The sequence below is a fragment of the Cinclus cinclus genome, chromosome Z, assembly GCF_963662255.1.
Source record: "Cinclus cinclus chromosome Z, bCinCin1.1, whole genome shotgun sequence".
Classification (NCBI taxonomy): domain Eukaryota; kingdom Metazoa; phylum Chordata; class Aves; order Passeriformes; family Cinclidae; genus Cinclus; species Cinclus cinclus.
Window position 1 is genome coordinate 38,054,052 of NC_085084.1, and position 109,966 is coordinate 38,164,017.

The window sequence follows — 109,966 nt, forward strand, 5'->3', positions numbered from 1 at the left end:
CCCTCTGAGGCACACGTTTGCCCAGGGAAGCTCCCTGAGGTGCACCTCAGATGGGCGAGCCTCCTTGGAAATGCCACAGCAGTGCAGCAGGAGGATGATGTGATTTTAGTGGATGTGTTGCTTAGCTTTCCATGTTTTCATCAATGTACATTTTTAGGCCTGTGTCCCACCTTGTTCTGCAGCAAACAAGTGAGGAAGAAGGGCTCTGAAAGGCCTTCCTGAGGTTTTGTCCCACAGCTGGCACTGAAGGGGGGATTTCCATTGATGCTGCCTTTTAGAGCCCCACCTGCATCAAGCCTCATGATTTAACACAGGACAATGAGTGGCCAAAGGTGCTGTTCTCTTTTTTGGTTTCTCCTCACATCATCATGGTCCCTCCTCCGTGTTCAGCTTCTCAGCGTGGGCTACAAGGGCTTCCTGTGTTCTTGGTGTTACTCCCAGACGCCTTGAGCAACAGCTTAGGAACTAGGCCGCCTTTTTGTGTTGCTTTGTAGCAGAGGAGAACTTTGCAGGTGCCTTTTGGCCTTAGCTGAAGTGAGAAGGTGTGCTTCTCGGTGTGACTTCACAAGGCAGCCTAGAGCAGCTGCTATTGTGATGTCAGCGGCCGCATCCCAGCGCTGTCAAGGCAAAGTTGCTGTGCCCAGGCACGGGAGGCCTCAGTGGGCAGAGCAGCTCTTTGGCATGCTCCCTGCAGGTGCAACCTGCTGATCGACGAGGTCTCTGACAGCCAGCTGCACCCTGAGAGCTCTCGCAGGATTTTTGTTTGTCCCCACAAGTGCTGTCTGGTGCCGACTTGAGCAGCATAGCTCCCGCCATGGAGAGAGTGTGTGCTGCAGTTTGCACGGCTTTTACCGTGGCTTATTCTGGCTACTTTTTCACCCACCTGGCACGTAAGTAGGCGCTTCTATTCGGTGCAGCAGATGGAAGGCCAAAGGCCATGAAGAGGCCTTTTGTTGGGTAAAGCTGCTGTCAGCAGCTGCAGCTGACAAGGGGGTGTCTCTAGCCAGCGGGGCGTGGGCTGCATTTGTAATGTAGCCTGCTGGGCTTCTTCTCCCCACACGGCATGGCCTGTGGCAGTGGAGTCTGGAATCTCCTGCGTTTGCTGGCTCAAGAATGACAACTTCTAAGAGGGGAAGACAGGGAGAGCTTAGAAGGAGCGCTTGGAAAAACTGCGCTGCTCTCCAGGACTGAGGGGAAGCCTCTTCTTGTCTGCATTCCCCCATCCCAGCACATGTGTGTGGGACTTGACAGTTCCTGTGTGCTGAAAGAGCCCTTCCCTCTGTGAGGAAATCACAGAATCAGCTTGGGAAAGGCCCTTGAAATAGACATTTCAGATAAGTTCCGGTATGCTGCTGGGCACAGGAGGTGTTGCTGTGCTGCGTCACATTAGAACTGCCACCATGGCTAAAGGGCTTGGGCTGAAGCATTTCTGGGCAAAAGTTTTCAGCAAGCTCGTGGCAACTGACGCTTGCATCTCTTCAGAAAACTGAAATACAGGAAGGAGACGAGCTGTAGCTCCTGCTGGGTGGGGCAGGGCAGAAACAATGACTGTTTCAGAACTTGGACTTCATGGGCCTCAGGTTTCTGGGGCTTGAGTGGCCAAAGAGGACAAAAGACAGACACGAGGCAATCCTTTGTGCTGTTGTCTTGCTTGCTGTGTGACATGAGGCTTGCTGCTGGAGGCATGGAGTGAAAGCAATATGCTCTGGCTTTGGGTTGACTTTTTGGTGGGTTTTCCCAGAGCGGGCAGTTTTCTCACAGCATGGGGTTCTTTTTCCTTTGTGTGTTGCAGGTCACATCGCCCGTGCCTGGAGAGAATCCAGCCCTTGGGTGAGTGGGAAAGGAGCCTTTGGCGTTGGTAGCATTGGACAGCTGTGGAGCAAGCTGTGAGCTGGGCCTGCTGCAGTCCAGTGCCAGCCTGCTTGGATGAATGAAAGTACAGTGCGGGCTCTCTGCAGCAGCAGCAGCAGGAGCAGCAGCAGCAGCAGCAATGTGTGGAGGATGTGTGTCTGTTTTGCCCAGTTCCATTTCAGAGCTTTTAAGCAGTGGAAAGTGGGGTTGCTCGTTGCTTGAATGCATGATGGAATTTCTCCTGTGCAAGAGAGCGCAGTCTGCTCTGATTGGTGCAATTAGCTGGGGGCTGAGCAACTTAGAATCCAGATGATTCCTCCTTAGTGCATCTGGGTTCTAGAGCTGAATATCAAGAAGGTTGCCTGTCCCTCCCGTTGCTGTCTGTCTGCAGAGCCCAAAAGCAACCTCAGAGCCTCCTGCGGCTGCGCATCTTCCTGAAGAAGAGGCCAAAGGGGAGGAAGATGCCCACCAAGCTGCAGCTGCTGCTACTGTGGGGCCTGAGCATCCAGCATCAGTAAGTGGCAGCTGGGAGTGGCCCTGTGGCTGGAGCAAAGGAGAGCTGGAAGTTTTTGATCAGACAGCACCTCCCCTGCGTAGTTGAAGATGCTGAGTCAGGCTGGAATCTTTCTGGCACTTGCAGAGTGTTTCACCCCTGGGAAAGGGGTGTGGAACTTGGACATTTAGGCATCCGTTCCCCACCACTCTGATAGGGGCTGTGAATTCCTCTTAGCAAGAGACAAGAGGTAGCATTAGGGTGTCTTGGGATGCTGCTGGGGTACAAGTGAGGCCCTTGGTGGCCAGTGGCTGTGCAGGCTCCCTATCTCTGGTGAGGAGAGCCGTGCAAAGATGCACTTGACAGCCTTGCAGGATATGGAGGAGCCACTGTCCCCTGGAGGGACCTGGCCCTGCTCATCAGCAGCTGTGGGGAGCTCAAGGAGCAGCTAAGCTGCAGCAGGGGCCTGTAGCTGAATATCTGTCAGGTTCTGAATGACAGGTTCTTTCCTGTCCCTCCCGCTGCTGTCTGTGCCCAGAGCCCAAGGGCAGCACCAGCCCCTGCTCTTGCTGAACTTGGAGTCAAGGAAGAGGCTGAAGAGGAGGAAGGTGCTAATGAACCTGTCCCTGCTGTCAGCCCACGGCCTGAGCAGCCAACATCAGTAAGCACCTGCTTTGGTCAGCGGTGTCTTTGGGGTCATGTTGTGCATCGGGTAAAAGCAGCCTTTGGAATTTGCGCCTTGTGTGAGAGAAGGGGGCAGCAAAAGCCGAGAGGTGAAGAGCCCAGGATGTGGCCAGCAGCATCTTCCAAGGGGCTTGCATTTGAAATGGGATTGGAGGGGCATCTGTGGCAGGCGTGTTTCTGACCCAAATTTGTTTCTTGTCCCAGAGCTCCACTTCCTCTGGCCTGGCGCCGGCACGAGCTGCAGCTGCCGGCTCTGAAGAAGCCTCCTGTCCCCAAGCTGGAAAGTCAAGCGCGAGCAGCTCGTGCACCTGGAGCACAAGTAGTTCCTCGGGCAGCATGGAGCAGCTGCTTAGAGAGAGGACAGAGGACGAGTGCCTGGCCCTGCTGAGTATGTCCTTTGTGATGCCTGTGTGCTGGAGCAGTGCCCTGTGTGATCGTGTGTCAGCGTGAGCTGTCCCACCTGCAGTTCCTGCTGGGCTGAGTGTCGGCTGCTGCGGCCTCCACACAGGAGCTGTTGTTGTGCTTGGAGGTGCTGAAGGAACAGCGGGCTCTTGCTGCTGCCTCTGAGGGCAGCCTGGCGTGCTTTGGCTTTGCCTGAGCTTGCCTCAGTACAAAAGGCAAAAGAGAGATGGTTTGTGGCTGAGCAGGAGGCCGGGACCTTGTGAATGAGGCGGCTTCAGGGAGCTCCTGTGGGGCCCAGCTCCTGTGGGGCACAGCCAAGGTCATCTTCAGATCATAGCCTCTCCTGAAGGCTGAGGAACCTCATTGTTAAGGCCCATGGCAATAGGTTGCAACGTCAGCTGCTGCTGCTGCTCTTGCAAGCCAGAAAGGCATTGTTTAGGTAAAGTGCTGCTTCAAGGCGGAGATCATGCCTCTGCTGGAAGCACTGGGCACTATTCTTCCGCTTCTGGAGCAGGCAGCTGTTGATACAAATTGATTGCAGAAGCCAAGGTGCCTTTGCTGCTTGCAAGGATGCCAGCTTTTGTTGAATGGCACAGAGTGTTCATGGCCAAGAACAGAAAGGTTTGGGTTTTATAGACCACACTCACTTGTCTTGGTCGTGGCCTTCTGATCTCTGTGTCCTTGGACTGTTTCTCCACGTGCTTAGATTTTAGTTTAGGCTTCTAGTTTAGTGCAGACCGTATGTACTGCAGAGCTGCTTGTCCTGCTGCTGTTGTTTTGGTGGTGCTGCTGATGGTGCTGGTGCGGCAATGGTGTTGTTGTTTGTCCAGTGAGGGAGTTGAAAGGGCCCAGTGTGCCAGAGAGTGGGGCTGCCTTGGTGATCTGCTGCAGGCTGGCATCTCAGTTTTGAAGTGAGCATCTTTCCTTTGGGTTTTTACAGGGATGCTGGTGAGCGAAGGAGATCCGGAGGCTAAATATACAGAACTGGAAATTATTGGCAAAGGGTGAGTGCAGCCACAGGTGCTTCTTCAAAGGGAGGGGCTGTGTACTTTGCTGCTGTCACCTGTCGCCGGAGTGATGTCAGGCAAGCTGCAAAGCTGTGCAGACGCTGCGCTGAGACGCTGCTATGTCTCAGTTTTGGTCAGCATTGATAGCTGTGGTCTGAAGGCATGGCAAAGACACCTGGATGCTGGAATGGTCCTTTCTGCAGCAAGGAGCAGCACCTGGCACATCTCCTGTCCCTCAAGTGTCTTTCCCCCTCTTGCCGCTTTTCTTGGGACAAATCATTTCTCTGTGTCCCAAAAGGATACAGGATCCGTGGCAATGAAAGGAGGAAAAACTTCATTGCCTCCAAGGTCAAGGTAGCAGCTGCGGGCTGTCAGGGAACAGCTCTCAGGAAGCTTTGTTCCAGCGTTTTGCTGAAAACAAGGTTCAGTGGTCAGGATGACCACCTAGCTAGTCCAGAGCCCAAAAGCAGACACAAAAGAAGCAGCTCTCTTTTGTAGCTGAGGTGGCAAAAGCCAAAGCTTCAGGCCAGTGTCCAATGCCAATGCACTCTAGAGGAAAAGGCATCGAGTGCCTGAGGGGAGAGCCCTCGTGGATCCCGTGGGGTTGCGGCCTTTCCTGCAAAGAAAGCACCAAGCTATTCCCTACTGAAAGCCAGCTCTGCTGACTGTCAGTGGGATTGATTTGCAACATTTCCTCTGGGAGGAGCCAAATGTAGAAGAAGTCCCCTGAAAAGTAGAGTGCTTCCTGTGTCTGCTGCACCCAAGAGAAGCAGCTGCCCATGGCTCTGGAGCCAGAAGGCAGCTGTCTGAGGATCTTCTGCTTTGAGCACTTCTCCATTTGTGTGTGCAGCAGTGGAGACCTGTGCCTGCTCTGCCTGTGGCTGCAGCTGTGGCTGGAGACTACTTTCCTTGTCAGCTGCAGAAAGGATGTGTGTTGAGAGGTTTTCTTCTGATGTCTGTGACATGGCTTCAGGCTTCTCAGAAGGCCTGTGTGGAGGTGCCTGAGTGTGGCACATCCACTGCAAGGAGAAGTGTGAGCTGGCCCAACGGCCGTGTGTGTGTGTGTGTGTGTGTGTTTGTGTGTGTGTGTCTGGAAAAATCACAGACACGCACGGACACAGAAAGAGAAAGGGGGAAAGGAGCCAGAGCAGAATGTGTCGCGGTGCATTTGCTGTTTGTCCCTGGCCTCTTTTTCCTCCTTGGGCCACAGTGTCTGGCTTCTGCAGGGACTAAAGGACTTCTCCTTTCTCTGCTGCTGTTTTGTTTCTAGGGGTTTCGGCACTGTGTGCACGGCAGTGGAGACTGCCACAGGAGAAGAGGTAAGTGTCAAGCGGTGCTGCAGCTTGTGCAGCTCTCGAGTGCCCTCCCCTGTGCTGTGAGCTGTGCCTGAGCTTTGGGTCGCCAGTAGAGCTTTGCTGCAAAGGCAACTGAAGTGCAGAGCAGGGTCTGCCTGCCAAGCCCAGTGGGGACAGACTGTGTCCTTCTGAGCTGCCGCAAGCAATGCAAGGAGGCCAAGGGCTGTCTTTCTGAGGAGGACACGCTAGCTGGTTCTTAGTGGCAAGGCGGTGTCTTAGAGAATGGCGGTGCCCTTTGGGGCTTTGGCTCGCGGTTCCCGAGTTCTCCTTTCGCGCTGTCAGCAAATCCATGGGAATTTTGATGGTAGTTCCTTAGGCACGTGCAGTACTGCCCTTGGGAACTGTGCTTAGAGAGAGAGGTCTGCAAGGAGTCTCTCGAGGGCCTAAGCCCTGCTCAGAGCCTGGTGTGTATCGCTAGAGGATCAAGGCATGAGCTATTTCTTTTTAGAATCAGTCAGGAATTGCAAATGTCACTGGTGTGCTAAAAAGCATTTTAGCAGAACAAATGGAAAATTGCTGAAGTGAGGATGTGCTAGCCTTGTTTTTATTTGATGTGTCCCTAATGATGTTCTCATCATGACAACAATTTTTCCATAAAATCTGTCGGTTTTTATTTCTCTGGGGGGTGTGGGGTGGGCTGGGGGGGACGGTCAGGATGTTTGTAGGGCGGCATTTTATCTGTCATATCTGTAAGGGTTTGCCCTGTTGTTGTGCAGTGAAGAATGCCGGTGGCCACCGGAGTAATGATCAAGCCCCCTAGAAATGGCCAAGGTTTCCCAGGAGTTTTGCTCCATTTTTCCTAGGCCTAAGTTGTTTCCTGCTTGCAAGTGGTGCGTGAATTCAAAATGGGGATGATAAAGTGAGGCCCTGGGGGAAGAATGTGGGTGCAGCGAGGGTGGTTAGAGCTTTGAGCTGGAGAGTTGAGACTGTGTTTCTGCCAGGTTTGCAAGGCAAAGGGTTTCTGGCTGTGTGTCCTGGGAGTGGCGACCAAGGAAGCAGTGTAAAGGGCTCTTGCAAGCTCAGCTTCCGGTTCCTCTGATGTCCAGTCCCAAGGCATTTTGGCACAGCGCAGCTGTATCATCCCAAAATCACAGTGTCCCTGTTGGCCTTGTGTTCCTGTGCCATCGACTTCTTTGATCCATGGTTTGCATGTCGTTTTAGGTGGCCATAAAGAAAATCAGTCTGTTGCAAGTGAAGAGCAACGAACTGTGCGTGAATGAAATCCAGGTCATGCGGGACAATAAGAACGCCAATGTGGTGAACTATGTAGACAGGTGAGTGGTTCTGCTCTTCTGCCGTGAAGGGTCACTGACGTGCTGCAAGCCAGAGGTTCAAGCACTCCTTTGGTTGCTGGCAGAGGGTGGAGCTGTTAATTCCTTCCCCTTTCTGGGCTGATCCACAGCATCTTGGAGGAGTTTGCATGGGGGCTGCATTTATCTTTTGCGGCATATCTAGTTTGAAGTGCGCTTTCAAAGAGCAGGTCTCGGCCCAATTTTACTGCGTCAGCAGCCTCCAAGTTCCTGCCCTCCGTGCCCATTGTCCTGTTGGGTTTGGTGTTTGATTTTTCCCCCAAGGTTCTTGAGTTCTGACAAAGCACTGGAGATGGTATTTCCCATGGCCTGTTGCACAGCTGTGCATACCAAGCAGTCTTTTCTACTGCACAGAGTTCAAGCCCTGTAGAGCCTTGTGAATGCCTATTCCCTTCGTCCTGTCTTCCTCGGAGAGAGACACGGACAAAAGGGTCCATCAAGTCACGCAAGCGCACGCGTTCACCTGCAGGTGGTTGTTTCCTCCTTTCAGCTACCTGGTGCACGAGGAACTCTGGCTCGTGATGGAATACATGGACGGAGGGTCTTTGCACGATGTCATTAGGGAGATCCAAATGGCAGAAGGAGAGATAGCAGCTGTCTCCCGCGAGGTAAGGGATTGCGTTGGTGCTTGCCATGGCTTGGGTGGAATGGGTGGGAAGGGGAGGATTGATTTCATCTTCCGAGCTTCCTTTCTGCCTATCTCTTGTGACTGGCAGAGCGGGGGCAAGTGCATCTGGAGGGCCTGCCAAGGTGCGGGCCCTTCTTCTAGTGCGTTTGTTTGCGTTGGCCTCTGCAAACACTTGCCTGCTGGCTGTGTGTGCTGCATTCCTTCCCTGTAAGAGCAGCCGTGCTGCTGGCACAGTGTCAACCGAGTGGCAAAGACAAAGAGACACTCACAGGACTCTGCCAGAGCTCAGCCTCCAAGGAGAGCTTTGCACCCAAAGGGGCATTTGCAAAGGCATTTGCTGTCATCTGGCTGGAGAGAGCACAGGCACTGCAGCGGTGCTCCTTCAGTCTGTGTTTGCAGGGCACTGGCCAGAAAAAGCATTGCCCTTTCTCTTTCAAAGCGAATACACCCTCTCTTAGAAAGGCCCTGCTGTCGTCATGTTGCAGCAGCAAGCTCTTGCCCTCCCCTCAGCCTTGCCTGCCATGGCTCGGCGTCCCCCAGCAAGTCAGTCTTGCAGATGTGCCACTGCACTGCATGAGGGACGAAGTCAGATCTCCTGTTTGTTTTTCCTCCCTCAGTGCCTGCAAGGCCTGGATTTCCTTCACTGCAAGCAAGTGATCCACCGAGACATCAAAAGCCACAACATTCTCCTGGGCTTGGATGGATCTGTCAAGCTGGGTGGGTGTTGTTAAGGGCAGGCCCAGCCGTGGTGGGCTGTGGGCTGGGGGTGCATTTGAGTGACTTCCAGTTGCCCAAGAGTGGTGCCCGTGGCAGTGCAGGCTGCCCTGCTGCAAGCGCAGAGCACAGCCACAAGGTGCAGGGCGGTGTGGCTGGGAAGAAGGTGTCAGGAGGGGCTTTGAGCTGTGTGTGCCCTCACGCAAGCAAGGCAGTTTCAGTCTGGAGCTTCAGGGTACTAAAAGCCACTGTGTGAAACGGGGGGCTTTTGCTAAGTGGCCCATCTGCTATTTCCTCAGCTGCAGCTGTTAGGAATGCCAGCATGCCATTCCCGTTTGCATTCCCTTTGGATTCCACACTGCCTTCTTGGGCACTGGGAGAGTGGGGACTTCTTCTCTTTGCTTTCCTACTTCACGCTGGCTTGATCCGAGTGTGTTTTTTCTCCTCAGCTGATTTTGGCCTCGCTGCTCAGCTCACGGCTGAGCAGAGCAAACGCAGATCGGCTGTCGGGACTACTTACTGGATGGCGCCTGAAATTTTCACCAGGAAGCCCTACGGCCCCAAAGTGGACATCTGGTCCTTTGGCATCGTGGGGATGGAGATGGTGGAAGGAGCTCCTCCTTACCTGATGGAAACCTCCCGCACGGTGCGCTGCAACTTCTCTCAGATGCTCCCGTCCCTCTAAGAAAATCTGCCCCCGTTCTTCTGCCTGCCAAGCTTGGTAACACCTGAAGACCATAGCTCCCGGCCTGCATAGTCTCTTGTGCTCCTTGCCCTGTATTATTCCCCTTGCCCTTGAACTAGGAACGGCCCAAAGTACGCTGATGCCATTTGCTTGGTGGCAGCTTTGCCTAAGGGAGCAGTGAGCAGCGCCAAGCTGCATGTTACGGAAGAATCCTTGGGAAGAGTAGAGTTAGACCAAAGTCCCTCTTCCAAAGCGGCGGTAGAGCTGGTGTCAGTCCTCGGAGAAGCCGAGTGTGCTTTTGCTGATGGATTTGCTCCTGATTCCCAATCAGCCCACGAAATCAGGGCTGAAGGCAGGAGCCTTTGCACATTGGACTGGCTGTGGTTGCCTCTGGCTTTGGGTTCAGTTGGTTGGGGTGGGAAAGGCATGTCGCAGCCTCTGGCGGGGAAGAAAGGGCCACTTGTGAGAGTGCAGCTTGGCCAGCGGGGTGTGGGTGAGCAGTTTTGGGTGCGAAGGAGACAGGTGGAGTGTGGCGTTGCCTTCTTCTCTAGGCTCGACAGCTGATCAGCACCGGGGGCACCCCGAAGCTGCAGAAGCCCAGGCAGCAGTCGGCTTGGTTGCGAGACTTTCTGCACTGCTGCCTGGAGACAGACGAGGACAGGCGCTGGTCTGCCCAGGAACTTCTGCAGGTAAAAGGCAGCGCAGCTACAGGCTGTGCCAGCTACCCACTGCCAGGGGCTCCTCCTCTGCTCAAGTCCAAGGCGTCAGGTGGGCCCCGCTCCTAAGAATCTCCATTCTGGGGGCTTTCCAAAGGAAAAACAAGGAGAATCCCGGCCTGCCATGGCTTGGAAGGAGCCTTGCAATGACAATTAGACTAAATCTCCTTAAGATGCAGACCTCTGGCTTCATGCATTTGTGGAATTGGAAGCCATGTTTGCCTGTGGCAGGAAAGTCCTGGACAGGGAGACAGAGGTGCACAGACTGCCCTCGTTTCTCTGTGTCTCTGGTAGCCAGAGAAAGGCTGCTTCAGCCTGTGAGGAAAGCTGAAGTTCATTTGTTCTTTTTCTCTTTGGGCAGCATCCGTTTGTAACTTCAGCCAAGCCGACCTCCAGCCTGACGCCTCTGATCATGGCAGCGCAGCAGTTTATGGCTGACAGAAGATTCTAGCCGTGCAAGAGGCCGTTGTTGTTTGTTGTTCTTTTGAGTTTGTAGGTTGGAAGGAGTAGTTTGTAGTTTGTAGTTTGTAGATAGTTTAGGCTGATAGTCAAAATAAATACTGTAAAACCATCACTGTGTTGGAAGCTTCCCTTCCTTCTGTGAATAAGCTGTAAATTTGAGTCTGAATGGTCAGGTGTTTCTAAAGCATGGGAAGATAGAGGGATGGGGTTTGGGAGTCAGTTTGGAAGTGGGCGGAGGTCTTCCTCCAGAACAAACCTCCTTGTGGAGATACAGGCTTTTAGCTGTGAATAGAGGAGCAGAAGAGGGCAAAACAGAGCAGAGCAGGGGTGTCACTGCTGGGCACGCCGCTGTGGCCGTGGTTGTGTGGCAGCTGCTGGGAAAGTTTGGGAGTGTCTGTGCTGCCCTGGGCAGAGAGGAAGGCAGCCAGGCTTCTCCACAGGCTCAGGCGCAGGTGAGTGTCCAGCAGGAACATGCGTTCTCCTACGGGAACTGAGGCCAAGATGAGGGATGGAAAGTTCTGCAGTTTGGATCTGTGTGAGCCAAGGGCTGTGTCAGCTGGGCACCCCGCACTAGGGAAGGAGCTGCCCAGACAGAGCTCCCTGGGGTCATGCTGCACACGAGGCTGGCAGGAGACACAGCCAGGGCAGGGGACCCAAAGTGGCCAAAGAGATATTCCTGACCATCCCACATGCTGCTCAGTATTTCAAGCTGGGTACCAGCAGGAGGAAGGATGTTTGGAGTGATGGCATTTGTCTTCTCAATTCACTGTGAGGCTTGAGGGGTCCCTGATGTCCTGGAGATGTGAAACACCTGCCTCCCCTTGGGAAATGGGGAATGAGTTCAAAGGGGTTTCTTGGCCTATGCATGAGGCTTCTGCATTCCCTATGCAGCTCAATTGTTTTCTGCACCTGGCAATTTTCCAGCTTCTACCCTTCCAATTCTCTGCACAGGCCAGCCTGCTGGTGACCGGGCATTGAGTGAGAATGGCTGTGTGTGGCACTTGCTTGCTGCCTGGGCTTAAACCACAACATGGCAAATAGAGCAAAAGAGGTTGGAATGCAAGAGGAGGAGGGAGAAGGAAGCATCCACGTTTTGGAATGGCGGTGGTTTTTCTGTTTTCCTCAGCCTGCCTTCCCGTAGCTGCTCCAGCACGTGATCTATTTGGTCTCTGCCTCAAAACTTCAGTTTTTCTGGGACCAGCCCACTTGGGCGCACTGCTTTACTCCTTCCAGCACTTTGGGACTCGGCCCACAGCGATGATGCTGGTACCTTCTATTCTCTTTCTTTCTTTCTTTCTTTTTCTTTCTTTCTTTCTTTCTTTCTTTCTCTCTTTCTTTCTTTCTTTCTTTCTTTCTTTCTTTCTTTCTTTCTTTCTTTCTTTCTTTCTTTCTTTCTTTTTCTTTCTTTCTTTCTTTCTTCCTTTCTTTCTTTCTTTCTTTCTTTCTTTCTTTCTTTCTTTCTTTCTTTCTTTCTTCCTTTCTTCCTTTCTTCCTTTCTTCCTTTCTTCCTTTCTTTTCCTTCCTTCCTTTCTTTCTTCCTTTCTTTCTTTTCATTCCTTTCTTCCTTCCTTCCCATCTGCAGCAGGCAGCTCCCTCTGAGGCACACGTTTGCCCAGGGAAGCTCCCTGAGGTGCACCTCAGATGGGCGAGCCTCCTTGGAAATGCCACAGCAGTGCAGCAGGAGGATGATGTGATTTTAGTGGATGTGTTGCTTAGCTTTCCATGTTTTCATCAATGTACCTTTTTAGGCCTGTGTCCCACCTTGTTCTGCAGCAAACAAGTGAGGAAGAAGGGCTCTGAAAGGCCTTCCTGAGGTTTTGTCCCACAGCTGGCATTGAAGGGGGGATTTCCATTGATGCTGCCTTTTAGAGCCCCACCTGCATCAAGCCTCATGATTTAACACAGGACAATGAGTGGCCAAAGGTGCTGTTCTCTTTTTTGGTTTCTCCTCACATCATCATGGTCCCTCCTCCGTGTTCAGCTTCTCAGCGTGGGCTACAAGGGCTTCCTGTGTTCTTGGTGTTACTCCCAGATGCCTTGAGCAACAGCTTAGGAACTAGGCCGCCTTTTTGTGTTGCTTTGTAGCAGAGGAGAACTTTGCAGGTGCCTTTTGGCCTTAGCTGAAGTGAGAAGGTGTGCTTCTCGGTGTGACTTCACAAGGCAGCCTAGAGCAGCTGCTATTGTGATGTCAGCGGCCGCATCCCAGCGCTGTCAAGGCAAAGTTGCTGTGCCCAGGCACGGGAGGCCTCAGTGGGCAGAGCAGCTCTTTGGCATGCTCCCTGCAGGTGCAACCTGCTGATCGACGAGGTCTCTGACAGCCAGCTGCACCCTGAGAGCTCTCGCAGGATTTTTGTTTGTCCCCACAAGTGCTGTCTGGAGCTGACTTGAGCAGCATAGCTCCCGCCATGGAGAGAGTGTGTGCTGCAGTTTGCACGGCTTTTACCGTGGCTTATTCTGGCTACTTTTTCACCCACCTGGCACGTAAGTAGGCGCTTCTATTCGGTGCAGCAGATGGAAGGCCAAAGGCCATGAAGAGGCCTTTTGTTGGGTAAAGCTGCTGTCAGCAGCTGCAGCTGACAAGGGGGTGTCTCTAGCCAGCGGGGCGTGGGCTGCATTTGTAATGTAGCCTGCTGGGCTTCTTCTCCCCACACGGCATGGCCTGTGGCAGTGGAGTCTGGAATCTCCTGCGTTTGCTGGCTCAAGAATGACAACTTCTAAGAGGGGAAGACAGGGAGAGCTTAGAAGGAGCGCTTGGAAAAACTGCGCTGCTCTCCAGGACTGAGGGGAAGCCTCTTCTTGTCTGCATTCCCCCATCCCAGCACATGTGTGTGGGACTTGACAGTTCCTGTGTGCTGAAAGAGCCCTTCCCTCTGTGAGGAAATCACAGAATCAGCTTGGGAAAGGCCCTTGAAATAGACATTTCAGACAAGTTCCGGTATGCTGCTGGGCACAGGAGGTGTTGCTGTGCAGAGTCACATTAGAACTGCCACCATGGCTAAAGGGCTTGGGCTGAAGCATTTCTGGGCAAAAGTTTTCAGCAAGCTCGTGGCAACTGACGCTTGCATCTCTTCAGAAAACTGAAATACAGGAAGGAGACGAGCTGTAGCTCCTGCTGGGTGGGGCAGGGCAGAAACAATGACTGTTTCAGAACTTGGACTTCATGGGCCTCAGGTTTCTGGGGCTTGAGTGGCCAAAGAGGACAAAAGACAGACACGAGGCAATCCTTTGTGCTGTTGTCTTGCTTGCTGTGTGACACGAGGCTTGCTGCTGGAGGCATGGAGTGAATGAAAGCAGTGTGCTCTGGCTTTGGGTTGACTTTTTGGTGGGTTTTCCCAGAGCAGGCAGGTTTCTCACAGCATGGGGTTCTTTTTCCTTTGTGTGTTGCAGGTCACATCGCCCGTGCCTGGAGAGAATCCAGCCCTTGGGTGAGTGGGAAAGGAGCCTTTGGCGTTGGTAGCATTGGACAGCTGTGGAGCAAGCTGTGAGCTGGGCCTGCTGCAGTCCAGTGCCAGCCTGCTTGGATGAATGAAAGTACAGTGCGGGCTCTCTGCAGCAGCAGCAGCAGCAGCAATGTGTGGAGGATGTGTGTCTGTTTTGCCCAGTTCCATTTCAGAGCTTTTAAGCAGTGGAAAGTGGGGTTGCTCGTTGCTTGAATGCATGATGGAATTTCTCCTGTGCAAGAGAGCGCAGTCTGCTCTGATTGGTGCAATTAGCTGGGGGCTGAGCAACTTAGAATCCAGATGATTCCTCCTTAGTGCATCTGGGTTCTAGAGCTGAATATCAAGAAGGTTGCCTGTCCCTCCCGTTGCTGTCTGTCTGCAGAGCCCAAAAGCAACCTCAGAGCCTCCTGCGGCTGCGCATCTTCCTGAAGAAGAGGCCAAAGGGGAGGAAGATGCCCACCAAGCTGCAGCTGCTGCTACTGTGGGGCCTGAGCATCCAGCATCAGTAAGTGGCAGCTGGGAGTGGCCCTGTGGCTGGAGCAAAGGAGAGCTGGAAGTTTTTGATCAGACAGCACCTCCCCTGCGTAGTTGAAGATGCTGAGTCAGGCTGGAATCTTTCTGGCACTTGCAGAGTGTTTCACCCCTGGGAAAGGGGTGTGGAACTTGGACATTTAGGCATCCGTTCCCCACCACTCTGATAGGGGCTGTGAATTCCTCTTAGCAAGAGACAAGAGGTAGCATTAGGGTGTCTTGGGATGCTGCTGGGGTACAAGTGAGGCCCTTGGTGGCCAGTGGCTGTGCAGGCTCCCTATCTCTGGTGAGGAGAGCCGTGCAAAGATGCACTTGACAGCCTTGCAGGATATGGAGGAGCCACTGTCCCCTGGAGGGACCTGGCCCTGCTCATCAGCAGCTGTGGGGAGCTCAAGGAGCAGCTAAGCTGCAGCAGGGGCCTGTAGCTGAATATCTGTCAGGTTCTGAATGACAGGTTCTTTCCTGTCCCTCCCGCTGCTGTCTGTGCCCAGAGCCCAAGGGCAGCACCAGCCCCTGCTCTTGCTGAACTTGGAGTCAAGGAAGAGGCTGAAGAGGAGGAAGGTGCTAATGAACCTGTCCCTGCTGTCAGCCCACGGCCTGAGCAGCCAACATCAGTAAGCACCTGCTTTGGTCAGCGGTGTCTTTGGGGTCATGTTGTGCATCGGGTAAAAGCAGCCTTTGGAATTTGCGCCTTGTGTGAGAGAAGGGGGCAGCAAAAGCCGAGAGGTGAAGAGCCCAGGATGTGGCCAGCAGTATCTTCCAAGGGGCTTGCATTTGAAATGGGATTGGAGGGGCATCTGTGGCAGGCGTGTTTCTGACCCAAATTTGTTTCTTGTCCCAGAGCTCCACTTCCTCTGGCCTGGCGCCGGCACGAGCTGCAGCTGCCGGCTCTGAAGAAGCCTCCTGTCCCCAAGCTGGAAAGTCAAGCGCGAGCAGCTCGTGCACCTGGAGCACAAGTAGTTCCTCGGGCAGCATGGAGCAGCTGCTTAGAGAGAGGACAGAGGACGAGTGCCTGGCCCTGCTGAGTATGTCCTTTGTGATGCCTGTGTGCTGGAGCAGTGCCCTGTGTGATCGTGTGTCAGCGTGAGCTGTCCCACCTGCAGTTCCTGCTGGGCTGAGTGTCGGCTGCTGCGGCCTCCACACAGGAGCTGTTGTTGTGCTTGGAGGTGCTGAAGGAACAGCGGGCTCTTGCTGCTGCCTCTGAGGGCAGCCTGGCGTGCTTTGGCTTTGCCTGAGCTTGCCTCAGTACAAAAGGCAAAAGAGAGATGGTTTGTGGCTGAGCAGGAGGCCGGGACCTTGTGAATGAGGCGGCTTCAGGGAGCTCCTGTGGGGCCCAGCTCCTGTGGGGCACAGCCAAGGTCATCTTCAGATCATAGCCTCTCCTGAAGGCTGAGGAACCTCATTGTTAAGGCCCATGGCAATAGGTTGCAACGTCAGCTGCTGCTGCTGCTCTTGCAAGCCAGAAAGGCATTGTTTAGGTAAAGTGCTGCTTCAAGGCGGAGATCATGCCTCTGCTGGAAGCACTGGGCACTATTCTTCCGCTTCTGGAGCAGGCAGCTGTTGATACAAATTGATTGCAGAAGCCAAGGTGCCTTTGCTGCTTGCAAGGATGCCAGCTTTTGTTGAATGGCACAGAGTGTTCATGGCCAAGAACAGAAAGGTTTGGGTTTTATAGACCACACTCACTTGTCTTGGTCGTGGCCTTCTGATCTCTGTGTCCTTGGACTGTTTCTCCACGTGCTTAGATTTTAGTTTAGGCTTCTAGTTTAGTGCAGACCGTATGTACTGCAGAGCTGCTTGTCCTGCTGCTGTTGTTTTGGTGGTGCTGCTGATGGTGCTGGTGCGGCAATGGTGTTGTTGTTTGTCCAGTGAGGGAGTTGAAAGGGCCCAGTGTGCCAGAGAGTGGGGCTGCCTTGGTGATCTGCTGCAGGCTGGCATCTCAGTTTTGAAGTGAGCATCTTTCCTTTGGGTTTTTACAGGGATGCTGGTGAGCGAAGGAGATCCGGAGGCTAAATATACAGAACTGGAAATTATTGGCAAAGGGTGAGTGCAGCCACAGGTGCTTCTTCAAAGGGAGGGGCTGTGTACTTTGCTGCTGTCACCTGTCGCCGGAGTGATGTCAGGCAAGCTGCAAAGCTGTGCAGACGCTGCGCTGAGACGCTGCTATGTCTCAGTTTTGGTCAGCATTGATAGCTGTGGTCTGAAGGCATGGCAAAGACACCTGGATGCTGGAATGGTCCTTTCTGCAGCAAGGAGCAGCACCTGGCACATCTCCTGTCCCTCAAGTGTCTTTCCCCCTCTTGCCGCTTTTCTTGGGACAAATCATTTCTCTGTGTCCCAAAAGGATACAGGATCCGTGGCAATGAAAGGAGGAAAAACTTCATTGCCTCCAAGGTCAAGGTAGCAGCTGCGGGCTGTCAGGGAACAGCTCTCAGGAAGCTTTGTTCCAGCGTTTTGCTGAAAACAAGGTTCAGTGGTCAGGATGACCACCTAGCTAGTCCAGAGCCCAAAAGCAGACACAAAAGAAGCAGCTCTCTTTTGTAGCTGAGGTGGCAAAAGCCAAAGCTTCAGGCCAGTGTCCAATGCCAATGCACTCTAGAGGAAAAGGCATCGAGTGCCTGAGGGGAGAGCCCTCGTGGATCCCGTGGGGTTGCGGCCTTTCCTGCAAAGAAAGCACCAAGCTATTCCCTACTGAAAGCCAGCTCTGCGGACTGTCAGTGGGATTGATTTGCAACATTTCCTCTGGGAGGAGCCAAATGTAGAAGAAGTCCCCTGAAAAGTAGAGTGCTTCCTGTGTCTGCTGCACCCAAGAGAAGCAGCTGCCCATGGCTCTGGAGCCAGAAGGCAGCTGTCTGAGGATCTTCTGCTTTGAGCACTTCTCCATTTGTGTGTGCAGCAGTGGAGACCTGTGCCTGCTCTGCCTGTGGCTGCAGCTGTGGCTGGAGACTACTTTCCTTGTCAGCTGCAGAAAGGATGTGTGTTGAGAGGTTTTCTTCTGATGTCTGTGACATGGCTTCAGGCTTCTCAGAAGGCCTGTGTGGAGGTGCCTGAGTGTGGCACATCCACTGCAAGGAGAAGTGTGAGCTGGCCCAACGGCCGTGTGTGTGTGTGTGTGTGTGTGTGTGTGTGTGTGTCTGGAAAAATCACAGACACGCACGGACACAGAAAGAGAAAGGGGGAAAGGAGCCAGAGCAGAATGTGTTGCGGTGCATTTGCTGTTTGTCCCTGGCCTCTTTTTCCTCCTTGGGCCACAGTGTCTGGCTTCTGCAGGGACTAAAGGACTTCTCCTTTCTCTGCTGCTGTTTTGTTTCTAGGGGTTTCGGCACTGTGTGCACGGCAGTGGAGACTGCCACAGGAGAAGAGGTAAGTGTCAAGCGGTGCTGCAGCTTGTGCAGCTCTCGAGTGCCCTCCCCTGTGCTGTGAGCTGTGCCTGAGCTTTGGGTCGCCACTAGAGCTTTGCTGCAAAGGCAACTGAAGTGCAGAGCAGGGTCTGCCTGCCAAGCCCAGTGGGGACAGACTGTGTCCTTCTGAGCTGCCGCAAGCAATGCAAGGAGGCCAAGGGCTGTCTTTCTGAGGAGGACACACTAGCTGGTTCTTAGTGGCAAGGCGGTGTCTTAGAGAATGGCGGTGCCCTTTGGGGCTTTGGCTCGCGGTTCCCGAGTTCTCCTTTCGCGCTGTCAGCAAATCCATGGGAATTTTGATGGTAGTTCCTTAGGCACGTGCAGTGCTGCCCTTGGGAACTGTGCTTAGAGAGAGAGGTCTGCAAGGAGTCTCTCGAGGGCCTAAGCCCTGCTCAGAGCCTGGTGTGTATCGCTAGAGGATCAAGGCATGAGCTATTTCTTTTTAGAATCAGTCAGGAATTGCAAATGTCACTGGTGTGCTAAAAAGCATTTTAGCAGAACAAATGGAAAATTGCTGAAGTGAGGATGTGCTAGCCTTGTTTTTTTTTGATGTGTCCCTAATGATGTTCTCATCATGACAACAATTTTTCCATAAAATCTGTCGGTTTTTATTTCTCTGGTGGGGGTGTGGGGTGGGCTGGGGGGGACGGTCAGGATGTTTGTAGGGCGGCATTTTATCTGTCATATCTGTAAGGGTTTGCCCTGTTGTTGTGCAGTGAAGAATGCCGGTGGCCACCGGAGTAATGATCAAGCCCCCTAGAAATGGCCAAGGTTTCCCAGGAGTTTTGCTCCATTTTTCCTAGGCCTAAGTTGTTTCCTGCTTGCAAGTGGTGCGTGAATTCAAAATGGGGATGATAAAGTGAGGCCCTGGGGGAAGAATGTGGGTGCAACGAGGGTGGTTAGAGCTTTGAGCTGGTGAGTTGAGACTGTGTTTCTGCCAGGTTTGCAAGGCAAAGGGTTTCTGGCTGTGTGTCCTGGGAGTGGCGACCAAGGAAGCAGTGTAAAGGGCTCTTGCAAGCTCAGCTTCCGGTTCCTCTGATGTCCAGTCCCAAGGCATTTTGGCACAGCGCAGCTGTATCATCCCAAAATCATAGTGTCCCTGTTGGCCTTGTGTTCCTGTGCCATCGACTTCTTTGATCCATGGTTTGCATGTCGTTTTAGGTGGCCATAAAGAAAATCAGTCTGTTGCAAGTGAAGAGCAACGAACTGTGCGTGAATGAAATCCAGGTCATGCGGGACAATAAGAACGCCAATGTGGTGAACTATGTAGACAGGTGAGTGGTTCTGCTCTTCTGCCGTGAAGGGTCACTGACGTGCTGCAAGCCAGAGGTTCAAGCACTCCTTTGGTTGCTGGCAGAGGGTGGAGCTGTTAATTCCTTCCCCTTTCTGGGCTGATCCACAGCATCTTGGAGGAGTTTGCATGGGGGCTGCATTTATCTTTTGCGGCATATCTAGTTTGAAGTGCGCTTTCAAAGACCAGGTCTCGGCCCAATTTTACTGCGTCAGCAGCCTCCAAGTTCCTGCCCTCCGTGCCCATTGTCCTGTTGGGTTTGCTGTTTGATTTTTCCCCCAAGGTTCTTGAGTTCTGACAAAGCACTGGAGATGGTATTTCCCATGGCCTGTTGCACAGCTGTGCATACCAAGCAGTCTTTTCTACTGCACAGAGTTCAAGCCCTGTAGAGCCTTGTGAATGCCTATTCCCTTCGTCCTGTCTTCCTCGGAGAGAGACACGGACAAAAGGGTCCATCAGGTCACGCAAGCGCACGCATTCACCTGCAGGTGGTTGTTTCCTCCTTTCAGCTACCTGCTGCACGAGGAACTCTGGCTCGTGATGGAATACATGGACGGAGGGTCTTTGCACGATGTCATTAGGGAGATCCAAATGGCAGAAGGAGAGATAGCAGCTGTCTCCCGCGAGGTAAGGGATTGCGTTGGTGCTTGCCATGGCTTGGGTGGAATGGGTGGGAAGGGGAGGATTGATTTCATCTTCCGAGCTTCCTTTCTGCCTATCTCTTGTGACTGGCAGAGCGGGGGCAAGTGCATCTGGAGGGCCTGCCAAGGTGCGGGCCCTTCTTCTAGTGCGTTTGTTTGCGTTGGCCTCTGCAAACACTTGCCTGCTGCCTGTGTGTGCTGCATTCCTTCCCTGTAAGAGCAGCCGTGCTGGTGGCACAGTATCAACCGAGTGGCAAAGACAAAGAGACACTCACAGGACTCTGCCAGAGCTCAGCCTCCAAGGAGAGCTTTGCACCCAAAGGGGCATTTGCAAAGGCATTTGCTGTCATCTGGCTGGAGAGAGCACAGGCACTGCAGCGGTGCTCCTTCAGTCTGTGTTTGCAGGGCACTGGTCAGAAAAAGCATCGTCCTTTCTCTTTCAAAGCGAATACACCCTCTCTTAGAAAGGCCCTGCTGTCGTCATGTTGCAGCAGCAAGCTCTTGCCCTCCCCTCAGCCTTGCCTGCCATGGCTCGGCGTCCCCCAGCAAGTCAGTCTTGCAGATGTGCCACTGCACTGCATGAGGGACGAAGTCAGATCTCCTGTTTGTTTTTCCTCCCTCAGTGCCTGCAAGGCCTGGATTTCCTTCACTGCAAGCAAGTGATCCACCGAGACATCAAAAGCCACAACATTCTCCTGGGCTTGGATGGATCTGTCAAGCTGGGTGGGTGTTGTTAAGGGCAGGCCCAGCCGTGGTGGGCTGTGGGCTGGGGGTGCATTTGAGTGACTTCCAGTTGCCCAAGAGTGGTGCCTGTGGCAGTGCAGGCTGCCCTGCTGCAAGCGCAGAGCACAGCCACAAGGTGCAGGGCGGTGTGGCTGGGAAGAAGGTGTCAGGAGGGGCTTTGGGCTGTGTGTGCCCTCACGCAAGCAAGGCAGTTTCAGTCTGGAGCTTCAGGGTACTAAAAGCCACTGTGTGAAACGGGGGGCTTTTGCTAAGTGGCCCATCTGCTATTTCCTCAGCTGCAGCTGTTAGGAATGCCAGCATGCCATTCCTGTTTGCATTCCCTTTGGATTCCACACTGCCTTCTTGGGCACTGGGAGAGTGGGGACTTCTTCTCTTTGCTTTCCTACTTCACGCTGGCTTGATCCGAGTGTGTTTTTTCTCCTCAGCTGATTTTGGCCTCGCTGCTCAGCTCACGGCTGAGCAGAGCAAACGCAGATCGGCTGTCGGGACTACTTACTGGATGGCGCCTGAAATTTTCACCAGGAAGCCCTACGGCCCCAAAGTGGACATCTGGTCCTTTGGCATCGTGGGGATGGAGATGGTGGAAGGAGCTCCTCCTTACCTGATGGAAACCTCCCGCACGGTGCGCTGCAACTTCTCTCAGATGCTCCTGTCCCTCTAAGAAAATCTGCCCCCGTTCTTCTGCCTGCCAAGCTTGGTAACACCTGAAGACCATAGCTCCCGGGCTGCATAGTCTCTTGTGCTTCTTGCCCTGTATTATTCCCCTTGCCCTTGAATTAGGAACGGCCCAAAGTACGCTGATGCCATTTGCTTGCTGGCAGCTTTGCCTAAGGGAGCAGTGAGCAGCGCCAAGCTGCATGTTACGGTAGAATCCTTGTGAAGAATAGAGTTAGACCAAAGTCCCTCTTCCAAATTGGCGGTAGAGCTGGTGTCAGTCCTCGGAGAAGCCGAGTGTGCTTTTGCTGATGGATTTGCTCCTGATTCCCAATCAGCCCATGAAATCAGGGCTGAAGGCAGGAGCCTTTGCACATTGGACTGGCTGTGGTTGCCTCTGGCTTTGGGTTCAGTTGGTTGGGGTGGGAAAGGCATGTCACAGCCTCTGGCGGGGAAGAAAGGGCCACTTGTGAGAGTGCAGCTTGGCCAGCGGGGTGTGGGTGAGCAGTTTTGGGTGCGAAGGAGACAGGTGGAGTGTGGCGTTGCCTTCTTCTCTAGGCTCGACAGCTGATCAGCACCGGGGGCACCCCGAAGCTGCAGAAGCCCAGGCAGCAGTCGGCTTGGTTGCGAGACTTTCTGCACTGCTGCCTGGAGACAGACGAGGACAGGCGCTGGTCTGCCCAGGAACTTCTGCAGGTAAAAGGCAGAGCAGCTACAGGCTGTGCCAGCTACCCACTGCCAGGGGCTCCTCCTCTGCTCAAGTCCAAGGCGTCAGGTGGGCCCCGCTCCTAAGAATCTCCATTCTGGGGGCTTTCCAAAGGAAAAACAAGGAGAATCCCGGCCTGCCATGGCTTGGAAGGAGCCTTGCAATGACAATTAGACTAAATCTCCTTAAGCTGCAGACCTCTGGCTTCATGCATTTGTGGAATTGGAAGCCATGTTTGCCTGTGGCAGGAAAGTCCTGGACAGGGAGACAGAGGTGCACAGACTGCCCTCATTTCTCTGTGTCTCTGGAAGCCAGAGAAAGGCTGCTTCAGCCTGTGAGGAAAGCAGAAGTTCATTTGTTCTTTTTCTCTTTGGGCAGCATCCGTTTGTAACTTCAGCCAAGCCGACCTCCAGCCTGACACCTCTGATCATGGCAGCGCAGCAGTTTATGGCTGACAGAAGATTCTAGCCGTGCAAGAGGCCGTTGTTGTTTGTTGTTCTTTTGAGTTTGTAGGTTGGAAGGAGTAGTTTGTAGTTTGTAGTTTGTAGATAGTTTAGGCTGATAGTCAAAATAAATACTGTAAAACCATCACTGTGTTGGAAGCTTCCCTTTCTTCTGTGAATAAGCTGTAAATTTGAGTCTGAATGGTCAGGTGTTTCTAAAGCATGGGAAGATAGAGGGATGGGGTTTGGGAGTCAGTTTGGAAGTGGGTGGAGGTCTTCCTCCAGAACAAACCTCCTTGTGGAGATACAGGCTTTTAGCTGTGAATAGAGGAGCAGAAGAGGGCAAAACAGAGCAGAGCAGGGGTGTCACTGCTGGGGACGCCGCTGTGGCCGTGGTTGTGTGGCAGCTGCTGGGAAAGTTTGGGAGTGTCTGTGCTGCCCTGGGCAGAGAGGAAGGCAGCCAGGCTTCTCCACAGGCTCAGGCGCAGGTGAGTGTCCAGCAGGAACACTCAGTTCTCCTACGGGAACTGAGGCCAAGATGAGGGATGAAAAGTTCTGCAGTTTGGATCTGTGTGAGCCAAGGGCTGTGTCAGCTGGGCACCCCGCACTAGGGAAGGAGCTGCCCAGACAGAGCTCCCTGGGGTCATGCTGCACACGAGGCTGGCAGGAGACACAGCCAGGGCAGGGGACCCAAAGTGGCCAAAGAGATATTCCTGACCATCCCACATGCTGCTCAGTATTTCAAGCTGGGTGCCTGCAGGAGGAAGGATGTTTGGAGTGATGGCATTTGTCTTCTCAAGTCACTGTGAGGCTTGAGGGGTCCCTGATGTCCTGGAGATGTGAAACACCTGCCTCCCCTTGTGTGCTGGTTTTACCCTGGCGGGCGGGCCCACTAGCAAGTTTTTCCCCATGAGAACTTCCTCTGTGGATTGATGGGACCAATTGGAGGCTGGTTTAGTTGTTGACAGCCTGAGAAAAGAATTGGAAAAGTCGGTTTGCTCCGTGCATCACATTTGAAGCAGGTAAGCCCCGGGAACGCTCTCTTGCATTTTTGGCCTCTTAAGGTGTGGCATTGGCCTAGCACCGGTCCCTTCTAGTATGGGGCCCGGGCCAGGCACAGGGCCAAGCTCCAGACGCTGCTGGGCCCCGTCTTTAAGCAGGGGCCCCAGTGGTCAAGAGGAGGAGAGGCCCATTCCTGGGATCCTCGCCTTTTCCCGGTGCGGCCGTGGCTCGGCGGGGCCCTGCCCTGCCCCGGCTCGGAGCAGCCCTGGGGTGGCCGAGCCCGCCCGGCCGCCCTCACGGCCTGGGGGGAGGCAGCTGGGCCCCGTTTGGGAGAGCCCCCCACGGCTTTGTGTGCTGGGCAAGGCAGAGGGAGAACCCCCGGCCTGCAGCTGGAGCCGGGTGCAGTGAGAGCCGGAAGAAAGCCATGGAGCCAGAGCCTTGGCACCCATTTCTCCTCTGGCTGGACTTTGCAGTTTTCGTCCTGCCCCTCCAGCGTGGCCTGGGTGGCCTGAGCTCCTGACACAGCTGCCGCATGGCCGGGCCCATCTCCTGCAACTTCTGTGGGAGATTTTAAGTTTTTTTCCAATGCTCAGATAAGACTTACCGCCTTTCATCTTCCTGTGGGTGAGAGGAAGAAGAACAGAAAAGATACACCAAAGTCAATGAAGTCAAAGCTAAGTTTCTAAATGGAAGGAGAATGAAGAGACTCCATGAAGGTGGGCTGAAATATCTTTTTTGTAAGTTATAGGGGTGGACTGTGCTTCACAAACATTTTCTTTAAACCATGGAAAAAAAGAGAGACCTGGGGTGGTGGGGGGGTGGAGCAAGGTGTAAAGGGTTTGAAGAATCCTTTGCCCTGAGGAAAAGAGGGGGATCTCTGTTCCTGGGAATAATATATAAACAGAGAGAGAAGTGAGCTAAAGAGAACTTTTGCCTTGGAGTAGCTCATCCTTACAAGTAATACCCCATGACTTTTTACCATGGCCCGCAACTCAGTTGTGAACAGACTGTGAAGTGGGAGGAGTTTCCTGACAGCAGATCCCGGGCAGCTGTGAATCCTGAGCAAGTGGAGTCAAAAGAGGACTGGCAATTTCCTCTCTTAGTAAAAGATCCTTATAGCTAAAGAAAAAGAAACTCCTCTCCCTAAAGTGAACTGGAAAAGATAATTTACGGAAGAAATTGACGGAAGTGTCTCTGCATGTTGTTAAGCTGTAACAAAGGGGGAAAGAAGAGCTGGTCTGAAAATCTGCTCTGAATTTATTATTCTTATTCTTTGTGTAGTTAATAAAGTCTTTTTCTTTATTCCCTTTGTAAGTGTTTGGCCTGCTTTACTTTTACTCCTAATTCTAGTTCACCACAAAAGGTAACGATATTAAAATTGGCAAACCTTAAACTATTACATTATTGGTACATTGGCCCGGAAACAAACAAACAAACGAAACCATTACACCTTGGGAAATGGGAAATGAGCTCTTTGCTCATTTGCTTGTGGGAAATGCAAAGCCCAGGGAGCTCTCCGGGCCTTGTGCATCCAGGCTAAGAGGTAGAGATGGATACAATGTTTATTTAACCTGAGACTTTAGGGAAGGCCTTTAGAATTACAAGCTAAAAAGTGAAGCAGACAGGAAAGAGGAATACAGGTTTGCACTTGAAATGGAAATATGTTTTAAGCAAAGAGAAAGATGTGTTATGTAAGCCAGGCAATACGTTAAGTAAGGTAGCAAAAGGTTTTCAAACGTAGCAATAGAACTTGTTCTAAAGTTAGTGAAAAGATGAAGATGCAGCAATGTGAATTTAGAAATGCTGTATGATTGGTTGAAAAATGATGCATTCTGGCAAGGCTGCAGAAAGTAAGGAATTAATGATTGCTATGAAAAGACACTCACAAGTTTTGCAGAAGTATGTGACTAGTGAAAAAACGAACATAAGGCATCGGAATGAAGAAGGGAAAGGCTTCTGATACTATGGCACTGGATGTAACACCTTTAATGCCTCACCTTTCTATGAGATTGATGCCATAAGGCTAGAAAGCACTTTTTATCCCGTCTCTCAGTTGCCCCATTTCTCCTAATATTATTTTTCCGATACGGTGGGAACACGAGTTCTGCTATGGGAACTGAGGCCAAGATGAGGGATGAAAAGTTTTGCAGTTTGGATCTGTGTGAGCCAAGGGCTGTGTCAGCTGGGCACCCCGCACTAGGGAAGGAGCTGCCCAGACAGAGCTCCCTGGGGTCATGCTGCACACGAGGCTGGCAGGAGACACAGCCAGGGCAGGGGACCCAAAGTGGCCAAAGAGATATTCCTGACCATCCCACATGCTGCTCAGTATTTCAAGCTGGGTACCAGCAGGAGGAAGGATGTTTGGAGTGATGGCATTTGTCTTCTCAAGTCACTGTGAGGCTTGAGGGGTCCCTGATGTCCTGGAGATGTGAAACACCTGCCTCCACTTGGGAAATGGGGAATGAGTTCAAAGGGGTTTCTTGGCCTATGCATGAGGCTTCTGCATTCCCTATGCAGCTCAATTGTTTTCTGCACCTGGCAATTTTCCAGCTTCTACCCTTCCAATTCTCTGCACAGGCCAGCCTGCTGGTGACCGGGCATCGAATGAGAATGGCTGTGTGTGGCACTTGCTTGCTGCCTGGGCTTATACCACAACATGGCAAATAGAGCAAAAGAGGTTGGAATGCAAGAGGAGGAGGGAGAAGGAAGCATCCACGTTTTGGAATGGCGGTGGTTTTTCTGTTTTCCTCAGCCTGCCTTCCCATAGCTGCTCCAGCATGTGATCTATTTGGTCTCTGCCTCAAAACTTCAGTTTCTCTGGGACCAGCCCACTTGGGCACACTGCTTTACTCCTTCCAGCACTTTGGGACTCGGCCCACAGCGATGATGCTGGTACCTTCTATTCTCTTTCTTTCTTTCTTTGTTTTTCTTTCTTTCTCTCTAACTTTCTTTCTCTCTTTCTTTCTTTTCTTTCTTTTCCTTCCTTCCTTTCTTTCTTTCTTTCTTTTCCTTCCTTTCTTCCTTCCTTCCCATCTGCAGCAGGCAGCTCCCTCTGAGGCACACGTTTGCCCAGGGAAGCTCCCTGAGGTGCACCTCAGATGGGCGAGCCTCCTTGGAAATGCCACAGCAGTGCAGCAGGAGGATGATGTGATTTTAGTGCATGTGTTGCTTAGCTTTCCATGTTTTCATCAATGTACCTTTTTAGGCCTGTGTCCCACCTTGTTCTGCAGCAAACAAGTGAGGAAGAAGGGCTCTGAAAGGCCTTCCTGAGGTTTTGTCCCACAGCTGGCACTGAAGGGGGGATTTCCATTGGTGCTGCCTTTTAGAGCCCCACCTGCATCAAGCCTCATGATTTAACACAGGACAATGAGTGGCCAAAGGTGCTGTTCTCTTTTTTGGTTTCTCCTCACATCATCATGGTCCCTCCTCCGTGTTCAGCTTCTCAGCGTGGGCTACAAGGGCTTCCTGTGTTCTTGGTGTTACTCCCAGATGCCTTGAGCAACAGCTTAGGAACTAGGCGGCCTTTTTGTGTTGCTTTGTAGCAGAGGAGAACTTTGCAGGTGCCTTTTGGCCTTAGCTGAAGTGAGAAGGTGTGCTTCTCTGCATGACTTCACAAGGCAGCCTAGAGCAGCTGCTATTGTGATGTCAGCGGCCGCATCCCAGCGCTGTCAAGGCAAAGTTGCTGTGCCCAGGCACGGGAGGCCTCAGTGGGCAGAGCAGCTCTTTGGCATGCTCCCTGCAGGTGCAACCTGCTGATCGACGAGGTCTCTGACAGCCAGCTGCACCCTGAGAGCTCTCGCAGGATTTTTGTTTGTCCCCACAAGTGCTGTCTGGAGCTGACTTGAGCAGCATAGCTCCCGCCATGGAGAGAGTGTGTGCTGCAGTTTGCACGGCTTTTACCGTGGCTTATTCTGGCTACTTTTTCACCCACCTGGCACGTAAGTAGGTGCTTCTATTCGGTGCAGCAGATGGAAGGCCAAAGGCCATGAAGAGGCCTTTTGTTGGGTAAAGCTGCTGTCAGCAGCTGCAGCTGACAAGGGGGTGTCTCTAGCCAGCGGGGCGTGGGCTGCATTTGTAATGTAGCCTGCTGGGCTTCTTCTCCCCACACGGCATGGCCTGTGGCAGTGGAGTCTGGAATCTCCTGCGTTTGCTGGCTCAAGAATGACAACTTCTAAGAGGGGAAGACAGGGAGAGCTTAGAAGGAGCGCTTGGAAAAACTGCGCTGCTCTCCAGGACTGAGGGGAAGCCTCTTCTTGTTTGCATTCCCCCATCCCAGCACATGTGTGTGGGACTTGACAGTTCCTGTGTGCTGAAAGAGCCCTTCCCTCTGTGAGGAAATCACAGAATCAGCTTGGGAAAGGCCCTTGAAATAGACATTTCAGACAAGTTCCGGTATGCTGCTGGGCACAGGAGGTGTTGCTGTGCGGCGTCACATTAGAACTGCCACCATGGCTAAAGGGCTTGGGCTGAAGCGTTTCGGGGCAAAAGTTTTCAGCAAGCTCGTGGCAACTGACGCTTGCATCTCTTCAGAAAACTGAAATACAGGAAGGAGACGAGCTGTAGCTCCTGCTGGGTGGGGCAGGGCAGAAACAATGACTGTTTCAGAACTTGGACTTCATGGGCCTCAGGTTTCTGGGGCTTGAGTGGCCAAAGAGGACAAAAGACAGACACGAGGCAATCCTTTGTGCTGTTGTCTTGCTTGCTGTGTGACATGAGGCTTGCTGCTGGAGGCATGGAGTGAAAGCAATATGCTCTGGCTTTGGGTTGACTTTTTGGTGGGTTTTCCCAGAGCGGGCAGTTTTCTCACAGCATGGGGTTCTTTTTCCTTTGTGTGTTGCAGGTCACATCGCCCGTGCCTGGAGAGAATCCAGCCCTTGGGTGAGTGGGAAAGGAGCCTTTGGCGTTGGTAGCATTGGACAGCTGTGGAGCAAGCTGTGAGCTGGGCCTGCTGCAGTCCAGTGCCAGCCTGCTTGGATGAATGAAAGTACAGTGCGGGCTCTCTGCAGCAGCAGCAGCAGCAGCAGCAGCAGCAGCAGCAGCAGCAGCAGCAGCAGCAGCAATGTGTGGAGGATGTGTGTCTGTTTTGCCCAGTTCCATTTCAGAGCTTTTAAGCAGTGGAAAGTGGGGTTGCTCGTTGCTTGAATGCATGATGGAATTTCTCCTGTGCAAGAGAGCGCAGTCTGCTCTGATTGGTGCAATTAGCTGGGGGCTGAGCAACTTAGAATCCAGGTGATTCCTCCTTAGTGCATCTGGGTTCTAGAGCTGAATATCAAGAAGGTTGCCTGTCCCTCCCGTTGCTGTCTGTCTGCAGAGCCCAAAAGCAACCTCAGAGCCTCCTGCGGCTGTGCATCTTCCTGAAGAAGAGGCCAAAGGGGAGGAAGATGCCCACCAAGCTGCAGCTGCTGCTACTGTGGGGCCTGAGCATCCAGCATCAGTAAGTGGCAGCTGGGAGTGGCCCTGTGGCTGGAGCAAAGGAGAGCTGGAAGTTTTTGATCAGACAGCACCTCCCCTGCGTAGTTGAAGATGCTGAGTCAGGCTGGAATCTTTCTGGCACTTGCAGAGTGTTTCACCCCTGGGAAAGGGGTGTGGAACTTGGACATTTAGGCATCCGTTCCCCACCACTCTGATAGGGGCTGTGAATTCCTCTTAGCAAGAGACAAGAGGTAGCATTAGGGTGTCTTGGGATGCTGCTGGGGTACAAGTGAGGCCCTTGGTGGCCAGTGGCTGTGCAGGCTCCCTATCTCTGGTGAGGAGAGCCGTGCAAAGATGCACTTGACAGCCTTGCAGGATATGGAGGAGCCACTGTCCCCTGGAGGGACCTGGCCCTGCTCATCAGCAGCTGTGGGGAGCTCAAGGAGCAGCTAAGCTGCAGCAGGGGCCTGTAGCTGAATATCTGTCAGGTTCTGAATGACAGGTTCTTTCCTGTCTCTCCCGCTGCTGTCTGTGCCCAGAGCCCAAGGGCAGCACCAGCCCCTGCTCTTGCTGAACTTGGAGTCAAGGAAGAGGCTGAAGAGGAGGAAGGTGCTAATGAACCTGTCCCTGCTGTCAGCCCACGGCCTGAGCAGCCAACATCAGTAAGCGCCTGCTTTGGTCAGCGGTGTCTTTGGGGTCATGTTGTGCATCGGGTAAAAGCAGCCTTTGGAATTTGCGCCTTGTGTGAGAGAAGGGGGCAGCAAAAGCCGAGAGGTGAAGAGCCCAGGATGTGGCCAGCAGTATCTTCCAAGGGGCTTGCATTTGAAATGGGATTGGAGGGGCATCTGTGGCAGGCGTGTTTCTGACCCAAATTTGTTTCTTGTCCCAGAGCTCCACTTCCTCTGGCCTGGCGCCGGCACGAGCTGCAGCTGCCGGCTCTGAAGAAGCCTCCTGTCCCCAAGCTGGAAAGTCAAGCGCGAGCAGCTCGTGCACCTGGAGCACAAGTAGTTCCTCGGGCAGCATGGAGCAGCTGCTTAGAGAGAGGACAGAGGACGAGTGCCTGGCCCTGCTGAGTATGTCCTTTGTGATGCCTGTGTGCTGGAGCAGTGCCCTGTGTGATCGTGTGTCAGCGTGAGCTGTCCCACCTGCAGTTCCTGCTGGGCTGAGTGTCGGCTGCTGCGGCCTCCACACAGGAGCTGTTGTTGTGCTTGGAGGTGCTGAAGGAACAGCGGGCTCTTGCTGCTGCCTCTGAGGGCAGCCTGGCGTGCTTTGGCTTTGCCTGAGCTTGCCTCAGTACAAAAGGCAAAAGAGAGATGGTTTGTGGCTGAGCAGGAGGCCGGGACCTTGTGAATGAGGCGACTTCAGGGAGCTCCTGTGGGGCCCAGCTCCTGTGGGGCACAGCCAAGGTCATCTTCAGATCATAGCCTCTCCTGAAGGCTGAGGAACCTCATTGTTAAGGCCCATGGCAATAGGTTGCAACATCAGCTGCTGCTGCTGCTCTTGCAAGCCAGAAAGGCATTGTTTAGGTAAAGTGCTGCTTCAAGGCGGAGATCATGCCTCTGCTGGAAGCACTGGGCACTATTCTTCCGCTTCTGGAGCGGGCAGCTGTTGATACAAATTGATTGCAGAAGCCAAGGTGCCTTTGCTGCTTGCAAGGATGCCAGCTTTTGTTGAATGGCGCAGAGTGTTCATGGCCAAGAACAGAAAGGTTTGGGTTTTATAGACCACACTCACTTGTCTTGGTCGTGGCCTTCTGATCTCTGTGTCCTTGGACTGTTTCTCCACGTGCTTAGATTTTAGTTTAGGCTTCTAGTTTAGTGCAGACCGTATGTGCTGCAGAGCTGCTTGTCCTGCTGCTGTTGTTTTGGTGGTGCTGCTGGTGGTGCTGGTGCGGCAATGGTGTTGTTGTTTGTCCAGTGAGGGAGTTGAAAGGGCCCAGTGTGCCAGAGAGTGGGGCTGCCTTGGTGATCTGCTGCAGGCTGGCATCTCAGTTTTGAAGTGAGCATCTTTCCTTTGGGTTTTTACAGGGACGCTGGTGAGCGAAGGAGATCCGGAGGCTAAATATACAGAACTGGAAATTATTGGCAAAGGGTGAGTGCAGCCACAGGTGCTTCTTCAAAGGGAGGGGCTGTGTACTTTGCTGCTGTCACCTGTCGCCGGAGTGATGTCAGGCAAGCTGCAAAGCTGTGCAGACGCTGCGCTGAGACGCTGCTATGTCTCAGTTTTGGTCAGCATTGATAGCTGTGGTCTGAAGGCATGGCAAAGACACCTGGATGCTGGAATGGTCCTTTCTGCAGCAAGGAGCAGCACCTGGCACATCTCCTGTCCCTCAAGTGTCTTTCCCCCTCTTGCCGCTTTTCTTGGGACAAATCATTTCTCTGTGTCCCAAAAGGATACAGGATCCGTGGCAATGAAAGGAGGAAAAGCTTCATTGCCTCCAAGGTCAAGGTAGCAGCTGCGGGCTGTCAGGGAACAGCTCTCAGGAAGCTTTGTTCCAGCGTTTTGCTGAAAACAAGGTTCAGTGGTCAGGATGACCACCTAGCTAGTCTAGAAGCCAAAAGCAGACACAAAAGAAGCAGCTCTCTTTTGTAGCTGAGGTGGCAAAAGCCAAAGCTTCAGGCCCGTGTCCAATGCCAATGCACTCTAGAGGAAAAGGCATCGAGTGCCTGAGGGGAGAGCCCTCGTGGATCCCGTGGGGTTGCGGCCTTTCCTGCAAAGAAAGCACCAAGCTATTCCCTACTGAAAGCCAGCTCTGCGGACTGTCAGTGGGATTGATTTGCAACATTTCCTCTGGGAGGAGCCAAATGTAGAAGAAGTCCCCTGAAAAGTAGAGTGCTTCCTGTGTCTGCTGCACCCAAGAGAAGCAGCTGCCCATGGCTCTGGAGCCAGAAGGCAGCTGTCTGAGGATCTTCTGCTTTGAGCACTTCTCCATTTGTGTGTGCAGCAGTGGAGACCTGTGCCTGCTCTGCCTGTGGCTGCAGCTGTGGCTGGAGACTACTTTCCTTGTCAGCTGCAGAAAGGATGTGTGTTGAGAGGTTTTCTTCTGATGTCTGTGACATGGCTTCAGGCTTCTCAGAAGGCCTGTGTGGAGGTGCCTGAGTGTGGCACATCCACTGCAAGGAGAAGTGTGAGCAGGCCCAACGGCCATGTGTGTGTGTGTGTGTGTGTGTGTGTGTCTGGAAAAATCACAGACACGCACGGACACAGAAAGAGAAAGGGGGAAAGGAGCCAGAGCAGAATGTGTCGCGGTGCATTTGCTGTTTGTCCCTGGCCTCTTTTTCCTCCTTGGGCCACAGTGTCTGGCTTCTGCAGGGACTAAAGGACTTCTCCTTTCTCTGCTGCTGTTTTGTTTCTAGGGGTTTTGGCACTGTGTGCACGGCAGTGGAGACTGCCACAGGAGAAGAGGTAAGTGTCAAGCGGTGCTGCAGCTTGTGCAGCTCTCGAGTGCCCTCCCCTGTGCTGTGAGCTGTGCCTGAGCTTTGGGTCGCCAGTAGAGCTTTGCTGCAAAGGCAACTGAAGTGCAGAGCAGGGTCTGCCTGCCAAGCCCAGTGGGGACAGACTGTGTCCTTCTGAGCTGCCGCAAGCAATGCAAGGAGGCCAAGGGCTGTCTTTCTGAGGAGGACACGCTAGCTGGTTCTTAGTGGCAAGGCGGTGTCTTAGAGAATGGCGGTGCCCTTTGGGGCTTTGGCTCGCGGTTCCCGAGTTCTCCTTTCGTGCTGTCAGCAAATCCATGGGAATTTTGATGGTAGTTCCTTAGGCACGTGCAGTACTGCCCTTGGGAACTGTGCTTAGAGAGAGAGGTCTGCAAGGAGTCTCTCGAGGGCCTAAGCCCTGCTCAGAGCCTGGTGTGTATCGCTAGAGGATCAAGGCATGAGCTATTTCTTTTTAGAATCAGTCAGGAATTGCAAATGTCACTGGTGTGCTAAAAAGCATTTTAGCAGAACAAATGGAAAATTGCTGAAGTGAGGATGTGCTAGCCTTGTTTTTTTTTGATGTGTCCTTAATGATGTTCTCATCATGACAACAATTTTTCCATAAAATCTGTCGGTTTTTATTTCTCTGGGGGGTGTGGGGTGGGCTGGGGGGGACGGTCAGGATGTTTGTAGGGCGGCATTTTATCTGTCATATCTGTAAGGGTTTGCCCTGTTGTTGTGCAGTGAAGAATGCCGGTGGCCACCGGAGTAATGATCAAGCCCCCTAGAAATGGCCAAGGTTTTCCAGGAGTTTTGCTCCATTTTTCCTAGGCCTAAGTTGTTTCCTGCTTGCAAGTGGTGCGTGAATTCAAAATGGGGATGATAAAGTGAGGCCCTGGGGGAAGAATGTGGGTGCAGCAAGGGCGGTTAGAGCTTTGAGCTGGAGAGTTGAGACTGTGTTTCTGCCAGGTTTGCAAGGCAAAGGGTTTCTGGCTGTGTGTCCTGGGAGTGGCGACCAAGGAAGCAGTGTAAAGGGCTCTTGCAAGCTCAGCTTCCGGTTCCTCTGATGTCCAGTCCCAAGGCATTTTGGCACAGCGCAGCTGTATCATCCCAAAATCACAGTGTCCCTGTTGGCCTTGTGTTCCTGTGCCATCGACTTCTTTGATCCATGGTTTGCATGTCGTTTTAGGTGGCCATAAAGAAAATCAGTCTGTTGCAAGTGAAGAGCAACGAACTGTGCGTGAATGAAATCCAGGTCATGCGGGACAATAAGAACGCCAATGTGGTGAACTATGTAGACAGGTGAGTGGTTCTGCTCTTCTGCCGTGAAGGGTCACTGACGTGCTGCAAGCCAGAGGTTCAAGCACTCCTTTGGTTGCTGGCAGAGGGTGGAGCTGTTAATTCCTTCCCCTTTCTGGGCTGATCCACAGCATCTTGGAGGAGTTTGCATGGGGGCTGCATTTATCTTTTGCGGCATATCTAGTTTGAAGTGCGCTTTCAAAGACCAGGTCTCGGCCCAATTTTACTGCGTCAGCAGCCTCCAAGTTCCTGCCCTCCGTGCCCATTGTCCTGTTGGGTTTGCTGTTTGATTTTTCCCCCAAGGTTCTTGAGTTCTGACAAAGCACTGGAGATGGTATTTCCCATGGCCTGTTGCACAGCTGTGCATACCAAGGAGTCTTTTCTACTGCACAGAGTTCAAGCCCTGTAGAGCCTTGTGAATGCCTATTCCCTTCGTCCTGTCTTCCTCGGAGAGAGACACGGACAAAAGGGTCCATCAGGTCACGCAAGCGCACGCGTTCACCTGCAGGTGGTTGTTTCCTCCTTTCAGCTACCTGCTGCACGAGGAACTCTGGCTCGTGATGGAATACATGGACGGAGGGTCTTTGCACGATGTCATTAGGGAGATCCAAATGGCAGAAGGAGAGATGGCAGCTGTCTCCCGCGAGGTATGGGATTGCGTTGGTGCTTGCCATGGCTTGGGTGGAATGGGTGGGAAGGGGAGGATTGATTTCATCTTCCGAGCTTCCTTTCTGCCTATCTCTTGTGACTGGCAGAGCGGGGGCAAGTGCATCTGGAGGGCCTGCCAAGGTGCGGGCCCTTCTTCTAGTGCGTTTGTTTGCGTTGGCCTCTGCAAACACTTGCCTGCTGGCTGTGTGTGCTGCATTCCTTCCCTGTAAGAGCAGCCGTGCTGCTGGCACAGTGTCAACCGAGTGGCAAAGACAAAGAGACACTCACAGGACTCTGCCAGAGCTCAGCCTCCAAGGAGAGCTTTGCACCCAAAGGGGCATTTGCAAAGGCATTTGCTGTCATCTGGCTGGAGAGAGCACAGGCACTGCAGCGGTGCTCCTTCAGTCTGTGTTTGCAGGGCACTGGCCAGAAAAAGCATTGCCCTTTCTCTTTCAAAGCGAATACACCCTCTCTTAGAAAGGCACTGCTGTCGTCATGTTGAAGCAGCAAGCTCTTGTCCTCCCCTCAGCCTTGCCTGCCATGGCTCGGCGTCCCCCAGCAAGTCAGTCTTGCAGATGTGCCACTGCACTGCATGAGGGACGAAGTCAGATCTCCTGTTTGTTTTTCCTCCCTCAGTGCCTGCAAGGCCTGGATTTCCTTCACTGCAAGCAAGTGGTCCACCGAGACATCAAAAGCCACAACATTCTCCTGGGCTTGGATGGATCTGTCAAGCTGGGTGGGTGTTGTTAAGGGCAGGCCCAGCCGTGGTGGGCTGTGGGCTGGGGGTGCATTTGAGTGACTTCCAGTTGCCCAAGAGTGGTGCCTGTGGCAGTGCAGGCTGCCCTGCTGCAAGCGCAGAGCACAGCCACAAGGTACAGGGCGGTGTGGCTGGGAAGAAGGTGTCAGGAGGGGCTTTGGGCTGTGTGTGCCCTCACGCAAGCAAGGCAGTTTCAGTCTGGAGCTTCAGGGAACTAAAAGCCACTGTGTGAAACGGGGGGCTTTTGCTAAGTGGCCCATCTGCTATTTCCTCAGCTGCAGCTGTTAGGAATGCCAGCATGCCATTCCCGTTTGCATTCCCTTTGGATTCCACACTGCCTTCTTGGGCACTGGGAGAGTGGGGACTTCTTCTCTTTGCTTTCCTACTTCACGCTGGCTTGATCCGAGTGTGTTTTTTCTCCTCAGCTGATTTTGGCCTCGCTGCTCAGCTCACGGCTGAGCAGAGCAAACGCAGATCGGCTGTCGGGACTACTTACTGGATGGCGCCTGAAATTTTCACCAGGAAGCCCTACGGCCCCAAAGTGGACATCTGGTCCTTTGGCATCGTGGGGATGGAGATGGTGGAAGGAGCTCCTCCTTACCTGATGGAAACGTCCCGCACGGTGCGCTGCAACTTCTCTCAGATGCTCCTGTCCCTCTAAGAAAATCTGCCCCCGTTCTTCTGCCTGCCAAGCTTGGTAACACCTGAAGACCATAGCTCCCGGGCTGCATAGTCTCTTGTGCTTCTTGCCCTGTATTATTCCCCTTGCCCTTGAATTAGGAACGGCCCAAAGTACGCTGATGCCATTTGCTTGCTGGCAGCTTTGCCTAAGGGAGCAGTGAGCAGCGCCAAGCTGCATGTTACGGAAGAATCCTTGGGAAGAGTAGAGTTAGACCAAAGTCCCTCTTCCAAATTGGCGGTAGAGCTGGTGTCAGTCCTCGGAGAAGCCGAGTGTGCTTTTGCTGATGGATTTGCTCCTGATTCCCAATCAGCCCACGAAATCAGGGCTGAAGGCAGGAGCTTTTGCACATTGGACTGGCTGTGGTTGCCTCTGGCTTTGGGTTCAGTTGGTTGGGGTGGGAAAGGCATGTCGCAGCCTCTGGCGGGGAGGAAAGGGCCACTTGTGAGAGTGCAGCTTGGCCAGCGGGGTGTGGGTGAGCAGTTTTGGGTGCGAAGGAGACAGGTGGAGTGTGGCGTTGCCTTCTTCTCTAGGCTCGACAGCTGATCAGCACCGGGGGCACCCCGAAGCTGCAGAAGCCCAGGCAGCAGTCGGCTTGGTTGCGAGACTTTCTGCACTGCTGCCTGGAGACAGACGAGGACAGGCGCTGGTCTGCCCAGGAACTTCTGCAGGTAAAAGGCAGAGCAGCTACAGGCTGTGCCAGCTACCCACTGCCAGGGGCTCCTCCTCTGCTCAAGTCCAAGGCGTCAGGTGGGCCCCGCTCCTAAGAATCTCCATTCTGGGGGCTTTCCAAAGGAAAAACAAGGAGAATCCCAGCCTGCCATGGCTTGGAAGGAGCCTTGCAATGACAATTAGACTAAATCTCCTTAAGCTGCAGACCTCTGGCTTCATGCATTTGTGGAATTGGAAGCCATGTTTGCCTGTGGCAGGAAAGTCCTGGACAGGGAGACAGAGGTGCACAGACTGCCCTCGTTTCTCTGTGTCTCTGGTAGCCAGAGAAAGGCTGCTTCAGCCTGTGAGGAAAGCAGAAGTTCATTTGTTCTTTTTCTCTTTGGGCAGCATCCGTTTGTAACTTCAGCCAAGCCGACCTCCAGCCTGACGCCTCTGATCATGGCAGCGCAGCAGCTTATGGCTGACAGAAGATTCTAGCCGTGCAAGAGGCCGTTGTTGTTTGTTGTTCTTTTGAGTTTGTAGGTTGGAAGGAGTAGTTTGTAGTTTGTAGTTTGTAGATAGTTTAGGCTGATAGTCAAAATAAATACTGTAAAACCATCACTGTGTTGGAAGCTTCCCTTCCTTCTGTGAATAAGCTGTAAATTTGAGTCTGAATGGTCAGGTGTTTCTAAAGCATGGGAAGATAGAGGGATGGGGTTTGGGAGTCAGTTTGGAAGTGGGCGGAGGTCTTCCTCCAGAACAAACCTCCTTGTGGAGATACAGGCTTTTAGCTGTGAATAGAGAAGCAGAAGATGGCAAAACAGAGCAGAGCAGGGGTGTCACTGCTGGGGACGCCGCTGTGGCCGTGGTTGTGTGGCAGCTGCTGGGAAAGTTTGGGAGTGTCTGTGCTGCCCTGGGCAGAAAGGAAGGCAGCCAGGCTTCTCCACAGGCTCAGGCGCAGGTGAGTGTCCAGCAGGAACACTCAGTTCTCCTACGGGAACTGAGGCCAAGATGAGGGATGAAAAGTTCTGCAGTTTGGATCTGTGTGAGCCAAGGGCTGTGTCAGCTGGGCACCCCGCACTAGGGAAGGAGCTGCCCAGACAGAGCTCCCTGGGGTCATGCTGCACACGGGGCTGGCAGGAGACACAGCCAGGGCAGGGGACCCAAAGTGGCCAAAGAGATATTCCTGACCATCCCACATGCTGCTCAGTATTTCAAGCTGGGTGCCTGCAGGAGGAAGGATGTTTGGAGTGATGGCATTTGTCTTCTCAAGTCACTGTGAGGCTTGAGGGGTCCCTGATGTCCTGGAGATGTGAAACACCTGCCTCCCCTTGTGTGCTGGTTTTACCCTGGCGGGCGGGCCCACTAGCAAGTTTTTCCCCATGAGAACTTCCTCTGTGGATTGATGGGACCAATTGGAGGCTGGTTTAGTTGTTGACAGCCTGAGAAAAGAATTGGAAAAGTCGGTTTGCTCCGTGCATCACATTTGAAGCAGGTAAGCCCCAGGAACGCTCTCTTGCATTTTTGGCCTCTTACGGTGTGGCACTGGGCTAGCGCTGGTCCCTTCTAGTATGGGGCCCGGGCCAGGCACAGGGCCAAGCTCCAGCGGCTGCCGGGGCCCGTCTTTAAGCAGGGGCCCCAGTGGTCAAGAGGAGGAGAGGCCCATTGCTGGGATCCTCGCCTTTTCCCGGTGTGGCCGTGGCTCGGCGGGGCCCTGCCCTGCCCCGGCTCGGAGCAGCCCTGGGGTGGCCGAGCCCGCCCGGCCGCCCTCACGGCCTGGGGGGCGGCAGCTGGGCCCCGTTTGGGAGAGACCCCCACGGCTTTGTGTGCTGGGCAAGGCAGAGGGAGAACCCCCGGCCTGCAGCTGGAGCCGGGTGCAGTGAGAGCCGGAAGAAAGCCATGGAGCCAGAGCCTTGGCACCCATTTCTCCTCTGGCTGGACTTTGCAGTTTTCGTCCTGCCCCTCCAGCTTGGCCTGGGCGGCCTGAGCTCCTGACACAGCTGCCGCATGGCCGGGCCCATCTCCTGCAACTTCTGTGGGAGATTTTAAGTTTTTTTCCAATGCTCAGATAAGACTTACCGCCTTTCATCTTCCCGTGGGTGAGAGGAAGAAGAACAGAAAAGATACACCAAAGTCAATGAAGTCAAAGCTAAGTTTCTAAATGGAAGGAGAATGAAGAGACTCCATGAAGGTGGGCTGAAATATCTTTTTTGTAAGTTATAGGGGTGGACTGTGCTTCACAAACATTTTCTTTAAACCATGGAAAAAAAGAGAGACCTGGGGTGGTGGGGGGGTGGAGCAAGGTGTAAAGGGTTTGAAGAATCCTTTGCCCTGAGGAAAAGAGGGGGATCTCTGTTCCTGGGAATAATATATAAACAGAGAGAGAAGTGAGCTAAAGAGAACTTTTGCCTTGGAGTAGCTCATCCTTACAAGTCATACCCCATGACTTTTTACCATGGCCCGCAACTCAGTTGTGAACAGACTGTGAAGTGGGAGGAGTTTCCTGACAGCAGATCCCGGGCAGCTGTGAATCCTGAGCAAGTGGAGTCAAAAGAGAACTGGCAATTTCCTCTCTTAGTAAAAGATCCTTATAGCTAAAGAAAAAGAAACTCCTCTCCCTAAAGTGAACTGGAAAAGATAATTTACGGAAGAAATTGACGGAAGTGTCTCTGCATGTTGTTAAGCTGTAACAAAGGGGGAAAGAAGAGCTGGTCTGAAAATCTGCTCTGAATTTATTATTCTTATTCTTTGTGTAGTTAATAAAGTCTTTTTCTTTATTCCCTTTGTAAGTGTTTGGCCTGCTTTACTTTTACTCCTAATTCTAGTTCACAACAAAAGGTAACGATATTAAAATTGGCAAACCTTAAACTATTACATTATTGGTACATTGGCCCGGAAACAAACAAACAAACAAACGAAACCATTACACCTTGGGAAATGGGAAATGAGCTCTTTGCTCATTCGCTTGTGGGAAATGCAAAGGCCAGAGAGCTCTCCGGGCCTTGTGCATCCAGGCTCAGAGGTAGAGATGGATACAATGTTTAACCTGAGACTTTAGGGAAGGCCTTTAGAATTACAAGCTAAAAAGTGAAGCAGACAGGAAAGAGGAATACAGGTTTGCACTTGAAATGGAAATATGTTTTAAGCAAAGAGAAAGATGTGTTATGTAAGCCAGGCAATACGTTAAGTAAGGTAGCAAAAGGTTTTCAAACGTAGCAATAGAACTTGTTCTAAAGTTAGTGAAAAGATGAAGATGCAGCAATGTGAATTTAGAAATGCTGTATGATTGGTTGAAAAATGATGCATTCTGGCAAGGCTGCAGAAAGTAAGGAATTAATGATTGCTATGAAAAGACACTCACAAGTTTTGCAGAAGTATGTGACTAGTGAAAAAACGAACATAAGGCATCGGAATGAAGAAGGGAAAGGCTTCTGATACTATGGCACTGGATGTAACACCTTTAATGCCTCACCTTTCTATGAGATTGATGCCATAAGGCAAGAAAGCACTTTTTATCCAGTCTCTCAGTTGCCCCATTTCTCCTAATATTATTTTTCCGATACGGTGGGAACACGAGTTCTGCTACGGGAACTGAGGCCAAGATGAGGGATGAAAAGTTCTGCATTTTGGATCTGTGTGAGCCAAGGGCTGTGTCAGCTGGGCACCCCGCACTAGGGAAGGAGCTGCCCAGACAGAGCTCCCTGGGGTCATGCTGCACACGAGGCTGGCAGGAGACACAGCCAGGGCAGGGGACCCAAAGTGGCCAAAGAGATATTCCTGACCATCCCACATGCTGCTCAGTATTTCAAGCTGGGTACCAGCAGGAGGAAGGATGTTTGGAGTGATGGCATTTGTCTTCTCAAGTCACTGTGAGGCTTGAGGGGTCCCTGATGTCCTGGAGATGTGAAACACCTGCCTCCCCTTGGGAAATGGGGAATGAGTTCAAAGGGGTTTCTTGGCCTATGCATGAGGCTTCTGCATTCCCTATGCAGCTCAATTGTTTTCTGCACCTGGCAATTTTCCAGCTTCTACCCTTCCAATTCTCTGCACAGGCCAGCCTGCTGGTGACCGGGCATCGAGTGAGAATGGCTGTGTGTGGCACTTGCTTGCTGCCTGGGCTTAAACCACAACATGGCAAAGAGAGCAAAAGAGGTTGGAATGCAAGAGGAGGAGGGAGAAGGAAGCATCCACGTTTTGGAATGGCGGTGGTTTTTCTGTTTTCCTCAGCCTGCCTTCCCGTAGCTGCTCCAGCACGTGATCTATTTGGTCTCTGCCTCAAAACTTCAGTTTCTCTGGGACCAGCCCACTTGGGCGCACTGCTTTACTCCTTCCAGCACTTTGGGACTCGGCCCACAGCGATGATGCTGGTACCTTCTATTCTCTTTCTTTCTTTCTTTTTTTTTCTTTCTTTCTCTCTTTCTTTCTTTCTCTCTTTCTTTCTTTTCTTTCTTTTCCTTCCTTCCTTCCTTCCTTTCTTTCTTTCTTTTCCTTCCTTTCTTCCTTCCTTCCCATCTGCAGCAGGCAGCTCCCTCTGAGGCACACGTTTGCCCAGGGAAGCTCCCTGAGGTGCAGCTCAGATGGCCGAGTCTCCTTGGAAATGCCACAGCAGTGCAGCAGGAGGATGATGTGATTTTAGTGGATGTGTTGCTTAGCTTTCCATGTTTTCATCAATGTACCTTTTTAGGCCTGTGTCCCACCTTGTTCTGCAGCAAACAAGTGAGGAAGAAGGGCTCTGAAAGGCCTTCCTGAGGTTTTGTCCCACAGCTGGCATTGAAGGGGGGATTTCCATTGGTGCTGCCTTTTAGAGCCCCACCTGCATCAAGCCTCATGATTTAACACAGGACAATGAGTGGCCAAAGGTGCTGTTCTCTTTTTTGGTTTCTCCTCACATCATCATGGTCCCTCCTCCATGTTCAGCTTCTCAGCGTGGGCTACAAGGGCTTCCTGTGTTCTTGGTGTTACTCCCAGATGCCTTGAGCAACAGCTTATGGACTAGGCGGGCTTTTTGTGTTGCTTTGTAGCAGAGGAGAACTTTGCAGGTGCCTTTTGGCCTTAGCTGAAGTGAGAAGGTGTGCTTCTCGGTGTGACTTCACAAGGCAGCCTAGAGCAGCTGCTATTGTGATGTCAGCGGCCGCATCCCAGCGCTGTCAAGGCAAAGTTGCTGTGCCCAGGCACGGGAGGCCTCAGTGGGCAGAGCAGCTCTTTGGCATGCTCCCTGCAGGTGCAACCTGCTGATCGACGAGGTCTCTGACAGCCAGCTGCACCCTGAGAGCTCTCGCAGGATTTTTGTTTGTCCCCACAAGTGCTGTCTGGTGCCGACTTGAGCAGCATAGCTCCCGCCATGGAGAGAGTGTGTGCTGCAGTTTGCACGGCTTTTACCGTGGCTTATTCTGGCTACTTTTTCACCCACCTGGCACGTAAGTAGGCGCTTCTATTCGGTGCAGCAGATGGAAGGCCAAAGGCCATGAAGAGGCCTTTTGTTGGGTAAAGCTGCTGTCAGCAGCTGCAGCTGACAAGGGGGTGTCTCTAGCCAGCGGGCCGTGGGCTGCATTTGTAATGTAGCCTGCTGGGCTTCTTCTCCCCACACGGCATGGCCTGTGGCAGTGGAGTCTGGAATCTCCTGCGTTTGCTGGCTCAAGAATGACAACTTCTAAGAGGGGAAGACAGGGAGAGCTTAGAAGGAGCGCTTGGAAAAACTGCGCTGCTCTCCAGGACTGAGGGGAAGCCTCTTCTTGTCTGCATTCCCCCATCCCAGCACATGTGTGTGGGACTTGACAGTTCCTGTGTGCTGAAAGAGCCCTTCCCTCTGTGAGGAAATCACAGAATCAGCTTGGGAAAGGCCCTTGAAATAGACATTTCAGACAAGTTCCTGTATGCTGCTGGGCACAGGAGGTGCTGCTGTGCTGCGTCACATTAGAACTGCCACCATGGCTAAAGGGCTTGGGCTGAAGTGTTACGGGGCAAAGGTTTTCAGCAAGCTCGTAGCAACTGACGCATGCATCTCTTCAGAAAACTGAAATACAGGAAGGAGACGAGCTGTAGCTCCTGCTGGGTGGGGCAGGGCAGAAACAATGACTGTTTCAGAACTTGGACTTCATGGGCCTCAGGTTTCTGGGGCTTGAGTGGCCAAAGAGGACAAAAGACAGACACGAGGCAATCCTTTGTGCTGTTGTCTTGCTTGCTGTGTGACACGAGGCTTGCTGCTGGAGGCATGGAGTGAAAGCAATATGCTCTGGCTTTGGGTTGACTTTTTGGTGAGTTTTCCCAGAGCGGGCAGTTTTCTCACAGCATGGGGTTCTTTTTCCTTTGTGTGTTGCAGGTCACATCGCCCGTGCCTGGAGAGAATCCAGCCCTTGGGTGAGTGGGAAAGGAGCCTTTGGCGTTGGTAGCATTGGACAGCTGTGGAGCAAGCTGTGAGCTGGGCCTGCTGCAGTCCAGTGCCAGCCTGCTTGGATGAATGAAAGTACAGTGCGGGCTCTCTGCAGCAGCAGGAGCAGCAGCAGCAGCAGCAATGTGTGGAGGATGTGTGTCTGTTTTGCCCAGTTCCATTTCAGAGCTTTTAAGCAGTGGAAAGTGGGGTTGCTCGTTGCTTGAATGCATGATGGAATTTCTCCTGTGCAAGAGAGCGCAGTCTGCTCTGATTGGTCCAATTAGCTGGAGGCTGAGCAACTTAGAATCCAGATGATTCCTCCTTAGTGCATCTGGGTTCTAGAGCTGAATATCAAGAAGGTTGCCTGTCCCTCCCATTGCTGTCTGTCTGCAGAGCCCAAAAGCAACCTCAGAGCCTCCTGCGGCTGCGCATCTTCCTGAAGAAGAGGCCAAAGGGGAGGAAGATGCCCACCAAGCTGCAGCTGCTGCTACTGTGGGGCCTGAGCATCCAGCATCAGTAAGTGGCAGCTGGGAGTGGCCCTGTGGCTGGAGCAAAGGAGAGCTGGAAGTTTTTGATCAGACAGCACCTCCCCTGCGTAGTTGAAGATGCTGAGTCAGGCTGGAATCTTTCTGGCACTTGCAGAGTGTTTCACCCCTGGGAAAGGGGTGTGGAACTTGGACATTTAGGCATCCGTTCCCCACCACTCTGATAGGGGCTGTGAATTCCTCTTAGCAGGAGACATGAGGTAGCATTAGGGTGTCTTTGGATGTTGCTGGGGTACAAGTGAGGCCCTTGGTGGCCAGTGGCTGTGCAGGCTCCCTATCTCTGGTGAGGAGAGCCGTGCAAAGATGCACTTGACAGCCTTGCAGGATATGGAGGAGCCACTGTCCCCTGGAGGGACCTGGCCCTGCTCATCAGCAGCTGTGGGGAGCTCAAGGAGCAGCTAAGCTGCAGCAGGGGCCTGTAGCTGAATATCTGTCAGGTTCTGAATGACAGGTTCTTTCCTGTCCCTCCCGCTGCTGTCTGTGCCCAGAGCCCAAGGGCAGCACCAGCCCCTGCTCTTGCTGAACGTGGAGTCAAGGAAGAGGCTGAAGAGGAGGAAGGTGCTAATGAACCTGTCCCTGCTGTCAGCCCACGGCCTGAGCAGCCAACATCAGTAAGCGCCTGCTTTGGTCAGCGGTGTCTTTGGGGTCATGTTGTGCATCGGGTAAAAGCAGCCTTTGGAATTTGTGCCTTGTGTGAGAGAAGGGGGCAGCAAAAGCCGAGAGGTGAAGAGCCCAGGATGTGGCCAGCAGCATCTTCCAAGGGGCTTGCATTTGAAATGGGATTGGAGGGGCATCTGTGGCAGGCGTGTTTCTGACCCAAATTTGTTTCTTGTCCCAGAGCTCCACTTCCTCTGGCCTGGCGCCGGCACGAGCTGCAGCTGCCGGCTCTGAAGAAGCCTCCTGTCCCCAAGCTGGAAAGTCAAGCGCGAGCAGCTCGTGCACCTGGAGCACAAGTAGTTCCTCGGGCAGCATGGAGCAGCTGCTTAGAGAGAGGACAGAGGACGAGTGCCTGGCCCTGCTGAGTATGTCCTTTGTGATGCCTGTGTGCTGGAGCAGTGCCCTGTGTGATCGTGTGTCAGCGTGAGCTGTCCCACCTGCAGTTCCTGCTGGGCTGAGTGTCGGCTGCTGCGGCCTCCACACAGGAGCTGTTGTTGTGCTTGGAGGTGCTGAAGGAACAGCGGGCTCTTGCTGCTGCCTCTGAGGGCAGCCTGGCGTGCTTTGGCTTTGCCTGAGCTTGCCTCAGTACAAAAGGCAAAAGAGAGATGGTTTGTGGCTGAGCAGGAGGCCGGGACCTTGTGAATGAGGCGACTTCAGGGAGCTCCTGTGGGGCCCAGCTCCTGTGGGGCACAGCCAAGGTCATCTTCAGATCATAGCCTCTCCTGAAGGCTGAGGAACCTCACTGTTAAGGCCCATGGCAATAGGTTGCAACATCAGCTGCTGCTGCTGCTCTTGCAAGCCAGAAAGGCATTGTTTAGGTAAAGTGCTGCTTCAAGGCGGAGATCATGCCTCTGCTGGAAGCACTGGGCACTATTCTTCCGCTTCTGGAGCGGGCAGCTGTTGATACAAATTGATTGCAGAAGCCAAGGTGCCTTTGCTGCTTGCAAGGATGCCAGCTTTTGTTGAATGGCGCAGAGTGTTCATGGCCAAGAACAGAAAGGTTTGGGTTTTATAGACCACACTCACTTGTCTTGGTCGTGGCCTTCTGATCTCTGTGTCCTTGGACTGTTTCTCCACGTGCTTAGATTTTAGTTTAGGCTTCTAGTTTAGTGCAGACCGTATGTGCTGCAGAGCTGCTTGTCCTGCTGCTGTTGTTTTGGTGGTGCTGCTGGTGGTGCTGGTGCGGCAATGGTGTTGTTGTTTGTCCAGTGAGGGAGTTGAAAGGGCCCAGTGTGCCAGAGAGTGGGGCTGCCTTGGTGATCTGCTGCAGGCTGGCATCTCAGTTTTGAAGTGAGCATCTTTCCTTTGGGTTTTTACAGGGACGCTGGTGAGCGAAGGAGATCCGGAGGCTAAATATACAGAACTGGAAATTATTGGCAAAGGGTGAGTGCAGCCACAGGTGCTTCTTCAAAGGGAGGGGCTGTGTACTTTGCTGCTGTCACCTGTCGCCGGAGTGATGTCAGGCAAGCTGCAAAGCTGTGCAGACGCTGCGCTGAGACGCTGCTATGTCTCAGTTTTGGTCAGCATTGATAGCTGTGGTCTGAAGGCATGGCAAAGACACCTGGATGCTGGAATGGTCCTTTCTGCAGCAAGGAGCAGCACCTGGCACATCTCCTGTCCCTCAAGTGTCTTTCCCCCTCTTGCCGCTTTTCTTGGGACAAATCATTTCTCTGTGTCCCAAAAGGATACAGGATCCGTGGCAATGAAAGGAGGAAAAGCTTCATTGCCTCCAAGGTCAAGGTAGCAGCTGCGGGCTGTCAGGGAACAGCTCTCAGGAAGCTTTGTTCCAGCGTTTTGCTGAAAACAAGGTTCAGTGGTCAGGATGACCACCTAGCTAGTCTAGAAGCCAAAAGCAGACACAAAAGAAGCAGCTCTCTTTTGTAGCTGAGGTGGCAAAAGCCAAAGCTTCAGGCCCGTGTCCAATGCCAATGCACTCTAGAGGAAAAGGCATCGAGTGCCTGAGGGGAGAGCCCTCGTGGATCCCGTGGGGTTGCGGCCTTTCCTGCAAAGAAAGCACCAAGCTATTCCCTACTGAAAGCCAGCTCTGCGGACTGTCAGTGGGATTGATTTGCAACATTTCCTCTGGGAGGAGCCAAATGTAGAAGAAGTCCCCTGAAAAGTAGAGTGCTTCCTGTGTCTGCTGCACCCAAGAGAAGCAGCTGCCCATGGCTCTGGAGCCAGAAGGCAGCTGTCTGAGGATCTTCTGCTTTGAGCACTTCTCCATTTGTGTGTGCAGCAGTGGAGACCTGTGCCTGCTCTGCCTGTGGCTGCAGCTGTGGCTGGAGACTACTTTCCTTGTCAGCTGCAGAAAGGATGTGTGTTGAGAGGTTTTCTTCTGATGTCTGTGACATGGCTTCAGGCTTCTCAGAAGGCCTGTGTGGAGGTGCCTGAGTGTGGCACATCCACTGCAAGGAGAAGTGTGAGCAGGCCCAACGGCCATGTGTGTGTGTGTGTGTGTGTGTGTGTGTCTGGAAAAATCACAGACACGCACGGACACAGAAAGAGAAAGGGGGAAAGGAGCCAGAGCAGAATGTGTCGCGGTGCATTTGCTGTTTGTCCCTGGCCTCTTTTTCCTCCTTGGGCCACAGTGTCTGGCTTCTGCAGGGACTAAAGGACTTCTCCTTTCTCTGCTGCTGTTTTGTTTCTAGGGGTTTTGGCACTGTGTGCACGGCAGTGGAGACTGCCACAGGAGAAGAGGTAAGTGTCAAGCGGTGCTGCAGCTTGTGCAGCTCTCGAGTGCCCTCCCCTGTGCTGTGAGCTGTGCCTGAGCTTTGGGTCGCCAGTAGAGCTTTGCTGCAAAGGCAACTGAAGTGCAGAGCAGGGTCTGCCTGCCAAGCCCAGTGGGGACAGACTGTGTCCTTCTGAGCTGCCGCAAGCAATGCAAGGAGGCCAAGGGCTGTCTTTCTGAGGAGGACATGCTAGCTGGTTCTTAGTGGCAAGGCGGTGTCTTAGAGAATGGCGGTGCCCTTTGGGGCTTTGGCTCGCGGTTCCCGAGTTCTCCTTTCGTGCTGTCAGCAAATCCATGGGAATTTTGATGGTAGTTCCTTAGGCACGTGCAGTACTGCCCTTGGGAACTGTGCTTAGAGAGAGAGGTCTGCAAGGAGTCTCTCGAGGGCCTAAGCCCTGCTCAGAGCCTGGTGTGTATCGCTAGAGGATCAAGGCATGAGCTATTTCTTTTTAGAATCAGTCAGGAATTGCAAATGTCACTGGTGTGCTAAAAAGCATTTTAGCAGAACAAATGGAAAATTGCTGAAGTGAGGATGTGCTAGCCTTGTTTTTTTTTGATGTGTCCTTAATGATGTTCTCATCATGACAACAATTTTTCCATAAAATCTGTCGGTTTTTATTTCTCTGGGGGGTGTGGGGTGGGCTGGGGGGGACGGTCAGGATGTTTGTAGGGCGGCATTTTATCTGTCATATCTGTAAGGGTTTGCCCTGTTGTTGTGCAGTGAAGAATGCCGGTGGCCACCGGAGTAATGATCAAGCCCCCTAGAAATGGCCAAGGTTTTCCAGGAGTTTTGCTCCATTTTTCCTAGGCCTAAGTTGTTTCCTGCTTGCAAGTGGTGCGTGAATTCAAAATGGGGATGATAAAGTGAGGCCCTGGGGGAAGAATGTGGGTGCAGCAAGGGCGGTTAGAGCTTTGAGCTGGAGAGTTGAGACTGTGTTTCTGCCAGGTTTGCAAGGCAAAGGGTTTCTGGCTGTGTGTCCTGGGAGTGGCGACCAAGGAAGCAGTGTAAAGGGCTCTTGCAAGCTCAGCTTCCGGTTCCTCTGATGTCCAGTCCCAAGGCATTTTGGCACAGCGCAGCTGTATCATCCCAAAATCACAGTGTCCCTGTTGGCCTTGTGTTCCTGTGCCATCGACTTCTTTGATCCATGGTTTGCATGTCGTTTTAGGTGGCCATAAAGAAAATCAGTCTGTTGCAAGTGAAGAGCAACGAACTGTGCGTGAATGAAATCCAGGTCATGCGGGACAATAAGAACGCCAATGTGGTGAACTATGTAGACAGGTGAGTGGTTCTGCTCTTCTGCCGTGAAGGGTCACTGACGTGCTGCAAGCCAGAGGTTCAAGCACTCCTTTGGTTGCTGGCAGAGGGTGGAGCTGTTAATTCCTTCCCCTTTCTGGGCTGATCCACAGCATCTTGGAGGAGTTTGCATGGGGGCTGCATTTATCTTTTGCGGCATATCTAGTTTGAAGTGCGCTTTCAAAGAGCAGGTCTCGGCCCAATTTTACTGCGTCAGCAGCCTCCAAGTTCCTGCCCTCCGTGCCCATTGTCCTGTTGGGTTTGCTGTTTGATTTTTCCCCCAAGGTTCTTGAGTTCTGACAAAGCACTGGAGATGGTATTTCCCATGGCCTGTTGCACAGCTGTGCATACCAAGCAGTCTTTTCTACTGCACAGAGTTCAAGCCCTGTAGAGCCTTGTGAATGCCTATTCCCTTCGTCCTGTCTTCCTCGGAGAGAGACACGGACAAAAGGGTCCATCAGGTCACGCAAGCGCACGCATTCACCTGCAGGTGGTTGTTTCCTCCTTTCAGCTACCTGGTGCACGAGGAACTCTGGCTCGTGATGGAATACATGGACGGAGGGTCTTTGCACGATGTCATTAGGGAGATCCAAATGGCAGAAGGAGAGATAGCAGCTGTGTCCCGCGAGGTAAGGGATTGCGTTGGTGCTTGCCATGGCTTGGGTGGAATGGGTGGGAAGGGGAGGATTGATTTCATCTTCCGAGCTTCCTTTCTGCCTATCTCTTGTGACTGGCAGAGCGGGGGCAAGTGCATCTGGAGGGCCTGCCAAGGTGCGGGCCCTTCTTCTAGTGCGTTTGTTTGCGTTGGCCTCTGCAAACACTTGCCTGCTGGCTGTGTGTGCTGCATTCCTTCCCTGTAAGAGCAGCCGTGCTGCTGGCACAGTGTCAACCGAGTGGCAAAGACAAAGAGACACTCACAGGACTCTGCCAGAGCTCAGCCTCCAAGGAGAGCTTTGCACCCAAAGGGGCATTTGCAAAGGCATTTGCTGTCATCTGGCTGGAGAGAGCACAGGCACTGCAGCGGTGCTCCTTCAGTCTGTGTTTGCAGGGCACTGGCCAGAAAAAGCATTGCCCTTTCTCTTTCAAAGCGAATACACCCTCTCTTAGAAAGGCACTGCTGTCGTCATGTTGAAGCAGCAAGCTCTTGTCCTCCCCTCAGCCTTGCCTGCCATGGCTCGGCGTCCCCCAGCAAGTCAGTCTTGCAGATGTGCCACTGCACTGCATGAGGGACGAAGTCAGATCTCCTGTTTGTTTTTCCTCCCTCAGTGCCTGCAAGGCCTGGATTTCCTTCACTGCAAGCAAGTGGTCCACCGAGACATCAAAAGCCATAACATTCTCCTGGGCTTGGATGGATCTGTCAAGCTGGGTGGGTGTTGTTAAGGGCAGGCCCAGCCGTGGTGGGCTGTGGGCTGGGGGTGCATTTGAGTGACTTCCAGTTGCCCAAGAGTGGTGCCTGTGGCAGTGCAGGCTGCCCTGCTGCAAGCGCAGAGCACAGCCACAAGGTACAGGGCGGTGTGGCTGGGAAGAAGGTGTCAGGAGGGGCTTTGGGCTGTGTGTGCCCTCACGCAAGCAAGGCAGTTTCAGTCTGGAGCTTCAGGGAACTAAAAGCCACTGTGTGAAACGGGGGGCTTTTGCTAAGTGGCCCATCTGCTATTTCCTCAGCTGCAGCTGTTAGGAATGCCAGCATGCCATTCCCGTTTGCATTCCCTTTGGATTCCACACTGCCTTCTTGGGCACTGGGAGAGTGGGGACTTCTTCTCTTTGCTTTCCTACTTCACGCTGGCTTGATCCGAGTGTGTTTTTTCTCCTCAGCTGATTTTGGCCTCGCTGCTCAGCTCACGGCTGAGCAGAGCAAACGCAGATCGGCTGTCGGGACTACTTACTGGATGGCGCCTGAAATTTTCACCAGGAAGCCCTACGGCCCCAAAGTGGACATCTGGTCCTTTGGCATCGTGGGGATGGAGATGGTGGAAGGAGCTCCTCCTTACCTGATGGAAACCTCCCGCACGGTGCGCTGCAACTTCTCTCAGATGCTCCTGTCCCTCTAAGAAAATCTGCCCCCGTTCTTCTGCCTGCCAAGCTTGGTAACACCTGAAGACCATAGCTCCCGGGCTGCATAGTCTCTTGTGCTTCTTGCCCTGTATTATTCCCCTTGCCCTTGAATTAGGAACGGCCCAAAGTACGCTGATGCCATTTGCTTGCTGGCAGCTTTGCCTAAGGGAGCAGTGAGCAGCGCCAAGCTGCATGTTACGGAAGAATCCTTGGGAAGAGTAGAGTTAGACCAAAGTCCCTCTTCCAAATTGGCGGTAGAGCTGGTGTCAGTCCTCGGAGAAGCCGAGTGTGCTTTTGCTGATGGATTTGCTCCTGATTCCCAATCAGCCCATGAAATCAGGGCTGAAGGCAGGAGCTTTTGCACATTGGACTGGCTGTGGTTGCCTCTGGCTTTGGGTTCAGTTGGTTGGGGTGGGAAAGGCATGTCGCAGCCTCTGGCGGGGAGGAAAGGGCCACTTGTGAGAGTGCAGCTTGGCCAGCGGGGTGTGGGTGAGCAGTTTTGGGTGCGAAGGAGACAGGTGGAGTGTGGCGTTGCCTTCTTCTCTAGGCTCGACAGCTGATCAGCACCGGGGGCACCCCGAAGCTGCAGAAGCCCAGGCAGCAGTCGGCTTGGTTGCGAGACTTTCTGCACTGCTGCCTGGAGACAGACGAGGACAGGCGCTGGTCTGCCCAGGAACTTCTGCAGGTAAAAGGCAGAGCAGCTACAGGCTGTGCCAGCTACCCACTGCCAGGGGCTCCTCCTCTGCTCAAGTCCAAGGCGTCAGGTGGGCCCCGCTCCTAAGAATCTCCATTCTGGGGGCTTTCCAAAGGAAAAACAAGGAGAATCCCGGCCTGCCATGGCTTGGAAGGAGCCTTGCAATGACAATTAGACTAAATCTCCTTAAGCTGCAGACCTCTGGCTTCATGCATTTGTGGAATTGGAAGCCATGTTTGCCTGTGGCAGGAAAGTCCTGGACAGGGAGACAGAGGTGCACAGACTGCCCTCGTTTCTCTGTGTCTCTGGTAGCCAGAGAAAGGCTGCTTCAGCCTGTGAGGAAAGCAGAAGTTCATTTGTTCTTTTTCTCTTTGGGCAGCATCCGTTTGTAACTTCAGCCAAGCCGACCTCCAGCCTGACACCTCTGATCATGGCAGCGCAGCAGTTTATGGCTGACAGAAGATTCTAGCCGTGCAAGAGGCCGTTGTTGTTTGTTGTTCTTTTGAGTTTGTAGGTTGGAAGGAGTAGTTTGTAGTTTGTAGTTTGTAGATAGTTTAGGCTGATAGTCAAAATAAATACTGTAAAACCATCACTGTGTTGGAAGCTTCCCTTCCTTCTGTGAATAAGCTGTAAATTTGAGTCTGAATGGTCAGGTGTTTCTAAAGCATGGGAAGATAGAGGGATGGGGTTTGGGAGTCAGTTTGGAAGTGGGCGGAGGTCTTCCTCCAGAACAAACCTCCTTGTGGAGATACAGGCTTTTAGCTGTGAATAGAGAAGCAGAAGATGGCAAAACAGAGCAGAGCAGGGGTGTCACTGCTGGGCACGCCGCTGTGGCCGTGGTTGTGTGGCAGCTGCTGGGAAAGTTTGGGAGTGTCTGTGCTGCCCTGGGCAGAAAGGAAGGCAGCCAGGCTTCTCCACAGGCTCAGGCGCAGGTGAGTGTCCAGCAGGAACACTCAGTTCTCCTACGGGAACTGAGGCCAAGATGAGGGATGAAAAGTTCTGCAGTTTGGATCTGTGTGAGCCAAGGGCTGTGTCAGCTGGGCACCCCGCACTAGGGAAGGAGCTGCCCAGACAGAGCTCCCTGGGGTCATGCTGCACACGGGGCTGGCAGGAGACACAGCCAGGGCAGGGGACCCAAAGTGGCCAAAGAGATATTCCTGACCATCCCACATGCTGCTCAGTATTTCAAGCTGGGTGCCTGCAGGAGGAAGGATGTTTGGAGTGATGGCATTTGTCTTCTCAAGTCACTGTGAGGCTTGAGGGGTCCCTGATGTCCTGGAGATGTGAAACACCTGCCTCCCCTTGTGTGCTGGTTTTACCCTGGCGGGCGGGCCCACTAGCAAGTTTTTCCCCATGAGAACTTCCTCTGTGGATTGATGGGACCAATTGGAGGCTGGTTTAGTTGTTGACAGCCTGAGAAAAGAATTGGAAAAGTCGGTTTGCTCCGTGCATCACATTTGAAGCAGGTAAGCCCCAGGAACGCTCTCTTGCATTTTTGGCCTCTTACGGTGTGGCACTGGGCTAGCGCTGGTCCCTTCTAGTATGGGGCCCGGGCCAGGCACAGGGCCAAGCTCCAGAGGCTGCCGGGGCCCGTCTTTAAGCAGGGGCCCCAGTGGTCAAGAGGAGGAGAGGCCCATTGCTGGGATCCTCGCCTTTTCCCGGTGCGGCTGTGGCTCGGCGGGGCCCTGCCCTGCCCCGGCTCGGAGCAGCCCTGGGGTGGCCGAGCCCGCCCGGCCGCCCTCACGGCCTGGGGGGCGGCAGCTGGGCCCCGTTTGGGAGAGACCCCCACGGCTTTGTGTGCTGGGCAAGGCAGAGGGAGAACCCCCGGCCTGCAGCTGGAGCCGGGTGCAGTGAGAGCCGGAAGAAAGCCATGGAGCCAGAGCCTTGGCACCCATTTCTCCTCTGGCTGGACTTTGCAGTTTTCGTCCTGCCCCTCCAGCTTGGCCTGGGCGGCCTGAGCTCCTGACACAGCTGCCGCATGGCCGGGCCCATCTCCTGCAACTTCTGTGGGAGATTTTAAGTTTTTTTCCAATGCTCAGATAAGACTTACCGCCTTTCATCTTCCCGTGGGTGAGAGGAAGAAGAACAGAAAAGATACACCAAAGTCAATGAAGTCAAAGCTAAGTTTCTAAATGGAAGGAGAATGAAGAGACTCCATGAAGGTGGGCTGAAATATCTTTTTTGTAAGTTATAGGGGTGGACTGTGCTTCACAAACATTTTCTTTAAACCGTGGAAAAAAAGAGAGACCTGGGGTGGTGGGGGGGTGGAGCAAGGTGTAAAGGGTTTGAAGAATCCTTTGCCCTGAGGAAAAGAGGGGGATCTCTGTTCCTGGGAATAATATATAAACAGAGAGAGAAGTGAGCTAAAGAGAACTTTTGCCTTGGAGTAGCTCATCCTTACAAGTAATACCCCATGACTTTTTACCATGGCCCGCAACTCAGTTGTGAACAGACTGTGAAGTGGGAGGAGTTTCCTGACAGCAGATCCCGGGCAGCTGTGAATCCTGAGCAAGTGGAGTCAAAAGAGAACTGGCAATTTCCTCTCTTAGTAAAAGATCCTTATAGCTAAAGAAAAAGAAACTCCTCTCCCTAAAGTGAACTGGAAAAGATAATTTACGGAAGAAATTGACGGAAGTGTCTCTGCATGTTGTTAAGCTGTAACAAAGGGGGAAAGAAGAGCTGGTCTGAAAATCTGCTCTGAATTTATTATTCTTATTCTTTGTGTAGTTAATAAAGTCTTTTTCTTTATTCCCTTTGTAAGTGTTTGGCCTGCTTTACTTTTACTCCTAATTCTAGTTCACCACAAAAGGTAACGATATTAAAATTGGCAAACCTTAAACTATTACATTATTGGTACATTGGCCCTGAAACAAACAAACAAACAAACGAAACCATTACACCTTGGGAAATGGGAAATGAGCTCTTTGCTCATTCGCTTGTGGGAAATGCAAAGGCCAGAGAGCTCTCCGGGCCTTGTGCATCCAGGCTCAGAGGTAGAGATGGATACAATGTTTAACCTGAGACTTTAGGGAAGGCCTTTAGAATTACAAGCTAAAAAGTGAAGCAGACAGGAAAGAGGAATACAGGTTTGCACTTGAAATGGAAATATGTTTTAAGCAAAGAGAAAGATGTGTTATGTAAGCCAGGCAATACGTTAAGTAAGGTAGCAAAAGGTTTTCAAACGTAGCAATAGAACTTGTTCTAAAGTTAGTGAAAAGATGAAGATGCAGCAATGTGAATTTAGAAATGCTGTATGATTGGTTGAAAAATGATGCATTCTGGCAAGGCTGCAGAAAGTAAGGAATTAATGATTGCTATGAAAAGACACTCACAAGTTTTGCAGAAGTATGTGACTAGTGAAAAAACGAACATAAGGCATCGGAATGAAGAAGGGAAAGGCTTCTGATACTATGGCACTGGATGTAACACCTTTAATGCCTCACCTTTCTATGAGATTGATGCCATAAGGCAAGAAAGCACTTTTTATCCAGTCTCTCAGTTGCCCCATTTCTCCTAATATTATTTTTCCGATACGGTGGGAACACGAGTTCTGCTACGGGAACTGAGGCCAAGATGAGGGATGAAAAGTTCTGCAGTTTGGATCTGTGTGAGCCAAGGGCTGTGTCAGCTGGGCACCCCGCACTAGGGAAGGAGCTGCCCAGACAGAGCTCCCTGGGGTCATGCTGCACACGAGGCTGGCAGGAGACACAGCCAGGGCAGGGGACCCAAAGTGGCCAAAGAGATATTCCTGACCATCCCACATGCTGCTCAGTATTTCAAGCTGGGTACCAGCAGGAGGAAGGATGTTTGGAGTGATGGCATTTGTCTTCTCAAGTCACTGTGAGGCTTGAGGGGTCCCTGATGTCCTGGAGATGTGAAACACCTGCCTCCCCTTGGGAAATGGGGAATGAGTTCAAAGGGGTTTCTTGGCCTATGCATGAGGCTTCTGCATTCCCTATGCAGCTCAATTGTTTTCTGCACCTGGCAATTTTCCAGCTTCTACCCTTCCAATTCTCTGCACAGGCCAGCCTGCTGGTGACCGGGCATCGAGTGAGAATGGCTGTGTGTGGCACTTGCTTGCTGCCTGGGCTTAAACCACAACATGGCAAAGAGAGCAAAAGAGGTTGGAATGCAAGAGGAGGAGGGAGAAGGAAGCATCCACGTTTTGGAATGGCGGTGGTTTTTCTGTTTTCCTCAGCCTGCCTTCCCGTAGCTGCTCCAGCACGTGATCTATTTGGTCTCTGCCTCAAAACTTCAGTTTCTCTGGGACCAGCCCACTTGGGCGCACTGCTTTACTCCTTCCAGCACTTTGGGACTCGGCCCACAGCGATGATGCTGGTACCTTCTATTCTCTTTCTTTCTTTCTTTTTTTTTCTTTCTTTCTCTCTTTCTTTCTTTCTCTCTTTCTTTCTTTTCTTTCTTTTCCTTCCTTCCTTCCTTCCTTTCTTTCTTTCTTTTCCTTCCTTTCTTCCTTCCTTCCCATCTGCAGCAGGCAGCTCCCTCTGAGGCACACGTTTGCCCAGGGAAGCTCCCTGAGGTGCAGCTCAGATGGCCGAGTCTCCTTGGAAATGCCACAGCAGTGCAGCAGGAGGATGATGTGATTTTAGTGGATGTGTTGCTTAGCTTTCCATGTTTTCATCAATGTACCTTTTTAGGCCTGTGTCCCACCTTGTTCTGCAGCAAACAAGTGAGGAAGAAGGGCTCTGAAAGGCCTTCCTGAGGTTTTGTCCCACAGCTGGCACTGAAGGGGGGATTTCCATTGATGCTGCCTTTTAGAGCCCCACCTGCATCAAGCCTCATGATTTAACACAGGACAATGAGTGGCCAAAGGTGCTGTTCTCTTTTTTGGTTTCTCCTCACATCATCATGGTCCCTCCTCCATGTTCAGCTTCTCAGCGTGGGCTACAAGGGCTTCCTGTGTTCTTGGTGTTACTCCCAGATGCCTTGAGCAACAGCTTATGGACTAGGCGGGCTTTTTGTGTTGCTTTGTAGCAGAGGAGAACTTTGCAGGTGCCTTTTGGCCTTAGCTGAAGTGAGAAGGTGTGCTTCTTGGCGTGACTTCACAAGGCAGCCTAGAGCAGCTGCTATTGTGATGTCAGCGGCCGCATCCCAGCGCTGTCAAGGCAAAGTTGCTGTGCCCAGGCACGGGAGGCCTCAGTGGGCAGAGCAGCTCTTTGGCATGCTCCCTGCAGGTGCAACCTGCTGATCGACGAGGTCTCTGACAGCCAGCTGCACCCTGAGAGCTCTCGCAGGATTTTTGTTTGTCCCCACAAGTGCTGTCTGGTGCCGACTTGAGCAGCATAGCTCCCGCCATGGAGAGAGTGTGTGCTGCAGTTTGCACGGCTTTTACCGTGGCTTATTCTGGCTACTTTTTCACCCACCTGGCACGTAAGTAGGCGCTTCTATTCGGTGCAGCAGATGGAAGGCCAAAGGCCATGAAGAGGCCTTTTGTTGGGTAAAGCTGCTGTCAGCAGCTGCAGCTGACAAGGGGGTGTCTCTAGCCAGCGGGCCGTGGGCTGCATTTGTAATGTAGCCTGCTGGGCTTCTTCTCCCCACACGGCATGGCCTGTGGCAGTGGAGTCTGGAATCTCCTGCGTTTGCTGGCTCAAGAATGACAACTTCTAAGAGGGGAAGACAGGGAGAGCTTAGAAGGAGCGCTTGGAAAAACTGCGCTGCTCTCCAGGACTGAGGGGAAGCCTCTTCTTGTCTGCATTCCCCCATCCCAGCACATGTGTGTGGGACTTGACAGTTCCTGTGTGCTGAAAGAGCCCTTCCCTCTGTGAGGAAATCACAGAATCAGCTTGGGAAAGGCCCTTGAAATAGACATTTCAGACAAGTTCCTGTATGCTGCTGGGCACAGGAGGTGCTGCTGTGCTGCGTCACATTAGAACTGCCACCATGGCTAAAGGGCTTGGGCTGAAGTGTTACGGGGCAAAGGTTTTCAGCAAGCTCGTAGCAACTGACGCATGCATCTCTTCAGAAAACTGAAATACAGGAAGGAGACGAGCTGTAGCTCCTGCTGGGTGGGGCAGGGCAGAAACAATGACTGTTTCAGAACTTGGACTTCATGGGCCTCAGGTTTCTGGGGGTTGAGTGGCCAAAGAGGACAAAAGACAGACACGAGGCAATCCTTTGTGCTGTTGTCTTGCTTGCTGTGTGACACGAGGCTTGCTGCTGGAGGCATGGAGTGAAAGCAATATGCTCTGGTGTGGGTTGACTTTTTGGTGAGTTTTCCCAGAGCGGGCAGTTTTCTCACAGCATGGGGTTCTTTTTCCTTTGTGTGTTGCAGGTCACATCGCCCGTGCCTGGAGAGAATCCAGCCCTTGGGTGAGTGGGAAAGGAGCCTTTGGCGTTGGTAGCATTGGACAGCTGTGGAGCAAGCTGTGAGCTGGGCCTGCTGCAGTCCAGTGCCAGCCTGCTTGGATGAATGAAAGTACAGTGCGGGCTCTCTGCAGCAGCAGCAGCAGCAGCAGCAGCAGCAATGTGTGGAGGATGTGTGTCTGTTTTGCCCAGTTCCATTTCAGAGCTTTTAAGCAGTGGAAAGTGGGGTTGCTCGTTGCTTGAATGCATGATGGAATTTCTCCTGTGCAAGAGAGCGCAGTCTGCTCTGATTGGTCCAATTAGCTGGAGGCTGAGCAACTTAGAATCCAGATGATTCCTCCTTAGTGCATCTGGGTTCTAGAGCTGAATATCAAGAAGGTTGCCTGTCCCTCCCATTGCTGTCTGTCTGCAGAGCCCAAAAGCAACCTCAGAGCCTCCTGCGGCTGCGCATCTTCCTGAAGAAGAGGCCAAAGGGGAGGAAGATGCCCACCAAGCTGCAGCTGCTGCTACTGTGGGGCCTGAGCATCCAGCATCAGTAAGTGGCAGCTGGGAGTGGCCCTGTGGCTGGAGCAAAGGAGAGCTGGAAGTTTTTGATCAGACAGCACCTCCCCTGCGTAGTTGAAGATGCTGAGGGCTGGAATCTTTCTGGCACTTGCAGAGTGTTTCACCCCTGGGAAAGGGGTGTGGAACTTGGACATTTAGGCATCCGTTCCCCACCACTCTGATAGGGGCTGTGAATTCCTCTTAGCAGGAGACATGAGGTAGCATTAGGGTGTCTTTGGATGTTGCTGGGGTACAAGTGAGGCCCTTGGTGGCCAGTGGCTGTGCAGGCTCCCTATCTCTGGTGAGGAGAGCCGTGCAAAGATGCACTTGACAGCCTTGCAGGATATGGAGGAGCCACTGTCCCCTGGAGGGACCTGGCCCTGCTCATCAGCAGCTGTGGGGAGCTCAAGGAGCAGCTAAGCTGCAGCAGGGGCCTGTAGCTGAATATCTGTCAGGTTCTGAATGACAGGTTCTTTCCTGTCCCTCCCGCTGCTGTCTGTGCCCAGAGCCCAAGGGCAGCACCAGCCCCTGCTCTTGCTGAACGTGGAGTCAAGGAAGAGGCTGAAGAGGAGGAAGGTGCTAATGAACCTGTCCCTGCTGTCAGCCCACGGCCTGAGCAGCCAACATCAGTAAGCGCCTGCTTTGGTCAGCGGTGTCTTTGGGGTCATGTTGTGCATGGGGTAAAAGCAGCCTTTGGAATTTGCGCCTTGTGTGAGAGAAGGGGGCAGCAAAAGCCGAGAGGTGAAGAGCCCAGGATGTGGCCAGCAGCATCTTCCAAGGGGCTTGCATTTGAAATGGGATTGGAGGGGCATCTGTGGCAGGCGTGTTTCTGACCCAAATTTGTTTCTTGTCCCAGAGCTCCACTTCCTCTGGCCTGGCGCCGGCACGAGCTGCAGCTGCCGGCTCTGAAGAAGCCTCCTGTCCCCAAGCTGGAAAGTCAAGCGCGAGCAGCTCGTGCACCTGGAGCACAAGTAGTTCCTCGGGCAGCATGGAGCAGCTGCTTAGAGAGAGGACAGAGGACGAGTGCCTGGCCCTGCTGAGTATGTCCTTTGTGATGCCTGTGTGCTGGAGCAGTGCCCTGTGTGATCGTGTGTCAGCGTGAGCTGTCCCACCTGCAGTTCCTGCTGGGCTGAGTGTCGGCTGCTGCGGCCTCCACACAGGAGCTGTTGTTGTGCTTGGAGGTGCTGAAGGAACAGCGGGCTCTTGCTGCTGCCTCTGAGGGCAGCCTGGCGTGCTTTGGCTTTGCCTGAGCTTGCCTCAGTACAAAAGGCAAAAGAGAGATGGTTTGTGGCTGAGCAGGAGGCCGGGACCTTGTGAATGAGGCGACTTCAGGGAGCTCCTGTGGGGCCCAGCTCCTGTGGGGCACAGCCAAGGTCATCTTCAGATCATAGCCTCTCCTGAAGGCTGAGGAACCTCACTGTTAAGGCCCATGGCAATAGGTTGCAACATCAGCTGCTGCTGCTGCTCTTGCAAGCCAGAAAGGCATTGTTTAGGTAAAGTGCTGCTTCAAGGCGGAGATCATGCCTCTGCTGGAAGCACTGGGCACTATTCTTCCGCTTCTGGAGCGGGCAGCTGTTGATACAAATTGATTGCAGAAGCCAAGGTGCCTTTGCTGCTTGCAAGGATGCCAGCTTTTGTTGAATGGCGCAGAGTGTTCATGGCCAAGAACAGAAAGGTTTGGGTTTTATAGACCACACTCACTTGTCTTGGTCGTGGCCTTCTGATCTCTGTGTCCTTGGACTGTTTCTCCACGTGCTTAGATTTTAGTTTAGGCTTCTAGTTTAGTGCAGACCGTATGTGCTGCAGAGCTGCTTGTCCTGCTGCTGTTGTTTTGGTGGTGCTGCTGGTGGTGCTGGTGCGGCAATGGTGTTGTTGTTTGTCCAGTGAGGGAGTTGAAAGGGCCCAGTGTGCCAGAGAGTGGGGCTGCCTTGGTGATCTGCTGCAGGCTGGCATCTCAGTTTTGAAGTGAGCATCTTTCCTTTGGGTTTTTACAGGGACGCTGGTGAGCGAAGGAGATCCGGAGGCTAAATATACAGAACTGGAAATTATTGGCAAAGGGTGAGTGCAGCCACAGGTGCTTCTTCAAAGGGAGGGGCTGTGTACTTTGCTGCTGTCACCTGTCGCCGGAGTGATGTCAGGCAAGCTGCAAAGCTGTGCAGACGCTGCGCTGAGACGCTGCTATGTCTCAGTTTTGGTCAGCATTGATAGCTGTGGTCTGAAGGCATGGCAAAGACACCTGGATGCTGGAATGGTCCTTTCTGCAGCAAGGAGCAGCACCTGGCACATCTCCTGTCCCTCAAGTGTCTTTCCCCCTCTTGCCGCTTTTCTTGGGACAAATCATTTCTCTGTGTCCCAAAAGGATACAGGATCCGTGGCAATGAAAGGAGGAAAAGCTTCATTGCCTCCAAGGTCAAGGTAGCAGCTGCGGGCTGTCAGGGAACAGCTCTCAGGAAGCTTTGTTCCAGCGTTTTGCTGAAAACAAGGTTCAGTGGTCAGGATGACCACCTAGCTAGTCTAGAAGCCAAAAGCAGACACAAAAGAAGCAGCTCTCTTTTGTAGCTGAGGTGGCAAAAGCCAAAGCTTCAGGCCCGTGTCCAATGCCAATGCACTCTAGAGGAAAAGGCATCGAGTGCCTGAGGGGAGAGCCCTCGTGGATCCCGTGGGGTTGCGGCCTTTCCTGCAAAGAAAGCACCAAGCTATTCCCTACTGAAAGCCAGCTCTGCTGACTGTCAGTGGGATTGATTTGCAACATTTCCTCTGGGAGGAGCCAAATGTAGAAGAAGTCCCCTGAAAAGTAGAGTGCTTCCTGTGTCTGCTGCACCCAAGAGAAGCAGCTGCCCATGGCTCTGGAGCCAGAAGGCAGCTGTCTGAGGATCTTCTGCTTTGAGCACTTCTCCATTTGTGTGTGCAGCAGTGGAGACCTGTGCCTGCTCTGCCTGTGGCTGCAGCTGTGGCTGGAGACTACTTTCCTTGTCAGCTGCAGAAAGGATGTGTGTTGAGAGGTTTTCTTCTGATGTCTGTGACATGGCTTCAGGCTTCTCAGAAGGCCTGTGTGGAGGTGCCTGAGTGTGGCACATCCACTGCAAGGAGAAGTGTGAGCAGGCCCAACGGCCGTGTGTGTGTGTGTGTGTGTGTGTGTGTGTGTGTCTGGAAAAATCACAGACACGCACGGACACAGAAAGAGAAAGGGGGAAAGGAGCCAGAGCAGAATGTGTCGCGGTGCATTTGCTGTTTGTCCCTGGCCTCTTTTTCCTCCTTGGGCCACAGTGTCTGGCTTCTGCAGGGACTAAAGGACTTCTCCTTTCTCTGCTGCTGTTTTGTTTCTAGGGGTTTTGGCACTGTGTGCACGGCAGTGGAGACTGCCACAGGAGAAGAGGTAAGTGTCAAGCGGTGCTGCAGCTTGTGCAGCTCTCGAGTGCCCTCCCCTGTGCTGTGAGCTGTGCCTGAGCTTTGGGTCGCCAGTAGAGCTTTGCTGCAAAGGCAACTGAAGTGCAGAGCAGGGTCTGCCTGCCAAGCCCAGTGGGGACAGACTGTGTCCTTCTGAGCTGCCGCAAGCAATGCAAGGAGGCCAAGGGCTGTCTTTCTGAGGAGGACACGCTAGCTGGTTCTTAGTGGCAAGGCGGTGTCTTAGAGAATGGCGGTGCCCTTTGGGGCTTTGGCTCGCGGTTCCCGAGTTCTCCTTTCGTGCTGTCAGCAAATCCATGGGAATTTTGATGGTAGTTCCTTAGGCACGTGCAGTACTGCCCTTGGGAACTGTGCTTAGAGAGAGAGGTCTGCAAGGAGTCTCTCGAGGGCCTAAGCCCTGCTCAGAGCCTGGTGTGTATCGCTAGAGGATCAAGGCATGAGCTATTTCTTTTTAGAATCAGTCAGGAATTGCAAATGTCACTGGTGTGCTAAAAAGCATTTTAGCAGAACAAATGGAAAATTGCTGAAGTGAGGATGTGCTAGCCTTGTTTTTTTTTGATGTGTCCTTAATGATGTTCTCATCATGACAACAATTTTTCCATAAAATCTGTCGGTTTTTATTTCTCTGGGGGGTGTGGGGTGGGCTGGGGGGGACGGTCAGGATGTTTGTAGGGCGGCATTTTATCTGTCATATCTGTAAGGGTTTGCCCTGTTGTTGTGCAGTGAAGAATGCCGGTGGCCACCGGAGTAATGATCAAGCCCCCTAGAAATGGCCAAGGTTTTCCAGGAGTTTTGCTCCATTTTTCCTAGGCCTAAGTTGTTTCCTGCTTGCAAGTGGTGCGTGAATTCAAAATGGGGATGATAAAGTGAGGCCCTGGGGGAAGAATGTGGGTGCAGCAAGGGCGGTTAGAGCTTTGAGCTGGAGAGTTGAGACTGTGTTTCTGCCAGGTTTGCAAGGCAAAGGGTTTCTGGCTGTGTGTCCTGGGAGTGGCGACCAAGGAAGCAGTGTAAAGGGCTCTTGCAAGCTCAGCTTCCGGTTCCTCTGATGTCCAGTCCCAAGGCATTTTGGCACAGCGCAGCTGTATCATCCCAAAATCACAGTGTCCCTGTTGGCCTTGTGTTCCTGTGCCATAGACTTCTTTGATCCATGGTTTGCATGTCGTTTTAGGTGGCCATAAAGAAAATCAGTCTGTTGCAAGTGAAGAGCAACGAACTGTGCGTGAATGAAATCCAGGTCATGCGGGACAATAAGAACGCCAATGTGGTGAACTATGTAGACAGGTGAGTGGTTCTGCTCTTCTGCCGTGAAGGGTCACTGACGTGCTGCAAGCCAGAGGTTCAAGCACTCCTTTGGTTGCTGGCAGAGGGTGGAGCTGTTAATTCCTTCCCCTTTCTGGGCTGATCCACAGCATCTTGGAGGAGTTTGCATGGGGGCTGCATTTATCTTTTGCGGCATATCTAGTTTGAAGTGCGCTTTCAAAGAGCAGGTCTCGGCCCAATTTTACTGCGTCAGCAGCCTCCAAGTTCCTGCCCTCCGTGCCCATTGTCCTGTTGGGTTTGGTGTTTGATTTTTCCCCCAAGGTTCTTGAGTTCTGACAAAGCACTGGAGATGGTATTTCCCATGGCCTGTTGCACAGCTGTGCATACCAAGGAGTCTTTTCTACTGCACAGAGTTCAAGCCCTGTAGAGCCTTGTGAATGCCTATTCCCTTCGTCCTGTCTTCCTCGGAGAGAGACACGGACAAAAGGGTCCATCAGGTCACGCAAGCGCACGCGTTCACCTGCAGGTGGTTGTTTCCTCCTTTCAGCTACCTGCTGCACGAGGAACTCTGGCTCGTGATGGAATACATGGACGGAGGGTCTTTGCACGATGTCATTAGGGAGATCCAAATGGCAGAAGGAGAGATAGCAGCTGTCTCCCGCGAGGTATGGGATTGCGTTGGTGCTTGCCATGGCTTGGGTGGAATGGGTGGGAAGGGGAGGATTGATTTCATCTTCTGAGCTTCCTTTCTGCCTATCTCTTGTGACTGGCAGAGCGGGGGCAAGTGCATCTGGAGGGCCTGCCAAGGTGCGGGCCCTTCTTCTAGTGCGTTTGTTTGCGTTGGCCTCTGCAAACACTTGCCTGCTGCCTGTGTGTGCTGCATTCCTTCCCTGTAAGAGCAGCCGTGCTGCTGGCACAGTGTCAACCGAGTGGCAAACACAAAGAGACACTCACAGGACTCTGCCAGAGCTCAGCCTCCAAGGAGAGCTTTGCACCCAAAGGGGCATTTGCAAAGGCATTTGCTGTCATCTGGCTGGAGAGAGCACAGGCACTGCAGCGGTGCTCCTTCAGTCTGTGTTTGCAGGGCACTGGCCAGAAAAAGCATTGCCCTTTCTCTTTCAAAGCGAATACACCCTCTCTTAGAAAGGCACTGCTGTCGTCATGTTGAAGCAGCAAGCTCTTGCCCTCCCCTCAGCCTTGCCTGCCATGGCTCGGCGTCCCCCAGCAAGTCAGTCTTGCAGATGTGCCACTGCACTGCATGAGGGACGAAGTCAGATCTCCTGTTTGTTTTTCCTCCCTCAGTGCCTGCAAGGCCTGGATTTCCTTCACTGCAAGCAAGTGGTCCACCGAGACATCAAAAGCCACAACATTCTCCTGGGCTTGGATGGATTTGTCAAGCTGGGTGGGTGTTGTTAAGGGCAGGCCCAGCCGTGGTGGGCTGTGGGCTGGGGGTGCATTTGAGTGACTTCCAGTTGCCCAAGAGTGGTGCCCGTGGCAGTGCAGGCTGCCCTGCTGCAAGCGCAGAGCACAGCCACAAGGTGCAGGGCGGTGTGGCTGGGAAGAAGGTGTCAGGAGGGGCTTTGGGCTGTGTGTGCCCTCACGCAAGCAAGGCAGTTTCAGTCTGGAGCTTCAGGGAACTAAAAGCCACTGTGTGAAACGGGGGGCTTTTGCTAAGTGGCCCATCTGCTATTTCCTCAGCTGCAGCTGTTAGGAATGCCAGCATGCCATTCCCGTTTGCATTCCCTTTGGATTCCACACTGCCTTCTTGGGCACTGGGAGAGTGGGGACTTCTTCTCTTTGCTTTCCTACTTCACGCTGGCTTGATCCGAGTGTGTTTTTTCTCCTCAGCTGATTTTGGCCTCGCTGCTCAGCTCACGGCTGAGCAGAGCAAACGCAGATCGGCTGTCGGGACTACTTACTGGATGGCGCCTGAAATTTTCACTAGGAAGCCCTACGGCCCCAAAGTGGACATCTGGTCCTTTGGCATCGTGGGGATGGAGATGGTGGAAGGAGCTCCTCCTTACCTGATGGAAACCTCCCGCACGGTGCGCTGCAACTTCTCTCAGATGCTCCCGTCCCTCTAAGAAAATCTGCCCCCGTTCTTCTGCCTGCCAAGCTTGGTAACACCTGAAGACCATAGCTCCCGGGCTGCATAGTCTCTTGTGCTTCTTGCCCTGTATTATTCCCCTTGCCCTTGAACTAGGAACGGCCCAAAGTACGCTGATGCCATTTGCTTGGTGGCAGCTTTGCCTAAGGGAGCAGTGAGCAGCGCCAAGCTGCATGTTACGGAAGAATCCTTGGGATGAGTAGAGTTAGACCAAAGTCCCTCTTCCAAAGCGGCGGTAGAGCTGGTGTCAGTCCTCGGAGAAGCCGAGTGTGCTTTTGCTGATGGATTTGCTCCTGATTCCCAATCAGCCCACGAAATCAGGGCTGAAGGCAGGAGCCTTTGCACATTGGACTGGCTGTGGTTGCCTCTGGCTTTGGGTTCAGTTGGTTGGGGTGGGAAAGGCATGTCGCAGCCTCTGGCGGGGAAGAAAGGGCCACTTGTGAGAGTGCAGCTTGGCCAGCGGGGTGTGGGTGAGCAGTTTTGGGTGCGAAGGAGACAGGTGGAGTGTGGCGTTGCCTTCTTCTCTAGGCTCGACAGCTGATCAGCACCGGGGGCACCCCGAAGCTGCAGAAGCCCAGGCAGCAGTCGGCTTGGTTGCGAGACTTTCTGCACTGCTGCCTGGAGACAGACGAGGACAGGCGCTGGTCTGCCCAGGAACTTCTGCAGGTAAAAGGCAGAGCAGCTACAGGCTGTGCCAGCTACCCACTGCCAGGGGCTCCTCCTCTGCTCAAGTCCAAGGCGTCAGGTGGGCCCCGCTCCTAAGAATCTCCATTCTGGGGGCTTTCCAAAGGAAAAACAAGGAGAATCCCGGCCTGCCATGGCTTGGAAGGAGCCTTGCAATGACAATTAGACTAAATCTCCTTAAGCTGCAGACCTCTGGCTTCATGCATTTGTGGAATTGGAAGCCATGTTTGCCTGTGGCAGGAAAGTCCTGGACAGGGAGACAGAGGTGCACAGACTGCCCTCGTTTCTCTGTGTCTCTGGAAGCCAGAGAAAGGCTGCTTCAGCCTGTGAGGAAAGCTGAAGTTCATTTGTTCTTTTTCTCTTTGGGCAGCATCCGTTTGTAACTTCAGCCAAGCCGACCTCCAGCCTGACGCCTCTGATCATGGCAGCGCAGCAGTTTATGGCTGACAGAAGATTCTAGCCGTGCAAGAGGCCGTTGTTGTTTGTTGTTCTTTTGAGTTTGTAGGTTGGAAGGAGTAGTTTGTAGTTTGTAGATAGTTTAGGCTGATAGTCAAAATAAATACTGTAAAACCATCACTGTGTTGGAAGCTTCCCTTCCTTCTGTGAATAAGCTGTAAATTTGAGTCTGAATGGTCAGGTGTTTCTAAAGCATGGGAAGATAGAGGGATGGGGTTTGGGAGTCATTTTGAAAGTGGGCGGAGGTCTTCCTCCAGAACAAACCTCCTTGTGGAGATACAGGCTTTTAGCTGTGAATAGAGAAGCAGAAGAGGGCAAAACAGAGCAGAGCAGGGGTGTCACTGCTGGGGACGCCGCTGTGGCCGTGGTTGTGTGGCAGCTGCTGGGAAAGTTTGGGAGTGTCTGTGCTGCCCTGGGCAGAGAGGAAGGCAGCCAGGCTTCTCCACAGGCTCAGGCGCAGGTGAGTGTCCAGCAGGAACATGCGTTCTCCTACGGGAACTGAGGCCAAGATGAGGGATGGAAAGTTCTGCAGTTTGGATCTGTGTGAGCCAAGGGCTGTGTCAGCTGGGCACCCCGCACTAGGGAAGGAGCTGCCCAGACAGAGCTCCCTGGGGTCATGCTGCACACGAGGCTGGCAGGAGACACAGCCAGGGCAGGGGACCCAAAGTGGCCAAAGAGATATTCCTGACCATCCCACATGCTGCTCAGTATTTCAAGCTGGGTACCAGCAGGAGGAAGGATGTTTGGAGTGATGGCATTTGTCTTCTCAAGTCACTGTGAGGCTTGAGGGGTCCCTGATGTCCTGGAGATGTGAAACACCTGCCTCCCCTTGGGAAATGGGGAATGAGTTCAAAGGGGTTTCTTGGCCTATGCATGAGGCTTCTGCATTCCCTATGCAGCTCAATTGTTTTCTGCACCTGGCAATTTTCCAGCTTCTACCCTTCCAATTCTCTGCACAGGCCAGCCTGCTGGTGACCGGGCATTGAGTGAGAATGGCTGTGTGTGGCACTTGCTTGCTGCCTGGGCTTAAACCACAACATGGCAAATAGAGCAAAAGAGGTTGGAATGCAAGAGGAGGAGGGAGAAGGAAGCATCCACGTTTTGGAATGGCGGTGGTTTTTCTGTTTTCCTCAGCCTGCCTTCCCGTAGCTGCTCCAGCACGTGATCTATTTGGTCTCTGCCTCAAAACTTCAGTTTTTCTGGGACCAGCCCACTTGGGCGCACTGCTTTACTCCTTCCAGCACTTTGGGACTCGGCCCACAGCGATGATGCTGGTACCTTCTATTCTCTTTCTTTCTTTCTTTCTTTCTTTCTTTTTCTTTCTTTCTTTCTTTCTTTCTTTCTTTCTTTCTCTCTTTCTTTCTTTCTCTCTTTCTTTCTTTCTTTCTTTCTTTCTTTCTTTCTTTCTTTCTTTCTTTCTTTCTTTCTTTCTTCCTTCCTTCCTTCCTTCCTTCCTTCCTTCCTTCCTTCCTTCTTTCCTCCCTTTCTTTCTTTCTTTCTTTCTTTTCCTTCCTTCCTTTCTTTCTTTCTTTTTTTCCTTCCTTTCTTCCTTCCTTCCCATCTGCAGCAGGCAGCTCCCTCTGAGGCACACGTTTGCCCAGGGAAGCTCCCTGAGGTGCACCTCAGATGGCCGAGTCTCCTTGGAAATGCCACAGCAGTGCAGCAGGAGGATGATGTGATTTTAGTGGATGTGTTGCTTAGCTTTCCATGTTTTCATCAATGTACCTTTTTAGGCCTGTGTCCCACCTTGTTCTGCAGCAAACAAGTGAGGAAGAAGGGCTCTGAAAGGCCTTCCTGAGGTTTTGTCCCACAGCTGGCATTGAAGGGGGGATTTCCATTGATGCTGCCTTTTAGAGCCCCACCTGCATCAAGCCTCATGATTTAACACAGGACAATGAGTGGCCAAAGGTGCTGTTCTCTTTTTTGGTTTCTCCTCACATCATCATGGTCCCTTCTCCGTGTTCAGCTTCTCAGCGTGGGCTACAAGGGCTTCCTGTGTTCTTGGTGTTACTCCCAGATGCCTTGAGCAACAGCTTATGGACTAGGCGGGCTTTTTGTGTTGCTTTGTAGCAGAGGAGAACTTTGCAGGTGCCTTTTGGCCTTAGCTGAAGTGAGAAGGTGTGCTTCTCTGCATGACTTCACAAGGCAGCCTAGAGCAGCTGCTATTGTGATGTCAGCGGCCGCATCCCAGCGCTGTCAAGGCAAAGTTGCTGTGCCCAGGCACGGGAGGCCTCAGTGGGCAGAGCAGCTCTTTGGCATGCTCCCTGCAGGTGCAACCTGCTGATCGACGAGGTCTCTGACAGCCAGCTGCACCCTGAGAGCTCTCGCAGGATTTTTGTTTGTCCCCACAAGTGCTGTCTGGTGCCGACTTGAGCAGCATAGCTCCCGCCATGGAGAGAGTGTGTGCTGCAGTTTGCACGGCTTTTACCGTGGCTTATTCTGGCTACTTTTTCACCCACCTGGCACGTAAGTAGGCGCTTCTATTCGGTGCAGCAGATGGAAGGCCAAAGGCCATGAAGAGGCCTTTTGTTGGGTAAAGCTGCTGTCAGCAGCTGCAGCTGACAAGGGGGTGTCTCTAGCCAGCGGGGCGTGGGCTGCATTTGTAATGTAGCCTGCTGGGCTTCTTCTCCCCACACGGCATGGCCTGTGGCAGTGGAGTCTGGAATCTCCTGCGTTTGCTGGCTCAAGAATGACAACTTCTAAGAGGGGAAGACAGGGAGAGCTTAGAAGGAGCGCTTGGAAAAACTGCGCTGCTCTCCAGGACTGAGGGGAAGCCTCTTCTTGTCTGCATTCCCCCATCCCAGCACATGTGTGTGGGACTTGACAGTTCCTGTGTGCTGAAAGAGCCCTTCCCTCTGTGAGGAAATCACAGAATCAGCTTGGGAAAGGCCCTTGAAATAGACATTTCAGACAAGTTCCGGTATGCTGCTGGGCACAGGAGGTGCTGCTGTGCTGCGTCACATTAGAACTGCCACCATGGCTAAAGGGCTTGGGCTGAAGTGTTACGGGGCAAAAGTTTTCAGCAAGCTCGTGGCAACTGACGCTTGCATCTCTTCAGAAAACTGAAATACAGGAAGGAGACGAGCTGTAGCTCCTGCTGGGTGGGGCAGGGCAGAAACAATGACTGTTTCAGAACTTGGACTTCATGGGCCTCAGGTTTCTGGGGCTTGAGTGGCCAAAAAGGACAAAAGACAGACACGAGGCAATCCTTTGTGCTGTTGTCTTGCTTGCTGTGTGACACGAGGCTTGCTGCTGGAGGCATGGAGTGAAAGCAATATGCTCTGGCTTTGGGTTGATTTTTGGTGGGTTTTCCCGGAGCGGGCAGTTTTCTCACAGCATGGGGTTCTTTTTCCTTTGTGTGTTGCAGGTCACATCGCCCGTGCCTGGAGAGAATCCAGCCCTTGGGTGAGTGGGAAAGGAGCCTTTGGCGTTGGTAGCATTGGACAGCTGTGGAGCAAGCTGTGAGCTGGGCCTGCTGCAGTCCAGTGCCAGCCTGCTTGGATGAATGAAAGTACAGTGCGGGCTCTCTGCAGCAGCAGCAGCAGCAATGTGTGGAGGATGTGTGTCTGTTTTGCCCAGTTCCATTTCAGAGCTTTTAAGCAGTGGAAAGTGGGGTTGCTCGTTGCTTGAATGCATGATGGAATTTCTCCTGTGCAAGAGAGCGCAGTCTGCTCTGATTGGTCCAATTAGCTGGAGGCTGAGCAACTTAGAATCCAGATGATTCCTCCTTAGTGCATCTGGGTTCTAGAGCTGAATATCAAGAAGGTTGCCTGTCCCTCCCGTTGCTGTCTGTCTGCAGAGCCCAAAAGCAACCTCAGAGCCTCCTGCGGCTGCGCATCTTCCTGAAGAAGAGGCCAAAGGGGAGGAAGATGCCCACCAAGCTGCAGCTGCTGCTACTGTGGGGCCTGAGCATCCAGCATCAGTAAGTGGCAGCTGGGAGTGGCCCTGTGGCTGGAGCAAAGGAGAGCTGGAAGTTTTTGATCAGACAGCACCTCCCCTGCGTAGTTGAAGATGCTGAGTCAGGCTGGAATCTTTCTGGCACTTGCAGAGTGTTTCACCCCTGGGAAAGGGGTGTGGAACTTGGACATTTAGGCATCCCTTCCCCACCACTCTGATAGGGGCTGTAAATTCCTCTTAGCAAGAGACAAGAGGTAGCATTAGGGTGTCTTGGGATGCTGCTGGGGTACAAGTGAGGCCCTTGGTGGCCAGTGGCTGTGCAGGCTCCCTATCTCTGGTGAGGAGAGCCGTGCAAAGATGCACTTGACAGCCTTGCAGGATATGGAGGAGCCACTGTCCCCTGGAGGGACCTGGCCCTGCTCATCAGCAGCTGTGGGGAGCTCAAGGAGCAGCTAAGCTGCAGCAGGGGCCTGTAGCTGAATATCTGTCAGGTTCTGAATGACAGGTTCTTTCCTGTCCCTCCCGCTGCTGTCTGTGCCCAGAGCCCAAGGGCAGCACCAGCCCCTGCTCTTGCTGAACTTGGAGTCAAGGAAGAGGCTGAAGAGGAGGAAGGTGCTAATGAACCTGTCCCTGCTGTCAGCCCACGGCCTGAGCAGCCAACATCAGTAAGCGCCTGCTTTGGTCAGCGGTGTCTTTGGGGTCATGTTGTGCATCGGGTAAAAGCAGCCTTTGGAATTTGCGCCTTGTGTGAGAGAAGGGGGCAGCAAAAGCCGAGAGGTGAAGAGCCCAGGATGTGGCCAGCAGCATCTTCCAAGGAACTTGCATTTGAAATGGGATTGGAGGGGCATCTGTGGCAGGCGTGTTTCTGACCCAAATTTGTTTCTTGTCCCAGAGCTCCACTTCCTCTGGCCTGGCGCCGGCACGAGCTGCAGCTGCCGGCTCTGAAGAAGCCTCCTGTCCCCAAGCTGGAAAGTCAAGCGCGAGCAGCTCGTGCACCTGGAGCACAAGTAGTTCCTCGGGCAGCATGGAGCAGCTGCTTAGAGAGAGGACAGAGGACGAGTGCCTGGCCCTGCTGAGTATGTCCTTTGTGATGCCTGTGTGCTGGAGCAGTGCCCTGTGTGATCGTGTGTCAGCGTGAGCTGTCCCACCTGCAGTTCCTGCTGGGCTGAGTGTCGGCTGCTGCGGCCTCCACACAGGAGCTGTTGTTGTGCTTGGAGGTGCTGAAGGAACAGCGGGCTCTTGCTGCTGCCTCTGAGGGCAGCCTGGCGTGCTTTGGCTTTGCCTGAGCTTGCCTCAGTACAAAAGGCAAAAGAGAGATGGTTTGTGGCTGAGCAGGAGGCCGGGACCTTGTGAATGAGGCGGCTTCAGGGAGCTCCTGTGGGGCCCAGCTCCTGTGGGGCACAGCCAAGGTCATCTTCAGATCATAGCCTCTCCTGAAGGCTGAGGAACCTCATTGTTAAGGCCCATGGCAATAGGTTGCAACATCAGCTGCTGCTGCTGCTCTTGCAAGCCAGAAAGGCATTGTTTAGGTAAAGTGCTGCTTCAAGGCGGAGATCATGCCTCTGCTGGAAGCACTGGGCACTATTCTTCCGCTTCTGGAGCGGGCAGCTGTTGATACAAATTGATTGCAGAAGCCAAGGTGCCTTTGCTGCTTGCAAGGATGCCAGCTTTTGTTGAATGGCACAGAGTGTTCATGGCCAAGAACAGAAAGGTTTGGGTTTTATAGACCACACTCACTTGTCTTGGTCGTGGCCTTCTGATCTCTGTGTCCTTGGACTGTTTCTCCACGTGCTTAGATTTTAGTTTAGGCTTCTAGTTTAGTGCAGACCGTATGTGCTGCAGAGCTGCTTGTCCTGCTGCTGTTGTTTTGGTGGTGCTGCTGGTGGTGCTGGTGCGGCAATGGTGTTGTTGTTTGTCCAGTGAGGGAGTTGAAAGGGCCCAGTGTGCCAGAGAGTGGGGCTGCCTTGGTGATCTGCTGCAGGCTGGCATCTCAGTTTTGAAGTGAGCATCTTTCCTTTGGGTTTTTACAGGGATGCTGGTGAGCGAAGGAGATCCGGAGGCTAAATATACAGAACTGGAAATTATTGGCAAAGGGTGAGTGCAGCCACAGGTGCTTCTTCAAAGGGAGGGGCTGTGTACTTTGCTGCTGTCACCTGTCGCCGGAGTGATGTCAGGCAAGCTGCAAAGCTGTGCAGACGCTGCGCTGAGACGCTGCTATGTCTCAGTTTTGGTCAGCATTGATAGCTGTGGTCTGAAGGCATGGCAAAGACACCTGGATGCTGGAATGGTCCTTTCTGCAGCAAGGAGCAGCACCTGGCACATCTCCTGTCCCTCAAGTGTCTTTCCCCCTCTTGCCGCTTTTCTTGGGACAAATCATTTCTCTGTGTCCCAAAAGGATACAGGATCCGTGGCAATGAAAGGAGGAAAAGCTTCATTGCCTCCAAGGTCAAGGTAGCAGCTGCGGGCTGTCAGGGAACAGCTCTCAGGAAGCTTTGTTCCAGCGTTTTGCTGAAAACAAGGTTCAGTGGTCAGGATGACCACCTAGCTAGTCTAGAAGCCAAAAGCAGACACAAAAGAAGCAGCTCTCTTTTGTAGCTGAGGTGGCAAAAGCCAAAGCTTCAGGCCAGTGTCCAATGCCAATGCACTCTAGAGGAAAAGGCATCGAGTGCCTGAGGGGAGAGCCCTCGTGGGTCCCGTGGGGTTGCGGCCTTTCCTGCAAAGAAAGCACCAAGCTATTCCCTACTGAAAGCCAGCTCTGCTGACTGTCAGTGGGATTGATTTGCAACATTTCCTCTGGGAGGAGCCAAATGTAGAAGAAGTCCCCTGAAAAGTAGAGTGCTTCCTGTGTCTGCTGCACCCAAGAGAAGCAGCTGCCCATGGCTCTGGAGCCAGAAGGCAGCTGTCTGAGGATCTTCTGCTTTGAGCACTTCTCCATTTGTGTGTGCAGCAGTGGAGACCTGTGCCTGCTCTGCCTGTGGCTGCAGCTGTGGCTGGAGACTACTTTCCTTGTCAGCTGCAGAAAGGATGTGTGTTGAGAGGTTTTCTTCTGATGTCTGTGACATGGCTTCAGGCTTCTCAGAAGGCCTGTGTGGAGGTGCCTGAGTGTGGCACATCCACTGCAAGGAGAAGTGTGAGCAGGCCCAACGGCCATGTGTGTGTGTGTGTGTGTGTGTGTGTGTGTGTCTGGAAAAATCACAGACACGCACGGACACAGAAAGAGAAAGGGGGAAAGGAGCCAGAGCAGAATGTGTCGCGGTGCATTTGCTGTTTGTCCCTGGCCTCTTTTTCCTCCTTGGGCCACAGTGTCTGGCTTCTGCAGGGACTAAAGGACTTCTCCTTTCTCTGCTGCTGTTTTGTTTCTAGGGGTTTCGGCACTGTGTGCACGGCAGTGGAGACTGCCACAGGAGAAGAGGTAAGTGTCAAGCGGTGCTGCAGCTTGTGCAGCTCTCGAGTGCCCTCCCCTGTGCTGTGAGCTGTGCCTGAGCTTTGGGTCGCCACTAGAGCTTTGCTGCAAAGGCAACTGAAGTGCAGAGCAGGGTCTGCCTGCCAAGCCCAGTGGGGACAGACTGTGTCCTTCTGAGCTGCCGCAAGCAATGCAAGGAGGCCAAGGGCTGTCTTTCTGAGGAGGACACGCTAGCTGGTTCTTAGTGGCAAGGCGGTGTCTTAGAGAATGGCGGTGCCCTTTGGGGCTTTGGCTCGCGGTTCCCGACTTCTCCTTTCGCGCTGTCAGCAAATCCATGGGAATTTTGATGGTAGTTCCTTAGGCACGTGCAGTGCTGCCCTTGGGAACTGTGCTTAGAGAGAGAGGTCTGCAAGGAGTCTCTCGAGGGCCTAAGCCCTGCTCAGAGCCTGGTGTGTATCGCTAGAGGATCAAGGCATGAGCTATTTCTTTTTAGAATCAGTCAGGAATTGCAAATGTCACTGGTGTGCTAGAAAGCATTTTAGCAGAACAAATGGAAAATTGCTGAAGTGAGGATGTGCTAGCCTTGTTTTTTTTTGATGTGTCCTTAATGATGTTCTCATCATGACAACAATTTTTCCATAAAATCTGTCAGCTTTTATTTCTCTGGGGGGTGTGGGGTGGGGTGGGGTGGGGGGGACGGTCAGGATGTTTGTAGGGCGGCATTTTATCTGTCATATCTGTAAGGGTTTGCCCTGTTGTTGTGCAGTGAAGAATGCCGGTGGCCACCGGAGTAATGATCAAGCCCCCTAGAAATGGCCAAGGTTTCCCAGGAGTTTTGCTCCATTTTTCCTAGGCCTAAGTTGTTTCCTGCTTGCAAGTGGTGCGTGAATTCAAAATGGGGATGATAAAGTGAGGCCCTGGGGGAAGAATGTGGGTGCAACGAGGGTGGTTAGAGCTTTGAGCTGGAGAGTTGAGACTGTGTTTCTGCCAGGTTTGCAAGGCAAAGGGTTTCTGGCTGTGTGTCCTGGGAGTGGCGACCAAGGAAGCAGTGTAAAGGGCTCTTGCAAGCTCAGCTTCCGGTTCCTCTGATGTCCAGTCCCAAGGCATTTTGGCACAGCGCAGCTGTATCATCCCAAAATCACAGTGTCCCTGTTGGCCTTGTGTTCCTGTGCCATCGACTTCTTTGATCCATGGTTTGCATGTCGTTTTAGGTGGCCATAAAGAAAATCAGTCTGTTGCAAGTGAAGAGCAACGAACTGTGCGTGAATGAAATCCAGGTCATGCGGGACAATAAGAACGCCAATGTGGTGAACTATGTAGACAGGTGAGTGGTTCTGCTCTTCTGCCGTGAAGGGTCACTGACGTGCTGCAAGCCAGAGGTTCAAGCACTCCTTTGGTTGCTGGCAGAGGGTGGAGCTATGTTAATTCCTTCCCCTTTCTGGGCTGATCCACAGCATCTTGGAGGAGTTTGCATGGGGGCTGCATTTATCTTTTGCGGCATATCTAGTTTGAAGTGCGCTTTCAAAGAGCAGGTCTCGGCCCAATTTTACTGCGTCAGCAGCCTCCAAGTTCCTGCCCTCCGTGCCCATTGTCCTGTTGGGTTTGGTGTTTGATTTTTCCCCCAAGGTTCTTGAGTTCTGACAAAGCACTGGAGATGGTATTTCCCATGGCCTGTTGCACAGCTGTGCATACCAAGCAGTCTTTTCTACTGCACAGAGTTCAAGCCCTGTAGAGCCTTGTGAATGCCTATTCCCTTCGTCCTGTCTTCCTCGGAGAGAGACACGGACAAAAGGGTCCATCAGGTCACGCAAGCGCACGCATTCACCTGCAGGTGGTTGTTTCCTCCTTTCAGCTACCTGGTGCACGAGGAACTCTGGCTCGTGATGGAATACATGGACGGAGGGTCTTTGCACGATGTCATTAGGGAGATCCAAATTGCAGAAGGAGAGATAGCAGCTGTGTCCCGCGAGGTAAGGGATTGCGTTGGTGCTTGCCATGGCTTGGGTGGAATGGGTGGGAAGGGGAGGATTGATTTCATCTTCCAAGCTTCCTTTCTGCCTATCTCTTGTGACTGGCAGAGCAGGGGCAAGTGCATCTGGAGGGCCTGCCAAGGTGCGGGCCCTTCTTCTAGTGCGTTTGTTTGCGTTGGCCTCTGCAAACACTTGCCTGCTGGCTGTGTGTGCTGCATTCCTTCCCTGTAAGAGCAGCCGTGCTGGTGGCACAGTGTCAACCGAGTGGCAAAGACAAAGAGACACTCACAGGACTCTGCCAGAGCTCAGCCTCCAAGGAGAGCTTTGCACCCAAAGGGGCATTTGCAAAGGCATTTGCTGTCATCTGGCTGGAGAGAGCACAGGCACTGCAGCGGTGCTCCTTCAGTCTGTGTTTGCAGGGCACTGGCCAGAAAAAGCATCGTCCTTTCTCTTTCAAAGCGAATACACCCTCTCTTAGAAAGGCCCTGCTGTCGTCATGTTGCAGCAGCAAGCTCTTGCCCTCCCCTCAGCCTTGCCTGCCATGGCTCGGCGTCCCCCAGCAAGTCAGTCTTGCAGATGTGCCACTGCACTGCATGAGGGACGAAGTCAGATCTCCTGTTTGTTTTTCCTCCCTCAGTGCCTGCAAGGCCTGGATTTCCTTCACTGCAAGCAAGTGATCCACCGAGACATCAAAAGCCACAACATTCTCCTGGGCTTGGATGGATCTGTCAAGCTGGGTGGGTGTTGTTAAGGGCAGGCCCAGCCGTGGTGGGCTGTGGGCTGGGGGTGCATTTGAGTGACTTCCAGTTGCCCAAGAGTGGTGCCTGTGGCAGTGCAGGCTGCCCTGCTGCAAGCGCAGAGCACAGCCACAAGGTGCAGGGCGGTGTGGCTGGGAAGAAGGTGTCAGGAGGGGCTTTGGGCTGTGTGTGCCCTCACGCAAGCAAGGCAGTTTCAGTCTGGAGCTTCAGGGAACTAAAAGCCACTGTGTGAAACGGGGGGCTTTTGCTAAGTGGCCCATCTGCTATTTCCTCAGCTGCAGCTGTTAGGAATGCCAGCATGCCATTCCCGTTTGCATTCCCTTTGGATTCCACACTGCCTTCTTGGGCACTGGGAGAGTGGGGACTTCTTCTCTTTGCTTTCCTACTTCACGCTGGCTTGATCCGAGTGTGTTTTTTCTCCTCAGCTGATTTTGGCCTCGCTGCTCAGCTCACGGCTGAGCAGAGCAAACGCAGATCGGCTGTCGGGACTACTTACTGGATGGCGCCTGAAATTTTCACCAGGAAGCCCTACGGCCCCAAAGTGGACATCTGGTCCTTTGGCATCGTGGGGATGGAGATGGTGGAAGGAGCTCCTCCTTACCTGATGGAAACCTCCCGCACGGTGCGCTGCAACTTCTCTCAGATGCTCCCGTCCCTCTAAGAAAATCTGCCCCCGTTCTTCTGCCTGCCAAGCTTGGTAACACCTGAAGACCATAGCTCCCGGCCTGCATAGTCTCTTGTGCTTCTTGCCCTGTATTATTCCCCTTGCCCTTGAATTCGGAACGGCCCAAAGTACGCTGATGCCATTTGCTTGGTGGCAGCTTTGCCTAAGGGAGCAGTGAGCAGCGCAAAGCTGCATGTTACGGTAGAATCCTTGTGAAGAATAGAGTTAGACCAAAGTCCCTCTTCCAAATTGGCGGTAGAGCTGGTGTCAGTCCTCGGAGAAGCCGAGTGTGCTTTTGCTGATGGATTTGCTCCTGATTCCCAATCAGCCCATGAAATCAGGGCTGAAGGCAGGAGCCTTTGCACATTGGACTGGCTGTGGTTGCCTCTGGCTTTGGGTTCAGTTGGTTGGGGTGGGAAAGGCATGTCACAGCCTCTGGTGGGGAAGAAAGGGCCACTTGTGAGAGTGCAGCTTGGCCAGCGGGGTGTGGGTGAGCAGTTTTGGGTGCGAAGGAGACAGGTGGAGTGTGGCGTTGCCTTCTTCTCTAGGCTCGACAGCTGATCAGCACCGGGGGCACCCCGAAGCTGCAGAAGCCCAGGCAGCAGTCGGCTTGGTTGCGAGACTTTCTGCACTGCTGCCTGGAGACAGACGAGGACAGGCGCTGGTCTGCCCAGGAACTTCTGCAGGTAAAAGGCAGAGCAGCTACAGGCTGTGCCAGCTACCCACTGCCAGGGGCTCCTCCTCTGCTCAAGTCCAAGGCGTCAGGTGGGCCCCGCTCCTAAGAATCTCCATTCTGGGGGCTTTCCAAAGGAAAAACAAGGAGAATCCCGGCCTGCCATGGCTTGGAAGGAGCCTTGCAATGACAATTAGACTAAGTCTCCTTAAGCTGCAGACCTCTGGCTTCATGCATTTGTGGAATTGGAAGCCATGTTTGCCTGTGGCAGGAAAGTCCTGGACAGGGAGACAGAGGTGCACAGACTGCCCTCGTTTCTCTGTGTCTCTGGTAGCCAGAGAAAGGCTGCTTCAGCCTGTGAGGAAAGCAGAAGTTCATTTGTTCTTTTTCTCTTTGGGCAGCATCCGTTTGTAACTTCAGCCAAGCCGACCTCCAGCCTGACGCCTCTGATCATGGCAGCGCAGCAGTTTATGGCTGACAGAAGATTCTAGCCGTGCAAGAGGCCGTTGTTGTTTGTTGTTCTTTTGAGTTTGTAGGTTGGAAGGAGTAGTTTGTAGTTTGTAGTTTGTAGATAGTTGAGGCTGATAGTCAAAATAAATACTGTAAAACCATCACTGTGTTGGAAGCTTCCCTTCCTTCTGTGAATAAGCTGTAAATTTGAGTCTGAATGGTCAGGTGTTTCTAAAGCATGGGAAGATAGAGGGATGGGGTTTGGGAGTCAGTTTGGAAGTGGGCGGAGGTCTTCCTCCAGAACAAACCTCCTTGTGGAGATACAGGCTTTTAGCTGTGAATAGAGGAGCAGAAGAGGGCAAAACAGAGCAGAGCAGGGGTGTCACTGCTGGGGACGCCGCTGTGGCCGTGGTTGTGTGGCAGGTGCTGGGAAAGTTTGGGAGTGTCTGTGCTGCCCTGGGCAGAGAGGAAGGCAGCCAGGCTTCTCCACAGGCTCAGGCGCAGGTGAGTGTCCAGCAGGAACATGCGTTCTCCTACGGGAACTGAGGCCAAGATGAGGGATGAAAAGTTCTGCAGTTTGGATCTGTGTGAGCCAAGGGCTGTGTCAGCTGGGCACCCCGCACTAGGGAAGGAGCTGCCCAGACAGAGCTCCCTGGGGTCATGCTGCACACGAGGCTGGCAGGAGACACAGCCAGGGCAGGGGACCCAAAGTGGCCAAAGAGATATTCCTGACCATCCCACATGCTGCTCAGTATTTCAAGCTGGGTGCCTGCAGGAGGAAGGATGTTTGGAGTGATGGCATTTGTCTTCTCAAGTCACTGTGAGGCTTGAGGGGTCCCTGATGTCCTGGAGATGTGAAACACCTGCCTCCCCTTGTGTGCTGGTTTTACCCTGGCGGGCGTGCCCACTAGCAAGTTTTTCCCCATGAGAACTTCCTCTGTGGATTGATGGGACCAATTGGAGGCTGGTTTAGTTGTTGACAGCCTGAGAAAAGAATTGGAAAAGTCGGTTTGCTCCGTGCATCACATTTGAAGCAGGTAAGCCCCGGGAACGCTCTCTTGCATTTTTGGCCTCTTAAGGTGTGGCATTGGCCTAGCACCGGTCCCTTCTAGTATGGGGCCCGGGCCAGGCACAGGGCCAAGCTCCAGAGGCTGCCGGGCCCCATCTTTAAGCAGGGGCCCCAGTGGTCAAGAGGAGGAGAGGCCCATTGCTGGGATCCTCGCCTTTTCCCGGTGCGGCTGTGGCTCGGCGGGGCCCTGCCCTGCCCCGGCTCGGAGCAGCCCTGGGGTGGCCGAGCCCGCCCGGCCGCCCTCACGGCCTGGGGGGAGGCAGCTGGGCCCCGTTTGGGAGAGCCCCCCACGGCTTTGTGTGCTGGGCAAGGCAGAGGGAGAACCCCCGGCCTGCAGCTGGAGCCGGGTGCAGTGAGAGCCGGAAGAAAGCCATGGAGCCAGAGCCTTGGCACCCATTTCTCCTCTGGCTGGACTTTGCAGTTTTCGTCCTGCCCCTCCAGCGTGGCCTGGGCGGCCTGAGCTCCTGACACAGCTGCCGCATGGCCGGGCCCATCTCCTGCAACTTCTGTGGGAGATTTTAAGTTTTTTTCCAATGCTCAGATAAGACTTACCGCCTTTCATCTTCCCGTGGGTGAGAGGAAGAAGAACAGAAAAGATACACCAAAGTCAATGAAGTCAAAGCTAAGTTTCTAAATGGAAGGAGAATGAAGAGACTCCATGAAGGTGGGCTGAAATATCTTTTTTGTAAGTTATAGGGGTGGACTGTGCTTCACAAACATTTTCTTTAAACCATGGAAAAAAAGAGAGACCTGGGGTGGTGGGGGGGTGGAGCAAGGTGTAAAGGGTTTGAAGAATCCTTTGCCCTGAGGAAAAGAGGGGGATCTCTGTTCCTGGGAATAATATATAAACAGAGAGAGAAGTGAGCTAAAGAGAACTTTTGCCTTGGAGTAGCTCATCCTTACAAGTAATACCCCATGACTTTTTACCATGGCCCGCAACTCAGTTGTGAACAGACTGTGAAGTGGGAGGAGTTTCCTGACAGCAGATCCCGGGCAGCTGTGAATCCTGAGCAAGTGGAGTCAAAAGAGAACTGGCAATTTCCTCTCTTAGTAAAAGATCCTTATAGCTAAAGAAAAAGAAACTCCTCTCCCTAAAGTGAACTGGAAAAGATAATTTACGGAAGAAATTGACGGAAGTGTCTCTGCATGTTGTTAAGCTGTAACAAAGGGGGAAAGAAGAGCTGGTCTGAAAATCTGCTCTGAATTTATTATTCTTATTCTTTGTGTAGTTAATAAAGTCTTTTTCTTTATTCCCTTTGTAAGTGTTTGGCCTGCTTTACTTTTACTCCTAATTCTAGTTCACCACAAAAGGTAACGATATTAAAATTGGCAAACCTTAAACTATTACATTATTGGTACATTGGCCCGGAAACAAACAAACAAACAAACGAAACCATTACACCTTGGGAAATGGGAAATGAGCTCTTTGCTCATTCGCTTGTGGGAAATGCAAAGCCCAGAGAGCTCTCCGGGCCTTGTGCATCCAGGCTCAGAGGTAGAGATGGATACAATGTTTAACCTGAGACTTTAGGGAAGGCCTTTAGAATTACAAGCTAAAAAGTGAAGCAGACAGGAAAGAGGAATACAGGTTTGCACTTGAAATGGAAATATGTTTTAAGCAAAGGGAAAGATGTGTTATGCAAGCCAGGCAATACGTTAAGTAAGGTTGCAAAAGGTTTTCAAACGTAGCAATAGAACTTGTTCTAAAGTTAGTGAAAAGATGAAGATGCAGCAATGTGAATTTAGAAATGCTGTATGATTGGTTGAAAAATGATGCATTCTGGCAAGGCTGCAGAAAGTAAGGAATTAATGATTGCTATGAAAAGATGTTCACAAGTTTTGCAGAAGTATGTGACTAGTGAAAAAACGAACATAAGGCATCGGAATGAAGAAGGGAAAGGCTTCTGATACTATGGCACTGGATGTAACACCTTTAATGCCTCACCTTTCTATGAGATTGATGCCATAAGGCTAGAAAGCACTTTTTATCCAGTCTCTCAGTTGCCCCATTTCTCCTAACATTATTTTTCCGATATGGTGGGAACACGAGTTCTGCTACGGGAACTGAGGCCAAGATGAGGGATGAAAAGTTCTGCAGTTTGGATCTGTGTGAGCCAAGGGCTGTGTCAGCTGGGCACCCCGCACTAGGGAAGGAGCTGCCCAGACAGAGCTCCCTGGGGTCATGCTGCACACGAGGCTGGCAGGAGACACAGCCAGGGCAGGGGACCCAAAGTGGCCAAAGAGATATTCCTGACCATCCCACATGCTGCTCAGTATTTCAAGCTGGGTACCAGCAGGAGGAAGGATGTTTGGAGTGATGGCATTTGTCTTCTCAAGTCACTGTGAGGCTTGAGGGGTCCCTGATGTCCTGGAGATGTGAAACACCTGCCTCCACTTGGGAAATGGGGAATGAGTTCAAAGGGGTTTCTTGGCCTATGCATGAGGCTTCTGCATTCCCTATGCAGCTCAATTGTTTTCTGCACCTGGCAATTTTCCAGCTTCTACCCTTCCAATTCTCTGCACAGGCCAGCCTGCTGGTGACCGGGCATCGAGTGAGAATGGCTGTGTGTGGCACTTGCTTGCTGCCTGGGCTTAAACCACAACATGGCAAAGAGAGCAAAAGAGGTTGGAATGCAAGAGGAGGAGGGAGAAGGAAGCATCCACGTTTTGGAATGGCGGTGGTTTTTCTGTTTTCCTCAGCCTGCCTTCCCGTAGCTGCTCCAGCACGTGATCTATTTGGTCTCTGCCTCAAAACTTCAGTTTCTCTGGGACCAGCCCACTTGGGCACACTGCTTTACTCCTTCCAGCACTTTGGGACTCGGCCCACAGCGATGATGCTGGTACCTTCTATTCTCTTTCTTTCTTTCTTTGTTTTTCTTTCTTTCTCTCTTTCTTTCTTTCTCTCTTTCTTTCTTTTCTTTCTTTTCCTTCCTTCCTTTCTTTCTTTCTTTCTTTCTTTTCCTTCCTTTCTTCCTTCCTTCCCATCTGCAGCAGGCAGCTCCCTCTGAGGCACACGTTTGCCCAGGGAAGCTCCCTCAGGTGCACCTCAGATGGGCGAGCCTCCTTGGAAATGCTACAGCAGTGCAGCAGGAGGATGATGTGATTTTAGTGGATGTGTTGCTTAGCTTTCCATGTTTTCATCAATGTACCTTTTTAGGCCTGTGTCCCACCTTGTTCTGCAGCAAACAAGTGAGGAAGAAGGGCTCTGAAAGGCCTTCCTGAGGTTTTGTCCCACAGCTGGCACTGAAGGGGGGATTTCCATTGATGCTGCCTTTTAGAGCCCCACCTGCATCAAGCCTCATGATTTAACACAGGACAATGAGTGGCCAAAGGTGCTGTTCTCTTTTTTGGTTTCTCCTCACATCATCATGGTCCCTTCTCCGTGTTCAGCTTCTCAGCGTGGGCTACAAGGGCTTCCTGTGTTCTTGGTGTTACTCCCAGATGCCTTGAGCAACAGCTTATGGACTAGGCGGCCTTTTTGTGTTGCTTTGTAGCAGAGGAGAACTTTGCAGGTGCCTTTTGGCCTTAGCTGAAGTGAGAAGGTGTGCTTCTCTGCATGACTTCACAAGGCAGCCTAGAGCAGCTGCTATTGTGATGTCAGCGGCCGCATCCCAGCGCTGTCAAGGCAAAGTTGCTGTGCCCAGGCACGGGAGGCCTCAGTGGGCAGAGCAGCTCTTTGGCATGCTCCCTGCAGGTGCAACCTGCTGATCGACGAGGTCTCTGACAGCCAGCTGCACCCTGAGAGCTCTCGCAGGATTTTTGTTTGTCCCCACAAGTGCTGTCTGGTGCCGACTTGAGCAGCATAGCTCCCGCCATGGAGAGAGTGTGTGCTGCAGTTTGCACGGCTTTTACCGTGGCTTATTCTGGCTACTTTTTCACCCACCTGGCACGTAAGTAGGCGCTTCTATTCGGTGCAGCAGATGGAAGGCCAAAGGCCATGAAGAGGCCTTTTGTTGGGTAAAGCTGCTGTCAGCAGCTGCAGCTGACAAGGGGGTGTCTCTAGCCAGCGGGGCGTGGGCTGCATTTGTAATGTAGCCTGCTGGGCTTCTTCTCCCCACACGGCATGGCCTGTGGCAGTGGAGTCTGGAATCTCCTGCGTTTGCTGGCTCAAGAATGACAACTTCTAAGAGGGGAAGACAGGGAGAGCTTAGAAGGAGCGCTTGGAAAAACTGCGCTGCTCTCCAGGACTGAGGGGAAGCCTCTTCTTGTCTGCATTCCCCCATCCCAGCACATGTGTGTGGGACTTGACAGTTCCTGTGTGCTGAAAGAGCCCTTCCCTCTGTGAGGAAATCACAGAATCAGCTTGGGAAAGGCCCTTGAAATAGACATTTCAGACAAGTTCCGGTATGCTGCTGGGCACAGGAGGTGCTGCTGTGCTGCGTCACATTAGAACTGCCACCATGGCTAAAGGGCTTGGGCTGAAGTGTTACGGGGCAAAAGTTTTCAGCAAGCTCGTGGCAACTGACGCTTGCATCTCTTCAGAAAACTGAAATACAGGAAGGAGACGAGCTGTAGCTCCTGCTGGGTGGGGCAGGGCAGAAACAATGACTGTTTCAGAACTTGGACTTCATGGGCCTCAGGTTTCTGGGGCTTGAGTGGCCAAAAAGGACAAAAGACAGACACGAGGCAATCCTTTGTGCTGTTGTCTTGCTTGCTGTGTGACACGAGGCTTGCTGCTGGAGGCATGGAGTGAAAGCAATATGCTCTGGCTTTGGGTTGATTTTTGGTGGGTTTTCCCGGAGCGGGCAGTTTTCTCACAGCATGGGGTTCTTTTTCCTTTGTGTGTTGCAGGTCACATCGCCCGTGCCTGGAGAGAATCCAGCCCTTGGGTGAGTGGGAAAGGAGCCTTTGGCGTTGGTAGCATTGGACAGCTGTGGAGCAAGCTGTGAGCTGGGCCTGCTGCAGTCCAGTGCCAGCCTGCTTGGATGAATGAAAGTACAGTGCGGGCTCTCTGCAGCAGCAGCAGCAGCAATGTGTGGAGGATGTGTGTCTGTTTTGCCCAGTTCCATTTCAGAGCTTTTAAGCAGTGGAAAGTGGGGTTGCTCGTTGCTTGAATGCATGATGGAATTTCTCCTGTGCAAGAGAGCGCAGTCTGCTCTGATTGGTCCAATTAGCTGGAGGCTGAGCAACTTAGAATCCAGATGATTCCTCCTTAGTGCATCTGGGTTCTAGAGCTGAATATCAAGAAGGTTGCCTGTCCCTCCCGTTGCTGTCTGTCTGCAGAGCCCAAAAGCAACCTCAGAGCCTCCTGCGGCTGCGCATCTTCCTGAAGAAGAGGCCAAAGGGGAGGAAGATGCCCACCAAGCTGCAGCTGCTGCTACTGTGGGGCCTGAGCATCCAGCATCAGTAAGTGGCAGCTGGGAGTGGCCCTGTGGCTGGAGCAAAGGAGAGCTGGAAGTTTTTGATCAGACAGCACCTCCCCTGCGTAGTTGAAGATGCTGAGTCAGGCTGGAATCTTTCTGGCACTTGCAGAGTGTTTCACCCCTGGGAAAGGGGTGTGGAACTTGGACATTTAGGCATCCCTTCCCCACCACTCTGATAGGGGCTGTAAATTCCTCTTAGCAAGAGACAAGAGGTAGCATTAGGGTGTCTTGGGATGCTGCTGGGGTACAAGTGAGGCCCTTGGTGGCCAGTGGCTGTGCAGGCTCCCTATCTCTGGTGAGGAGAGCCGTGCAAAGATGCACTTGACAGCCTTGCAGGATATGGAGGAGCCACTGTCCCCTGGAGGGACCTGGCCCTGCTCATCAGCAGCTGTGGGGAGCTCAAGGAGCAGCTAAGCTGCAGCAGGGGCCTGTAGCTGAATATCTGTCAGGTTCTGAATGACAGGTTCTTTCCTGTCCCTCCCGCTGCTGTCTGTGCCCAGAGCCCAAGGGCAGCACCAGCCCCTGCTCTTGCTGAACTTGGAGTCAAGGAAGAGGCTGAAGAGGAGGAAGGTGCTAATGAACCTGTCCCTGCTGTCAGCCCACGGCCTGAGCAGCCAACATCAGTAAGCGCCTGCTTTGGTCAGCGGTGTCTTTGGGGTCATGTTGTGCATCGGGTAAAAGCAGCCTTTGGAATTTGCGCCTTGTGTGAGAGAAGGGGGCAGCAAAAGCCGAGAGGTGAAGAGCCCAGGATGTGGCCAGCAGCATCTTCCAAGGAACTTGCATTTGAAATGGGATTGGAGGGGCATCTGTGGCAGGCGTGTTTCTGACCCAAATTTGTTTCTTGTCCCAGAGCTCCACTTCCTCTGGCCTGGCGCCGGCACGAGCTGCAGCTGCCGGCTCTGAAGAAGCCTCCTGTCCCCAAGCTGGAAAGTCAAGCGCGAGCAGCTCGTGCACCTGGAGCACAAGTAGTTCCTCGGGCAGCATGGAGCAGCTGCTTAGAGAGAGGACAGAGGACGAGTGCCTGGCCCTGCTGAGTATGTCCTTTGTGATGCCTGTGTGCTGGAGCAGTGCCCTGTGTGATCGTGTGTCAGCGTGAGCTGTCCCACCTGCAGTTCCTGCTGGGCTGAGTGTCGGCTGCTGCGGCCTCCACACAGGAGCTGTTGTTGTGCTTGGAGGTGCTGAAGGAACAGCGGGCTCTTGCTGCTGCCTCTGAGGGCAGCCTGGCGTGCTTTGGCTTTGCCTGAGCTTGCCTCAGTACAAAAGGCAAAAGAGAGATGGTTTGTGGCTGAGCAGGAGGCCGGGACCTTGTGAATGAGGCGGCTTCAGGGAGCTCCTGTGGGGCCCAGCTCCTGTGGGGCACAGCCAAGGTCATCTTCAGATCATAGCCTCTCCTGAAGGCTGAGGAACCTCATTGTTAAGGCCCATGGCAATAGGTTGCAACATCAGCTGCTGCTGCTGCTCTTGCAAGCCAGAAAGGCATTGTTTAGGTAAAGTGCTGCTTCAAGGCGGAGATCATGCCTCTGCTGGAAGCACTGGGCACTATTCTTCCGCTTCTGGAGCGGGCAGCTGTTGATACAAATTGATTGCAGAAGCCAAGGTGCCTTTGCTGCTTGCAAGGATGCCAGCTTTTGTTGAATGGCACAGAGTGTTCATGGCCAAGAACAGAAAGGTTTGGGTTTTATAGACCACACTCACTTGTCTTGGTCGTGGCCTTCTGATCTCTGTGTCCTTGGACTGTTTCTCCACGTGCTTAGATTTTAGTTTAGGCTTCTAGTTTAGTGCAGACCGTATGTGCTGCAGAGCTGCTTGTCCTGCTGCTGTTGTTTTGGTGGTGCTGCTGGTGGTGCTGGTGCGGCAATGGTGTTGTTGTTTGTCCAGTGAGGGAGTTGAAAGGGCCCAGTGTGCCAGAGAGTGGGGCTGCCTTGGTGATCTGCTGCAGGCTGGCATCTCAGTTTTGAAGTGAGCATCTTTCCTTTGGGTTTTTACAGGGATGCTGGTGAGCGAAGGAGATCCGGAGGCTAAATATACAGAACTGGAAATTATTGGCAAAGGGTGAGTGCAGCCACAGGTGCTTCTTCAAAGGGAGGGGCTGTGTACTTTGCTGCTGTCACCTGTCGCCGGAGTGATGTCAGGCAAGCTGCAAAGCTGTGCAGACGCTGCGCTGAGACGCTGCTATGTCTCAGTTTTGGTCAGCATTGATAGCTGTGGTCTGAAGGCATGGCAAAGACACCTGGATGCTGGAATGGTCCTTTCTGCAGCAAGGAGCAGCACCTGGCACATCTCCTGTCCCTCAAGTGTCTTTCCCCCTCTTGCCGCTTTTCTTGGGACAAATCATTTCTCTGTGTCCCAAAAGGATACAGGATCCGTGGCAATGAAAGGAGGAAAAGCTTCATTGCCTCCAAGGTCAAGGTAGCAGCTGCGGGCTGTCAGGGAACAGCTCTCAGGAAGCTTTGTTCCAGCGTTTTGCTGAAAACAAGGTTCAGTGGTCAGGATGACCACCTAGCTAGTCTAGAAGCCAAAAGCAGACACAAAAGAAGCAGCTCTCTTTTGTAGCTGAGGTGGCAAAAGCCAAAGCTTCAGGCCAGTGTCCAATGCCAATGCACTCTAGAGGAAAAGGCATCGAGTGCCTGAGGGGAGAGCCCTCGTGGGTCCCGTGGGGTTGCGGCCTTTCCTGCAAAGAAAGCACCAAGCTATTCCCTACTGAAAGCCAGCTCTGCTGACTGTCAGTGGGATTGATTTGCAACATTTCCTCTGGGAGGAGCCAAATGTAGAAGAAGTCCCCTGAAAAGTAGAGTGCTTCCTGTGTCTGCTGCACCCAAGAGAAGCAGCTGCCCATGGCTCTGGAGCCAGAAGGCAGCTGTCTGAGGATCTTCTGCTTTGAGCACTTCTCCATTTGTGTGTGCAGCAGTGGAGACCTGTGCCTGCTCTGCCTGTGGCTGCAGCTGTGGCTGGAGACTACTTTCCTTGTCAGCTGCAGAAAGGATGTGTGTTGAGAGGTTTTCTTCTGATGTCTGTGACATGGCTTCAGGCTTCTCAGAAGGCCTGTGTGGAGGTGCCTGAGTGTGGCACATCCACTGCAAGGAGAAGTGTGAGCAGGCCCAACGGCCATGTGTGTGTGTGTGTGTGTGTGTGTGTGTGTGTCTGGAAAAATCACAGACACGCACGGACACAGAAAGAGAAAGGGGGAAAGGAGCCAGAGCAGAATGTGTCGCGGTGCATTTGCTGTTTGTCCCTGGCCTCTTTTTCCTCCTTGGGCCACAGTGTCTGGCTTCTGCAGGGACTAAAGGACTTCTCCTTTCTCTGCTGCTGTTTTGTTTCTAGGGGTTTCGGCACTGTGTGCACGGCAGTGGAGACTGCCACAGGAGAAGAGGTAAGTGTCAAGCGGTGCTGCAGCTTGTGCAGCTCTCGAGTGCCCTCCCCTGTGCTGTGAGCTGTGCCTGAGCTTTGGGTCGCCACTAGAGCTTTGCTGCAAAGGCAACTGAAGTGCAGAGCAGGGTCTGCCTGCCAAGCCCAGTGGGGACAGACTGTGTCCTTCTGAGCTGCCGCAAGCAATGCAAGGAGGCCAAGGGCTGTCTTTCTGAGGAGGACACGCTAGCTGGTTCTTAGTGGCAAGGCGGTGTCTTAGAGAATGGCGGTGCCCTTTGGGGCTTTGGCTCGCGGTTCCCGAGTTCTCCTTTCGCGCTGTCAGCAAATCCATGGGAATTTTGATGGTAGTTCCTTAGGCACGTGCAGTGCTGCCCTTGGGAACTGTGCTTAGAGAGAGAGGTCTGCAAGGAGTCTCTCGAGGGCCTAAGCCCTGCTCAGAGCCTGGTGTGTATCGCTAGAGGATCAAGGCATGAGCTATTTCTTTTTAGAATCAGTCAGGAATTGCAAATGTCACTGGTGTGCTAGAAAGCATTTTAGCAGAACAAATGGAAAATTGCTGAAGTGAGGATGTGCTAGCCTTGTTTTTTTTTGATGTGTCCTTAATGATGTTCTCATCATGACAACAATTTTTCCATAAAATCTGTCAGCTTTTATTTCTCTGGGGGGTGTGGGGTGGGGTGGGGTGGGGGGGACGGTCAGGATGTTTGTAGGGCGGCATTTTATCTGTCATATCTGTAAGGGTTTGCCCTGTTGTTGTGCAGTGAAGAATGCCGGTGGCCACCGGAGTAATGATCAAGCCCCCTAGAAATGGCCAAGGTTTCCCAGGAGTTTTGCTCCATTTTTCCTAGGCCTAAGTTGTTTCCTGCTTGCAAGTGGTGCGTGAATTCAAAATGGGGATGATAAAGTGAGGCCCTGGGGGAAGAATGTGGGTGCAACGAGGGTGGTTAGAGCTTTGAGCTGGAGAGTTGAGACTGTGTTTCTGCCAGGTTTGCAAGGCAAAGGGTTTCTGGCTGTGTGTCCTGGGAGTGGCGACCAAGGAAGCAGTGTAAAGGGCTCTTGCAAGCTCAGCTTCCGGTTCCTCTGATGTCCAGTCCCAAGGCATTTTGGCACAGCGCAGCTGTATCATCCCAAAATCACAGTGTCCCTGTTGGCCTTGTGTTCCTGTGCCATCGACTTCTTTGATCCATGGTTTGCATGTCGTTTTAGGTGGCCATAAAGAAAATCAGTCTGTTGCAAGTGAAGAGCAACGAACTGTGCGTGAATGAAATCCAGGTCATGCGGGACAATAAGAACGCCAATGTGGTGAACTATGTAGACAGGTGAGTGGTTCTGCTCTTCTGCCGTGAAGGGTCACTGACGTGCTGCAAGCCAGAGGTTCAAGCACTCCTTTGGTTGCTGGCAGAGGGTGGAGCTATGTTAATTCCTTCCCCTTTCTGGGCTGATCCACAGCATCTTGGAGGAGTTTGCATGGGGGCTGCATTTATCTTTTGCGGCATATCTAGTTTGAAGTGCGCTTTCAAAGAGCAGGTCTCGGCCCAATTTTACTGCGTCAGCAGCCTCCAAGTTCCTGCCCTCCGTGCCCATTGTCCTGTTGGGTTTGGTGTTTGATTTTTCCCCCAAGGTTCTTGAGTTCTGACAAAGCACTGGAGATGGTATTTCCCATGGCCTGTTGCACAGCTGTGCATACCAAGCAGTCTTTTCTACTGCACAGAGTTCAAGCCCTGTAGAGCCTTGTGAATGCCTATTCCCTTCGTCCTGTCTTCCTCGGAGAGAGACACGGACAAAAGGGTCCATCAGGTCACGCAAGCGCACGCATTCACCTGCAGGTGGTTGTTTCCTCCTTTCAGCTACCTGGTGCACGAGGAACTCTGGCTCGTGATGGAATACATGGACGGAGGGTCTTTGCACGATGTCATTAGGGAGATCCAAATTGCAGAAGGAGAGATAGCAGCTGTGTCCCGCGAGGTAAGGGATTGCGTTGGTGCTTGCCATGGCTTGGGTGGAATGGGTGGGAAGGGGAGGATTGATTTCATCTTCCAAGCTTCCTTTCTGCCTATCTCTTGTGACTGGCAGAGCAGGGGCAAGTGCATCTGGAGGGCCTGCCAAGGTGCGGGCCCTTCTTCTAGTGCGTTTGTTTGCGTTGGCCTCTGCAAACACTTGCCTGCTGGCTGTGTGTGCTGCATTCCTTCCCTGTAAGAGCAGCCGTGCTGGTGGCACAGTGTCAACCGAGTGGCAAAGACAAAGAGACACTCACAGGACTCTGCCAGAGCTCAGCCTCCAAGGAGAGCTTTGCACCCAAAGGGGCATTTGCAAAGGCATTTGCTGTCATCTGGCTGGAGAGAGCACAGGCACTGCAGCGGTGCTCCTTCAGTCTGTGTTTGCAGGGCACTGGCCAGAAAAAGCATCGTCCTTTCTCTTTCAAAGCGAATACACCCTCTCTTAGAAAGGCCCTGCTGTCGTCATGTTGCAGCAGCAAGCTCTTGCCCTCCCCTCAGCCTTGCCTGCCATGGCTCGGCGTCCCCCAGCAAGTCAGTCTTGCAGATGTGCCACTGCACTGCATGAGGGACGAAGTCAGATCTCCTGTTTGTTTTTCCTCCCTCAGTGCCTGCAAGGCCTGGATTTCCTTCACTGCAAGCAAGTGATCCACCGAGACATCAAAAGCCACAACATTCTCCTGGGCTTGGATGGATCTGTCAAGCTGGGTGGGTGTTGTTAAGGGCAGGCCCAGCCGTGGTGGGCTGTGGGCTGGGGGTGCATTTGAGTGACTTCCAGTTGCCCAAGAGTGGTGCCTGTGGCAGTGCAGGCTGCCCTGCTGCAAGCGCAGAGCACAGCCACAAGGTGCAGGGCGGTGTGGCTGGGAAGAAGGTGTCAGGAGGGGCTTTGGGCTGTGTGTGCCCTCACGCAAGCAAGGCAGTTTCAGTCTGGAGCTTCAGGGAACTAAAAGCCACTGTGTGAAACGGGGGGCTTTTGCTAAGTGGCCCATCTGCTATTTCCTCAGCTGCAGCTGTTAGGAATGCCAGCATGCCATTCCCGTTTGCATTCCCTTTGGATTCCACACTGCCTTCTTGGGCACTGGGAGAGTGGGGACTTCTTCTCTTTGCTTTCCTACTTCACGCTGGCTTGATCCGAGTGTGTTTTTTCTCCTCAGCTGATTTTGGCCTCGCTGCTCAGCTCACGGCTGAGCAGAGCAAACGCAGATCGGCTGTCGGGACTACTTACTGGATGGCGCCTGAAATTTTCACCAGGAAGCCCTACGGCCCCAAAGTGGACATCTGGTCCTTTGGCATCGTGGGGATGGAGATGGTGGAAGGAGCTCCTCCTTACCTGATGGAAACCTCCCGCACGGTGCGCTGCAACTTCTCTCAGATGCTCCCGTCCCTCTAAGAAAATCTGCCCCCGTTCTTCTGCCTGCCAAGCTTGGTAACACCTGAAGACCATAGCTCCCGGCCTGCATAGTCTCTTGTGCTTCTTGCCCTGTATTATTCCCCTTGCCCTTGAATTCGGAACGGCCCAAAGTACGCTGATGCCATTTGCTTGGTGGCAGCTTTGCCTAAGGGAGCAGTGAGCAGCGCAAAGCTGCATGTTACGGTAGAATCCTTGTGAAGAATAGAGTTAGACCAAAGTCCCTCTTCCAAATTGGCGGTAGAGCTGGTGTCAGTCCTCGGAGAAGCCGAGTGTGCTTTTGCTGATGGATTTGCTCCTGATTCCCAATCAGCCCATGAAATCAGGGCTGAAGGCAGGAGCCTTTGCACATTGGACTGGCTGTGGTTGCCTCTGGCTTTGGGTTCAGTTGGTTGGGGTGGGAAAGGCATGTCACAGCCTCTGGTGGGGAAGAAAGGGCCACTTGTGAGAGTGCAGCTTGGCCAGCGGGGTGTGGGTGAGCAGTTTTGGGTGCGAAGGAGACAGGTGGAGTGTGGCGTTGCCTTCTTCTCTAGGCTCGACAGCTGATCAGCACCGGGGGCACCCCGAAGCTGCAGAAGCCCAGGCAGCAGTCGGCTTGGTTGCGAGACTTTCTGCACTGCTGCCTGGAGACAGACGAGGACAGGCGCTGGTCTGCCCAGGAACTTCTGCAGGTAAAAGGCAGAGCAGCTACAGGCTGTGCCAGCTACCCACTGCCAGGGGCTCCTCCTCTGCTCAAGTCCAAGGCGTCAGGTGGGCCCCGCTCCTAAGAATCTCCATTCTGGGGGCTTTCCAAAGGAAAAACAAGGAGAATCCCGGCCTGCCATGGCTTGGAAGGAGCCTTGCAATGACAATTAGACTAAGTCTCCTTAAGCTGCAGACCTCTGGCTTCATGCATTTGTGGAATTGGAAGCCATGTTTGCCTGTGGCAGGAAAGTCCTGGACAGGGAGACAGAGGTGCACAGACTGCCCTCGTTTCTCTGTGTCTCTGGTAGCCAGAGAAAGGCTGCTTCAGCCTGTGAGGAAAGCAGAAGTTCATTTGTTCTTTTTCTCTTTGGGCAGCATCCGTTTGTAACTTCAGCCAAGCCGACCTCCAGCCTGACGCCTCTGATCATGGCAGCGCAGCAGTTTATGGCTGACAGAAGATTCTAGCCGTGCAAGAGGCCGTTGTTGTTTGTTGTTCTTTTGAGTTTGTAGGTTGGAAGGAGTAGTTTGTAGTTTGTAGTTTGTAGATAGTTGAGGCTGATAGTCAAAATAAATACTGTAAAACCATCACTGTGTTGGAAGCTTCCCTTCCTTCTGTGAATAAGCTGTAAATTTGAGTCTGAATGGTCAGGTGTTTCTAAAGCATGGGAAGATAGAGGGATGGGGTTTGGGAGTCAGTTTGGAAGTGGGCGGAGGTCTTCCTCCAGAACAAACCTCCTTGTGGAGATACAGGCTTTTAGCTGTGAATAGAGGAGCAGAAGAGGGCAAAACAGAGCAGAGCAGGGGTGTCACTGCTGGGGACGCCGCTGTGGCCGTGGTTGTGTGGCAGGTGCTGGGAAAGTTTGGGAGTGTCTGTGCTGCCCTGGGCAGAGAGGAAGGCAGCCAGGCTTCTCCACAGGCTCAGGCGCAGGTGAGTGTCCAGCAGGAACATGCGTTCTCCTACGGGAACTGAGGCCAAGATGAGGGATGAAAAGTTCTGCAGTTTGGATCTGTGTGAGCCAAGGGCTGTGTCAGCTGGGCACCCCGCACTAGGGAAGGAGCTGCCCAGACAGAGCTCCCTGGGGTCATGCTGCACACGAGGCTGGCAGGAGACACAGCCAGGGCAGGGGACCCAAAGTGGCCAAAGAGATATTCCTGACCATCCCACATGCTGCTCAGTATTTCAAGCTGGGTGCCTGCAGGAGGAAGGATGTTTGGAGTGATGGCATTTGTCTTCTCAAGTCACTGTGAGGCTTGAGGGGTCCCTGATGTCCTGGAGATGTGAAACACCTGCCTCCCCTTGTGTGCTGGTTTTACCCTGGCGGGCGTGCCCACTAGCAAGTTTTTCCCCATGAGAACTTCCTCTGTGGATTGATGGGACCAATTGGAGGCTGGTTTAGTTGTTGACAGCCTGAGAAAAGAATTGGAAAAGTCGGTTTGCTCCGTGCATCACATTTGAAGCAGGTAAGCCCCGGGAACGCTCTCTTGCATTTTTGGCCTCTTAAGGTGTGGCATTGGCCTAGCACCGGTCCCTTCTAGTATGGGGCCCGGGCCAGGCACAGGGCCAAGCTCCAGAGGCTGCCGGGCCCCATCTTTAAGCAGGGGCCCCAGTGGTCAAGAGGAGGAGAGGCCCATTGCTGGGATCCTCGCCTTTTCCCGGTGCGGCTGTGGCTCGGCGGGGCCCTGCCCTGCCCCGGCTCGGAGCAGCCCTGGGGTGGCCGAGCCCGCCCGGCCGCCCTCACGGCCTGGGGGGAGGCAGCTGGGCCCCGTTTGGGAGAGCCCCCCACGGCTTTGTGTGCTGGGCAAGGCAGAGGGAGAACCCCCGGCCTGCAGCTGGAGCCGGGTGCAGTGAGAGCCGGAAGAAAGCCATGGAGCCAGAGCCTTGGCACCCATTTCTCCTCTGGCTGGACTTTGCAGTTTTCGTCCTGCCCCTCCAGCGTGGCCTGGGCGGCCTGAGCTCCTGACACAGCTGCCGCATGGCCGGGCCCATCTCCTGCAACTTCTGTGGGAGATTTTAAGTTTTTTTCCAATGCTCAGATAAGACTTACCGCCTTTCATCTTCCCGTGGGTGAGAGGAAGAAGAACAGAAAAGATACACCAAAGTCAATGAAGTCAAAGCTAAGTTTCTAAATGGAAGGAGAATGAAGAGACTCCATGAAGGTGGGCTGAAATATCTTTTTTGTAAGTTATAGGGGTGGACTGTGCTTCACAAACATTTTCTTTAAACCATGGAAAAAAAGAGAGACCTGGGGTGGTGGGGGGGTGGAGCAAGGTGTAAAGGGTTTGAAGAATCCTTTGCCCTGAGGAAAAGAGGGGGATCTCTGTTCCTGGGAATAATATATAAACAGAGAGAGAAGTGAGCTAAAGAGAACTTTTGCCTTGGAGTAGCTCATCCTTACAAGTAATACCCCATGACTTTTTACCATGGCCCGCAACTCAGTTGTGAACAGACTGTGAAGTGGGAGGAGTTTCCTGACAGCAGATCCCGGGCAGCTGTGAATCCTGAGCAAGTGGAGTCAAAAGAGAACTGGCAATTTCCTCTCTTAGTAAAAGATCCTTATAGCTAAAGAAAAAGAAACTCCTCTCCCTAAAGTGAACTGGAAAAGATAATTTACGGAAGAAATTGACGGAAGTGTCTCTGCATGTTGTTAAGCTGTAACAAAGGGGGAAAGAAGAGCTGGTCTGAAAATCTGCTCTGAATTTATTATTCTTATTCTTTGTGTAGTTAATAAAGTCTTTTTCTTTATTCCCTTTGTAAGTGTTTGGCCTGCTTTACTTTTACTCCTAATTCTAGTTCACCACAAAAGGTAACGATATTAAAATTGGCAAACCTTAAACTATTACATTATTGGTACATTGGCCCGGAAACAAACAAACAAACAAACGAAACCATTACACCTTGGGAAATGGGAAATGAGCTCTTTGCTCATTCGCTTGTGGGAAATGCAAAGGCCAGAGAGCTCTCCGGGCCTTGTGCATCCAGGCTCAGAGGTAGAGATGGATACAATGTTTAACCTGAGACTTTAGGGAAGGCCTTTAGAATTACAAGCTAAAAAGTGAAGCAGACAGGAAAGAGGAATACAGGTTTGCACTTGAAATGGAAATATGTTTTAAGCAAAGGGAAAGATGTGTTATGCAAGCCAGGCAATACGTTAAGTAAGGTTGCAAAAGGTTTTCAAACGTAGCAATAGAACTTGTTCTAAAGTTAGTGAAAAGATGAAGATGCAGCAATGTGAATTTAGAAATGCTGTATGATTGGTTGAAAAATGATGCATTCTGGCAAGGCTGCAGAAAGTAAGGAATTAATGATTGCTATGAAAAGATGTTCACAAGTTTTGCAGAAGTATGTGACTAGTGAAAAAACGAACATAAGGCATCGGAATGAAGAAGGGAAAGGCTTCTGATACTATGGCACTGGATGTAACACCTTTAATGCCTCACCTTTCTATGAGATTGATGCCATAAGGCTAGAAAGCACTTTTTATCCAGTCTCTCAGTTGCCCCATTTCTCCTAACATTATTTTTCCGATATGGTGGGAACACGAGTTCTGCTACGGGAACTGAGGCCAAGATGAGGGATGAAAAGTTCTGCAGTTTGGATCTGTGTGAGCCAAGGGCTGTGTCAGCTGGGCACCCCGCACTAGGGAAGGAGCTGCCCAGACAGAGCTCCCTGGGGTCATGCTGCACACGAGGCTGGCAGGAGACACAGCCAGGGCAGGGGACCCAAAGTGGCCAAAGAGATATTCCTGACCATCCCACATGCTGCTCAGTATTTCAAGCTGGGTACCAGCAGGAGGAAGGATGTTTGGAGTGATGGCATTTGTCTTCTCAAGTCACTGTGAGGCTTGAGGGGTCCCTGATGTCCTGGAGATGTGAAACACCTGCCTCCACTTGGGAAATGGGGAATGAGTTCAAAGGGGTTTCTTGGCCTATGCATGAGGCTTCTGCATTCCCTATGCAGCTCAATTGTTTTCTGCACCTGGCAATTTTCCAGCTTCTACCCTTCCAATTCTCTGCACAGGCCAGCCTGCTGGTGACCGGGCATCGAGTGAGAATGGCTGTGTGTGGCACTTGCTTGCTGCCTGGGCTTAAACCACAACATGGCAAAGAGAGCAAAAGAGGTTGGAATGCAAGAGGAGGAGGGAGAAGGAAGCATCCACGTTTTGGAATGGCGGTGGTTTTTCTGTTTTCCTCAGCCTGCCTTCCCGTAGCTGCTCCAGCACGTGATCTATTTGGTCTCTGCCTCAAAACTTCAGTTTCTCTGGGACCAGCCCACTTGGGCACACTGCTTTACTCCTTCCAGCACTTTGGGACTCGGCCCACAGCGATGATGCTGGTACCTTCTATTCTCTTTCTTTCTTTCTTTGTTTTTCTTTCTTTCTCTCTTTCTTTCTTTCTCTCTTTCTTTCTTTTCTTTCTTTTCCTTCCTTCCTTTCTTTCTTTCTTTCTTTCTTTTCCTTCCTTTCTTCCTTCCTTCCCATCTGCAGCAGGCAGCTCCCTCTGAGGCACACGTTTGCCCAGGGAAGCTCCCTCAGGTGCACCTCAGATGGGCGAGCCTCCTTGGAAATGCTACAGCAGTGCAGCAGGAGGATGATGTGATTTTAGTGGATGTGTTGCTTAGCTTTCCATGTTTTCATCAATGTACCTTTTTAGGCCTGTGTCCCACCTTGTTCTGCAGCAAACAAGTGAGGAAGAAGGGCTCTGAAAGGCCTTCCTGAGGTTTTGTCCCACAGCTGGCACTGAAGGGGGGATTTCCATTGATGCTGCCTTTTAGAGCCCCACCTGCATCAAGCCTCATGATTTAACACAGGACAATGAGTGGCCAAAGGTGCTGTTCTCTTTTTTGGTTTCTCCTCACATCATCATGGTCCCTTCTCCGTGTTCAGCTTCTCAGCGTGGGCTACAAGGGCTTCCTGTGTTCTTGGTGTTACTCCCAGATGCCTTGAGCAACAGCTTATGGACTAGGCGGCCTTTTTGTGTTGCTTTGTAGCAGAGGAGAACTTTGCAGGTGCCTTTTGGCCTTAGCTGAAGTGAGAAGGTGTGCTTCTCTGCATGACTTCACAAGGCAGCCTAGAGCAGCTGCTATTGTGATGTCAGCGGCCGCATCCCAGCGCTGTCAAGGCAAAGTTGCTGTGCCCAGGCACGGGAGGCCTCAGTGGGCAGAGCAGCTCTTTGGCATGCTCCCTGCAGGTGCAACCTGCTGATCGACGAGGTCTCTGACAGCCAGCTGCACCCTGAGAGCTCTCGCAGGATTTTTGTTTGTCCCCACAAGTGCTGTCTGGAGCTGACTTGAGCAGCATAGCTCCCGCCATGGAGAGAGTGTGTGCTGCAGTTTGCACGGCTTTTACCGTGGCTTATTCTGGCTACTTTTTCACCCACCTGGCACGTAAGTAGGCGCTTCTATTCGGTGCAGCAGATGGAAGGCCAAAGGCCATGAAGAGGCCTTTTGTTGGGTAAAGCTGCTGTCAGCAGCTGCAGCTGACAAGGGGGTGTCTCTAGCCAGCGGGGCGTGGGCTGCATTTGTAATGTAGCCTGCTGGGCTTCTTCTCCCCACACGGCATGGCCTGTGGCAGTGGAGTCTGGAATCTCCTGCGTTTGCTGGCTCAAGAATGACAACTTCTAAGAGGGGAAGACAGGGAGAGCTTAGAAGGAGCGCTTGGAAAAACTGCGCTGCTCTCCAGGACTGAGGGGAAGCCTCTTCTTGTCTGCATTCCCCCATCCCAGCACATGTGTGTGGGACTTGACAGTTCCTGTGTGCTGAAAGAGCCCTTCCCTCTGTGAGGAAATCACAGAATCAGCTTGGGAAAGGCCCTTGAAATAGACATTTCAGACAAGTTCCGGTATGCTGCTGGGCACAGGAGGTGTTGCTGTGCAGCGTCACATTAGAACTGCCACCATGGCTAAAGGGCTTGGGCTGAAGCATTTCGGGGCAAAAGTTTTCAGCAAGCTCGTGGCAACTGACGCTTGCATCTCTTCAGAAAACTGAAATACAGGAAGGAGACGAGCTGTAGCTCCTGCTGGGTGGGGCAGGGCAGAAACAATGACTGTTTCAGAACTTGGACTTCATGGGCCTCAGGTTTCTGAGGGTTGAGTGGCCAAAAAGGACAAAAGACAGACACGAGGCAATCCTTTGTGCTGTTGTCTTGCTTGCTGTGTGACACGAGGCTTGCTGCTGGAGGCATGGAGTGAAAGCAGTATGCTCTGGCTTTGGGTTGATTTTTGGTGGGTTTTCCCGGAGCGGGCAGTTTTCTCACAGCATGGGGTTCTTTTTCCTTTGTGTGTTGCAGGTCACATCGCCCGTGCCTGGAGAGAATCCAGCCCTTGGGTGAGTGGGAAAGGAGCCTTTGGCGTTGGTAGCATTGGACAGCTGTGGAGCAAGCTGTGAGCTGGGCCTGCTGCAGTCCAGTGCCAGCCTGCTTGGATGAATGAAAGTACAGTGCGGGCTCTCTGCAGCAGCAGCAGCAGCAGCAGCAGCAGCAGCAATGTGTGGAGGATGTGTGTCTGTTTTGCCCAGTTCCATTTCAGAGCTTTTAAGCAGTGGAAAGTGGGGTTGCTCGTTGCTTGAATGCATGATGGAATTTCTCCTGTGCAAGAGAGCGCAGTCTGCTCTGATTGGTCCAATTAGCTGGAGGCTGAGCAACTTAGAATCCAGATGATTCCTCCTTAGTGCATCTGGGTTCTAGAGCTGAATATCAAGAAGGTTGCCTGTCCCTCCCGTTGCTGTCTGTCTGCAGAGCCCAAAAGCAACCTCAGAGCCTCCTGCGGCTGCGCATCTTCCTGAAGAAGAGGCCAAAGGGGAGGAAGATGCCCACCAAGCTGCAGCTGCTGCTACTGTGGGGCCTGAGCATCCAGCATCAGTAAGTGGCAGCTGGGAGTGGCCCTGTGGCTGGAGCAAAGGAGAGCTGGAAGTTTTTGATCAGACAGCACCTCCCCTGCGTAGTTGAAGATGCTGAGTCAGGCTGGAATCTTTCTGGCACTTGCAGAGTGTTTCACCCCTGGGAAAGGGGTGTGGAACTTGGACATTTAGGCATCCGTTCCCCACCACTCTGATAGGGGCTGTGAATTCCTCTTAGCAAGAGACAAGAGGTAGCATTAGGGTGTCTTGGGATGCTGCTGGGGTACAAGTGAGGCCCTTGGTGGCCAGTGGCTGTGCAGGCTCCCTATCTCTGGTGAGGAGAGCCGTGCAAAGATGCACTTGACAGCCTTGCAGGATATGGAGGAGCCACTGTCCCCTGGAGGGACCTGGCCCTGCTCATCAGCAGCTGTGGGGAGCTCAAGGAGCAGCTAAGCTGCAGCAGGGGCCTGTAGCTGAATATCTGTCAGGTTCTGAATGACAGGTTCTTTCCTGTCCCTCCCGCTGCTGTCTGTGCCCAGAGCCCAAGGGCAGCACCAGCCCCTGCTCTTGCTGAACGTGGAGTCAAGGAAGAGGCTGAAGAGGAGGAAGGTGCTAATGAACCTGTCCCTGCTGTCAGCCCACGGCCTGAGCAGCCAACATCAGTAAGCGCCTGCTTTGGTCAGCGGTGTCTTTGGGGTCATGTTGTGCATGGGGTAAAAGCAGCCTTTGGAATTTGCGCCTTGTGTGAGAGAAGGGGGCAGCAAAAGCCGAGAGGTGAAGAGCCCAGGATGTGGCCAGCAGCATCTTCCAAGGGGCTTGCATTTGAAATGGGATTGGAGGGGCATCTGTGGCAGGCGTGTTTCTGACCCAAATTTGTTTCTTGTCCCAGAGCTCCACTTCCTCTGGCCTGGCGCCGGCACGAGCTGCAGCTGCCGGCTCTGAAGAAGCCTCCTGTCCCCAAGCTGGAAAGTCAAGCGCGAGCAGCTCGTGCACCTGGAGCACAAGTAGTTCCTCGGGCAGCATGGAGCAGCTGCTTAGAGAGAGGACAGAGGACGAGTGCCTGGCCCTGCTGAGTATGTCCTTTGTGATGCCTGTGTGCTGGAGCAGTGCCCTGTGTGATCGTGTGTCAGCGTGAGCTGTCCCACCTGCAGTTCCTGCTGGGCTGAGTGTCGGCTGCTGCGGCCTCCACACAGGAGCTGTTGTTGTGCTTGGAGGTGCTGAAGGAACAGCGGGCTCTTGCTGCTGCCTCTGAGGGCAGCCTGGCGTGCTTTGGCTTTGCCTGAGCTTGCCTCAGTACAAAAGGCAAAAGAGAGATGGTTTGTGGCTGAGCAGGAGGCCGGGACCTTGTGAATGAGGCGACTTCAGGGAGCTCCTGTGGGGCCCAGCTCCTGTGGGGCACAGCCAAGGTCATCTTCAGATCATAGCCTCTCCTGAAGGCTGAGGAACCTCATTGTTAAGGCCCATGGCAATAGGTTGCAACGTCAGCTGCTGCTGCTGCTCTTGCAAGCCAGAAAGGCATTGTTTAGGTAAAGTGCTGCTTCAAGGCGGAGATCATGCCTCTGCTGGAAGCACTGGGCACTATTCTTCCGCTTCTGGAGCGGGCAGCTGTTGATACAAATTGATTGCAGAAGCCAAGGTGCCTTTGCTGCTTGCAAGGATGCAAGCTTTTGTTGAATGGCGCAGAGTGTTCATGGCCAAGAACAGAAAGGTTTGGGTTTTATAGACCACACTCACTTGTCTTGATCGTGGCCTTCTGATCTCTGTGTCCTTGGACTGTTTCTCCACGTGCTTAGATTTTAGTTTAGGCTTGTAGTTTAGTGCAGACCGTATGTGCTGCAGAGCTGCTTGTCCTGCTGCTGTTGTTTTGGTGGTGCTGCTGGTGGTGCTGGTGCGGCAATGGTGTTGTTGTTTGTCCAGTGAGGGAGTTGAAAGGGCCCAGTGTGCCAGAGAGTGGGGCTGCCTTGGTGATCTGCTGCAGGCTGGCATCTCAGTTTTGAAGTGAGCATCTTTCCTTTGGGTTTTTACAGGGATGCTGGTGAGCGAAGGAGATCCGGAGGCTAAATATACAGAACTGGAAATTATTGGCAAAGGGTGAGTGCAGCCACAGGTGCTTCTTCAAAGGGAGGGGCTGTGTACTTTGCTGCTGTCACCTGTCGCCGGAGTGATGTCAGGCAAGCTGCAAAGCTGTGCAGACGCTGCGCTGAGACGCTGCTATGTCTCAGTTTTGGTCAGCATTGATAGCTGTGGTCTGAAGGCATGGCAAAGACACCTGGATGCTGGAATGGTCCTTTCTGCAGCAAGGAGCAGCACCTGGCACATCTCCTGTCCCTCAAGTGTCTTTCCCCCTCTTGCCGCTTTTCTTGGGACAAATCATTTCTCTGTGTCCCAAAAGGATACAGGATCCGTGGCAATGAAAGGAGGAAAAACTTCATTGCCTCCAAGGTCAAGGTAGCAGCTGCGGGCTGTCAGGGAACAGCTCTCAGGAAGCTTTGTTCCAGCGTTTTGCTGAAAACAAGGTTCAGTGGTCAGGATGACCACCTAGCTAGTCTAGAAGCCAAAAGCAGACACAAAAGCAGCAGCTCTCTTTTGTAGCTGAGGTGGCAAAAGCCAAAGCTTCAGGCCAGTGTCCAATGCCAATGCACTCTAGAGGAAAAGGCATCGAGTGCCTGAGGGGAGAGCCCTCGTGGATCCTGTGGGGTTGCGGCCTTTCCTGCAAAGAAAGCACCAAGCTATTCCCTACTGAAAGCCAGCTCTGCTGACTGTCAGTGGGATTGATTTGCAACATTTCCTCTGGGAGGAGCCAAATGTAGAAGAAGTCCCCTGAAAAGTAGAGTGCTTCCTGTGTCTGCTGCACCCAAGAGAAGCAGCTGCCCATGGCTCTGGAGCCAGAAGGCAGCTGTCTGAGGATCTTCTGCTTTGAGCACTTCTCCATTTGTGTGTGCAGCAGTGGAGACCTGTGCCTGCTCTGCCTGTGGCTGCAGCTGTGGCTGGAGACTACTTTCCTTGTCAGCTGCAGAAAGGATGTGTGTTGAGAGGTTTTCTTCTGATGTCTGTGACATGGCTTCAAGCTTCTCAGAAGGCCTGTGTGGAGGTGCCTGAGTGTGGCACATCCACTGCAAGGAGAAGTGTGAGCAGGCCCAACGGCCATGTGTGTGTGTGTGTGTGTGTGTGTGTGTGTGTGTGTCTGGAAAAATCACAGACACGCACGGCCACAGAAAGAGAAAGGGGGAAAGGAGCCAGAGCAGAATGTGTCGCGGTGCATTTGCTGTTTGTCCCTGGCCTCTTTTTCCTCCTTGGGCCACAGTGTCTGGCTTCTGCAGGGACTAAAGGACTTCTCCTTTCTCTGCTGCTGTTTTGTTTCTAGGGGTTTCGGCACTGTGTGCACGGCAGTGGAGACTGCCACAGGAGAAGAGGTAAGTGTCAAGTGGTGCTGCAGCTTATGCAGCTCTCGAGTGCCCTCCCCTGTGCTGTGAGCTGTGCCTGAGCTTTGGGTCGCCAGTAGAGCTTTGCTGCAAAGGCAACTGAAGTGCAGAGCAGGGTCTGCCTGCCAAGCCCAGTGGGGACAGACTGTGTCCTTCTGAGCTGCCGCAAGCAATGCAAGGAGGCCAAGGGCTGTCTTTCTGAGGAGGACACGCTAGCTGGTTCTTAGTGGCAAGGCGGTGTCTTAGAGAATGGCGGTGCCCTTTGGGGCTTTGGCTCGCGGTTCCCGACTTCTCCTTTCGCGCTGTCAGCAAATCCATGGGAATTTTGATGGTAGTTCCTTAGGCACGTGCAGTGCTGCCCTTGGGAACTGTGCTTAGAGAGAGAGGTCTGCAAGGAGTCTCTCAAGGGCCTAAGCCCTGCTCAGAGCCTGGTGTGTATCACTAGAGGATCAAGGCATGAGCTATTTCTTTTTAGAATCAGTCAGGAATTGCAAATGTCACTGGTGTGCTGGAAAGCATTTTAGCAGAACAAATGGAAAATTGCTGAAGTGAGGATGTGCTAGCCTTGTTTTTTTTTGATGTGTCCTTAATGATGTTCTCATCATGACAACAATTTTTCCATAAAATCTGTCGGTTTTTATTTCTCTGGGGGGTGTGGGGTGGGGGGGACGGTCAGGATGTTTGTAGGGCGGCATTTTATCTGTCATATCTGTAAGGGTTTGCCCAGTTGTTGTGCAGTGAAGAATGCCGGTGGCCACCGGAGTAATGATCAAGCCCCCTAGAAATGGCCAAGGTTTCCCAGGAGTTTTGCTCCATTTTTCCTAGGCCTAAGTTGTTTCCTGCTTGCAAGTGGTGTGTGAATTCAAAATGGGGATGATAAAGTGAGGCCCTGGGGGAAGAATGTGGGTGCAGCGAGGGTGGTTAGAGCTTTGAGCTGGAGAGTTGAGACTGTGTTTCTGCCAGGTTTGCAAGGCAAAGGGTTTCTGGCTGTGTGTCCTGGGAGTGGTGACCAAGGAAGCAGTGTAAAGGGCTCTTGCAAGCTCAGCTTCCGGTTCCTCTGATGTCCAGTCCCAAGGCATTTTGGCACAGCGCAGCTGTATCATCCCAAAATCACAGTGTCCCTGTTGGCCTTGTGTTCCTGTGCCATCGACTTCTTTGATCCATGGTTTGCATGTCGTTTTAGGTGGCCATAAAGAAAATCAGTCTGTTGCAAGTGAAGAGCAACGAACTGTGCGTGAATGAAATCCAGGTCATGCGGGACAATAAGAACGCCAATGTGGTGAACTATGTAGACAGGTGAGTGGTTCTGCTCTTCTGCCGTGAAGGGTCACTGACGTGCTGCAAGCCAGAGGTTCAAGCACTCCTTTGGTTGCTGGCAGAGGGTGGAGCTGTTAATTCCTTCCCCTTTCTGGGCTGATCCACAGCATCTTGGAGGAGTTTGCATGGGGGCTGCATTTATCTTTTGCGGCATATCTAGTTTGAAGTGCGCTTTCAAAGAGCAGGTCTCGGCCCAATTTTACTGCGTCAGCAGCCTCCAAGTTCCTGCCCTCCGTGCCCATTGTCCTGTTGGGTTTGGTGTTTGATTTTTCCCCCAAGGTTCTTGAGTTCTGACAAAGCACTGGAGATGGTATTTCCCATGGCCTGTTGCACAGCTGTGCATACCAAGCAGTCTTTTCTACTGCACAGAGTTCAAGCCCTGTAGAGCCTTGTGAATGCCTATTCCCTTCGTCCTGTCTTCCTCGGAGAGAGACACGGACAAAAGGGTCCATCAGGTCACGCAAGCGCACGCATTCACCTGCAGGTGGTTGTTTCCTCCTTTCAGCTACCTGCTGCACGAGGAACTCTGGCTCGTGATGGAATACATGGACGGAGGGTCTTTGCACGATGTCATTAGGGAGATCCAAATGGCAGAAGGAGAGATAGCAGCTGTGTCCCGCGAGGTAAGGGATTGCGTTGGTGCTTGCCATGGCTTGGGTGGAATGGGTGGGAAGGGGAGGATTGATTTCATCTTCCAAGCTTCCTTTCTGCCTATCTCTTGTGACTGGCAGAGCAGGGGCAAGTGCATCTGGAGGGCCTGCCAAGGTGCGGGCCCTTCTTCTAGTGCGTTTGTTTGCGTTGGCCTCTGCAAACACTTGCCTGCTGGCTGTGTGTGCTGCATTCCTTCCCTGTAAGAGCAGCCGTGCTGGTGGCACAGTGTCAACCGAGTGGCAAAGACAAAGAGACACTCACAGGACTCTGCCAGAGCTCAGCCTCCAAGGAGAGCTTTGCACCCAAAGGGGCATTTGCAAAGGCATTTGCTGTCATCTGGCTGGAGAGAGCACAGGCACTGCAGCGGTGCTCCTTCAGTCTGTGTTTGCAGGGCACTGGCCAGAAAAAGCATTGCCCTTTCTCTTTCAAAGCGAATACACCCTCTCTTAGAAAGGCCCTGCTGTCGTCATGTTGCAGCAGCAAGCTCTTGCCCTCCCCTCAGCCTTGCCTGCCATGGCTCGGCGTCCCCCAGCAAGTCAGTCTTGCAGATGTGCCACTGCACTGCATGAGGGACGAAGTCAGATCTCCTGTTTGTTTTTCCTCCCTCAGTGCCTGCAAGGCCTGGATTTCCTTCACTGCAAGCAAGTGATCCACCGAGACATCAAAAGCCACAACATTCTCCTGGGCTTGGATGGATCTGTCAAGCTGGGTGGGTGTTGTTAAGGGCAGGCCCAGCCGTGGTGGGCTGTGGGCTGGGGGTGCATTTGAGTGACTTCCAGTTGCCCAAGAGTGGTGCCTGTGGCAGTGCAGGCTGCCCTGCTGCAAGCGCAGAGCACAGCCACAAGGTGCAGGGCGGTGTGGCTGGGAAGAAGGTGTCAGGAGGGGCTTTGAGCTGTGTGTGCCCTCACGCAAGCAAGGCAGTTTCAGTCTGGAGCTTCAGGGAACTAAAAGCCACTGTGTGAAACGGGGGGCTTTTGCTAAGTGGCCCATCTGCTATTTCCTCAGCTGCAGCTGTTAGGAATGCCAGCATGCCATTCCCGTTTGCATTCCCTTTGGATTCCACACTGCCTTCTTGGGCACTGGGAGAGTGGGGACTTCTTCTCTTTGCTTTCCTACTTCACGCTGGCTTGATCCGAGTGTGTTTTTTCTCCTCAGCTGATTTTGGCCTCGCTGCTCAGCTCACGGCTGAGCAGAGCAAACGCAGATCGGCTGTCGGGACTACTTACTGGATGGCGCCTGAAATTTTCACCAGGAAGCCCTACGGCCCCAAAGTGGACATCTGGTCCTTTGGCATCGTGGGGATGGAGATGGTGGAAGGAGCTCCTCCTTACCTGATGGAAACCTCCCGCACGGTGCGCTGCAACTTCTCTCAGATGCTCCCGTCCCTCTAAGAAAATCTGCCCCCGTTCTTCTGCCTGCCAAGCTTGGTAACACCTGAAGACCATAGCTCCCGGGCTGCATAGTCTCTTGTGCTTCTTGCCCTGTATTATTCCCCTTGCCCTTGAATTCGGAACGGCCCAAAGTACGCTGATGCCATTTGCTTGCTGGCAGCTTTGCCTAAGGGAGCAGTGAGCAGCGCAAAGCTGCATGTTACGGTAGAATCCTTGTGAAGAATAGAGTTAGACCAAAGTCCCTCTTCCAAAGCGGCGGTAGAGCTGGTGTCAGTCCTCGGAGAAGCCGAGTGTGCTTTTGCTGATGGATTTGCTCCTGATTCCCAATCAGCCCATGAAATCAGGGCTGAAGGCAGGAGCCTTTGCACATTGGACTGGCTGTGGTTGCCTCTGGCTTTGGGTTCAGTTGGTTGGGGTGGGAAAGGCATGTCACAGCCTCTGGCGGGGAAGAAAGGGCCACTTGTGAGAGTGCAGCTTGGCCAGCGGGGTGTGGGTGAGCAGTTTTGGGTGCGAAGGAGACAGGTGGAGTGTGGCGTTGCCTTCTTCTCTAGGCTCGACAGCTGATCAGCACCGGGGGCACCCCGAAGCTGCAGAAGCCCAGGCAGCAGTCGGCTTGGTTGCGAGACTTTCTGCACTGCTGCCTGGAGACAGACGAGGACAGGCGCTGGTCTGCCCAGGAACTTCTGCAGGTAAAAGGCAGAGCAGCTACAGGCTGTGCCAGCTACCCACTGCCAGGGGCTCCTCCTCTGCTCAAGTCCAAGGCGTCAGGTGGGCCCCGCTCCTAAGAATCTCCATTCTGGGGGCTTTCCAAAGGAAAAACAAGGAGAATCCCGGCCTGCCATGGCTTGGAAGGAGCCTTGCAATGACAATTAGACTAAGTCTCCTTAAGCTGCAGACCTCTGGCTTCATGCATTTGTGGAATTGGAAGCCATGTTTGCCTGTGGCAGGAAAGTCCTGGACAGGGAGACAGAGGTGCACAGACTGCCCTCGTTTCTCTGTGTCTCTGGTAGCCAGAGAAAGGCTGCTTCAGCCTGTGAGGAAAGCAGAAGTTCATTTGTTCTTTTTCTCTTTGGGCAGCATCCGTTTGTAACTTCAGCCAAGCCGACCTCCAGCCTGACGCCTCTGATCATGGCAGCGCAGCAGTTTATGGCTGACAGAAGATTCTAGCCGTGCAAGAGGCCGTTGTTGTTTGTTGTTCTTTTGAGTTTGTAGGTTGGAAGGAGTAGTTTGTAGTTTGTAGTTTGTAGATAGTTGAGGCTGATAGTCAAAATAAATACTGTAAAACCATCACTGTGTTGGAAGCTTCCCTTCCTTCTGTGAATAAGCTGTAAATTTGAGTCTGAATGGTCAGGTGTTTCTAAAGCATGGGAAGATAGAGGGATGGGGTTTGGGAGTCAGTTTGGAAGTGGGCGGAGGTCTTCCTCCAGAACAAACCTCCTTGTGGAGATACAGGCTTTTAGCTGTGAATAGAGGAGCAGAAGAGGGCAAAACAGAGCAGAGCAGGGGTGTCACTGCTGGGGATGCCGCTGTGGCCGTGGTTGTGTGGCAGGTGCTGGGAAAGTTTGGGAGTGTCTGTGCTGCCCTGGGCAGAGAGGAAGGCAGCCAGGCTTCTCCACAGGCTCAGGCGCAGGTGAGTGTCCAGCAGGAACATGCGTTCTCCTACGGGAACTGAGGCCAAGATGAGGGATGAAAAGTTCTGCAGTTTGGATCTGTGTGAGCCAAGGGCTGTGTCAGCTGGGCACCCCGCACTAGGGAAGGAGCTGCCCAGACAGAGCTCCCTGGGGTCATGCTGCACACGAGGCTGGCAGGAGACACAGCCAGGGCAGGGGACCCAAAGTGGCCAAAGAGATATTCCTGACCATCCCACATGCTGCTCAGTATTTCAAGCTGGGTACCAGCAGGAGGAAGGATGTTTGGAGTGATGGCATTTGTCTTCTCAAGTCACTGTGAGGCTTGAGGGGTCCCTGATGTCCTGGAGATGTGAAACACCTGCCTCCCCTTGTGTGCTGGTTTTACCCTGGCGGGCGGGCCCACTAGCAAGTTTTTCCCCATGAGAACTTCCTCTGTGGATTGATGGGACCAATTGGAGGCTGGTTTAGTTGTTGACAGCCTGAGAAAAGAATTGGAAAAGTCGGTTTGCTCCGTGCATCACATTTGAAGCAGGTAAGCCCCGGGAACGCTCTCTTGCATTTTTGGCCTCTTAAGGTGTGGCATTGGCCTAGCACCGGTCCCTTCTAGTATGGGGCCCGGGCCAGGCACAGGGCCAAGCTCCAGAGGCTGCCGGGCCCCATCTTTAAGCAGGGGCCCCAGTGGTCAAGAGGAGGAGAGGCCCATTGCTGGGATCCTCGCCTTTTCCCGGTGCGGCTGTGGCTCGGCGGGGCCCTGCCCTGCCCCGGCTGGGAGCAGCCCTGGGGTGGCCGAGCCCGCCCGGCCGCCCTCACGGCCTGGGGGGAGGCAGCTGGGCCCCGTTTGGGAGAGCCCCCCACGGCATTGTGTGCTGGGCAAGGCAGAGGGAGAACCCCCGGCCTGCAGCTGGAGCCGGGTGCAGTGAGAGCCGGAAGAAAGCCATGGAGCCAGAGCCTTGGCACCCATTTCTCCTCTGGCTGGACTTTGCAGTTTTCGTCCTGCCCCTCCAGCGTGGCCTGGGCGGCCTGAGCTCCTGACACAGCTGCCGCATGGCCGGGCCCATCTCCTGCAACTTCTGTGGGAGATTTTAAGTTTTTTTCCAATGCTCAGATAAGACTTACCGCCTTTCATCTTCCCGTGGGTGAGAGGAAGAAGAACAGAAAAGATACACCAAAGTCAATGAAGTCAAAGCTAAGTTTCTAAATGGAAGGAGAATGAAGAGACTCCATGAAGGTGGGCTGAAATATCTTTTTTGTAAGTTATAGGGGTGGACTGTGCTTCACAAACATTTTCTTTAAACCATGGAAAAAAAGAGAGACCTGGGGTGGTGGGGGGGTGGAGCAAGGTGTAAAGGGTTTGAAGAATCCTTTGCCCTGAGGAAAAGAGGGGGATCTCTGTTCCTGGGAATAATATATAAACAGAGAGAGAAGTGAGCTAAAGAGAACTTTTGCCTTGGAGTAGCTCATCCTTACAAGTAATACCCCATGACTTTTTACCATGGCCCGCAACTCAGTTGTGAACACACTGTGAAGTGGGAGGAGTTTCCTGACAGCAGATCCCGGGCAGCTGTGAATCCTGAGCAAGTGGAGTCAAAAGAGAACTGGCAATTTCCTCTCTTAGTAAAAGATCCTTATAGCTAAAGAAAAAGAAACTCCTCTCCCTAAAGTGAACTGGAAAAGATAATTCACGGAAGAAATTGACGGAAGTGTCTCTGCATGTTGTTAAGCTGTAACAAAGGGGGAAAGAAGAGCTGGTCTGAAAATCTGCTCTGAATTTATTATTCTTATTCTTTGTGTAGTTAATAAAGTCTTTTTCTTTATTCCCTTTGTAAGTGTTTGGCCTGCTTTACTTTTACTCCTAATTCTAGTTCACCACAAAAGGTAACGATATTAAAATTGGCAAACCTTAAACTATTACATTATTGGTACATTGGCCCGGAAACAAACAAACAAACAAACGAAACCATTACACCTTGGGAAATGGGAAATGAGCTCTTTGCTCATTCGCTTGTGGGAAATGCAAAGGCCAGAGAGCTCTCCGGGCCTTGTGCATCCAGGCTCAGAGGTAGAGATGGATACAATGTTTAACCTGAGACTTTAGGGAAGGCCTTTAGAATTACAAGCTAAAAAGTGAAGCAGACAGGAAAGAGGAATACAGGTTTGCACTTGAAATGGAAATATGTTTTAAGCAAAGGGAAAGATGTGTTATGCAAGCCAGGCAATACGTTAAGTAAGGTTGCAAAAGGTTTTCAAACGTAGCAATAGAACTTGTTCTAAAGTTAGTGAAAAGATGAAGATGCAGCAATGTGAATTTAGAAATGCTGTATGATTGGTTGAAAAATGATGCATTCTGGCAAGGCTGCAGAAAGTAAGGAATTAATGATTGCTATGAAAAGATGTTCACAAGTTTTGCAGAAGTATGTGACTAGTGAAAAAACGAACATAAGGCATCGGAATGAAGAAGGGAAAGGCTTCTGATACTATGGCACTGGATGTAACACCTTTAATGCCTCACCTTTCTATGAGATTGATGCCATAAGGCTAGAAAGCACTTTTTATCCAGTCTCTCAGTTGCCCCATTTCTCCTAACATTATTTTTCCGATATGGTGGGAACACGAGTTCTGCTACGGGAACTGAGGCCAAGATGAGGGATGAAAAGTTCTGCAGTTTGGATCTGTGTGAGCCAAGGGCTGTGTCAGCTGGGCACCCCGCACTAGGGAAGGAGCTGCCCAGACAGAGCTCCCTGGGGTCATGCTGCACACGAGGCTGGCAGGAGACACAGCCAGGGCAGGGGACCCAAAGTGGCCAAAGAGATATTCCTGACCATCCCACATGCTGCTCAGTATTTCAAGCTGGGTACCAGCAGGAGGAAGGATGTTTGGAGTGATGGCATTTGTCTTCTCAAGTCACTGTGAGGCTTGAGGGGTCCCTGATGTCCTGGAGATGTGAAACACCTGCCTCCACTTGGGAAATGGGGAATGAGTTCAAAGGGGTTTCTTGGCCTATGCATGAGGCTTCTGCATTCCCTATGCAGCTCAATTGTTTTCTGCACCTGGCAATTTTCCAGCTTCTACCCTTCCAATTCTCTGCACAGGCCAGCCTGCTGGTGACCGGGCATCGAGTGAGAATGGCTGTGTGTGGCACTTGCTTGCTGCCTGGGCTTATACCACAACATGGCAAATACAGCAAAAGAGGTTGGAATGCAAGAGGAGGAGGGAGAAGGAAGCATCCACGTTTTGGAATGGCGGTGGTTTTTCTGTTTTCCTCAGCCTGCCTTCCCGTAGCTGCTCCAGCACGTGATCTATTTGGTCTCTGCCTCAAAACTTCAGTTTTTCTGGGACCAGCCCACTTGGGCACACTGCTTTACTCCTTCCAGCACTTTGGGACTCGGCCCACAGCGATGATGCTGGTACCTTCTATTCTCTTTCTTTCTTTCTTTGTTTTTCTTTCTTTCTCTCTTTCTTTCTTTCTTTCTCTCTTTCTTTCTTTTCTTTCTTTTCCTTCCTTCCTTTCTTTCTTTCTTTCTTTCTTTTCCTTCCTTTCTTCCTTCCTTCCCATCTGCAGCAGGCAGCCCCCTCTGAGGCACACGTTTGCCCAGGGAAGCTCCCTCAGGTGCACCTCAGATGGGCGAGCCTCCTTGGAAATGCTACAGCAGTGCAGCAGGAGGATGATGTGATTTTAGTGGATGTGTTGCTTAGCTTTCCATGTTTTCATCAATGTACCTTTTTAGGCCTGTGTCCCACCTTGTTCTGCAGCAAACAAGTGAGGAAGAAGGGCTCTGAAAGGCCTTCCTGAGGTTTTGTCCCACAGCTGGCACTGAAGGGGGGATTTCCATTGGTGCTGCCTTTTAGAGCCCCACCTGCATCAAGCCTCATGATTTAACACAGGACAAT

At 52.7% G+C, this 109,966-nt stretch overlaps 8 protein-coding genes across 8 annotated transcripts; all 8 read left to right on the forward strand.

Annotated features, from left to right (window-relative positions):
- Nucleotides 1-814: 814 nt before the first annotated feature.
- On the forward strand, nt 815-10,296 carry LOC134056942 (serine/threonine-protein kinase PAK 3-like). The gene is made up of 11 exons (XM_062513903.1): nt 815-890; nt 1,793-1,886; nt 3,233-3,312; nt 4,371-4,434; nt 5,708-5,756; nt 6,954-7,066; nt 7,593-7,710; nt 8,348-8,447; nt 8,894-9,090; nt 9,681-9,818; nt 10,207-10,296. The coding sequence occupies exons 1-11, from the start codon at nt 815-817 to the stop codon at nt 10,294-10,296; spliced, it is 1,119 nt and encodes a 372-aa protein (XP_062369887.1).
- Nucleotides 10,297-12,712: 2,416 nt separating this feature from the next.
- LOC134056943 (serine/threonine-protein kinase PAK 3-like) lies at nt 12,713-22,183 on the forward strand. The gene is made up of 11 exons (XM_062513904.1): nt 12,713-12,788; nt 13,695-13,788; nt 15,120-15,199; nt 16,258-16,321; nt 17,593-17,641; nt 18,841-18,953; nt 19,480-19,597; nt 20,235-20,334; nt 20,781-20,977; nt 21,568-21,705; nt 22,094-22,183. Exons 1-11 carry the CDS (start codon nt 12,713-12,715, stop codon nt 22,181-22,183), a joined length of 1,119 nt encoding a protein of 372 aa, XP_062369888.1.
- Nucleotides 22,184-27,022: 4,839 nt separating this feature from the next.
- On the forward strand, nt 27,023-36,517 carry LOC134056944 (serine/threonine-protein kinase PAK 3-like). The gene is made up of 11 exons (XM_062513905.1): nt 27,023-27,098; nt 28,001-28,094; nt 29,462-29,541; nt 30,600-30,663; nt 31,929-31,977; nt 33,175-33,287; nt 33,814-33,931; nt 34,569-34,668; nt 35,115-35,311; nt 35,902-36,039; nt 36,428-36,517. Exons 1-11 carry the CDS (start codon nt 27,023-27,025, stop codon nt 36,515-36,517), a joined length of 1,119 nt encoding a protein of 372 aa, XP_062369889.1.
- A 4,843-nt stretch (nt 36,518-41,360) lies between these two features.
- On the forward strand, nt 41,361-50,828 carry LOC134056945 (serine/threonine-protein kinase PAK 3-like). Its single transcript, XM_062513906.1, has 11 exons — nt 41,361-41,436; nt 42,339-42,432; nt 43,773-43,852; nt 44,911-44,974; nt 46,240-46,288; nt 47,486-47,598; nt 48,125-48,242; nt 48,880-48,979; nt 49,426-49,622; nt 50,213-50,350; nt 50,739-50,828. Exons 1-11 carry the CDS (start codon nt 41,361-41,363, stop codon nt 50,826-50,828), a joined length of 1,119 nt encoding a protein of 372 aa, XP_062369890.1.
- A 4,843-nt stretch (nt 50,829-55,671) lies between these two features.
- LOC134056947 (serine/threonine-protein kinase PAK 3-like) lies at nt 55,672-65,139 on the forward strand. The gene is made up of 11 exons (XM_062513907.1): nt 55,672-55,747; nt 56,649-56,742; nt 58,080-58,159; nt 59,218-59,281; nt 60,551-60,599; nt 61,797-61,909; nt 62,436-62,553; nt 63,191-63,290; nt 63,737-63,933; nt 64,524-64,661; nt 65,050-65,139. Exons 1-11 carry the CDS (start codon nt 55,672-55,674, stop codon nt 65,137-65,139), a joined length of 1,119 nt encoding a protein of 372 aa, XP_062369891.1.
- Nucleotides 65,140-67,525: 2,386 nt separating this feature from the next.
- Nucleotides 67,526-76,991, forward strand: LOC134056948 (serine/threonine-protein kinase PAK 3-like). The gene is made up of 11 exons (XM_062513908.1): nt 67,526-67,601; nt 68,503-68,596; nt 69,925-70,004; nt 71,063-71,126; nt 72,396-72,444; nt 73,647-73,759; nt 74,288-74,405; nt 75,043-75,142; nt 75,589-75,785; nt 76,376-76,513; nt 76,902-76,991. Exons 1-11 carry the CDS (start codon nt 67,526-67,528, stop codon nt 76,989-76,991), a joined length of 1,119 nt encoding a protein of 372 aa, XP_062369892.1.
- Nucleotides 76,992-81,833: 4,842 nt separating this feature from the next.
- LOC134056949 (serine/threonine-protein kinase PAK 3-like) lies at nt 81,834-91,299 on the forward strand. The gene is made up of 11 exons (XM_062513909.1): nt 81,834-81,909; nt 82,811-82,904; nt 84,233-84,312; nt 85,371-85,434; nt 86,704-86,752; nt 87,955-88,067; nt 88,596-88,713; nt 89,351-89,450; nt 89,897-90,093; nt 90,684-90,821; nt 91,210-91,299. The coding sequence occupies exons 1-11, from the start codon at nt 81,834-81,836 to the stop codon at nt 91,297-91,299; spliced, it is 1,119 nt and encodes a 372-aa protein (XP_062369893.1).
- A 4,842-nt stretch (nt 91,300-96,141) lies between these two features.
- LOC134056950 (serine/threonine-protein kinase PAK 3-like) lies at nt 96,142-105,614 on the forward strand. Its single transcript, XM_062513911.1, has 11 exons — nt 96,142-96,217; nt 97,119-97,212; nt 98,556-98,635; nt 99,694-99,757; nt 101,031-101,079; nt 102,272-102,384; nt 102,911-103,028; nt 103,666-103,765; nt 104,212-104,408; nt 104,999-105,136; nt 105,525-105,614. Exons 1-11 carry the CDS (start codon nt 96,142-96,144, stop codon nt 105,612-105,614), a joined length of 1,119 nt encoding a protein of 372 aa, XP_062369895.1.
- The last annotated feature ends 4,352 nt before the right edge of the window (nt 105,615-109,966 follow it).

Excerpts from the sequence above, each read along its gene's own strand:
- LOC134056942 (XM_062513903.1), top strand. The coding sequence starts at position 815 with ATGGAGAGAGTGTGTGCTGCAGTTTGCACGGCTTTTACCGTGGCTTAT. Across the intron at positions 5,757-6,953 it reads AGACTGCCACAGGAGAAGAG|GTGGCCATAAAGAAAATCAG; the intron begins GTAAGTGTCAAG and ends ATGTCGTTTTAG. Across the intron at positions 7,067-7,592 it reads GTGGTGAACTATGTAGACAG|CTACCTGGTGCACGAGGAAC; the intron begins GTGAGTGGTTCT and ends TCCTCCTTTCAG.
- LOC134056943 (XM_062513904.1), top strand. The coding sequence starts at position 12,713 with ATGGAGAGAGTGTGTGCTGCAGTTTGCACGGCTTTTACCGTGGCTTAT. Across the intron at positions 16,322-17,592 it reads CTGGAAATTATTGGCAAAGG|GGGTTTCGGCACTGTGTGCA; the intron begins GTGAGTGCAGCC and ends TTTTGTTTCTAG. Across the intron at positions 20,978-21,567 it reads TGATGGAAACCTCCCGCACG|GCTCGACAGCTGATCAGCAC; the intron begins GTGCGCTGCAAC and ends CTTCTTCTCTAG.
- LOC134056944 (XM_062513905.1), top strand. The coding sequence starts at position 27,023 with ATGGAGAGAGTGTGTGCTGCAGTTTGCACGGCTTTTACCGTGGCTTAT. Across the intron at positions 33,288-33,813 it reads GTGGTGAACTATGTAGACAG|CTACCTGCTGCACGAGGAAC; the intron begins GTGAGTGGTTCT and ends TCCTCCTTTCAG. Across the intron at positions 35,312-35,901 it reads TGATGGAAACGTCCCGCACG|GCTCGACAGCTGATCAGCAC; the intron begins GTGCGCTGCAAC and ends CTTCTTCTCTAG.
- LOC134056945 (XM_062513906.1), top strand. The coding sequence starts at position 41,361 with ATGGAGAGAGTGTGTGCTGCAGTTTGCACGGCTTTTACCGTGGCTTAT. Across the intron at positions 43,853-44,910 it reads TCCTGTCCCCAAGCTGGAAA|GGACGCTGGTGAGCGAAGGA; the intron begins GTCAAGCGCGAG and ends GGGTTTTTACAG. Across the intron at positions 44,975-46,239 it reads CTGGAAATTATTGGCAAAGG|GGGTTTTGGCACTGTGTGCA; the intron begins GTGAGTGCAGCC and ends TTTTGTTTCTAG.
- LOC134056947 (XM_062513907.1), top strand. The coding sequence starts at position 55,672 with ATGGAGAGAGTGTGTGCTGCAGTTTGCACGGCTTTTACCGTGGCTTAT. Across the intron at positions 60,600-61,796 it reads AGACTGCCACAGGAGAAGAG|GTGGCCATAAAGAAAATCAG; the intron begins GTAAGTGTCAAG and ends ATGTCGTTTTAG. Across the intron at positions 63,291-63,736 it reads GGATGGATTTGTCAAGCTGG|CTGATTTTGGCCTCGCTGCT; the intron begins GTGGGTGTTGTT and ends TTTTCTCCTCAG.
- LOC134056948 (XM_062513908.1), top strand. The coding sequence starts at position 67,526 with ATGGAGAGAGTGTGTGCTGCAGTTTGCACGGCTTTTACCGTGGCTTAT. Across the intron at positions 67,602-68,502 it reads CTTTTTCACCCACCTGGCAC|GTCACATCGCCCGTGCCTGG; the intron begins GTAAGTAGGCGC and ends TGTGTGTTGCAG. Across the intron at positions 71,127-72,395 it reads CTGGAAATTATTGGCAAAGG|GGGTTTCGGCACTGTGTGCA; the intron begins GTGAGTGCAGCC and ends TTTTGTTTCTAG.
- LOC134056949 (XM_062513909.1), top strand. The coding sequence starts at position 81,834 with ATGGAGAGAGTGTGTGCTGCAGTTTGCACGGCTTTTACCGTGGCTTAT. Across the intron at positions 81,910-82,810 it reads CTTTTTCACCCACCTGGCAC|GTCACATCGCCCGTGCCTGG; the intron begins GTAAGTAGGCGC and ends TGTGTGTTGCAG. Across the intron at positions 90,822-91,209 it reads CTGCCCAGGAACTTCTGCAG|CATCCGTTTGTAACTTCAGC; the intron begins GTAAAAGGCAGA and ends CTCTTTGGGCAG.
- LOC134056950 (XM_062513911.1), top strand. The coding sequence starts at position 96,142 with ATGGAGAGAGTGTGTGCTGCAGTTTGCACGGCTTTTACCGTGGCTTAT. Across the intron at positions 101,080-102,271 it reads AGACTGCCACAGGAGAAGAG|GTGGCCATAAAGAAAATCAG; the intron begins GTAAGTGTCAAG and ends ATGTCGTTTTAG. Across the intron at positions 105,137-105,524 it reads CTGCCCAGGAACTTCTGCAG|CATCCGTTTGTAACTTCAGC; the intron begins GTAAAAGGCAGA and ends CTCTTTGGGCAG.